At 38.2% G+C, this 144,179-nt stretch overlaps 1 pseudogene; it reads left to right on the forward strand.

Moving 5' to 3' along the window:
- Positions 1 to 3,964: 3,964 nt before the first annotated feature.
- Positions 3,965 to 112,969, forward strand: LOC134390061 (transcriptional enhancer factor TEF-4-like; annotated as a pseudogene).
- The last annotated feature ends 31,210 nt before the right edge of the window (positions 112,970 to 144,179 follow it).

The raw sequence follows: 144,179 nt of genomic DNA on the forward strand, positions 1-144,179 counted from the left end.
TCAAATATTTGGGGAAATCCACCTATATGAAGAGGAAATTCACGAAAAAACAGGGGAAAGGGGTCCCAAAATAATGATAGGGACAGCAGAAGAAAGTTTCAAAATAACTATGATAACCTAAGAGAGAGAAAATCATTAACTGATAAATTATGATACGGTATAATCAGCAGATCAGAAAGATTTTTTGGCAATTTAGAATATGCTATTAGAAACTGAAAATTCAGCAGAAGAATTAAAAGATTAAGTTAAGAAAATTTTACAGAAAACAAGATAAATGAAAGAATGAGTAAATAAACAAATACATGTTATATGGGAAAGAAAATATAAGAATAGTTGAGGATCTATCAAAGAATGTGGCATCCCAATATCAGGAGCTATACAGAGAAAATTGAGAAAATATAGGAGAGGAAATTATAAAGAAAAATTATAAGCAAAACTTGCAAAATCAAAGGGCACATCTACAGATTGAGAGAGCCCATCACAATAAGTGAAAAAGACACATCAACATTCGTTGTTAAAAAACTCAAAATGTTGGAGACGAAAAGGAAGTTCAAAAATAGAACATATACAAGGAAAACAGGAATGAGAATCATTTTGGACCTGTTAACCCCAATACCAGATGCTGGAAAATAGTGGAGACATGCCTTCAAAATTAAGGGAAAATGATTTTTTTTAAGTACAGTTTCATACCTAGCCAAACTATCAATTAAACATGCCCTAAAATTGAGGTATTTCAGACTTATAACGATCTCCCATTCACACTTTTCAGGGAAAATGTTGGAAGCTATACTTCAGCAAAATAAGAGAATAAAACATAATGAAAATGCGAGATCCAAAAACCACGGAATTTTATACAAAAAATGAATGAAAGGAAGCCCCTGGGCAACAACTATGAAATTGGCCTAAAGATCAACCAGTCCAGATACAGTAGGGACTGGAGAGCTGTGGTACAGAAATCTCCAGGGCAGAAATAGTGAAAAGATTATATATTTGTTGAGCTTCTGTGATTAGAAAAAAAAAATTGGTAGGTTTCTGACAGATGTCTTGGAGTATTTGGAAAATCACAGCCTAAAGTACATAGAATAAATAAACAACAACAACAAAGGTGAGACGAATATTAACTCCAGAAAAAAATTAAAAATTGCACGAGGAAGAAAAGATTATATGGCTCAACAGCAAACTATATTTATAAAGTCAAAAAATTTAAATACTGACTACAATTTAAACCAAAATATAACATAAGAGGATGTTGGGTTGTATGGAGTTTCTGTAACAGAACACAGCATAATAATGGAATTAATAGAACTTCTAGAATTTCTCATAGCAATTAAAAGAACATTTATGAATATAAAATTTGTTAAAATCTTGCATTGTTTAAAACAAAAACCATATGTATAAGCACTAAACTTAAAAAGCTTAAGACCAAAAAACCCAAAAAACACAAGTGAAAGGAAAATAGTAATAAATATAAAACTAAAATACAATAATAAAAACAGACTCAACTAATAAAACCAAAAGTTTGTTCTTGTAAAAACTCAATGCAATAGTAAAATCTTGGGCAAGCCTGATCAAGAAAAAGAAAAGAACAAACAAATAATATTATCAGTAAGAAAGAATTCATGATTGAAACAGGAAATTAAAACAGGAAAAAAATTGTAAGAGGATAACTTATACATTATGGTACCAAAAAATGTCAAAATCTAGATGAAATAGATGATCTTTTAGCAAAATCAAGTGCCAGACACATGAATATGTATAATCACTGAAGAAACTGAATAGGTAACAACAACATATTTACAAAGTTCAGATAATTTTCAGGTTCAGCTCATTCAAGGTCCAAGAGAGATAACTTCCATTACTGTACAAAAAAATTACGAGCAAATTTTCTTAAGGAATATAATGTAAAAATGAAAATAAATCATAAATCAATCAAATTCAGCATTATATTAAAAATAGGTATCTTCATGATCAAGTTTTTTAAAAAAACCAAGAACCTAACAAGGGTATAAAATTAGAAAATTCATTAATGTCATTCATTACATTCCTTTTAAAGTAGAAAAATAATGTACCTATTGCAATAGATGGGAATGGAAATCATCATGTCAAAGGGATACCTGCACTCCCATGGTTATCATAGCTCTATTTATAATAGCCAAGAGTTGGAACCAACCTAAATATCCATTGTCAGATAACTGGATAAAGAAATTGTGGTATATTTAAACAATGGAATACCACTCTATCATACTGCCATTTGCAGCAGCATGGATGAACTTAGAGAAAATCATGTTAAGTGAAATAAACCAGACACAGAAACAGAAATACTACATGTCCTCACTCACAAGTAGAAGCTAAAAAATAATAATAATAATAATAAAAAGAAAGAAAGAAAAAGAGCATATTAAAGTTTGAGGAATCCCTGATCAAGAGAAATCTGTTTATAATTGTTAACTTTTATTTAACTCAGCATTTCTTAAAAGTTTATTTGACTATGGAGCCAAAGAAAGACTTTTAGTGTGACATATTTTCACACTGAAAAAAACTATTTACCTGAAGAACATACTTGAAAATACTGGCTTATTGAAATGTATTGCTTTTACTGCATACAAGGTAGTAACTATTAATTGCAGTTATTGAATGCTTAAATAAAAGTTCACATGTTGTAATCTCAGACACCAGTCTATAACCTGGGGTCCATGAGCTGTATGGATTTGGTAAACTCTTGAAAATTGTATGTAAAAATGTGGGTATATATTCACATTTTTCTAGAGAGAGAGAAAATAACCTTCATCACATTAGAGTCCATGATATAAACATTAAGTATCATTAATCTAGTAATGCTAAAAATCTGTGTCAATAGTTAGAATTTTTTAAATGCATTAATAAATATTTTAAGTGCTTATGAGTGGGGGGAAAAAATAGAAATAAGAAGCAGTGGAGAAGAATAGAGAAACCAGAATCTGACTAGTGTACAATGGGAATTAAAATTGCCAAAAGATACTATAAGAAAATAGAGTGTGGTCTTTGAACCAAACGTAGGTGTGCTATCTTAGTTTTGAAGCCAGCCCGGGAAGAAAAGCCATAGTGATGATCAGAGCTCATCACTTTCTGTTGAGGAAACATACAAAGCATAACACCTGACTCATTTGTGGGAGGTAGCCACCATCATTTCTATACGTAGTGCCTGAAAAGCTGCTAAAGATACACAACATTAACAATGCCAGAAATTTCCACCCTCACTGAAGCCATCCTGCGATGTCATACTCTAGTTAATCCCAGGGACAGGGAAGCCAGCGCAAGAGCCAAGTACCAAGATTCTTGGTGCTTCCAGCTCTTTAGTCTTAGGATAGGGTCCTCTTACACTTCTATTTCTCATCAAAAAATGCTCACCAAAATAGTAATATGTTAACAGTGTAGTTGAAATGCCCACTGAAGAAGGAGCCAGAAGATTTTTTTATAGACATATTTTAGAGTTTAGATTCACAGCAAACTGAGCTGCAGGTACATAGATTTCCCATACACCGCTGCACCCACACTTGCCTGTCCTCCTCCATTAGTAATATCTCCCACAAAGTGGTACATTTATTACAATTGATGAACCTACATCGACACATCATTATCACCCAAAGTCCATTTTTACCTTAGGGTTCACTCTTGGTGTTGTACATTCTCTGGGTTTGGACAAATTTCTAATGACATGTTTCCACCATAAAAGCATCATACACAGTAGTTTCACTGCCCTAAAAATACTCTGTGCTTTGCCTATTCATCCTCCTGCCCCCTTAACCCCTGGCATCTACTGATCTTTTTACTGCCTCCACAGTTTTACCTTTTCCAGAATGTCATATAGTTAGAATCTACAGTATGTATGATTGGTTCTGTTTTTAAAGCCAGTTTATTACATGTGAGTCCAGGAATGCTATTAACCTCCTTAATCTTCATGGGCATTGATTTCCTCACCTGCAAAATGGCGGCAGAGTATCTGGTGTGCCCACTGGCATCCTGGATCCATGGGCACCCATGGCGGATGCTGAACGATGCAACAGCCTTTGGAAAGTGCTGCACTGTAATGAAGGCCACCGGCAAGAAAATGAACACAAGCTTTTGAATATGACAGAAGTTGTTTTTAAAGGCTAAAATCTTGTGGTCTGTTGGAAAAGTATGGAAAGGATAGGGAATACATTTGTTTTCTTGTTTATACACAGAAAAACTGGAATATAAAGAATTGAGGTAACTTACTAAATTAATGTAATGGATCAGTTTTCATTTGTGTATTTTCTCTATAATATTCTAACAGTATCTATATTCATTAAAACCACAAAAGGAAGCCAGTCATTACATTTTTACTTTTAAAATCATATTTTATTTGGAACGTGTTAGGGGCTGAATTGTGTCCCCCCCAAATTCATATGCTGAAGTCTTAACCCTTAAAAACTCAGAATGTGACCGTATATAGAGATAGAGTCTTTAAAGAGATAATTAACTTAAAATAGGGCCTTAATCCAACATGACTGCTGTCCTTATAAAAAAAGGAAATACAGACAAGTACAGAGGGAAGACCATGTCAGGACACACAGAGAAGGAGGCTCGCCATCTGCAAGTCAAGGAGGGAGACCTCAGGAGAAACCAGCCCTGCTGACACCTTGATCTTGGAGCTTCTAGCCTCCGGTATTGTGAGAAAACAAATTTCTGTTGTCTAAGCCACCTAGTCTGTGGTACTTTGTTATGGCAGCCCTAGCAAACTAATACAGAAAATTTCTTGTTGTTTGTTTTTTTATGGAGATACCTTTTCCAAGCTAAAACTGCATGACCAAGGCGATGATATCAGTCCATTTTACAGAATTAGGAAAATCATTCTTTTTTTAATTGTGAAGCTGATTCACTCAGTTGATGGAAATGTTTTCTATAATGACATGTCCTGGTTAAGCACACTCATGGGCTTGGCATATTTCCATAAATCATCAGCTGCGTATGCCCCATTAACAAATAAGTGACATGTAGAGAGGTGACAGGGGTGCAAGTTAGAAATAGGCTGTCTATGCCCTGGGGGCAGGGGAGGAATGGAAGCAGAGGCTTTCGTAAGTCAGGCTGTGGTGATGGCAGTAACCACTCCATGGCCAAGCACCTTTCACATGAACCAGGTTGAACTCCTTGGAAGTTTGTAAACTTGAAATGAATTCTAGATCATGGTTTAGGGGAAAATGTCTGTATAACAGTGCTCTTCTAATTTAATGTACATATGAGTTACCGAGGGGTCTTGTTAAAATGAGGATTCTAAATGAGGCAGGTCTGTGGTAGGGCATGAGATTCTACATTTCTAACAAGCTCTGAGCTAATGCCAGTGCTGCTGGTTTGAGGACAATACTTTGAGTAGAACTTGCAGTACATGAAGAACAAAAGGGGAAGGAATATAGACCATAGAGTCATGAAAAGGAAATTTAGAGCTGCTCAGCCTTATTTTGAAATTAAAGAAATACAAATTAAAACAACCAGATAGCATGTTCTGCCTATTCATTTGGCAAAGCCCTGAGACTTGATAGCGGTAGGAGAGAGTATGGGGTTCTCTTATGCACTGGTGGTTGGAGTGCTAATAAATACAACTTTGAAGGTGGGAATTTGGCTTTATCTGTTAAAATTGAAAAGGCACATATTTTTGAGCACAGTATCCTATGGATATACTCACATTTGTACAAAAGCATAGCCTACACTTTCTGTATAAAGTTTACATGTGTGAGTATGTTCATATGCTAGAACATGCATAAACTATGCCTGGAAAACTACAAAAGAAAGAAATACCAGTATAACCTCTGACAGAGGAGAATGTTTAAGGAACCAAGAGTTTGGGATGGGAGATTTATTTTTCACTTTTGCCCTCGGATTACATTTTTTAACCATTTCCATGAATTAATTATTTTAGTTAAAAACAGAAAGGAGTGGGGCGGGGTGGGGGAGTTAATTGAGAAAGGTCATGAGAGTCAGAGAGAGTGTTGGGACCAGGAGGTGATGCTGCTTTCTTTTCCCTCTGGAGGTCACACCGAGGAAGCAGCCACTGTTATCTGCTCATGACTACACTACCCACCAGTCTCCCAGGGTCCCCACTGCTGCTGGCACTGGCTCTTGGCCTCCTGGGTCGCCCAGAAGTCATTTTGTGCTTCTGGGGCACATTAGTTTCTAGCAAAAGATATTCACGCAGGCCAGCTTCAGAAAAGGGGGAAATTTTCTATAAACGTACGTGTGGAATGAATTACAACTGGAACATCTTCGGGTACCAAAGCTATCCTAGAAAGCAGACTCACTGTCTTTCCGAATCTTTTGGCTTTGAGTCCTCTCCTCTGTCTCTCCCTCTGCCTCCCCTACACACACCCTGGATTCTGCATATTTTTTCTCTAGCTTCTGCTACTCACACCTGTGTTCTGCTCATGACTTGGAACTCCTTATCCCCTTTACGGTCCTGACTCTATGTCATATCTCGTACCTCATATCCCAATTTCTGATTCTAAAAGGTTTTTTGTTTTGTTTTGTTTTGTGTTGTTTTGTTTTCCCAGTGTTTCCTTATTCTAGTTTCTGAGAGGTGGACCTGACTGAACCAGCTTGACCATATTAGGATTTACTGATTGGGGCTCACAGGACAAAATGGTTTCTGCGTCCCCTGCAGAGGCTGCTGGTCTGCTGTTTCTTACAAAAGGGGTTTTATATGGAGTAGACACCGTGACTGGCATTTCTAACACAAATTCTTTCTCGAAACCCACTTCTTTCTTAAAGACCCAGGCTTGATGTTGAAGGATGAATAAGACTTGATTACTTGCAATTCTCATCTTTTTGGCCTGTCACTTGTTATCTTTCTGTTCGTGAAACAGAAAGCCTGACTTCTCTGCAGAACCCACTCCACTTACAGACCACAGACAGAAGGAGAGGGGTATCATTTTTCTGTTTACTAGAAGATTTGCAAAATGCAGACAGGATCACACCCCAGAGGCTGAGAAAACAGCACTCCTGTGAATTCCTGAGAAAAACATATTGTTGTTTTTTTTTTTTTCCAGCTATAATTCTTTATAACTCACTAGCTTAGCAAAGTAGAGAAGCTAAAGGAATAGAGTGTCACAGCTGGATGTTTTTTAATACTTCACTTGAACAAGACAATTTATAGGTTTCCTCTCCCATCCCCTCCTGTGCAGTTCATTTAGCATATATATTCCATAGCCCAAGAAGGCTGTACACTTTTGACATAATTCTTTCTGATTTACCACCCTCACCTCATTCTCTGCAGAGAAACAGGACAAGGAGCCCAAGAATCTGCAAGGGATCCATTGCCCAGAACAGCATTTCTAACTTCCCCTTTATCTGCAAAAATAAAAGCTTGGAGGAAAGTGATGCCTGGTCTCTTTATGCTAATGCTATTGGCATCTCTGCCATCACACCTCACAGCACCTGTTCAGTGTTCTCAAAAATAATGGATTCTCAATGGATGAGGACTTTGGCTCCTTCCACGACTACCTTGGGGAGGCTCTTAACTGAAAGTGTTCTTGGTAATCACGTTTCTCTGGTCCTGATGCTACTAGCCCTTTAGCTACAACCCTTCTCCCCTTCCTAAGTGGTTAAAAAAAATTTTTTTTAAATATAAGTGTTCAGATAGGTGGTAGTATAAGACGCAGGATAGGATACAATTAGCTTTTAACCAAAGCTTGGAAAGAGTTCAACCAAGCTTTGAAATGTCAGAGGCAAGTTATATCCCAGTCCTTCCAGGCAGGAAAAAGGGGATTGATTTCAGCTTGGGCTGCTAACAGAAAGCCAGTCTAAACGGTAGAAAACTGAAAAGCAGAGGAGATGGGCAACATGCAATGAAGAGCATTCGGGGGAACAAAGTCTATTCTCAAAGAAAGGTCCATCTGCCAGGCTTTTTTCTCACTTTTGCACATTTCTGCGAGCCAGTTACTTAGCCAGGCATGCTGGCTGCAAAGAGAAATCTTGTGACTAGAGCATAGCCACTACTCCTCTTTGTCCAACACTCTAAACATACAGAAATGGAGATGTGGATATTCTTTCTTTATCCACACAAGAAAATTGTAATGTCAGATCCCACAGTTTAAAATAAGCCCAATAGTTCTAGAGTTAATACAGATAGTATAAAAACTAACAATTCCAATAAGGTCTGTGCAGGATAGAGCTTAATCTATGACCCTGTGAACTGGTGTGTTGGTACCTTTCTTTAAAAACTTCTAAGAAGGAGCTAGATTTAAAAAATAACTTTTTAAAAATCACCAGTTCTTTCCCTTTCTCCCCCCGCCCCCCTATCTTCAATCTTTATCTTTCATTGCATTGTTGTTGTCATTTTTGTTTTTAATTTTTTCTTATAGTGGTTTTCTTTTTCTTTTTCTCTAAATTTCCCTGAAGACAGATCAATAGAAAGATGCAAAGACCTTGAAACAAAAGCCAGAAAACCATCTTGGACTTAGAGGAGAGTATCAACTGAAACCAAGGAGGATGCGGGGGACCCAGTGGGCTCTCTGAAAGGAGAATCAGTAATGGTAACAGAGTTTTATCTGGCTGGGATTTTGTTAATGAAATGCTCCCCTTCCCACAACACAGGAAAAGTGTGAATTGGAAATGGTAGCTTGCTGCAAACTATTTTGTTCTAAATGTTTCTCTGCATTCAACCTTCGAAAGAAAAGGATGCCCATTTGCTTGGATGGGGCCCTTCCTTCTGGGTCCTTATCCCATCAGAGGCTGAAAATGCTTGGACCTAATAAGCTCCACAAGGCCCACGTTTTACTGAATTTGGCCAAATAATTGTCTGGGAATCTCATTTGCTTCTAAGTTTCAGATTCAGGAGCACACAGAGAAAGAGTCCCAAGCTGCCACTTGGGTGGGTGAGAAGAAAGAGATCATTAATTTAATCCACGTGGGTGGGTGGTGGTAGTACAGAAATAAGCAACAGAAATGAGAAGAAGCCGAGATGAATAAAAGGTCCCATTCTTGTGTCAGGAGAACTGGGTTTTAGAGTCATCTTGTTACTAGCTCATGGCTCTCATTTAACACAAAATCATCTAACAACTGGAATACATCCTAAAATATCTCTGATTTCCTTTCTAGCTTTTTGATTCTATGTCATACCGATTCTTGAGGCCAGAGACATTCAAAGAATGAAGTCAAAGTTACAGGGTTGTTGTATGAGGGGAAAAAAAATGGCTGGAAACTGTTGCTTATCTCCCACTCCCAGTTTTATGTGCCAACAGGTGGCATTGAGCATTTTACATGAGATTCCAGGATGTTGGTGACGTTTCTCGTTTCATCAATTTTATTCTGTTAGTTAGTCTGGGATATCTTTTAAACATATTTCTTCTATTTGTTCCATCTCCTCCACACAACTACCACTTCAATTGTTTTTTCTCACCTAATATGCCCTCCTGAGACCCCACACACAAGTGTGAAAATGAATTGGTCTAAACAGCCACTTACACAGCAGGTAAATTCCATCATGGTTGGAGAAGAGCTTTTTTACTGGATTTTTTTTTTTTAATGTTCTATTAATAATGATGCAAACTAATTTCCTTTCCTGTGTTCTCTCTTCCTCAACCTCTCAGAAGTAGTTGTTACTAAAAAGAAACAAAAGGAAAATACAGTCTCAGTGTATGCTTTTGGGATTTAGGTTTTTCCCTGAAGTTGTTTCATCATTTATGGCCGGTACCTTGTAGTGTAGGAGAAAAATTCTGCAAATGGTCTTCTGAAAAGGTTAAAGTCTATTCATTTGCTGCATATTCATTTATTATGTGCATAGCATTGTAACAGGCACCATAAGGGAATATGATTAAATATGTATGTAGCAGAGGCAGAGCCTTCTAGTTCCTTATTCAATACGTTTTTAATCATTTTCTTTCACTCCAACCATTAGCAAATTATGTCAGCCTTATCTTCAAAATAGATGCAAAATCCAATTCCTGAGCCATCATCATCATCTTCTTACTGGATTATTGCAACAGCCTCCCTGCTTGTCCAGGGTCTTCCTGCAATCTATGCTCTACAAATAGCCAGAATGATTCTTTTAAAACATGCTAGCTCATGTTACTACTCTTCTTAAATTTCACCAGTGGCTTCCCATCTGACTCAGTGGAAAAGGCAATTGTCCTAGTGCTCTTACTATATGGCCCCCCACTGCTGCTCTGACTTCATTTCCTACTTTGGGGCTCAGAAATCATTACCCCAAAGTACTTTGAACTGAAGGACATTGGGAGGTGCTCAGAAGCGAGAGGGTCACTCTGACTTTCCTCTGCCTGTCTGTGTGCGAGCTGGCCATAAAGGAATTCCCTGACCTACCTTGCCTAAGAGTAGGTCATCATCATGAACACAAATTACTGAGTAACTACAACACTACAGTATTTGCCGAAACACACTCCCCAGGAGCCATAGTAAACCTCTTCTCTCTTCTTGATCTAATTCCATTTTCCTTTACCTCAGATCCATTGCTCAATTTTCCATTAGATTGACTTTTTAAAATTAATTTAGATAAACTCATTTTGTATTTTGAATATTAGCCATTTACTTGTAACATGTTGTATTTTCTCCTAGTTTGCCACTTTTATTTTTGCTCATATAGTCTTTGCTTTAAAATTTTAAAAAATATTTACGGTTATATTTATTATGTTTTTGTACTAGGATTTTGAATTTTAAGCATCCCAAAACTAAACTTAGAAAAATATTTCCCATACGATTAGTTCTAATACTTGTATTATTTTGTTCCTATGTTTAGATCTCTAATTTGAATAAAATTTATTTTTGTATATAAGTTAGTATCTATTTCCTTATATATGGATATCCAATTGCTTTAACACAATTTGCCTCAATTCATTTTTTCCCTGTGATTTAAAATGCTAATCTTGTACATATTAAATTTCTACGTGTTCTTGAGTTTCTCCAAATCCTACTCCTGTAATTGGTTTATCCGTTAGTGCTAATCTCCTTGTTATGATTCATTTACCAAAATTATCTTGGCTATTTTCACTTATTCTCTCAGGTAGACTTTAAAATCAGTTTGTCAAGTTAAAATCAAATACACATATGAAACAATTGGTATTTGTGTTAAATCATCTTAAATTTGCACATTTAGTATTTTCATTTGGGAATATGGCTTATCTCTCCATTTATTCAGATACTAATTCTTGTCTTTTAGAACAATTTTTGAATATCCTAAGTATTGTAATATTTTCATTGCCCTTTTTTACATTACTTAATACAATAATGTTTTCTCATTTAATATACTAAGAAACTAAAATGTGTTGAGATTTTTAAAATACAAATCATCCTTGAACATGTTGCTTTATTCTTTTAATTTTTCTGCATTTTCTTTATTGATGTTTTGTTTAGAAATTCTTTTATTTACATTAGTGACAATTCACTAGTATTTTTCTTTTATTGCTATTATTTTTAATTCTGATGTCAGCATTGTGTTAACTTTGTAGTCTGAATAAAATGGAAATTGCCTGCTTTTGGAGAATCAGGTATATGCTGAGTATGGCACCCTTTCAAATAGTAGAGCTTTGACAAACTTTTCAATTTCCTCTTTGGATTTAGTTTACTTGGCTTTTCTATCTTTTCTTGATTTTTTTTTTCATTTATACTTTATATGTAACACATTTAATCTTAATTTTCAAATATTTGTCAAAGGGGATGCAAAATAATCACTTAAAATTATTGGAATCAAACTGCTCTGCTGGGCCGGCCCATGGCTCACTCGGGAGAGTGTGGTGCTGATAACACCAAGGCCACAGGTTCGGATCCTATATAGGGATGGCCGGTTTGTTCACTGGCTGAGCGTGGTGCTGACAACACCCAGTCAAACTGCTCTGCAATAACATCTTAGAATGAAAAAAAATGATATTAATAAATAAATAAACTTTAAAAAATTGGAATCTATTTTATAGTTGTTGTGATCCTTTTCTATTTCATTCCTAATGAAATATTTTTGTTTGTTTTTCTCTTTTATGGTCTTTCTTAGTATACCAGTTATTTGAAGAAACTTACTTTAGTTTCATTTATCAATTTTACCTACATTTTTCTTTTTCTTTTTTACTAATTTTAGCTTTTAAATTAATTCTTTCCTTTTAGTTTCTTTTGGTTTCTTTTGTGTTCTCCTCCTTCCATTGCTAGTTTGCTGAGAATTCGTACTATGAATGTATGTTTGATTTTGTCAAATAATATTGTTTTGGGGCATCTATTGCAATAATCATATATTTTTTAATCTGTTAATGTGGTGAGTTACTGATTCTTAAACGTTAAACCAACATTGCAATCCTGGGATAGACCCCGGGACTGGTCATGACGTATTATACTTTTTGTTTATTATTGGATTCAATTTGTTAAAATTTTAAAAGAATTTTCCCTTCTATGTTTAGGCAGGATATGGGTCTGTAGTTTTCTTTTCTTATAAAATCTTTGATTTTGGTCTCAAAGAAAGAATTGGGCAATATTTTCTCCCCTTGTAATTTCTGGAAAAATTTGTAAAGAATTGATGCAATTTTATCTTTAAATGTTTAGTTGAATTCACTAATGAAACCATTTTGCCAGAGTTTTCCTTGTGGGAAGTTTGTTAACTACAAATCTAGTCTATTTAATTGAGGATGATGATGACAATAGCTAATCCATTTTATGGTTTATTATATTCCATGCATTGAGATATTTATATGAATATGTAAGTCAGTCCTTACAACGTTATGAAGTTTGCACTATCATTTTTCTCATTTTTAGATGAAGTAACTGAGATTTAGGGAAGTTAAATAACTTGCCCAAAAGTCCATAGCTAGTATATAATATAGCAAGTCTTCAAACTTATGTCTTTTTTGCTCTGGTTTGGGAATCCTTCAACAACATACTGATTATAAATTTTTCATTCTAGCAACAGGCCTGGGAGTAGAAAGCATAGTTTATAGCTCATTAATTCATTTACTTATCTACTTCTTCCTTGATGTTATTCAATAAGTATGTTAAACCATGAGGCCTTATCATATCTCACATTCTGTGTACTAGGCAAGCTAATGAGAAACTCAGAAATTAGGTGGGTATAAAGGATAAGTTATTGAAAATGAGTGTAAGTATCTCTTGTATGTATTTGGAGACATTTTCTTCATAGGTCCTTAGGAATGCTTACTTCTGCCAGTATTTCAGTATTTTGAGCAACTTTTCCCCGACTCTCTTCAGCACTACCTTTTGACTCAAAATCACATGATTCAATACTCCCAAGTGTTTAAGAAACTTACTACCTGTGTGCCGATTCAGATTAGTACCACCAATAAAATCCTGCCATACCTTGATAAGTAAACACCAAAAGTAAACAATCTCAGCCCCTACAAGCCAGCTGCTACTCAAGTCAAACCAAAATTCCCTGATGTGGAATTTTCAAGGATCAATTGAAACTACGTCTACATAACTTCCTTAGTAATCAAAGAAACAGCCTTCACCCACCCCACCTATACCACCACCACCACTTGCAATGCTTTTTGGTTTCTCACCAATAGTCCTGAAGTACTGCAGCTTTATAAATCTCCTTTCATTTATTTTCTTGCTATGTAGGATAGAGAGAGAATGAAATTATCTGTGGACCTACAGGGAGATTCTCAAGTATATTTTCTTCTTTCACTTAAAACCACATTTTTTTTTCTTTGAATATTTTTCAGTTGGGTTAAAGGAGGCTGGAGTTGAAAATATTCTTACACTAAAAAAATAGTTTTTGCTGGGAGGGTTTTTACTGGTTTGAAAAGTAATGCAGTATGCCTCCAAATAAACAAATGCCTTACAAGAACTAGATGCCAAGAGGCTAAAAACAACAACAAAAAAAAAAAAAAAAAAAAAAAAGAAGAAGAAAGAAAGAAAAATTTAACCCTAACATCTGCTTAGGAATATGTCAGTATTTGGCAGAAGAAATTAAAACCACATCTGTGACAGCTACAGTGTGGCATTAGGCTTTGCTAGGTCCAACTGAAAAGCAAAGACCAAGAGACGATATCGACCTTGTAGCCAATGATTCTTTGGATTGTTAGAAATTTGGCCTTGAGTTTCAAATTCTGCTCTCAAATCTCCTGATTCAATTATCTCACTACAGACAATCAGATAGTGATGTACACAATTTTAAAATATAAAGTATCTCTAAAAAACTTTTGTTCATAAAATTGTATTACAAATGAAGAAACTGAGGCACATGAAGGCTAATTAATTTGACTAATATCCAACTGCTAAGTAGTGTCAGAACTCAAACCAGAGCCTAGATCCCATGTCTGAGAAATATATTCTTTCCTCTACACTGTACAGTTTTTATACAGGTAAGAAAAGTGCGTAAAGAATAAAGCTGTGAAACAAGCTGGAGTCTCTCTTTGGTTCTGTGTATACCTGAAAGTTTGAACCTACCGTACTGCAACATAAACATTAAACTTATACTGAGGAGTGAAAGATGTGGTATGTGACAAACTTTAAAAGAGAACACAAAATTAGGACACGGAAACTGAAAATTTTGAAGACTAAATGAGATAACACACATAGAGCACTTAACATAGAGCTTGGCACCTACACATAGCTTAATAAATATAAGTAGTACCTGGAATATATAAGCACTCAATGTTTGTTGTATCGATTTATCTATCTTATTAAAAGCTCCTTCTAGAATATTCCTGGTTGTGTTTGAAAATAAAGAAAACTGTCTCCTAGGGTGAATATTTCTTAACGGAAAAAGGTGTCCCCATTATAAATTTAACTTTTTCAGCTCAATAACCTGGCCTCCCAATCTTTATTTAGTTAACCAACGATGGGAGATCATGCTGGGTTCTCTCCACCACTGAGGACAGCAACTGAACTCCTGTTTGATGTTGTGGTAGAGACTGCTAGTGGCCTGCTATATCAGTTAACTATTGCCACAGTACTGCTGCATTACCAAACAACTACCAAGTTATTGTGAAAATAGCTCACTGATAGAGTAGGGAAGAGGCAGATGAGACCCCATGGGAAAGGGGCAAAAAGTGAGGAAAAGGTCTTTAAGGGAATATTTTCATGGAGAAATAGTATAAGAGTAGATTTTTCTTCTTCCTTCCATTTATGAACTAAAGATATTGAATAAGATGGTGACTAAGAAGACTACAGGAAGAAAACTCTAGCTTCTTTATAGTGCCCACCATTGTAGCAAATAGAGAAGTCAATAAGTTTCAGAATCATGTATATACGAGTTGGCATACTGGTTGCCGAGCTACTAGACCTTGCACAGTGTATCAACAATAAGCCTCTATTTCCTTATCTGTAAAATAGGGATAATATTAGGGCCTACCCAGCGGGTTTGTGAGCATATGTATGTGAAACACCTTGCTCTGGGCTTACCTTGTAATATTTGGTCTAGTCCACCTGCTCCAGCACCAACATTACACCAGGTTCTTCATCCATCCTCCCCCAAAGTCCTACTATAAGCCTGGCTTATGGATGGAGACAGTATTTCATCAGGACAACCCTACTCAACTCTTTCTTTTTTCTCTCTATTCTCTTGGCCGCCAATTTAACAGCCACCATCACCTTTTGGGTAAGACCTTGATACATATTAGCAATTCAGTAAACTCTGGCAGTTTCCCCTCTGCAACTGCACTGCAAGTAAATACTCAGAATTTAAAAGCAAAGTAGGTAGAAACTAGAAAGTTGGCAGGTTGGAAGGCAGCTAACCATGGTGTGATATTCACCTGAGTAAAACAATGGTGGAGAAAAGCAGATAGGAAGAGATGATGAAACAATGTTGATAGTTGTGTCAAAGTCTACTAGGCCAATTACATTATTTGTAGTAAACTGAGATATGAAGCAAGAAGTCGGTGAGAATTTCTTAATAATGTTGGATAACAATACAATAAAAACCAGCAATAATTAAGGATTATACTCACCATACAAAGACTAATTTGGGGATTTTGCCTGACTTGACCAAAATGCTGTCAAGTAGAAGTATTATGGAGCCTACTATGAATTATAAAAAATTATTTTAACTTTTTAAAAATGTTTTGAGATAACTGTAGATTCATATACAGTTGTAAGAAATAGTATTGAGAGATCCCATGTAGTCTTTAGCAAGTTTCTCCCAATGGTAACAACTTGCAAAGCTATGGAACAATATCACAACCAGGATATTGACACTGATGTGATCAAGATACAGAATAGTTCCATCACCACAGGGATCCCTTATGTTATCTTTTCATAGCCACACCCACTTCCCTCCTGGCCCCATTTGTTCCTTAACCTCTGGCAGCCACTAATCTGTTCTCCATTTCTATAATTTTATTGTTGTGAAATATTATATAAATGGAAACATACAGTATGTCACCTTTTGAGATTGGCTTTTTTCCCCTCTGCCCAGCACAGTTCTCTGGATTTTCATCCAGGTGGTTGTGTGAATTGACAGTTCATTCCTATTCATTGCTTAGTAGTATTCCATGGTATAAATGCATAACAGTTTGTTTAGCCATTCGCCTATTGAAGGACATCTGGGTTGTCTCCAATGGGGCTATTATGAATAAAGCTGCAGGTGTTTATGTGAACATAAGTCTTCATTTCTCTGGGAAAATGCCCAGGTGTGCAATTGCTGGGTCATATGGTAGTTACATGTTTAGTATTTTGTTACAAAAGCACCAAGCTATTTTTCAGAGTGTCTGAACAATTTTACATCCTTGCTAGCACAGTATGAGTCATACGGTTTCTCCACAGCCTGCTAGCATTTGGCATTGTCACTATTTTTTATTTTAGCCATTCTGAGAGGTATGCAGCCTCCGTATTTCATTGTGGTTTTAATTTGCATTTCCCTAATCACTAACAATGCTGAGCATCTTTTCTTGTCTTTATTTTCCACCCGTACATCTTCTTTGGTGAAATGTCTCTTCATGTCCTTTTCCCATGTTCTAGTTGGATTCTTTGCTTTTTTACTGTTGAGTTTTGAGAGAAACTGGCCTTTGCTGGGTATGTGGTTTGCAAGTACACTCTCCCAAACTGTAACTTTCCCTTCCATTCTCCTAACAGGTTCTTTTGTTGAGCATAGTTTTAAATTCTGATGAGGTCCAAGTTATAAATTTTTCTCTTTTTGGATCATGGTATTGGTGTCAAGTCTAAGAACTCTATGTAGTTCTAGTTTCTGAAGATTTTCTCCTATGTTTTATTCCTAATAGTTTTACAGTTTATATTTCATTCTATTATGTATTTTGAGTTAATTTTTTGTAAGGTGTGAGGTTCAGGTAAAGGTTCCTTTTTTTCCCCCCATGTATGTCCAAGTGCTCCAGCATCACTTATGAAAAGGCTAACTTCTCCCATTAAATTGCTCTTGTGCCTTTGGGGGAAAAAATGTTTGGCATATTTGTGTGGGTTTTATTCTGTTTTGAGGTTTATATTCTATTTCATTGATCTGTATGTCTATCCCTCTGCCAGTATCAAACAATCTTGATTACTGTAGTTATATAACAAGCCTTAATATTGGATGGAAGATTTTCTCCTACTTTATTTTTCTTTGTCAAGATTCTTTAGCTATTCTGTGACCTGTTTTTTTCCATATACGTTTTAGAATAAGCTTTTCTTTTCTTTTTTTTTGACCAGAGAGGGGATCACAACCCTCGGCATGGTGTTGTCTGCACCATACTCAGCCAGTGAGCACACCGGCCATCTCTATATAGGATCCGAACCCGTGGCCTCAGCACTACCAGCGCTGCACTCTCCCGAGTGAGCCACCGGGCCGGCCCAAGAATAAGCTTTTCTATATCTACAAAAAAACCCCTTGCTTGAATTTTAATAGAAATTGTGTTAAACTTGTATATCAGTCTGGGGAGATTGATATCTCTAATATGTTGCATCCTCCAATTCATGAATAGGGTATGTTCTTAATTTATGTAGGTCATCTTTGATTTCTTTCATGACAGTTTTATAATTTTCAGCATACAGATCTTATGCATGTTTTGCTAAGTTTATATCTAAATATTTCCTTTTCTTTAGAATAGTTATAAATGGTATTATATTTAAAATTTTCCTTGTCACATGTTCATTGTTATATATAAAAATGGGATTGATTTTTGCATGTTGATTTTATAAATTGATTTTTTAAGAAGCAATGTTATCCAACACTATATTCCACTCTTTGTGAATTACATCATATCTTGGGGAATATTAAAGAGTAATTAATCACTACTTATATTTTGATTGTGTTTATACTACTTAGCTTATCTCTAACAAAGATTCAAGAAGTGAAAAATATAAGATATCATTTTAGTCCATAGATTATACAGATTATACAGCTTATTTGAAGCACTGATAAGAAGTTTTGCAAAGGGACAGAGAAAAAGTATTGTGTAAAATGAGCCTGAAGAGTACATCAGGGTGGAAATGGCCAAGACCCAGGATTCAGATTTTTTCTGTGGCTCAGGCAAGCCTCTGAACTACTTCCTTGTTTGTAAATGGTTTATATCCCATGAGTACTTTTTACTTCCCAGCAACATACAAGTGTTTTAGAATCCGATGAGATCATACTCATGGACATACTTTTGAAACAGAGAAATACTACACCAACATAAGGTTAGAAGAATTTCTCTTCCTCAGTGATTTAAATAATTGAGTCATTTTTTTACTTGGAAAATGCATTTAAGTTCTAGCATCAAGGTGAGATAAATATTATCAAAGTAGCCTGTCTACGAACAGCCATGTTCCTGGGGGCGTGAGAGTTAATTGCATCACACCATGTATGAGTGAATGTCCCTTCCATCCAGGCCAACTGGGCATTATTACAAGGACTAGTAATTGCCCTGCCTTTCATCACTCTCCTAAATCATTAGAACACAAGATTATTAAACTAAGACCCTACCAATTTAGCTGCTCAATGATGGAGTCTATTAGACCATCTGCTACCTTATCAACACCAGTCAAAGCAAGCCCAGGCAACTTTCTTTCCAACATGTAGCATCATATTGCTTCCAACTTGTCCATATACTATTTTTTAAGTGATTGTTATTTAATTGCTAGGCCTAATAAGCAATCCAACAACTGCTTCTCAGCTCTTAGTAAGACTTGCCAAAGTGGACCGTTTGGTTTAGAAAGAGTTATCACACAGTGTAAGGTTATTTCAAATCATGTTGTTCAGGCTAGAATCTGGAAAGCAGATTTTTAGGAAGGCACGAGTCTTAAACACACAGGATTATGACCTCATCTTCCTCTCTGCTCAAGTTCTCTCAGCATGTGAAGCCTTAGTTATTGTAAGATGGTGAACACCAGAAGAGAAATGTGGAACATAGAAAATATGTGCATTTATATTTACCTCATCTCTCTGGGTCCTTCCTCTCCATCCTACCTCTTATCGCCCCCTGAAAGAGAAGTCATTTCTGTATTGTTCACTGTTATATCCAGGACCTGGCAGGTGCTTAACAAATAATTCATAAATAAATGAATGTTGCCTAAATGACTGTATGGTGCACACACGTACACTGGGAAGGAGGTAAATGAGGATGTACATACAGAATTTGATGCGGGGAGGAGGAAATGTCTGAAGGAAGCTCTGGGGAGTTTGATCACTTGCTCCTCCTTCAGGTATTTCTGAAAACCAGGAAGAATGGAAGAAATGATCTGGATGTGTTGGAAAACTGACAAACTGGTAAAGCATTGTAAAGGAAAAACAATAATGCCTTGGGTGACAATGGAATGTGGGAGTTGGCATCTCTTTTTCCAAATAAATCCTATTATACCTTCTTCAATGATGCAGTTCCTTCATGAAGTTCTAACCCCTGGAGTGATGAGGTCTAATCTACTTATTGGCACTTAATCATACATTGTTCGATAGTGTTATTTCAACATTGACAACAAATATTATAAGCTTTTCTAAAGAAAGATCGTGGTTGTATGTGTATTTCTTCAGCATACCTGACTAAGTATATAGCACATACTGACCACCACACACTGACTGACAGAAGGACGCACGTTTTATCTCCTCAGTAGGTAGAGGGGCAGGGAACATGCATCTCTACATCACTTTCCGTTAGGTTCTTCAAAGGTTCAAGGAGGTAAATTCACAACTTTTTCCAAAGATATACACATTCCTTATAACCAACCCTTATAACCCTTCAAAGGCAAGTCAGTTAACCTCTAAAAGTCTGACTTTTCTCTTCTATCAATTGGTGGTGATGAGTGGCTGTGAGAATTGCATGTGTGTGAAGCCATTTAAGACAATGCTTGACACTTTGGTGGATGGAGGTATTTATCAACTTTGACTTCTCTGATCCTTGATCTCCTCCTCTGAAAAGGGAGTTAACAGTAATATTCATCTCCACAGGGTTATGGTGGGAACTGAATGTGTAGCCTAGAGGGGAGAGTGGGGGGGGGGGGTTGGTATGCAGAAGTTATTGTCTTAAGGATGCATTTTTGCTTTGTGATAATTAGTTTAAAACATTTTTCACATTAAAACAAACAGAGCTATATTAAATAGAAAACACATGCATGAGTTCATATACAAAAACAAATTTCAGAACAAATTTCTGGTTTGCTCCAGGATGCTTAGGGCTTCCCCTTAGACTGACCCTAGGAAATTATTTTCACTCCACTCTGCTCTTAGGGTAGTTTGGAAGAATAGTTTGAAAAGCACTGTGAGAAAATAATTGGTAAACTATAAAACACCAAAAAACTTGATTGAAGTGAAGCATCTGGGGTCTGCTAATCTTCCTCAGTACGACCAAGAGCCAGACATCAGACACATGTAGACTAAAACAAGTATAAATTTGTTCTGCTACATTCTTAGCATAAACCTATCTCCACCACTGCCAGTTTCCTTCCCTCCAACATCTCCTCCCCCAAAAGCCTATTCCACTTCCCTTGGGAGAGTGAGAAATCCTTTGAGGAATGGTTGGCATTGTGAATTTAATTCCCCTAAGGATACATTAAAGTGGATTTCAGCAAGTCTCTGGAGGTTTTCAGGTGACTTTCATTCACTGTGTTCTCTCTTAAGAGAAAGTGGCGACTCTCAGGTCAAACATAAGTTACCATGTTTTTAGAGTTCGAGGAGTATCAGACTTTATACCTCCTGTGAGGTTTTCTAACAGTTAGTCTGATAACCTGATGCTTAATTTTCTTAACAACTCTTCCTATTGTATACTTAAAGTTACACATTATTGGAAAATGTTGGTAGTGGGAAAGCCGTTTGTTACAAAAATCATACCCACATTTCCCTGTGTCCACTATAACAATCATCAAAAACTCCTCCTGAAAGCAAGTAGCAAGACAATGATTCCAAATAGTCTCCAGGTATAATTGGGCTACTGTATCTGCAGATCAGTAGTTGCATGTAGAAGACAATCAAGGTTGGGTGGATTTACTAATTCCCTGGACATATATTTGCTGAGGGCGTATGATAGGCCAGACACTGGGCAAGACATTGGGTGGATGGATGGATGGATAAATGTGTAGACAGATGGACAGATTTATGATGGTTATAATGATGCATGGATGGCTCTGCAAAATTCATGGCAATTGATACCTGATTTAAGCTAAACACAATAACCTTAGAAAAAATCAATGGTTCAAAGCATATATTTTTTTAAGGAATGAGGTCATATCTACAACTAATGGTGCTCACATTATTTCAGAAATGAGTGTAACTTGAGCTCTGAGTGAAGTTTCCTGGGTGTTCATGACAGATAATCGCAGGAAGAGTTATAAATAATTTCAGATGTACTAGGTGAAAGCTTTTCTTTGATTTCACCCGCAATGTACAGATTCCTTTAATCCTACTTGAAGTCAGTACTTTGGACTTCCTGTGTCAGAGACTCTCCTAAGTCTAGTATGTTGGAGCAGAACCAGCCTTCAAAGCCTAAGAAGAAGCTGAAAGTTTCTGTTATGTTTTAATTTATATTTTCAGTTTTTATAAGATGTCCCCAAACTTTGCTCTTGGAAAAATCATGTCTTGTAGTGATTTGCCTGTCCATGTCCATGTAGTACATACATTACAAGTGTCAGATTCCTGAAGACAAGGACTTTTTGGCTTTCTAGTTCATAGCAATATCCTCACAACATGGCACATTGCCTGGAACTTTTGTTGAATGAATGAATGAATGAATGAATGAATGAATGAATGAATTCAAGATGCAGAGTAAGTTTTGTCACCACAGTTGCAACATTCCACCTTGCTACACATTTCTCCAATGCATTTTAATTTTTCATCTTTGCAGCTCCACTTTAGCCCTGATAGCAACGCATATTCAAAGAAAAAATTAAAACAGTGGGAACAAAAAAAAATAGATTAAAGTCAATTGTATTTAAATAAAATCAGAAAATGCCATCTGTGTCACACTGGTAATTTCTTTCTGCTGGGCCACGTAATAACAGTGGGCTCTAATATGTTTAATAATCGAGTTGCTCTTTACTACTTTCTCAGGATAGATTAGATTACTTTCTTCAAGAATTGGAAATTTTCTTCTAATTTTCTTTCTAATTTGGGAAGTTCTGGACAGAAATATCTGCCTTTTAGTATAAGTTCAAATGCCAGTAGATGTTCTCTCCTAGCAATCTCCTAGTTCAAGTCTTGAAATGGATGAAATTACCCATTTTCCCAGTTATATGTAGAACATTCTAGAATCATAAAGAAATAGTCCTGGTTGGTATTTTCCCCTCAAGTCTTATTAGTGTCTGGCCTTGGGATTGATTTTCACCCATCAAGACAATGGATAAAATAATGCCTGGGTCCATTTATACAGAAAGTGTCAAATAAATTCTATACGTCTAAGATTTTTGACCAGCCGGATGTTTACCACTTTATTCACTTGTTCCACTGATAGAACTTCGACATTGTTTTCAAATAATAATAGTCATCATAATCTTAATAACACCTTTCCTATCCTCTCCCCAACATATTAGGTTTGCCCAGTGCTGGTTCTTTTTAATTCAGTCAGGTATCTTTCAAAGCCCTGGGTTGGAGGACACACTCTCAAGTATAAGACGAAGAGAAAAGATCCATCTCTACCACTGAAAGCTGACTTGCCAGGACATGTGTCAGTCTAGCCTGTCTTGAGACAATACTTTATTTTATTTTATTTTATTTTGATCCAGAATATTTTCCAAGGCAGGGAAATAGATGGCCAATGCATCATTTGGAACCACAAGTGTCAATCTCAGGTTGCAGTAACACCTGGAAGATCCTGTCAGTTATAGGCTAAATTGTACCCGCCACTCCTACCCCTAAGTTAAAGTCCACACCTCAGAATGTGACTGTATTGGGAGATGGTGTCTTTATAGAGGAAATTAACTTAAAATGAGGTCATATGTGTGGGCCCAAATCTGAATGAAGTCCATATAAGAGGAAATCAGGGCACAGACACAAACAGAGAAAGAGCATGTGAATGAAGACACAGAGAAGACAGCCATCTGTCAGCCAAGAAGAGAGAGAGGCCTCAGAAGAAACCAACTCTGCTGTCACCTTGATCTTGGACTTCTAGCCTCCAGAATTGTGAGAAAACAAAATTCTGTTGTTTAAGCCACCCAGTCCGTGGAACTTGGTTTTAGCAGCCCCAGCAAACTAATATACTGTCTTAGAAAATCTGGAGAAGAGATACCTGATTGGGGCAAGAGGAATATTAAGAAAAATAGAGGTTCTTTCAGTCTTTGAGGTGGTAGAAGTCTGTGAAATGTGACTAGACATAGTTGCCTATTAAAACGAGTGGATCTTAATGAAGATAAGAGACCTTCCCTGTTGGCCCTACTTACATTCAGGTGAAAGCTAGATTGATTTCTGCTTTGTTCCCCAAACAGCTTGTATTAGCAACTGGCCACTGCCAAGCTTGGGCTTGGAGGCAAGAAGGCTTTATCAGTATGCAGATGAAGCGCTTGGGGCAGGCTGCTAAAGCAAACACCCTTGTGTCAGCAGCCTTTAACCTGATGTAGGAATTCAGCCTCCTTTCTGGCCAGCAAATCAATTCATCCCAGAGAGAAACCTTGGGGATAAAAATTCACACACCATCAGGAATTCAAAACCCACCTCCTGCAAGACTGGCTTCCAACAATTTGGAATAATAATACATCCCAGCACAAAGACCCAAAGCAACAAAGACCATCTCAGACTACTTAAACAAATTTAAAAAGCTCTAAGCAGATGGTCAGCTCCATCCCAAACTGAACAGGCTGCAGTGGACCTATCAAACACTGTGTTAGCACAACGCTTTCATCTTTATTCCAAACTCACTAAGCATTTTTAATGTCAGGCAAGCCTCATTTTTACTTTCATTTGGAGAAAGATGTGAACTGGCCCCTTCCACCAAAACTTAGGTAAATAGTTGTCTTTTGAAATCCATTAGCAATAGAACCTTGTAGATCTGAAATACCCTGTACTTTTCTTCTCTCAGTGGCATACCTAGCGTACCTGGCACCCTGAGTGGATCATTTTTAACACCTCCTTCTCTATACCACAGAATTATTCTCAGCAATGATCATGAAATTAAATGAATAATTTCCAAAAAATAAATTCAAACAGTGAAAAATTTTCTTTTATTGAACTTTGTAGATCTAGTCATGTTACTGAAAAAGAAAAATAAAAGAAAATATCAGAGTTAATAAAGGAGAAAGGAATGGATTAATACTTTTTTATTAAATATAAAGCATCTAATTTAGGTAACTATGAAATTATACCACTAATTTAACATTATAGTTTCTTGATTCATTTCTTCATAAATTAACAAAGGAAAAAATATTAATTTTAAAGATATTTAAATTATTTAGGATATTTCATGTACGAACTAAAATTTGAATTTACCAAACAAAATATTACACCTTGCAGTTCACATCCTGGTTCACTGTTTTAAACTCAAATGTAAACTCTAAGTCATCACCAAAGAAAAGGCAAAAATGAAGTAACTCAATTTTCTGTTTCTTCATCATTGTTATTGCTTATTAAGATCTACCACAGGGAATGAACACTAAAATGGAAGCAAACTTGAATTATTCAGAATTATTAGGAACTCATTCTTAAAACAAACACACTTAGCTGAGTTCAGAGGTGTCAGAGGCCAAACATAAAACTGGGAATTTTCTAAATTAACTTCAATGTAGACTACCTATTTAGTAATGGGTAAGTAATAAAAATGTGATCAATTGAAGACTACACATATAGCAATTGTCTAGAACCTAGATCCACAAAAAAATTGTGTGCATATGTTTGTGGGGGTGGATATTATATCTCTGATAAGTTTTAAATTTTTGGTGCATGATAATAATAAAAAGTATTTTCAGTTGTGATTTATGATTTTTAAATTCTCTACAGACAATGCCCTCCTTGTACTGTGTGCATGTGGGGAGAACCACTGCCAATGCCCCCCTTTTAGTACTCCACTGACTTCTTCTCCCTAGCAAAATTAGGCAAAGGATCTTCTGCATTGTTCCCACTTACTGCATCCTTCAGCCTATAGGAATACTTGTGCCTCCACTCAGCCACAAAACAGTTCTGAACTTCACTAGAGAAGCTACGATTTTGAGACCAGGGATTGTATCCTTCCCTTCTTTATGTCTTTCATGACATGGATGCCAGTTAAACAAATAAACCAATTTATAAAAGATTTATCAATTTTTCTTAAATGTACACACACATCCTGTCTGGATAGTGATTCCATGCATATTTTGTTTAAAAATAATTCTATAAAAATTTTAATATTAGAAGTCTTAGACAAATCTCACAAAGAAAAGGATGAACAAAGAAAATCTGACATTGAAAGAGTACATACTATATGATTCCGTTTAAATAAACGACAGCAATAGAAAAACTGTTCTAAGATGATAGAGGTCAGGACCATTACTCATGACGGGCAAGGCAGAGAGTTTGTACTAATGATTAAATGGGAGTTCGAGGAGTGTCTAGTAATGTTCTGTTTCTTGATCTAGATGCTGGTTGCCTGGGTGTGTTAACTTGAAAATCCCCAAGGTGAACATTTGTGATATGTGCACTTTTCAATAGGCCTATTATACTTCAGTAGAAAGATTTTTCTTAAAAAAAGAATCATAGAAAAATTCATGACGTATTAAAGAGGAAAGATATATTTTGATCACATACAGGAAACAGATGATTAAAACCTTCCGTAGAATTGGGCATATGTCTTTAATTTCTCTAACTTCCCACAATCCTCTGAAGCCACAGAGTCCTGTCCATTTATTTAGATTAGTTAATAATATCAAAGAACTAAAACCAGCTTTAAAAAACGTCCTCAATGAGAGTTTTGCTTCCAAACTCATCTTCTTTTATATGTACAAATCATGCTCATTCTGGAATGGTCTCTTGTTGTCAAAGCTTTAGTCACTCTTTTCTCCTGGTGTTTCACTTTCCTTCTCTCTTGGCTTACAACCACCTCTCTGCTTACACTAGGATTTCTGCTTCCAGAATATTAATGTCAATAATTTCTTTCAAGCATCTGGACAAACACAGCAAAATTTTCTCACCTTGTCCTCAAACCAGTTGATTTGAGCTGATTTCTCATAAGTTTCTAGACTTCCCTAAAGTTCATTAGTAATGCCCTTGAGTGTCTGAATTTCCTCATCTACTTCATTCCCACCTCCTTTGCCCTGAAGACTCCCAAACCCCTGATTTCCTATACATTGTTGTCTTTTTCCCCCGAAAGGAGGATGATTGGTGAAGGAAGAGAATCTGTAAGGGGAAATGCCCATGGTCCTGGGTGAAGTGGAAAGGCACCTGGGGCATGAAAAAAGAAGAGGCATGAACAGCAGCAAGTAGGTAACCACAGGGAGTCACACGTTTGCCGCAGTTTAACACAGTAGTAACAGAAAACATTATTTACTGGCAGTTCTCAGAATTTAGTGACAACAGTAACAAGAGCAGTATCAACAACAGCTATTGTTTATTAAGAGCCTGTTATATGCCAGGCACTGGGCTAAGCACTCTAGGTTAGTACTGTTCGATCCTCACAATAAGCCAATGATGTCGATATTTTCATCGCATTTTACAGATCACATCACTGAGACTGAAGCAAGTTTGAATTTAGTTTTCCTTTGATGGCCCTTATCACCACACAACCTGGCAAATCCAGTACAGAAAGTAAAGGACAGCTGTGCCACCAAGTGAGCCCCAAATCTCAGAATCCATTTGAGAAACATTGTTCATTTTACTCTGGAGTGGTCCATCCATGGTCACATAACAGAGATGATAGTTGATCTTATTCCTCTATCTTAGCATTTACCATATTTTATTGAAATTGTTTGGGTACCTGTGATCTCTATCTTCAAACTTTTTGTGGTGTTAGTTGGATTTTATTCATCTTTGTATGTGCAGCATCTTGCAGGGTACCTAACACATCAATAATGATGGAGGTTATTACAGGAAATAGTTCTCAAGATTTTCATTTCTTGCCTTAACAAAATCAAGTAGAGGACTATTCTCTCAATTTCAATCAATCCACATTGAGCAGAAAATCTCCACATCCTTATATTCCCCTATCAAGCTAAAACTAGGACCCACAAAACCAAAAACCAAAATCAATACAATGATTTTTAAACTCTTGACCGAATATCTAGGTGGCTTTTTGTAGGGAATTCCTTTTTTCTTATGTGTTGTTTGGGGGCGGGGGAGGGGGGACAGATTTAATTTATTCAGTCACTCTGGCACCATCTAGACTCAAATTGCCTTTCTTTTTTCTATGTAGTTTTTCTACCACTATAAAGTTTTATGAAACATCTTGCAGTTTGGATAAAAGAAAAAATATATAAGGGTTGTGTGAGGGTTTTTTGTCTGTTTTTGTTTTTTAAATAAAGAAAGAGTTGAAAAATTTTACATGAGGTTCATTTTCACAAAATAGATTAGTAGCAGTGGATTCATATTGTAGCATCGGAGGTTGTGTTCATATACAAAAAAAATATTCCGTTAATGAAAAAAGTGATGGATAGAACCCTAGACAGGCTGTCCATGATGAAGGCTATCTCCTCATGACTCAACCAGGGATAGCAGGAGGAGGCTGCTTCAGATATCCTGAGGAGACTGTATTCAAAAGTCAAATTCCACATAATTCATTGTATGACAGATTTAGTGGAAATAATAATTAATGCTAAGTTATCTTGTTCAGTTACACCTTGATACTAATTAGGGAGATTCTAGTTCTGAAAAGCAGTACCTTTAGAACATTTACCGGCTTGACTTGGGTCTCTTTATTCAATCAAAATCTTTCACACAAAATATCAAACAAGCTTCTTCACGAACCTAAACACTCAGTGTCCTGGTGCCTAGACAGTGGAGCAGGAATGGGGAACAATTAATAATTTTTATCATGGTTCTTTCTGATCTCTCTTCACCAATCAGGTAGAATAAACTAGAGCACAGTTATGACCCCAAGTACAACTGACCTCATTACCTGAGAATGTGTTTCTAGCCTAACAAGTTAAAAAATGCTGTCTTAAGATATATATTTTTTCCACATTCATGTGCCTCGGAGGCAACAGTACCTCTGGGATCTACATTAAACAGGCTCTTTTGTTGGCAAATAGAAGAAGGTTCTTGCCTCTGTGGAACACACCCACAGAAATGCTCTTTCTCACCCAGCATACATTAAGAGGTCCAAAGTGTATCTAAGACTGGGAGTTAGAAGTGCCCTAGCAATAGCCTCTCCATGTAGTAGCCACAGGTGCCAATCTGCTTACAGAGGTATCCAAAGGGAAAAGATTTTTAGAATTTGTTCCAGCTATGAGGGTACTCAGGTATACAAATGAAAGTTACAGCTGTCAGTGTTATTAATACAAAAAGTTCATGATCAAGACTGTAAAACAGTCTCCAGTTTTATATTAGCCTTAAATCTGGAAACAGAAGTGAATGACTATACATAATAAATCATTTATTAATATTACATTACAATAAAATATATAACCAACAGCACTGTATAGCTGTAATATGTTGTCCCTTCTTAGCAGCCCATAGCTCAATGCTTTGTGCAAAACTGAAATGATCATGGTGCATTAATGCTTCATTTCCATTAGTCCCTACTTAAACATCTGGGATGCAAAGACTCAATAATTTGTGTGTGTTTTGCATCTCTAATTTTTACTAAATAAACCTGAGCCTTTAGCATACCTCAGAATAAGCAAGTGAGAGGGTTCAGATCTAGTAATCATCCAGTCTGCCTTACAGTACCATGTGTTCCAATCCAATTTTGGAAATTATCCTTTACCCAGTCCCTCACAACTCTGGCATAAGGAAATGGCACACCATCCTATTGGAACCACTCTGGTGACTTCACTTAAGCCCATCAAACTAGAATTTAGAGATTTTTCTTCATTTTGTGAGGGTGGAAGTAACTATTTTTATGTAGGAGTCTTGTCTAATGAATCATCAGATTGGTTCCATAACCAGAAAGTAATCCGTGTTTCTTCTTTATATTCATTTATTCCACAAATACTTACTGAATGAATCTTGAGTTACATATGTAAACAAAACAAAATCCTGGACTTTGTTAAACTTACATCTGAGCAAGGGAATAAAGACAATAAACAATGAACATAATAAACAAGTATATAATATAGTATGTTAGAAGGTGTCAAGCAATGGTGGAAAAAGTAAAGCAAAGTATGGGAGGTTTATTAATATTTAAATATAGCACACAATGGCAAAAAATAACATATAGACAAAGTTTCAGAGTCAATCTATAATGCTTGGGTATGGTTGAGTCTCAAGAGAAAATATAGTTTAAAAAAGAAACTTCCATTGGAAAATTAAAGAGAAAACATCAACCAAAATAAGTTTTTTTCCCGTACAAGTCTCTGACTTTATCAAATGGAGAATTCACAAGTGAAAAATCAAAGGAAATTTAGGTTTATCACTATAGTCAATTCATGCCATCCTGAGTAAACAAACAGCAATCTACTTAACGAGTCAACTTTCGTTTCTACTTGAAATGTTGAAATAATCAAGGTGTATTGGATTTCCTGGCAGGTAATTGACTCTACAAGTCACATAAACCAATAATCCTCAGGAGATTGAAGTGAAGGTGTGGAAGTATCCAGTTCAATGAGTTGCCATTGCTTATACATGGATTTCCAGGGAAATCGCTGGCATTTGGATGGCTGTTTGGTGAAGTATGCTTATGAGAGTTGAGGACCCAATTCTAGCATCTAATTACATGAGAAAATGTTGTTTGAACATATGCATTTCCTGGGACATCTTTGTGTACACCATCATGCCTTCTCAACCACAAACTGTCACACCCTGACACCCCTCCATCTCTAAATCCATAATCCACGACTCCTACTGACTGACCCAGGAACAATGGCGGAGCTCCCTTGGAAGAAGGCATGGGGGTGGAGTGACCGTTGAGTATACCCTGATTTTTTAAAAACTGTCATATGGTGAGATAGTGGGTTTCAATGCTGTCACCTATTCAGTCAGCCCAGATGAACTAGAATCACCATTTCAGTTATATCATAGCTCCAGGCAAGAACATGTCACCCTCTTTATTTCCAGCTTCCAACAAGCTGCTTAGGCAGATGCTAAATGTGGTCCTCCCTGCCACGTTGGGTAGAGTGGCCTTTGTGTGGGTTAATTGAGCCCCCACTCCATTTAATAGGCTGTTGAAGTCTTATTGAAACAGAGCTAGTGCCGCAGGTTAAATACATTGCAGTGCTCTTGCTAATCCTCTCATTAACAGGGCTGGAAAGCTTGTTGGGAGCTGTGAGTTTGCATATATTAACAGGGAGCTCTTCACTCAAGTGCTATCAATAAAATGACAAAGCCAGTTTGCAAATAGTGAAATCAACAGTGACACAAAGCTAGATACCTTTAAAAAAATAAACAGCTTAATAACTGATAAATTTTATATTCACACTTGAGAGAAGAAAAAGATAAGCTGGGAAGAGATGTCATTTATTGGGTCAGACTTAAGACAGAAATGAGACTGATGTCAAACCACAGCAGAGACTCGTGGATGAAGCTGAACTGAGAACTGATGTTAATGAGCCATGGAGACTAGGCCCACATTTAGAAGTACCCAAGATGGCACAGGATTTTTTTTTTTTTTTCTAATAAGGGGGTAAAAATAAAATAAAATCCTGGCATAGGTAAGATGGAGAAGTGAAGAGCTGCCAGCTCTCCCAGGAAAACAGGGCCGACATAACCGTTTTAGAAAACATGTGGCATCAGAAGCAGACTCCTGAAAGTGAGACTGCTCTGTGCCAGCGGGGGAAGTGGGGGCAAGGAGACCCGTGAAAAGGGGGCAGAGTTACAAGCGTATTCAGCTGGACACTGTCCATCAGCAGTTTGTACGTCCTACAAGAAAGTGGAAAGAGAAGATTCAGGGAGGAGAGTATCAGCACATGGAGATAGCGTCAAAAAGGGCTAGAAAGTGTAGCACAAAGACAAAAATCATTGTCACGTGTTCTGATCTGTAAGCCACCCTTGATGCTTCGGGAAGACAAAGAAATGTTCTGTGATGTCAAACAGCAAAATGAAGCTCTTGTGACTGAATGGATTCTGAGTATATCGAGTAAAATGGTCTCTACATTTTTGGGAAAAACGACTTTCCCCATGTCTGCTGGTCAAATGGCAAGATTTTACACCCTCTACTAAAGGAAAAAAAAAAAATAGCAGAGGAGGGATAGCGATTAGTGACATTCTTAGGACTGCTGAGTAACAGGGTCCTTCTGCTGCTGCCCCTCCCCCACCGCCTTGTTTGTGTGGAAAGACCACCACCCAGGTTTCAAAGTAAATCAAGTGTCACTGATCTGAGAGTTTCTAATCTTTAGGAAGTATGTAATTTCAGAGTTGTTTTGTTTTAAGAAATGTGCTTAGGCCCAACTATCCAAAATTCTGCTAATAATGAAACATGTTTAAAGTGCTATGTAGGGTAACTCTCCGTCAACGAGATTAGCAATCACTCAATTGGTAACTAGCTGTGTGACCCTAGGCAAATTATTTACTCTGTCAGGACCAAAATGTCCTTGCGTGTAATATGTATGAGTTACACTAGAGGAAGTCTAAGATGCCTCCTCTTAATTCTCAGATGCCATGACTAAAATAATAGAAGGACAACCATAAAGAAAATAGTTGGTAGATTTTTATTCTAAAAAAAGAATGTCAACCTGTGGTAATAGTTGAGAAGTGGAGAGAAAGTAAATGGTCTTTGGTAATTGACTTATGCTTGAGTTATTCAATTATCAATTCCCAGAGGAAAGGGCTGGGCTTTACCTGTTTTCAAAAACTCTTATGGGGCCTCACACAAACTGGCTCTAAATGTTTATTATTTCAGAGGCTATTTCTAATGACCTTCCATCAACAGGGGAGCCCAACATTTAAAACAAAAGTTTCAAACCTCTCTCATCTCCAGCTTATAATTGTAATTGTCCTGTAATTGTCTTATCTCTCACTTTCTATGTGAAGCCAGTTACCAGATCTTTTCAGTCTGTCTCTAAAGGAATCTCAAATCACCCCTTGCTTCCTTTTCTCACTGCCACTGACCTCCTTACCGTTCTTCCTTCTGGTCGTCTTCCCAATACATCTTCTGCACAAGAGACAAGTTAATTTTCCTGATGCCCACATTCAAATATATTATCTACCTGCTTGCAACAGTTAATGAATCGCTGCTATATGGCAGGTTAATTATAGACCCCCCCCCCACACACAATGGAATACTACTCTGTCATAAAAAAGAATGAAATTCTGCCATTCTCAGCAACATGGAGGAACTCAGAGAAAATTAAATTAAGTGAAATAAGCCAGGCACAGAAAGAGAAATACTGCATGTCCTCATTCATAAGTGTGAGCTACAAAAACAAATAAACAAATAAACAAATAATTTGTTTAAAAAAAGAAAGAAAGGTAAATGCAACAATCACAATAATTCGTTGAACTTTCAAAAGGAGAGAACAGAACTAAGGCTGCTAGAGGTGAGAAAGGGGGAGGGGGAGGGAGGTTAGTGAGAAACTGGTAAAGGGCCACAAAAAATGACTATATTGTGTAATGCTGAATATACTAATAAACCTGATTTGAGCATCACATAATTGCACACAGTTATTGATATTCAACACTATATCCCATAGATATGTATAATAAATTATGTTTCAATAAAAATAAATTTAGTTAATGAATTTAATTAAATTTTTTGAAAAATATAGACCCTTCACCTACCATCCAAAGCTTTTCATAATCTGGCCCTCGCTTACTAAACAATGCAGCATATGCTTTACACTAGCCAGACTAGGGGAACTGCTGAACTTCCACTTGCTTTCCCATTGCCAGGCACATCTACCATCCCAGATGCCTAGAAGCTGTCAGTATAGCTCACACAGTACTTTAACTTCTCTTTAGTCTATGAACTGGAGACAAAATAATTAGTGCCTAAGGTTTGCCATAAGAACCCCAATAGAATGTCACATTCTTCAAGGTAATTTTTCATCCTATATGAAATCTTTGCTGAGATAATAGACAATAAATTTTATTCAGTACTCCCAGTAATTTCACAGTAGGACAGAGATAGTGTCATTATCTTTGGATTATCTGAAGATACCTTGCAAAAAGCCTTCACCTAAAAAGGAATCAGTAAAGTTTTGTTGAATTAAATGGAATGATTTGCCAAATATACTCTTAAATATCTCCTTGTGAGTTCTAAGCTATTATTTAAATAAATACTTTTTAGCTGAAGATAACTACTTTGATTCATCCTTTGATACCTTGGAATTCCTAATTCCTATGTTAGATTTTTTTTAAAGAGGGTCTATATATGTGGGTAGGCAAATAACCTCACATTAAAGAAGAGGAAATCCAGGTTCTCACAACTGTAGGAAATATATCTAAGATCACACAGCTAGTTACTGACAGACCTAGGAGAAGAAGGGCTGACTTTTTCCATCTCCTGGTTAATGAACCAGGAGTATCATAATCACCTAGGAGTTTATTAATAAAGCAAAATCTCAGGCCCAACTCCAAACCTATTGAGTCAGAATCTGCATTTTAACAAGATCTCCAGGTGAATCATGTGCACACTGTTTGAGAAGCTCTGCTCCAAGATTATACTGCTAGAAAAGATATAATTCTGTTAAAGCTTTCAGAGATCAAAATGTTTGTTTTAATAAAATCCCACAGACTAATATATTTTCATCAACCCATACCTGTCATAGAGATAGTCTAGAACAAACAAACAAAAGTACATTGTAAGCTCACATTCTTATTTGTTTAGAGCCAATGGCTAATATCTGGGGTCAAAACAAAATCTCCTTCTACCAGCTCACATGAAAAGTCATCAGCAACATGTTAATGCAGCTGACTTAACTTCCTATTCTGCCTAAACAGCTATTATTCTAATTTAGAATAGTCAGAATTTTCAAGACTGCACTAAAAACCTATGGACAACTCTAAAATTTCAGTTACTGGACTCAAGTACCCTTTATTTCAAATCCAATTCTCTGTTAGGTATTGATGGATCATGGATGTGACCGGCACCATTTTACACACACTGAGCACAAAATGGCCACCAACCTTTCCCTTATGAGAAACCTCGTGATTTCTGAGAAATAGAAACTCCTCTATTTCCACATAGGTGCAACCTTCCACCTGATTGCATCACCCAGCCTTATCTTCCACACCAGCACCAAACCCCTCCCTGATTACGACAGCCTTCCCTACAGCCTATGTAAGCCCTCCCACCCTGGCACTGGCTGCTGCTCTCCATTTTGAGTGCAGCCCGGCAGATTCTTTTCCTTTAATAAAGCTTGATTGGTACCTGGTGATTCAGCTCACTTTCTTTCACTTTGGTGCTGAAACCTGGGAAGGGTCCTGGCCAGGACCTTTGAATGATCCCCTATCTTGGGTTGATTGGCTCCCAGCCACCCTTCCCAGACCTGCCGAACTGGGTACCTCTGGGACTCTCTCCTTTTGCCGCTTCAAGACCAACACATCCAACATCAGCCTCAATTCAGGGTGAGTCAGTGGGTCTGTCCTACTTCTATGGGTTCCCCCAACTACTTTCTATGACTACTGTCTACTTCCCAAAAACCAGGCACCAATGAGGATACTCCTTGGTGTTACCCTTCTTCTACTGGGACTGATCACCTCCTTTTTCACCCTCTACATGGGATCCTCATGATCCAAACTGTCATGCTCTATGCCCCTAGGCTGTCTCCTGGCCAATTTACAACTTCTTGGCCTCCAGGGAGACATTAAACCCAAACGCTTCATTTTCTACTGCAACCAAGTTTGGCCTAAGTACAAACTAGACAATGGATCCCAGTGGCCAGAAAATTGCATGTTTGATTTGGATACTCTCAGAAACCTAGACAACTTTTGTCACCAAAGTGGCAAAGCCAGAGAGATTCCTTATGTTCAAGCCTTCTTCTATCTCTGATCGTGTCCTTCTTTCTGTCAAAACTGTCCAATGTCTCAAATTCTCCTAGCTCATGCTCAACCTCCCCTTCTGGACTTGGATCAATCTTTTGATCTGTCAGACTGCTCTGCTCCCTAACCACCTCCTTATGCTCCAGATCCTTCACCAGCCCCTTCACCTTTTCCCTCTCTTCCCCATACCTGGTCTCAAGATACTTATCCTGAGCCACCCAACTCCTCTCCTTCTCCCCCTTCATCAGGTGACAACCCCACCACAGCTCCAGATCCTTTATACCCCCTCTGTGAAGTGACTGGGATGGAGGGAATTGTCTGGGTCCATATCCCCTTTTCTCTTTCCAATCTCTCCCAAATCAAAAAATGACTGGAATCTTTCCAGTCCAACCCGGACACATATCTTAAGGAATTCAGATATCTCACCCAGTCTTATGATCTCATCTGGCATGATATTTTTATGATTCTTACTGCTACTTTGTCCCCTGAGGACAGGAAGCAGGTCTGGATAATGGCCCAATGACAGGCAGATGAGGTACATGCTCAAAATAACAGACGGCCCATAGGAGCTGTCACCATCCCTCGCACCAACCCAAATTGGGAGTACGAGCCAGCCACGGGGATCAGGATCTCTGAGATAACATGATCACACACTTGATTTACAGCCTCCAAAAGGCTACTCACAAGTCAGTCAATTATGACAAGCTTAGAGAAATCACACAGAGATCCACCAAAACTCCCAGTGAGTTCCTAACCCACATCTCTGAGGCTTTACATAAATACACACATATAGACCCAAACTTCCCTGTAGGCATGGTCCTCTTACACTCTCATTTTATCACCCAATCAGCCCCTGATATTTGAAAAAAACTAAAAAACTTGAGAATGGTCCAAATATGACCCAACGAGACCTCCTCAACTCAGCTTTCAAGGTTTTTAACAATAGGGAGGAGGAGGAGAAGGATTGATACAAAAGAGATCAGACCAAATACCAACTCCTGGCTAATGCCATCCGAGGCTCACATACCCCTAAGCCGGTTGCCCCCGGGGCAAGCCACCTGAGAACTGCTTCAAATGTGGTCAACTGGGCCACTGGGTATGGGCCTGTCCTAACCCCAGGCCTCCTCCTGGGCCCTGTCCTCACTGCAAACTGCCAGGTCACTGGGGGGTTGACTGTTCCACTCACCAGAGAGTGAGTGGCAAAATCCCTAACCCACACCTTTAGCTTCATGGCCATCCCTACCAGAGCTTCTCAGCTTTGCCCAGGAGGAGGACTGACAATGCCCAGGGCCCAAGGCCACTATAGAGATTACCATGTTTGAGCACAGGGTAACTTGCCTCATAGCAGGTAAGCCGATCTCTTTTGTCATCGATACAGGGGCCACTTACTCTACCCTTCCTGAATATGCAGGACCAACAACCTCATCCTCTATCACAATAGTAGGGAGTCACAGGATCAGAATACTGCCCACAGATCACTCAACCCCTTTCCTGCATGCTACATCACACCCAATTCACACACAAATTTTTAGCAATGCTACAATGCCCAGCCTCCTTACTGAGATGGGACATCCTTTCCAAATTCAAAGCTACCCTTACCCTAAACACTTTAACTCCAGCTACAATACTCCTGTTACAGGCTGCCCCAGACCTGGCCCCTGAGGCTTCCACCTTAACCTTCCCCTCAGACCGGGTTAATCCTATATTATGGAACACTTCTTCTCCCTTCATTGCTATGCACCATTCCCCTATCCTTGTTAAGTTGCAGAACCCCTCTTTGTTCCCTAGTGTCCCACAATACCCCATTGCTAACAAACACTTATTAGGCTTAAAACCCATCATACACAAACTCCTTTCTTCTCATCTCTTACGGCCTACCCACTTGCCTTTTAATACACCCATCCTTTCAATTATAAAGTCTAATGGCTCATACCATTTAGTTCAAGACCTCAAGGCCATTAATGCAGCCATTTTACTCACTACCCCAATCGTTTCTAACTCCTATACTCTTCTATCCACAATCCCAACAACAACCCATTTCTTCTCAGTACTTGACCTCAAAGATGCCTTTTTTCTATCCCCTTATACCCTTCCTGTCAAAACCTGTTTGCCTTCACTTGGACTGTTCCCAACAACTCATCTGGACAGTACTACCTCAGGGGTTTTGGGATAGCCCCCACTTCTTTGACCAGGCCATAGCTAAAGACTTATCTGAACTTCCTCCAACCTCTAGAACTTTAGTACAATATGTGGATGACCTCCTCCTTTGCAGCCCCTCCTGTGAGGATTCACAGGCCCACACTGTTGCTCTCCTTAATCTTCTGGATGTCAGGGGATATCCAGTGTCCCCCAGCAAGGCCCAAATTTCTTCTTCTTCAGTCACCTATTTGGGAGTCCACCCACCCCCAACACCAGAGAAATAACAGTGGATCACAAGAGTCTAATTTCTGAACTCCCACCACAAAGGGTGAAATCCTTTCTTTCTTGGGGCTTGCAGGGTATCTTTGCCTATGGATTCCCAACTTTGGCTGCTAGAAAAACCACTTTATGAGGCAGCCAAAGGGGATCCTGCCATTCCCTTAGATCCCACAAAGATTCTCCCTTCCAGCAACTAAAAGCCACTCACTTCGCAGCCCCAGCTCTATCCCTCCCAAACCTATCTCAAAATTTATCCTATACATCACCAAAACACAAGGATTGGCAGTTGGGGTTTTGGGATGAGAGACAGAAGATATCTTCTCTCCTGTTGCATACCTTTCCAAATAATTGGACACCACAGCTCAAGGATGGGCTCCCTGTTTATGGGCCTTGGCAGCAGCCACCCTTTTAATAGAAGAAAGCTCTAAACCTTTGGACAACAAACAATCATTTGCTCCCCCCATCATCTTCAAGACCTTCTCAGCCATAAGGCCATGTCAATTCTCTCCCCTTCCCACCTACAACTTATCCACCTTACCTTCATTGAAAATTCCCAGTTCTCCTTTAAACCTTGCCCTCCCTTAAATCCAGCCGCTCTCATCCCAAAACACTCACAACCCTTAGCACATAACTGCAGGGAGGCTTTAGACCTCTTTCTCAATCTCTTTCCACACATCTCCCTGCATCCCATTATGCGGCCTTAACATACATGGTTCATAGATGGGAGTGCCACCTCGACGCCCACCTCCCAGGCAGGTTATGCCATAGTAAATCTAACAAAAACTATTGAGGCAGCCCCCGCCCCCCTAACACCACTTCCCAAAAGGCAGAACTCATTGTCCTCACCTGCACTCTCACTCTGGCAAGTAACAAACTAGTCAATATATACACTGACTCCAAGTATGCTCACCACATCCTACACTCCTGCGTGGCCATGTGGAAGGAGAGAGGATACATGACCACTCAAGGAGGGCCCATAAAAAATAGACATCTTATTAAGATACTTCTTGAGGCTGCACAACTCCCAAAGGAGGTTGGGGTTATACACTGCAGAGGACACCAAATCTCCAACGACCCCATAGCCCAGGGAAACAAACTGGTGGATCTAACTGCAAAACAGGCTGCTCAATCACCAGGCCCCCACTTTTCCTCTTCTGCTCAGGTCCTTCTCATGGCCCCTATGCCCTTACCCCAATACACACCCCAAGAAATACAACACCTCCAACATTTGACAGCACAGAGGAAGGACAACTGTATACTCTCTCTGGTTGCTATGTTCTCTTTACCACACAAGCTGAGCAAATCCTTTGATTTCCATAACTCAATTCATATAGACTATGAACTCCTACTATGCCCTCTTCAGCCCCAAGTTACATAAACAAATCACTCAAAATTGTCCTTTGTGTACTCGTTGCTCCAATCAACGTGGCTTCTAAGTTCAGTCCTTTCCCACCCACCAGGCCAGAAGATACACTCCTGGCCAGGATTGGCAAATTGATCTCACTCACATGCCTCCCCAGAAAAGGGCACACTGTCTTCTAACCTTAGTAGACACCTTTTCAGGTTGAGTTCAGGCTTTTCCCTGAACTTCAGAGGATGCTACAGCAGTAACGCATGCTCTCACCTCAGAAATCATCCCTCGTTTTGGTTTGCCCACCAGCCTCCACTCTGATAATGGCCCAACATTCATTTCCCAGATTATACAACTCACAGCACAGGCATTACATATCAAATGGGACTTACATATACCATACTGGCTTCAGTCATCAGGCAAAGTAGAAAAAGCCAATCACCTCATAAAAATACACCTCACCAAGCTGTCCATGGAACTTCATCTCCCTTGGACCAAACTTCTCCCTCTAGCACTCACTCACTTGTGAGCTGCCCCCTGCAAGCCCACTGGCCTCAGCTCCTTTGAGCTTATGTATGGTAGACCCTTCACCCTCATACCTCTCCTTCCAGCTCATCACCTTTAGGCCAGTATCTCCCTACTCTTTCTCTCATTAGGGATCTTCCTCGGGGACAGGCCAACCTTCTATTACCTCATCCTCCCCCACCCCCAGGCTTTAAACTGAGCCCAGGACAGCAAGTGTATATTAAAACCCAAATCCCAAAGCCCCTCTCACCATGCTGGGAAGGGCCTTATACAGTATTTCTCACCACCCCCATGGCAGTAAAAGTATTAGGAAAGGCCCTTTGGTATCACTTATCTTTGGGAAAACTAGCACCTGAGACTTTACCCAAAGAATCTATTAACACCAAGCCACAGGGATCCCTCTGCTCAACTCCCAACCCAACATCTCCTTACACTTCATCCATTTTAGGAGCCACAAAATTGAAAATCTCCAGGACTTCCACTCTTTCCCCAATCCCAGAAGAAGGATAATCTTTTCCCCAGCAATTATCCTCTCACTCTTGCAGGCCTGCTTCACATCCTTCACACAGGAGGTGCTCCAAGACTGGTCCCAACCCGCCAACTCCATTGTTGAAGACATCCTTGAGTGGGTAACTGAATTAGCCTGGCAGGTCGCCCTCTGCAATTACACCCCTGAGGAAGTTGCCCTCTACTCCTTTTTCCTACTGTGCACCCTCTCAACCTCTCAGCCCCTGAACACTTGCCTTTTCTCTTCCCCTTTCTTCTTTTCCTAACAGTGACATATGCCACACTCTGTTCACAATGTATAACCAAGGTCTTGGTGGGTGGAGGACACTTTCCAACCTCCTGGGTCAGCCACCCAGAATCTTCAGGGGAACCCTATAGGACACATTCACATCCCTGACATACATTCCCACAACATGCTATGACCAGACAACTGCCACATCATGTTCTTACAGGGGTAAAAACTACTGGATAGCTCTTTCCAAAGGGGATTCTGCTGGAGTCCAGTGCCCCTCCTGACAAAAACATTTCATCTTCACCCAAACCAATCACCTATGCTATAGCGACTTCAGGACAAAACACATTGGACCCCTAACCATGATGGGACCTATCCTTCTTCTTAGTCCCTGCCTCTTTCAGTGTTTCTCTAATTTCTTACAGGAATGTATGCAGGCTTTCACCAACCAAAAGGTCACCAAATTGTTCCTGGAAGGGGGACATCAGCCCCTGAGAACCCTCGACCCTTCCCCAGAAGAATACAGCCTCCCCACATGAAACCAATACCCCACCACCTAATTGTTTTACCCACCAACATAAATCTTTTATTTTTTTCATATATTCACCCTTCTCCAGCAGGAAGTGGCTTCAGAAGAATGAGACTTTTACCCCTTTTCCCTTCTCCCTATACTTAAAAGGTAGGAATGATGGATCTTGAATGTGACCGGCACCATTTTACACACACTGAGCACAAAATGGCCACCAACCTTTCCCTTACAAGAAACCTCATGATTTCTGAGGAACAGAAACTCCTCTATTTCCACATGGGTGCAACCTTCCGCCTGATTGCATCACCCAGCCTTATCTTCCACACCAGCACCAAACTCCTCCCTGATTACGACAGTCTTCCCTACAGCCTATGTAAGCCCTCCCACCCTGGCACTGGCTGCTGCTCTCCATTTCGAGTGCAGCCCAGCAGATTCTTTACCTTTAATACAGCTTGATCGGTGCCCAGCGTTTCGGCTCACTTTCTTTCTGGTATAAATGTATGACTTTTCTTATAGAAAATCAAGGTTTATTCTGGTCTACAATTATATCGCCAGATTTATAAAGCACTGTTTATACCACTTGTTGTAAAAGAAATTATTTTTTATATAAAAGATTTTTTAGTTATTTATTTTAACATAAAATACAGATATAAAAACATCACACCAAACAAATATATAGTTTAAGAAATTACTATAAAATACACACACCTTTGCAACCACCGCCCAGACCAAGGAATAGAACTTGAATAGCAACCCCAAGAGTCCATCCATGTGTCCCATTCCTACTACTGTCCTCACATCCTCAAAAGTAACTATGATCTATATTTTAAAGTAATCATTTCCTTGCATTCCCTAATAGTTTTGACAAAGCAATTTGAGTTGCTACACACTATAGTTTAGATTGACACATTTTTTTCATTTGATATGTTTTTAAGTCTATTTTAATCTGAAGATTCTCTCTATAGCCCATTCACTTCCTTCCAATCTGCTTGTAAAAAACTTAGGGTTTTTTTGAGGGGAGAGTTTCCAATAATCTGGGTTCCACATCATGCAATAAAGTGTATCTTTCGATTCTCTGCATTTTTTTTATAACTTGGTCACTAGTTTCAGATATTTGATCCAACTTAGGTCACATGGAGAATCTCATAGCCAAACAATGAACATGAACTGGATGGAAGAAGACTGAATTTAAATTTGTTTTCTACTCTCTTCCCTTCTCCTCACCTCATCTTTACTTTTTTTTTTCACAAAACAAGATTTGTCAGGGAGTTTCCTTGGAGAAGCACCTTGTCATTTCATCACTCTTTAAGACAACTGTGGAATCCAAGAGGGAAATTCTGCCTTAAGAATTTCCCAGTATCATGTTGCCCCAAGTTGAAACTGATCACATTTATCAAACACTATAGAAGTGCTAATGTTATGCATTGTTACCCACAGTTAATGCAATCAAGAGAACACCTTCAGTGCTCTGTGTGTGTATGTGTGTGTGTTTATGGGTGTGCAAAAACTGTTCTTTGAGTGAGGAAAGCAGGAGAGTATAGCATAGGTTAGTGTAAACTTTTCTCTTTTCAAATAAAGATGTGAGGATTTCCATGTCAATTTGGTGAGGTGCTAACAGTTCCTGATAAATCTTCTCTTAACGTTCAATAAAAATGTACATGGGCCGAGCCCGTGGTGCACTTGGGAGAGTGCGGCACTGGGAGCGCAGCGACGCTCCCACCGCAGGTTTGGATCCTATATAGGAATGGCCAGTGCACTCACTGGCTGAGTGCCGGTCACGAAAAAGACAAAAAATAATAATAATAATGTACATGAAAATGCCAGAAAAGAGGGAGGGAGAAACTAAAACAGTTCTTAAAGTGGAAAAAAAAAAAAAAAAAAAAAAAAAAGACAGGCCATGTTTTACAGTGAAGGGAGAATGTCTATTAACTATAGCTTTGACAGGGTTGGTCAGAGAAACATTATTCTGAAATACCCACATTTTACTTTGTGAAGCAAAAGCAAAACAGTATGTATGGGCTGGAGCATTAAAAACAAAAGGGATGGTGGAGGTAAATAGTTTGCTGCCCCAAGGTGTAAATGCAGCACTGAACTAATCTTTAGACACACCCTTACCTCCTTCTGCAACAATGTGGTACCTATTTTCTTCCTTTACAAAAAAATGAACTTTAAAAAAGATTCTGGGCCCACTGAATTTTACAGGGAAACTTCCCCCCTAAAGTTTAAAAGATAGAAAATTTCTATGTTACAATAATCCATGCCATCCATGCCACAGTATGGTTTAAAAAACAAACAAAAAAACCCCTCATTCCATTTAACCTTATAAAGATATCAACACTGGTGTAAAACTCGATAAGAATCCTCCTTTCTCTCCCCCGCCACCACCCCAAAGAACGCTATATAAATCTTATGTATAAATAAGAAAAAATACAAAACCTAATGGTATTGGATGAAATTAAGATGATTGCAGTAGTTATGGGTTTTTAATCTTCCCAGCAAACTGTTCCATCATATCACAGGTTTATCACTGCTTTCCTTAGGAAGCAGACTCTGAAATACTGTGTTTAGCAGGCAGGAAATTTATGAGGGAGTGTCCCTGGGATCAATTTCTGTGAAAGGAGGAGAGGAGAAACAGGAGCAGGCAGAGGGAGAAGTTGCCTTAAGATACAGGCTCCAGAGCATTGCTGACAGAGCCCACAGGGAGCTCTGAAGCTAGAAGAGCCTTAAGTTTGGATAAAATGGTGTGGGGAAAACAGAATAATTTAGTCAGGCTCCCTTGACATTTCTTCTAAACAGGTTGTGTGTGGGTGGAGTTAGTGCACATGTATGCCAATGTGTCTTTTTAGTTTGCTGCTATTGTGTGCTCTTGAGTTTGTGAAGCAGAGCTGGTAGCAGAGCTCGCCTCTAAAAATAGAGCATGTTTACTCTGCTGGCAGCTGCTCAGTTTTTCAAGTGGACTTTTCTGGTAGCAGTTGAGTTTCTGAGTTTCTCTTCATACTGCCTAGCTCCTAGACATGTGTGTGCTGAGGAAAGACTATTTCTTCTTCAACCAAGGCTCCAAGGACCTTTTTGTCTGTTACCTAGCTCAGAGGCCTGCATGCAAAGGGTTTGTGAATGGGCTCAAGGGGTCTGTGAGCTCCAGACCCTCACCCTAGTTCTACAGATGGGCTGGCCTTTTTACCCCCAGATCTATCAGTCTTTGAATGTGGGCCACCCTGGGAAGGGACATGACCTTGGATGAGGCAACTGTCACATCCACATTCTTCTTTACTCTGGATTTGTTGGTATTGGTCTGCTGGTAGCCATGTTACCAGTCACACGTAGAGGGCCTTTCTATCCTTATACAGAATGTAGTGACACCCAGAGGGATAGAGAGAAACAGAAAACTCTGGGGCCAACAGGTGACTACTTTCAATCCCTAAGGCCTAATTCCTTCAGCTTTTCCTTCAATTTTCTGAGATACTCCAGTGTCTTTCTAGTAATATAAATAAAGAAAACTCCCCCTTTCACTTAAGCTAATGTGAGCAAAGGTTTTATCTCACACACACACACACACACACACACACACACAGACACAGACACACACACACACACACACACACACACACACAAACTGTAGGCTAATTTCAATGGACTATATTAAACAATACCATGAAAACAAAGTACTAAAATTGTATTTTAAAAGAGTATTTCACTGTGATAATTTTAGGTGTCAGCTCGACTGAGTTAAGGGATACCCACATAGCTAGTAAGGCATTATTTCTGGATGTATCTGGGGATGTTCCTGGAAGAGATTGGCACTTGAATTAGAGGACTCAGTAAGGAAGATCTACCCTCACCCAATGTGGTCAGGCACCATCCAATCAGCTGAGGCCCCAGATAGAACAAAAAGGCAAAGGAAAGGTGAATTTTCTCTCTTTTCTAGAGCCAAGACATCCTTCTTCTCCTGCCCTTGGATATCAGAACTCCAGGTTCTCTGGCCTTTAGACTCTGGGATCTGAGCCAGCAGCCCCCAAGTTTGTCAAGCCTTCAGCCTCTCAGACTGAGAGTCAGACTGAGAAAGGCTCCACTGTTCTCAGGCCTTTAGACTGGGGTTGAGAGTTTCACCATTGGTTTCTCTTGTTCTAAGGCTTTTGGACTTGGACTGAGACACACTATCGGTTTCCTTGGTTCTCCAGCTTGCAGATGGCCTACGACGGGACTTTTCAGTCTCCAAAATCACATGAGTCAATTCCCCTCATAAATACACTCTCATGTATGTATATACGTCCTTTTGGTTCTTTCTCTGTGGAGAAGTCTAAAATACCCACCATAACCAAGTAAGATCTAGCCAAGAATGCAAAGATGGTTCAATATTAGGAAAAAAATTGTCAGTATAATCTACTGAATCACATCAATATTCAAGTCATGAAATGCATACGATCATCTTAATAGAATGATATGGCAGGCTAAATAATACTCCCTGCCTAATGTCCATGTCCCAATCTCTGGAACCTATAAATAGGTACTTTATATGGCAAAAGGGACTTTGAGGATATAAGTTAAGGGTCTTGAGATGGAAAAATTATCCTGAATTATTTAGGTGGGTTCAGTGTAATCACAATTCTTCTAAGAAGGAGGCAGTAGAGTTATAGAGAAATCCTTGTGACAATGGAAGCAGAGATTGGGGTGACATGCTCTGAAGAGGAGAATGGAGCCACAAACTGAGGAATGCAAGAGTCCTCTAGAAGTTGGAAAAGGCAAGGAAATGGATTCTCCCCTCAGAGCTACAGAAGGAATTGGCCATGCCAACACCGTGTCTTTAACCCAGTAAGACCAATTTTGGATTCTGACCTCCAGACATTCAAAATATAAATTTGTGTTTTTTTAAGCCATCAAATTTGTGATAATTTGTTGCAGCAGCAGCTAGAAACTAAAACAAAGGAAAAGTACAATAACATTTCATATTCAATGTTAATTTGTTTTAAACGTGTAAAGGACACTTTCAGCATGACAAAAGTCAACAATGTACTTTAAGTAGCAGCACATAACAGTGTCATGATTAAAACATTGTTTTGGAAGGTTTAGCACATGCAGTAAGACGTGAAACAGAAATGTAGGTATAGTTACCAAAAAGGAAGAAAAGTGATTCTCTTACTAGAAAATGTAAGAGTGAAACATGAAAATATTAGAACTACTGGTCACTCTCTTTATCTTTACTTCAGAATTCCAAAAAGCTCTGAAGTCAGACTTTTTTGCAAAAGTTGGATGCTCACACCATTTATCAGTAAGACTTGAGTTGAGTGGATGTTACAGTCTTAATTTATTCTTTTTAAAATATGAATATCAGTTTATTAGCACAGTAGTGTATTGGTTACAGGCTCCTGACCTAGACTCTATTGTGGGTATTACATAATACATGTATATGTGCAATATTGCCTTTCCAAAAATTTAAATTTTGGAATTTCAAAATATATCTGCCTACCAGGGTTTATTATAAATTGAAGGCCATAACAATGCAATTTGATAATGTGACAAGAAATAGGTGAATAAATATGTAAAATGATTAACATTTTAAAAATCTGATAGACACGTTATTTTAAAATATTCAGCTTACACAAATTATAAAATACCTAACTACATATAATCTCTTAGCAAGAAATGTGTGGGGCCCCAGTGGAAAAAACTTATGAGGTTACTGAGATGTTAAATAAGCCACATAAGTGGAGAGACGTACTACGTGTCTATATAAGTATGCTAAATATTGTAAAAAATCTGCATTTCCCCTAAAATAACATATAAATGTAATGCCATCCTAATCAAAATCTCAATAGAATTTAATTTAGCATTTGATTTTTAAAAAAATCTCTGCAGTGTCTTTTCTGCTTCCACACCATTCACAGGCATTACATAAACCCCTTAACAATGTCTCTCTTGTCACAAGGTGATTTCTAACTAGACATATTCTAATCTCTGCAGTGGGAGGAGAATGTAGCTTGCATTATGATATGCCTGACATGCAGGGAATTTGAGGATTTAGGATTGGGAATCGCTGCTCTCAAATTTAGCTGATATAACATGTCCAAATTATCTTTTCAAAAAACCTTGCAAATACTAATAAAGCCTGCCAGATTGTTAAAAACACTATCAAATTACAATTAAATCAGTGTGGTACCAGTTTAAAAATACTTAGATCAATAAGATAGAACAAATTATGTAAAACCAAATCCTAGAATAAATAAAATGTATGATACATAATTTAGTAGGTATTTCAAATTAGGAGGCAAGGAAAATATTATTCAACAATGATTTGGGGATATTATTGTGGGAAAAAATCTTGCTAAGACCTTTGCTCACACCATACAATGAATTAAAGAATTTTAAAAAGGAGAGTAATGTAATCAACATGGCAAAATAAATGGTTCCCAGCACATCACCCTCCCACACGTAACCCATTTCCAGCTATAGGAAAACAAAGACTGTCAGTCTGGAACTGCTGGAGATGGGGAAGAGGTGGAGAGACCCACGGGGTTCATGAAGGTGCAAGAGGCAACAGTGAGAGGGTGTAGGGACTGCACCTATTGTTCTGAACTAGCCCGGTACAAAGGCATGGATTGGCTGTTACACATCAATCTAAGCTGGAAAAAGCCGCAGTGGCACCCTTTGTGTAAACCTGTTTGGAGTATGCAGGAGAGAGAAGGGTTTCAGAGCACACCATATCAGCCCACAGGCCATAAAGACCACTGGCAGGATTCCCTCTGAGCCCACATAGGAGCAAAAAACCCCAGCCAGCCAGAGAAAAGAGCCACCCAGAGGCTGGTGAGGTATCACAAAGGACAACTACAAAACCTGCCCCATGGGAAAGAGTTGGAGTGCAGGAGAAAGACTGACCCACCAGAGGAACACTGGGTGCAGTGTGGGCCGCTGGTTTCAGTGGTAATTGGTCAGGACAATAGAACTGCAGAGGGCTCAATCTGCAGGAAAGACTATGACCTGGGCTGGAATTTCCACACAGCCCAGACCCCGAAATGATTAACAATCTACATAAATATGCAAAGATTGAGAAAGAACAGAAAAATACATTACCACCAAATGAAACAAAGCACCAGCAACGGTTGCAAAGGAACAGCAGATTTATGAAATGTCTGACAAAGAATTCAGAATATTTCTCTTAAGTATGTTCAGGGAGTCACAAGAAAATACTGATAGAAGATTAAATGATATCTGGAAAATAATTCAGGAACAGAATGAGAAACTTTACCAAAAATGGAATCAATTTTTTAAATACCAAATAGAAATTCTAGAAATAATGAATACATTATCTGAATGGAAAAATTCAATAAAAAGTTCCAGCATCAGTCCTAGTCAAACAGAGGAAAGAATCAGTGAGCCCAAAGATAAGACACACAAAATCATCCAATTAGAGGAGCAAAAAGAAAAAAGAATTAAAAAATGAAACAGAAATAAAGCAAATATGGGACTCCCTTAAGTGAAATAACCTCTGCATAATTGGCATATCCAAAGGAGAGGAAAAGGGAAGAGATGTAGAAAGCATTTTCAAGAAACTAACAACTGAAAATTTCCCAAGTATGGAGAGAAAAAAAATGATAGCATTCAGTACAGAAAGCTCAGAGGTGGCCAGTCAAATTCAACCCAAGCAGGAACGCCCCTAGGCACATCATAATCAAATTATCAAAAACCAGTGACAAAGAGAGAATACTGAAAGCAGCAAGAGAAAAGAAACATACAACATTCAACAGAGCCCCAATACAACTCTCAGTGGATTTCTCAATGGAAACCCAACATGCCAGAGTGAGTGGGATGATTTATTTAGTGCTGAAGAAAAAAGACTGTCAGCCAAGAATTCTGTATCGAGCAAAACTAACCTTCAAATATAAATGAGAAATAAAGTATTTCCCAGACAAACAAAAGCTAAGGGAATTTATAGACCTACCCTACAAGAAATGTTAAAGGGAGTTCTTCAATCTGAAAGAAAATGATGCTAAGGAGCAGCAAGAAAACATTTGAAGATATATAACTCATAAGTAAAGTTAATTCACAGACAACTTCAGAATACTGCAATATTGTAAGGGTGGCAAATAAATCACTTATGTCCTTAGTATGAAGTCTAAAGGATAAACCTAACAAGACACTAACATACAACAGCCATATAAGAGAAAGGCAACATTAAAAGATGTATATTGAAGCAACAAATTGTCAAAAAGTGGGGGATAATAGCACCAACGAATAGTGTTGGCTTTGGTTTTTTCTTTTGTCTTAGATATGAAAGTTAAGTTGTTATTAATCTAAAATAATCTGTTATAACTATACCATGTTTTTTGTAAGCTCATGATAACCATAATACAAAAACTTAGAAGAGACATACTAATAATAAATAAAAGTGAGACCAAAAAAAGGAAAAAGAGATCTACAAAACAACAGAAAAAAAAATAGCAAAATGGCAGTAATGAGTTCCTATATATCAATAATAACCCCAAACATAAATGGATTAAATATCTTAATTAAAAGACACAGAGTGAGTCAATGGATTATAAAACAAGAACCAACAATATGCTGCCTACAAGTGACTCAGAGACTCACTTAACTGATAAAGACACACTGAAAGTGAAGGTATGAAAAGAGATATTTCATGCAAATGGAAACCAAAAAATAGCAAGAATATTCTTATATCAGGTAAAATAGATTTTAAGCCATGGAAAGTAAAAAAAAGATAAAGGAAGGTCATTCATCATGTAATGATAAAGGTATCAATTCAACAAGAGGACATAGTAATTCTAAATATATATGCACCCAGCTCTGGAGCACCCAGTTATAGAAAGCAATTATTATTGGTCCTAATGGGAGAGATTGACCCCAACACAATAGTAGTTAGGGACTTTAATATCACACTTTCAGAAAAGGACAGATTATCCAGACAGAAAATTAACCAGAAAACATCAAAATTCATCCCTGCTACAGGCCGAATTAACATAATGAACATTTATAGAACATTTCATCCAACAGCTGCAGATACACATTTTTCTCAGCATCACTTGGAACATTCTTTAGAATAGACCATATGTTAAGATACAAAAAAAATCTCAAAAAATTTTTTAAAAATTGAAATCATATCAACTACCTTATCCAACCACAATGGAATAATACAAAAACTTAGAAAAGACATACTAATAATAAATAAAATTAGAAATCAACAACAAAAGGGATACTAAAAACTGTATGAATACATGGAAATTAAACAATATGCTCCTAAACAACAAATGGGTCAAAGAAGAAATCAAGACGGAAATTAAAAAATTCCTGGTGACAAATGGAAATGAAAACACAACATACCCAAACCTACGGAATTCAGCAAAAGCAGTTCTACGAGGTAAGTTTAAAACAATGAATGCCTACACCAGAAAAGAAAGACTTCAAATAAACAACCTAATGTTACATCTCAAGGAGCTGGAAAAACAAGAATAAACCAAATCCAAAATCAGTAGAAGGAGAAAAATAACAAAGATCAGAGCAGAAAGAAATGAATTAGAGATTACAAAAACAATACAAAAGATCAATGAAACAGAGTTGGTTTATTGAAAAGATAAACAAAATTGATAAACCTTTAGCTAGACTACAAAAAAAAGAAAAAAGAAAAAAAAAAAAACCCAAAAAGAGAGAGAGAGAATGTTCAAATAAATAAAATCAGACATGTCTTGGCTATTGTATACAGAGCTGCAGTGAACATGGGAGTGCATGTATCCCTTCAATATGATTTCTGTTCTTTTGGGTGCATACGTAGAAGTGAGATTGTTGGGTCATGTGGTAGATCCATCTGCAGTTGCTTGAGAAATCTCCATACTGTTTTCCATAGTGGTTGTACTAATTTACAGTCCCACAACAGTGTAGAAGGGTTCCTCTTTCTCTGCATCCTCACCAGCATTTGTTATTCTCAGTCTTTTTGGTTATAGCAAGTCTAACTGGAGTGAGATATCTCAGTGTGGTTTTTATTTGTATTTCCCTGATTAGCAATGTTGAGCATGTTTTCAAGTACCTGCTAGTCGTTTGTATGTCTTCCTTCAAAAAAAGTCTGTTCAGCTCCCTTGCCCTTTTTTAAATTGGTTTATCTGGGTTTTTATTTTTACTGTGCAGCTGCTTGAGTTCCTTGTACATTCTGGATATTAGTTCCTTATCAGATGTATGGTTCACAAATATTTTCTCCCATTCTGTGATTGTATTTTCACTCTGTTCATTGTTTCCTTTGCTGTGCAGAAGCTTTCCCCCTCCCCCCCACCGGTAAGGGGATTGCAACACTTTGCAGGGTGTGGCCTGCACTACTCTCAGCCAGTGAGCACACCGGCCATCCCTATATAGGATCCGAACCCGCAGCCTCGGTGCTACTGGCGCTGTACTCTCCCTAGTGAGCAACGAGGCAAGCCCAGAAGCTTTTTACTTTAATATAATCCCATTTGTTTATTTTTTTTTCTTTCGTAGTTTATGTTTTGGGGATCTTATTCATAAAGTCTTTGCCCAGTCCTATGTCCTGAGGTATTTCCCCTATGTTTTCCTTCAGTAGTTTTATAGTCTCAAAGGGGACATTGCAACTGATACCACAAAAATACAAAGGATTGTAAGAGTCTACTATGAACAACTATATGCAAACAAACTGGAAAACCTAGAAAAAAATGAATAAATTCCTGGACATATACAACTTACTTAAATTTAATCATAAAGAACTAGAAAATCTAAATGGACCAATAATAAGTAAATGTGATAGAAGCAGTAATAACAAGCCTCCCAACAAGGAGAATCCCAGGGCCACTGCTGCTGAATTCTACCAAACATTTAAAAAACTAACCTCAATTCTTCTCAAACTCTTCCAAAAAATTGAAGAGGAGGGAATACTTCCAAATTCATTCTGTGAGGCCAGCATTGCCCTCATATCAAAACCAGAAAAAGAGGCTTCTGGTCAAGATGGCAGAATAGGTCCCCAGCATCACTCTCTCCCACAAATCAGCCAATTTACAACTATTAAAAAACAATGACACCTAAGCTGGGGCTGCTAGAGCTCAGGGGAAGAGGATGAGAGACCTATGGAGTTCATGAAGGTGGGAGTAGCCATGATGAGAGAAAGAAAAGATTGCTCCCACCATTTTGAGCCCCGGCCACTTCAAGGCTGGAGTTGGTGAGTGCATGGAGCAAGAGCTGGCAAAAGCCACAGCTGTGCCCTTCTTATGAAGTTGCTTGGAGCCAGCAGGGGAGAAGAGGCCTTGGTGGCCACCAGGCCAGCAAGACCACCAACAGGGCTCCCATGGACCCACATAGTAGTGAGGAGCCACTCAAAGACCCATGAATCACTGCAAGGGACTGGTGCATGGTCAGTCTCAAGGGAAGTATTTAGACTGCAGATGGTGGGGGAAACAAGTTCACTGGGGGAACACTGTGGCACAGCATGGACAGCTGATCTGCCCTCCAGTCAGCACAGGACCACTCAGTGGAGACTGCTCAGGAATATAGAGCTACAGGGGTGCAGTTTATTGAAAAGACTCGGGCCCAGACAAGAGTTTCCACACAACCAGGTGTACCAGACCTCACAAGACCTGAAAGCGCTTACAAGGTCAAAAATTAAAACCTGAGCTGCACAAAAAGCCTTCCCCAGGGAATCAGCAGCAAAGCAGCAATTTAGCTCAACCACAAGGTTCAAGTGCCAGTCCAACAGGAAGTTCCCCCATTTTAGAAGTAAGTAAAGGACAACAAATTAGATCCAATGCTGAGTTTAAGTGGTGGGAAAAGTGAATAATACAACACAGAACTGAAAAAAAAAAAAACCCAAAATACCCACATTTCAGAGACAAAGTTTGATATTAACCAGTAAAGGTCTAACATCACCAAAGAAAACCTATAAAACCTATAGGTTTTGGAAGCCCCTCAAGCTCCCAAAGTGAGGTGGTGGGAGGTTGAGGGCCTCAGCCACACCCCCACAACATCCACAACAAGCCTAGCGATAACCACCAAGTTGCCACAGGAAGTCCCCTAGCCTTCCAAGCTGGGGCGGTGGGAGGCTGAGGGCCTCAGCCATGCCTCCCCAACATCTGCATCCAGCCCAGCAACCATCGAGCCTCTGCTAGAAGTACCTTGGTTTCCCCTGACAAAATGAGGGGGATGCTATGGGCCTTGACCATGCCCCCCTCCTCCCACCCTATTTCTCTCCTCCTTTCCCTCTTCCCCTCCCCCAACTGTTCTGCAACAACATCTTAGAATGTAAAAAAATGGTAATATTAATATATAAATTAATTTAAAAATTTTTTAAATGGAAAAAGACACAACAACAAAAAAGAAAACTATAGAGCAATATCCCTAATGAACACAGATGTGAAGGCCCTCAACAAAATATGAGCAAACAGAATACAGCAACACATCAAAAAGATCATACACTGTGATCAAGTGGGATTCACCCATGGGATGCAAAGATGGTTCAGCATATGCAAATGAATAAATGTGATACACCACATTGACAGAATGAAGGGGAAAAATCATATAATCATATTAATAGACACAGAAAAACATTTGGTAAACCCCAACACCACTTCATGATAAAAAACACTCAACAAATTAGGTATAGAAGGAATGTACCTCAACAATAAAGGCCATATATGACAAACCCACAGCTAATATCATATTTAACGGACAAAAATTAGAGGCTTTTCCTCTAAGATCTGGAACAAGACAAGCATGTCCACTTTCCCCACTCTTATTCAACCTGGTACTGGAAGTTCTAGCCAGTGCAATATAGCAAGAGAAAGCAATAAAGGGCATCCAAAATGGAAAGGAGGAAGTCAGACTATCCCTATATGCAGATGATATGATCCTATGCATAGAAAATCCTAAAGACTCCATCACGAAATTACTAGAACTAATAAATGAACTCAATAAAGTGGCAGAATACACAATCAACATACAAAAATCAATAACCTTCCTACATGCCAACAATGAAATAGCCAAAAAAGAAATCAAGAATGTAATCCCATTCACAATAGCTACCAAAAAAATGAAATACCTAGGAGTAAATTTAATGAAGGAGGTAAAAGACCTCCTTCATTAAAGGAGGTTTTACAGTTGTCGCTGTTTTACAGCGACAACTGTAAAACATTGGTGAAAAAAACTGAAGAGGATACAAATAAGTAGAAAGAAATCCCATGTTCATGGGTTGGAATTAACATCATCAAAATTCCATATTACCCAAAGCAATCTATATATTCAATGCAATCCTTATAAAGATACCAATGAAATTCTTCACAGAAATAGGAAAAACTATATTAAAATTTGTATGGAACTACAAAAGACCTTGTATAGTGAAAGCAACTTTGAACAAAAAGAACAAAGTTGGAGGCTTCCTGACTTCAAAATATACTAAAAGACTATAGTAATCAAAACAGCATGATACTGGCATAAAAACAGACAAACTAACCAATGAAATAGAATAGAGAACCCCAGAATAAATCTATGCACTAACAGCCAACTGATTTTTGACAAAAGTGCCAAAAATATACACTAGGGAAAGGACAGCCTCTTCAGCAAATGATGCTGTGAAAACTGGATATCTACATGCAGAAGATTGGAACTAGACCCCTAACTAGTACACAAAAATCAATTCAACATGGATCAAATACCTAAATTTAAGACCCCAAACTATGAAATTACTAAAAGAAAACACAGGGGAAATGCTTCACGAAATGGGAGTGGTCAGTGCCTTTTTGAGTGAGACTACAAAGGCACAGGCAACTAGAGCAAAAATACATAAATGAGACTACACCAAACTAAAAAGCTTCTACACAGCAAGGGACACTATCAACAAAGTGAAGAGACAACTTACAGAATGGGAGAAAGCATTTGATAACAATACATCAAACAAGGGGCTAATATCCAGAATATATAAGGAACTTAAATGACTCAGCAGCAAAACCCCACAAATAATTCAATTAAAAATAGACAAAGGACCTGAATAGATATTTCTCAAAAGAAGACATACAAATAACCAACAGTACATGAAAACATGCTCAAAATCTCTAATTATCTGAGAAATGCAAATTAAAACCATAATGAGATATTATCTCACTCCAGTTAGAATAGCTATTATCAACAAGACAAAAAATAACAAATACTGGTGAGGATGCGGAGACAAGGGAACTCTCCTACGTTGCTTGTGGGAGTGTAATATGGTACAACTACTGTGGAAAACTGTATGGAGGTTCCTCAGGGAACTGTGGTATATATACACAGTGAAATATTACTCAACTATTAAAAAAAAAGATATCATTTGCAGCAACATGGATGGAACTGAAAACCATCATGTTAAGTGAAATCAATCAGGCACAAAAACACAAATATCACATGATATCACTCATATGTGAAATCTAAACAACATAAAAGTTGTACTCAGAGAAGTAGAGAGTACAGTAATGGTGTCCAGAGGTGGAAGGGGGGGCAACGTGGACTAATGGGTACAAACTATGCTGTCTACCTTAAGTGAATCACTGTGTGGTATATGCATGCATGGAAACAATGCACTGTACCCCACAAATATGTACAAGAAAATGCTAAAATATTTTGAAAAAATAAATGAATAAACAAATAAATATGTTTAAAATCTCTGGATGGGGTAAAATGAGTATTTTTTAAATCTTGCAGGGTAGAAATTTACCAGGTGAAAAATAACAATGGATCAAACATTTTGGGGTCAAATGAATTAAGAAGTAAATAACAAAATACAAAAACAGTGACAAACATTTCAGACAAAAAGTCAATATCTTCAATATTTCACACAACTTCAATAAGTCACACAACTCATTAAAAGTCACTAAGATCCCAATGGAAAAAATAATGTGAATAATACCTCACAATTCACACACGTGGGACTTAAAAACAGGGTTTTTAAAGGCCACATTAGCAAATGATTGAGATAAAATTAATCTATTTCTTTCTTCCCTGCAAGATTTTTTTTGTAATAACCTTGAGTCCCTTGAGTACAAAGAGTAAACTTTCAATTTCCAGTAAATAAATATCTAAGAAGACAATAGGAAGAAAGTAATTAACTTAAATAAGAGTTTAAGTATTACTTATTATGTGCACAGCATGTTCTAGAAATTCTGAAGAATACAAAAGGTACATAAGATAAGCCATTTAGTTAAATCCAATAATAAACACGCAGTTAACAAATAGCATACTCATTTCATAAATAAATATGAGGTCAGTTGGGCTGGGAGGATTACAGTAGAAATAGCTATATGCTGAGATACCAGTGTGATCTAAGAGTGATAATTTTTGCAACAACATTTTCATAATCTTCCAATTAATACCAAGGAAGGACTTAACAAACTCATAAAAAAAGAGTCTTTATATTCTTTACTCTAGATGCAATCTTATGGATTAGAAATCAGAGCATTCAGAGAATTGCAAGTGTTGTTTTTTTTAAAGAACAAAAATAACTTTTATTATAGCATTTAACTCTTCTGGGGAATGAACTTGAGACAGAAATGAATCTCATTAAATTCTTTTCAAAAGAAGCCATAAGCCAAAAAAAAAAAAAAAAATCAATTATTATTTCAAATTTGATAATTTCTGGTCTATAAAGGAGAAAATAGACAAAGTAAATAGACGACATTAAGAGTAACCAGCAGCGTGACAAATCACTTAAAAGCTCTAGACATCAGTTGGCCTTATCAGTTATTTGATAATAATAATCCTTAGTACATTTTCAGCCCCCAGAGGCTTGTCATGGATGTACTTTTGTGATCCTTTCCTGTTCTAAAATCTATGACACTATCCTAGGGACACTCATACAAATAGAGACAATGGAGGGGTGGGGGAAGTATGATAGTCTGAATGTTTGTGTCCCCTAAAATTCATATGGTGAAATCTTAAACCCAAGGTGATTGTATTTGGAGGTGGGGACTTTCAGAGGTGATTAGGTCATGAGGGCAGAGAGACCCCTACCCCATCCACCTTGTGAGAGCACAGCAAAATGGCATTATCTATGAACCAGAGAGTTGGCCCTCACTGAATACTGAATCTGCTGGCTCCTTGATTCTGGACTTTCCAGCCTCCAGAACTGTGAGAAATAAATATCTGTTGTTTATAATTCACTTCATTCATGATTTTTTTATAGTAGCCTAAATGGACTAAGACAGGAAGTTATAAAGGAGGTTGTTTGCTATAATATCCCAGAACTAAAACTCCCAGAAGATTGGAAGCTTCAAGAGGGTTGTGATTTTATTCCCTTATGTGTTCTCAATGCCTAGGATAATGCTTTGTTTAACACAAACTCAAAAAAGTATCTGTTGAAGGAGTAAGGAAGAAAGGAAAGAAGAAAATAAATGTGTTTCTAGATTGAAAATGTCTGTTTAGTGCTCAGCAGGAAAAAGGAAAATAGGCCCACCCAAGGCACATCATCACAGCATATCACAAGACTGGGGATACAGAACCGACTCCACAGAAGACCCTACAGATTTCCAGAGAGAGAAAAATATTGCTATGTATAAAAATCAGAAGTCAGAGTAGGTTTGGAATTTTCAAGCAACACTGAAAGCTAGAGGGCATTGGAACAATGCCTTCAACATTCTTAAGGAAAATTATTTCCAACCCAGAACTCCATATTTAGCTAAACTATCAATTGAATATGAAGGTAAAATGCAGACATTTTCAGACATAAGTTCTCAAAAATTTAATCTTTTTCCTTTTCTTAGGAAGTAACTGGAAAATATGCTCTGCAAAATGAGAGAATAAGCCAAGAAAGAGAAAGACATGGGATACAAGAAGTTGACTCAGCTCAGAAGAGAGGTGAGGCTCTGGAAGTTAGCTGTGCAGGAGCAGAGGACAGCTCTCCTCACCAAAGCAGGTCAGAAGGTTCTTCTATTGCTATATTTCTACAGGAATGAGAAATTGATAAGTACCTGGTACATCTAAATATCTTGGGAGAAGATTCAGATGATTAACAGAGTGAGTGAAGATTGGACTAGTGTTTTTTCCAATCAAACAATGGCAAATCATAATATTGTTAACCTAGGAAAAGTAAAAAAATTGTACAGGGAAATAAAAGTTAGCACATGACACTTCATGGTTCAGCTGTGAAAGGAATTGACAGTCATGTGAACACTATGATATAACCAACAGTATAATATAATAGTATGAGTATAAAGAGATAAGAAGTCTTCATGAGTGGGTAGGAATGAAGGGAGCAGGGATAGAAGAGACATAAATCCTTCTCTTTAATAGGGAAAGTCAGTAGAAAATGCCTAAAACTGAAACATCAAGATGTAGCAATGTAAGCATACTACTTAGAGGTAGGGAGTTAAAACATCAAATAAAAACAAATTCAGCCCAGTCTGACTCCAAACTCTGTGTTTTTTCCACTACTGCGCACATCATCCCTACTCACAGAGCGTAGGGGACACTGTGCTCCTCCTGGCAGTGGCAGTAAGTAACACAGGGTCGGTTAGACATGAGCCACTGGGAGATTGGCTGATGCCATGGAGTGCACTGACATAAGGAAAAAGGGAACAATATTTTCTGAGAGCTGGAGACATACCTGGCCCTGTGCTAGGTTCTCTGTGTTTGGTTTTCTCATTTAATCTTGTTTGTCTGAAAAACCAAATAACACTAGTCTCTGAATGCCTTAGCCTGAAGAATAGAGTGGAAAAATATTAACCAAATCCCTGCTCTGTTCATTCTAAAGTGATGTGTAAGATGCCACCACCAAAGTTAATACATAAATTTTATGTTATAAACGTCTGAACAGCATACAATTTTATTGCAACACTGTAGACTCCAGAGTTTTAGAGGTCAGTGTTCATGTTGATTCCTTCTAAGCACTATTTTATTACTTTATTTATAAGATTAATTTTTTATTTGTACATTCTTATTATTAGTTTATTCCAGTGGTTAAATCATAGAGGAGTATTGGTTAATAGGAAATATAGCTTGAGAAAAATACATAAATACAATGGTAAACAAGGCATAAAAGAAAAAAAAAATTTGGTTAGCTCAAAATGTTCCAGTTTTTGGATTCTATTTAAGAATATACTCCATAGAGTTCTGGGCTTAAAGAACAGAATCCTTAATTATATTTCATCTATCCATCAAATATTAGCATGTTTTTTGATCACTGAGTTTTATATGACAATCTAGTTTTCATTTTCTTTAAAGCAACACCTCTAAGTTGAGTTAATCATAAGAAACAAAGTATCAGTCAAACTGAAATCATAAAACACTTAAGGGGTGTGGATTTTCCCAACAACTTTAATGGGGGCTGTTTAAAATCTAGTTTTCATCATTTCACTACATTTTAATCTTTCTTTGAAGCCCACATTACTCCAACCAGTTCCTGTCACTACATGAGAATCATAAAATATAGGTGGCAAAAATTACAAAGTTGGGCATCTGTCTTCTCGGTATTCAGTGACAGAAAACAAAATATATTCCCAAAGACATGGACTGATAGATATACATATACACTTACCAACTGTTTCAATACAAATTTTGAAATGAAAACAGTGAAGATTTATCCATGCATCAGAACAATTAACATGTATTGTTAATCGATGTTAGGCACATAAATCCAGAAAACTGAATTCCATTATTTTTGAAAAATAATATTTTTGTGAGTACATAACTTTATCATTAATCATTGGCAGGAGAGACTTTACATTCTTCATTAAAGCTTTATTTCTGAGATGAGAAAACTGAGGCACGGGGAGGTTGAGCAACCTTCCTAAGGGTCACATCATTCTTAGTGAAGAAATTGACATTTAAGTCAACTAATACATAATCTATTGTTTTGTGTTTGATTGTTCATTCATTCACTCAAAAATATTTTGTGAGCACTTGCCATAAAGCTGGCACAGGAATACAGAAATGAAAAAAAAAAAAAAAAAAGAAAGAAAGAAAAGAAAGAAAATCTCTGCATTCAAGAAGCTAATAATCCAGTAGCAGGTACAGAAAGTCAACCAAAGACCATAATGTCTTGTTTGAAAATGAAGAGGGGGTAAGATGCTAGAAAGTGAAGGTAGGTTGATTAGGAGAACCACAGTAGGAAATGAAGCTGGAGATGGAGCCAAGGACCACATCATACAGGACTTCATAGGCCATGGAAGGACTTTATATTTTATTCCAAGTAAAATGGAAAGCTTGTAGAGAGTTCTGAGCAGGAGCATGACATGATCAGCTCCACTATCTCATGTTGCCTCTCTCAAACAATAGTTCATTTACAGCACCGAATGTGATTTACTTAACACTATGGCTATATTTTCACTTATTTTATTTCAAAAACTTAATGTCTACCTTTTATTTTTAAAGATATGGCAAACCTTATCTTCAGCAGAGACCTCTTAACTTTGGTGAAGTTGGCGTTTTGCATGCAAATCAGGCAAATTTGCTAGGTTTGACAGGCAGATGTTCTATGTCTTTGTCTGAAGATCTACATTCTTTTTTCAAGATTTTTCTCTCCCTCTAATCTAAGTCCTGTTTTCTTTCAACCATTATTTCTAGTGATATTTAAACAGCAATAGTGACTTTTTTCCAGAATAGTTTGAAACCCACTGCATTTTAAAGATGCAATAGCAACAGTGCTTTATGAAAACAAAACTTAAAAACAACAAAAACTATGGTTTATCTCTTTAGAGAGCATACATCTTGAACTTTGTAGAATGGTCCTGATTTCAAGTATTTTGTCTCTATGTCCCTAAAAGATATTTATACTTGTTGCCTCATTATCCCTTGTTCAGAATAGATTATGACTGTACTTATTTCATCACATACCCAAATGATCTGAGTGCCCAAAAGAGCCTTCAACTGATTTCATATAACTACATAGTGACCTTGGAAATATGTGTCAATATATGTCCATATTTTTACATCTTGAATAAAAGAAAATGTCATGAAAAATGTAGTTATTCAGAAATGGGTCATGATCTTTTCTTCGATAATTTTAAGTTTGTAGATTTTATTAGCCTTGGAGATTGATGTTCATCTTTAGTCTTTAGGCAATTAACAAGTTATTTCAGCTGAAGAGCATTTTCCATTCACTAATAGAAATTTTCAGAGAACAACTGATAAGAGAGAAAGCAAGAGGGAGAGAAGGAAGGAAAAGAGGGAGGAAGGGGAAAAGAAGAGAGGGACGGAGGAAGGAAAGGAAGAAAACACTCTTCTTCCCAAACCTGCTGGAAAATATTTTAGATTTATTTTAGGACTCAATACATTATAATTAAGTTATTTCTATTTGATAAGCATCCCCAAAATGGCAACTTTGTTCTGCTTTTCTCTTTTTTTCCAGCTAGAACTCATCTTTAAACATATTTTGAATGCTGTGATGTGCTCATCTTTTTTATAGGTCCAACCTGTATCAGTAAAATTAGTGTGCTGTGCTACATAGATATTTACTTAGCAAAATATGCAATGGATTTTAACCAGATTTAACCAGATTTTTTTTAAAAAAACAGAACAAAAAAATTATGGAAAATAATCTGGACAGGGATCAAAGATGTCTCTTTAAATGCAGTTATAGTTTCAGAGTCAACCACCATGGCAATAAGACTTGTCAAATGTTCTTTTTCACAAGGTATACTCTTAGTTACATACAAATGTATCTAATGAACAACAGAATCACAAAGGGACTAAATGAGGGGACACTAGAGTTAGCCTTCATTTGACCTGTGAACTTGAATAAATTAATCTCTTTAAGTCTCTGTTTTTCCATCTGTAAGTGGAAAGGAGAAATCACACATAAAATGTTTAGCACAGTGTCTGACACATAGTAAGCTCCTGATCAATGTGAACTATTTGTGATAATTAAGTTGGCCCCCGAGTCCTCCCCACAACCCTGCTGTCCAGAGGTAGCTGCCTGGATGCACGAATTGCACATCAACTGTCAGGAGACCACAGCGATTGAGAGTTGGAAAGTACCTCAGAGGTCTTCAAGTTCAACCTCCCACATTTCACAGATGAAGAAACTGAGCCCCAGGTCAGAGAAATATATGGCTCAGGAGCACTTCGTTAGTTATGAGGTTTCCTGACTACATGAGTTCGGTAGGTTTCTTGACTGCCAGACCCCTGTATTTCCTGTAATTCAAGCTGAATCCAGTCCCTTTTATAGAACTGAGTGATGCCCCATACCATATAACTACTGGCATTGTCTGAGGATCTAACCAGCTCTAGGATACAGCCCAGAATTCAGCTCACAGGGTGGGCTGCCCGTTTGAAGGCTGGAGTGGAGTAGGAACTGGAGCCTGGAGATTCTTTTTGATGCTTAGAGAGGACAGCTGGAACTGTCCTTTTAAAGCACATATCAGATCATGTCACCCCTCCGCCAAAATTTTCCAGTAATTTCCCATGTCACTCAAAATGAAATACCAAATCCTAACCATGGCCTACAAAGTCATGCAGTTCCCACCCAACTCTCTGATGTCCCTTTTTATTGCTCTCCCCCTACTCACTCTGCTGCAGCCCCGACTGAGCCCCTTGCTATCTTTGGAACACACCAGGTACGTACTGGGTGCAGGACCCTGATCCCTCTGTCTGGATGGATCACTGTCTTCCAATCATCCACATGGCTCTGCCTTCACTTCACGCATGTCTCAGCTCAAATATTATCTCACTCAAGAAGCCTTCCATGACCTTCCCTATACAAAACAGTACCTCTGTCTTGCTATTCTCCCTTCCACTCAGCCAGCTTTATTGTTCTTTGTAGCACTGATTGTTAGCTGACATTCTGATGTGTTTTAATTTATTTGCTTATTGTGTGTCTCCCCATTAGAATGTGAGCTCTATAAGATCAGGGACTCTGACATTTTGTTGTTGTGTCTTCAAAGTACAGAGGACTGCCTGGAATACAGTAGGTTCACTGAGTATCTATTAAATGAATGGAGGAAGGGAGGCAAGGAGGCGGGATCTGTACGTCTAGCAGACTTTACCAAAGAATTCTGGGCTTGAAATGGAAGCAGCAATATGAACAACGTTAAAGGGAACAGCAAGCACCCTCTTTTTAGTCTGTAGACCACTTCACTTGTTTAAATATATGTGCTTATTTCTGTCTGCTTCCCCTCACTCTTTTGCAAACTTCATGAGAGCCAAAACTTTGCTTGATTCTCTCCTATATCCTCAGGACTGGACCAATAACTGGTACATAATTAGTGCTCAATTAATTGAAGAAATGAATCAATAAATAAAGTTTTTAAAGGAAGAAGGGAGAAAGAAAATAATGTGGATATAAAGTGCTTAGAATAGTTTTTGAAGATGAGCCAGACCCCTTAATAAGCACTTTACACACTTTGGCCCTGGTAATGCTCAAAAAATGCTTAAGAAACTGAATCTATGTAATCTTTCTTTTCCTTCCCTTTCCTTGTCTTTCCCTCCTTCTTTCTTTCCTTCCTTTCATTCATTCTTTCTTTCTTTTGCTATCTGTGCACATTGTTTACTATCAATGGACTCTGTTTGAATGACAATTGTCTAACATTCCCTTATCTACTCAACAAATATTTTTGGGGGATCCACTATGTGTTGGTCACTGTGTTAAATCCTACAAATATAATGGTGAGAGGAAGAGACATGATCCTTAATCCTTTTACATTCACAATCTTGTGGTAAAAAGAGATATTAAACACACAAACACACTAGTGACTCAATCTGTCACTGTTAATTGCTCAAGGACTCTAAGGAAAAAGAACAAGGTGCAATAAGAGAAAATAAGAGAATTATATGAAACAGATCCTGGCTATTCCTACCTAGATACTGAAATTGTAAGCTCATGTATGTCCTGTGTGTCTAAGTGATAGTTCTAGTACCACTTACCTGAACGGAATTCTTTACTGGGACATCAGGCTCAAAAGAGTCACCATGGGGGTTCTTTTAATCTGACAAAAGATATTTATCTGAAACCTCTAAGTGCTATCTGTAATCTATGAGTTATCCATGAAATCAGCCAAAGTCTCTTGACTTACAAAATAATAATAATAATTACAGCAAAACTTTCTTTATCTTACTCTGCACAGGGCAGTGCTCTCAGGTTTTTACATACATTAATTCATTTATAGTTATAAAGTAGCTACTATTATTATTCTCATTTCACGGATGAGAGATGAGGCATGAAGGGATTAAGTGACTTGCTCAAGGTCATACAGCTGTTTAGGGGCAGAACTGGATCCATTCATTGTCTCTCAGTTATTAATCTTCTGTAGCTTAATGGCCCTGGGGGTTCTGAAGTATACAGGGAAAGTACAGAAGCCCCCTTTTGTTTTTTGCTATAAATTGAAATGCCAAACAAGTTTCCATTGCCCGACAGATAAAGGTCTTTCTATTCGTTTTTAACATTGGATTAAAGGCTTTTGCTAGAAATGTTACTTCACTGCCTTTCATTTCTAGATTCAACATCAAAATGTGAACTGTGGATTATAATTCTTTTTCTCTCATCTTCCTGGCTGTATGTGAAGTATTCAGAGAGCACACAAGGCTAACACATTTCCCCACCCACTGCATTGCCAACCTGAAGACACTCATTGACCCCATCAAGGCCCTCAGAGATCCTACAAGCAACAAAAGTGCTAAGTAAAGTGATGTTCTGGCCAGTGTGACAGTTTTCAAAGACAAAGTCCTCCTTGCATGCTCTGCGCCTCCTCCCCGGCCCACAAAGGACCATACTATAAGGAGGGAGAAAAGCAATAGTGTATGAGGCAGTATAACTGGCAAGCTAGGTTTTCTGGCCAGTACTTAAGAAATTAAAACACAGTAGCTATGAGAAAAATTAGATATATGAGTATATATCAGTGGTTCTCAACCAGGGATATTCTTGCCCTGCAGACTGTCTGGGGAACTTGAGGCTCGAAAAAAAAAGTAATATGGTGGTGAGTTATGTGAATTTCTTGGTTTTTTTCCTCATATATCCTGGACCTGTGGTGTAAAAAGCTGGGAAGCTAGAAATGTTGATAGACACAGGGGGAAAAAACCAAGAGACCAGAAAATGGGTAGCCTAGCAAGACAGATAATGTTAAGACAATAACTTCTCTACTCCAGCCGAACACTACAAAAAAGACTATAGCTAGCTTTACTCTACCTCATGCCAGAAAATACACAGTGGAGAGTTTAGACTTCTACCACCAAGGCTGAAATGAGGTATCCCAATATCCTTGAAGGGGTGGTGTCAGAGAAAGCCAAGTAGGGAGCCATAATTTTCATCTCCATCAGCCAGTAACAAGGCCCCCTCCCTTCTTCAGTATCAGTGGAGATCATGTCAAGAGCCTGAACTTTCACCCTACTCTGCGGGTAATATGTTACCTCTCCCTGTCCTTGCTGGAGTGGTGTCAGAGGAAGCTTAGTGGAGAGTCAAGACTTTCACCATTGCCCAGCAGTAATGAGGCCACTCCCACTGTGGTGTTAGTGGTGGCCACATAGTGGCCTAGCACTCCTACCCATGTCCAGCAGTAACAGGGAACATTTCTCCTCAGGTGTCAATGGATGCCAAGTGTGGATTCTAGACTTTTACCTCTACCTGGCAGTAGAAACATAGTGCCCTCCATCTCCCTGTCAGAATGGTATAAGAAAAAGACAGCTAAACAGAAGGTTTAAATAAGATCCACTGTCTCAGGAAATAATACAAAGTGTCCAGGTTTCAACTGACAATGACTCATCATACCAAGAATGAGGAAGATTTCAAACTAAATGAAATAAGACAATAAATAGATGACAAGAGATGTTAGAATTCTCTTGCAAAGGTGTTAAAGAAGCCATGGTAAAAATGCTTTAATGAGCAGCTGCAAATACACTAGAAACAAATAAAAAGATAGACATCTTTGGCAAAAAAGAGAAAGTATCAGCAAAGAAATAGAAGATATAAAGAACCAAATAGAAATTATAGAACTGAAAATTACAGTGATTGAAAGAAAAGCGCAGTGGAAGCTTCAACTGAAGAGTGGAAGGAATAGAGGAAAAAATCAGTGAATAAGATGATATAAGAATAGAAATTATTCAATCTGGATAACAAAAAGAAAATAGATGGGGAAAAATTGAACAGAGTTCAGGGACTGGTGGGAGTATAGATGCTCCTCAACTTACAATGGGGTTACATCCTGATAAACCCATTATAAAGTCAAAAAGTCATAAGTGAAACCATTGTAAGTCAGGGATTGTCTGTATAATGAAAGATTGAACATTCATGTCATCAGAGTACTGGAAGGAGATGAGAAAGAGAAAAATCGAAATGTACTTGAAAAAATAATGATTAAAAACATCCCAAATTTGGCAAGAAACATAAACCTACAGATTCAAGAAGCTTGAATAAACCCCAAATAGGAAAAACTAAAAGAAATTGATAACAAAGTGATGACATCAGTAGACTGTAATAAGTTATGTATATATAATACTTAGAGCAATTGTTAAAGAAGCTAAACGAAGAGAAATGCTCAAAAATCACTGTATATAAGTAAAAGTGGAATTCTAAAAAATGTTCAGGTAATTCATAGTACAGCAGGAGAAAAGAAAACAGACAAATGAAAATCAGACAGAACACACAGAAAATAAAAATTTAAATGGCAGACTTAAGCCCTAACATATCAATAAATTTAAATGATCTAAAATACACCAAGTAAAAAAACAGACATTTGCAGAATGGATTTTAAAACATGCTGCAATTACATGCTGTCTAGGAGAAACTCACCTAAAACATAGTCATGTGTCATTTAATAACAAATATGTGGTCTGAGAAATGCATCAGTAGATGATTTCATCATTGTGCACATATCATAAAGTATTCTTACACAAACCTAGATGGTACAGCCTACTACACACCTGGCTATATGGTGTAGCCACCATCATATGTGTGGTCAGTCATTGCTGATTGAAATGCTGTTATGCAGTGCATGACTGTATAATAATGTAGGCAGAGTAAAAGTAAAAGAGTAGAAAAGCTATTTCATGTAAACATTAATTAAAAGAAAGGAGTTGCTACATCAGTATGAAAAAAGGTAGAATTCAGAGCAAAGAAAATTACCAGAGACAGAGAGGGACATTATATCATGATAAAGAGTCAATCCACCTAGAAAATATAGTGGTCCTAACTGTGTATGCCCCAAACAACAGACCTGCAACATATGTGAGACAAAAACTGATACAACTGAAAGGGAAAAAGACAAATCCACAATTATAATAGGAGACTTCACCACTCCTATCTGATCAATTAATAGAACAACTAGACAGAAAATCAGCAAGGCTACAGAAGGACTCAACAACACCATCAACCAACAGGATCTAACCAACATTTATAGAACATTTCACCCCAAACCATTCAAATTATACATTCTTTTCAAGTGCCCACAAATCATGTCCCAAGGTAGACTGTATTCTGGGCCATAAAATAGACCCCCAAAGCTTAAAAGAATACAGAGTATGTTCTCCAGCCCCAATGGAATCAAACTGGAAGTCAATAACAGAATGATAATAAAATCCCCAACACAAAGAAGTGACAAATATCTGAGGTGATGGATATGCTAATTACACTGATATGATCATTGCACACTATTTAAATGTACTTAAATATCAGATTGTACTCCATAAATATATACAATTTTCATGGGTCAATTTAGAAAATAAATTAAAAAGAAAAAAATTTCAGAGACAGGAATAGATAAGAGATTATCAGAAACTGGGGGGAAAGAATAATGAGAAGTTATTAATTAATGGGCACAGATTTTACATTTGGGATGACAAAAATGTATTGGAAATAGATAAAGGTGGTGATCACATGGCATTGTGAATGTAATTAATTCCATAAAACCATATGTTTAAAAATGTAAAAAGTGGCAATTTTTATGTTATATATATTTTACCACAATAAAAAATTTAAAAAAGGTAGCCAGAAAATCTCCAATACTTGGAAGCTGAATAACACATTTTTAAATAATCCATGGGTCAAATCTTCAAGAGAAATAAAAAATACATTGAACCAAATAAAAATTAAAATACAATATATCCAAATTTATGAGAGATAGCTAATGCAGGGCTGAGAGGCAACTTTATAATACTAAATACATACATTAGAAAAGAGCTAAGCTTTCAAATCAATAATCTAAGCTTCCATCTCAATAATCTATAAAATGAAGAGAAAAATAAACCAAAAGCAAGCAGAAGGAAGAAAAGAATAAATGTAAGAGTAGAAGCAAATTAAATTGAAAACAGAAACACAGTAGAGAAAAATCAGAGTTAGTTCTCAGTGTAAAACTGACAAACTTGCAATGTAGACAAAAGAAAAAAGGGAACACAACTTACCAATATCAGTAATAAAAAGGGAATATCACTACAGATTCTTCAGATATCAAAAGGGAATACTATAAACAACCACACACAGGTACATCTGACAATTTTGATGAAATGGACCAATTCCTCAAAAAATGCAAACTACCACAACTCATCCAATATGAAATAGATAATTTGAATAGCCCTATAACCATTAAGGAATTTGAATTTGTAATTTAAAAACTCCCCAACAAGAAATCTTTAGGGCCAAATAGCTTCACTGAAAATTCTAACAAACATTTAAAGAAGAATTATCACAAATTTTATGCAATCTCTTTCAGAAAATTAGAGAAGGGTACATTTTCCAATTCACTTTGTGAAGCTCGTATTACCCTTATACTAAAAACAGAAAAAGAAAGTTACAGACCAATATCCCTCTTGACTATATATAGAAAAGCCCTTTTTAAAATATTAGGAAATAGAATTCAGCAATATATAAAAAGAATTATACACCATGAACAAGTAGGATTTATTCCAGGGATGCAAATCTGGTTCAATATTTGAAAAATCAATTAACACAATCCAGCATATTACCAGATTAAAAAAGAAAAATCATATGACTATGTCAATCAATGCAAAAATAAAAAGCATTTTGTGAATTTTAACATCCATTTATGATTTTTAAAATACTCTCAGAGAAGAGGAACTTCTTCAACAAAGAGCATCTACAAAAATCCTTCAGTTAACTTCAAAATTAGAGATGAAATGTTTTTCCACTAAGAGCAAGAACAAGGCACTTTTTTTCAACATAGAGTGCTGGAGGTTCTAACCAGTGCAATAAAGCAATTAAGGGAAATAAAAGGCATGCAAATCAGAAAGGGAGAAATAAAACTATCCTTATTTGTGGATGACATGTGTAATTGTCAATGTAGAAAATCTTAACAAATATTAAAAAAACCTCCTAGAATTAATAAGTGAGTTCACCATGGTTATAGGATATAAGATAAACATACAAAAATCAATTGTATTTCTATATAGTAGCAATAAACACATGGACATTGAAATTAAAAATGCAAAAACATTTTCAATTGCTCACAAAACAAAACACTTTGGTGTAAGTCTAATAAAACATACTGGACTTGTATGTTAAAAAGTATACAACACTAATGAAAGAAATCAAAAAAGATCTAAATGCATGGAGAGACATACTGTGTTCATAGATTGGAAGACTCAACATGGTAAAGTTGTTAGTTCTCTTCAAACTAAAATATAAGTTTAGTGCAATTTCTGTCAAAACCTCAGCAAGATTTTTTTGTATATATAGACAAGATTATTCTGAAATTTATATGGAAAAGCAAATGATTTAGAATAGCTTAAAAAATTTTTGAAGAAAGAATAAAATGGAAGAAACCTATTTCAAAAACATACTGTATTTAAGTCTACAGTAATAAGGACTGTGTGATACTGGGGAGGGATAGATACACAGATCAATGGAACAAAATACAGAGTCAAGAAATAGACCCACACGAATATGCCCAATTGATTTTTGAACAAGGTGTAAATGCAACTAAATGGAGGAAGAATAGCCTTTGTCAACAAACGGTACCAGAACAATTGGACATTAGTAGGCCACCCTTCTCCCCAAAAGAAAGAACCTCAACATTAACCTCACATCTTATACAAAAATTAACTTTAAAAAAATGTATAATTGACTTAAATGTAAAATGTGAAACTAAAAATTTTGGAAGAAAATAGGAGAAAATCTTCAAGATTTAGAGGTAGGCAAAGAATTTTTAGACTTGATAGCAAAAGCATGAGCCATAAATAAAAAAAAAATAGTACATTATACTTCATCAAATTTAAAACTTTTAATGCATGCATTTGGAGAAAATCTATACCTTAGAGACCGTATCTATTTGTTCAGTACTAACATCTCCAAAATCTAACCCAGTACTATGCACATAACTAGATGCTAAATAAGCACTTGTTGAATATGATTATGTGCAAAGTACCTTTTAAAGCTTAATCTGCGATATGTTATATAATTCAATTTAGTGTTCATTGAACATCTACTATTGGAAAGCACTGCATTGGGTCCTGAAGCAGTGGAAAGAAGTGAAGGAGTGAGCAAACTATAGGGTAAAGAAAACCAAACATGAAGCTAGCCTTTTAGATAACAAATGTCACCCTCTGGGAATCTAGGACGGGTAAGCGTATCCCAGTCGTCTCCATCAAGCTTCGGTTTCCTAATTATAAGCCTTTCCATCAGGATTGGCAGACGCTTGGCACAGGTGCGACTTCTTTCCTCTATGTCCATGGCAGACATCACTCATGAATGTCAGCAGTATACAGCTCTGCCCCTAGATGTGGCCTCCGAGGCCATCTCAACACCGTACTCCAGGCCACACTAACCAGCTGATCAGAGTTCATCTTTGAGAAAAATATGTCACAACCTCTGGGTCTGAAAGGTGACCTTACTGTTTATCTCTCAATAACCTGCCTGTGTAGAGAATGGCCTCTCAAGCATCCTGGTGTTTAGTATGAAGAGACTGCAGGTATAAGCCTTCAACTGGGTCATCCTCCATCAGAGGACTGGCTCTCAAACAGAGTATTTTTCCTAGTCCTCAATAGATACGTCAGTCCTCTCCCTCCCTGCTGTCCCTGGCAGAGAGAAAGGGAGAGACAGGGATGAAGGGCTGCCATGGATTCCAGGTGTCCTTTAATGCAGTCCAGCATGGCCACCACAGGGCCTCTCTGCTTGCCTGCAGATATCCCTTTGAGCGTTCAATTAAAAGGGACATTTGCTGACGTCCATAGGTGGTGTGCATAGTCCTGGCAGTTTCAACATGTTGGCTTCCAGCATCGATGTTTATAAGATTTGGGAGACTTTGTATTTGTTTAAACATGAAAAATGATTACATTGTATAATGTAGAATATACTAATTATCCTAACTTGAGCATCTCATACTGCATACAGGTAATGATATTCAATCCTGTACCTCACAGATATGTACAACCAACTATGTTACCATAAGAAAAAATGCAAACAGTTTTTACAAAACCTGGCCAATTCTGTGTTTATTTAAAGCCTCAGGAACAACAGGTACACATAATTCAGCAACCTAAATAGTATTTGCAAAGGTTTTCTTGCAATGACCACTGGTGTTTTAGCATTAAAATTTGAGATTCAGAATGAAGAAAAAATAATCACTTTCACAAATCTCTCAGCAAAAAGTTTGCAAAGTGACACTGAGAAGAGGATTTTATTTTCTTACTCCTTGAATGTTCTGAGGAAGCTTAGGAGTAAGTGAGACGTAGTCTAAATCCTGGATTTCAGTTTCCTCATTCATAAAACAAGGCTAATAATACCTACTTAGAGGATTATTGAAACAGTGAAGGAAATGAGTGAATTCTCTTTTAACTTTGGGACAGGGAAAGGCCTTTTAACAATTACTCAAAATCCAGGGGCCATAAAAGAAAAATCGATACATTCAAATATATTTTTAAAATAAGCAAATCAAATATGAAAGAAAAACTGGAAATAGCTGTGTCATAACACGAAGAGCTCATCTCTTTCATATATAAAGAGCTCCTAGAAATTCAGAAGAAAAAGAACAAAAAGTTTATGAATAGACAGTGTACAGGAAAAAAAAAATACAAACAGCCCTTACACAAGGGCTCATGTATATGAAAAGAAGCTTGATTTCACTCATAATAAGAGACAAAGCAAAGTGAAATTACACTGAAATAACATTTCTCACCTATCAGATTGGCAAAAATCCAAAAGTTTAGCAACACACTCTTTTGGCAAGGGTGTAGAGAGACAGGCACTGTCACACGTTGCTGGTGGGAGTGCAAAGTGGTATGACCCCTGCAGAGGGCAATTTGGCAATCTTTATCAAAATTACAAATGCACTTACCCTCTGACCCAGTAATCTCACTTCTGGGAATTCATTCTACAGATACACTATATATATTTGAAATAATGAATAAACATTAATATGAGTCATGATTAATAGCAAAGATAAAGAAACAATCTGACTGTACACCAACAGGGAATTGATTAAATAAATCATGATGTATGCACATGATGCAATCTCGTGCAGCTATAAAACAAAGAATGATGGTGCTTACTGGATACTGATATGAAAAGATCTCTACCATTTAGAGTGAAAAGAAAAACAGGAGCAGACACTATATATATAGTGGGATACCTTTTGTGTAAGAAAGGTGAGGAGTTGGGGAAGAAAATATATTTATATTTATTTTAATTTTCAAAAAGAAATATTTGTAATAATCAAAGAAACTAATAGAAGTAGGGTTTCTTATGGGACACAGAGCTGGAAATAAAATGAATGAGAACCATGGTGGAAACAATACTTTTTGACATCTTTCTTTTTCTATTATTTTGACTTTTTTCTTCTTTTTTTCATTTTTTTTATTGTAAATATATATATAACATAAGAATTGCCATTTTAAGCATTTTTAAACATACAGTTGCATGGAATTAATTACATTCACCATGCTGTATAACCACTACCTCTATTTCCAAAACTTTTCTGTCATCCTAAACATAAACTCTGGACCCATTAATCAATAACTTCTTATTATCCCCCTACCCCCCAACCACCCCAGCTTCTGGTAACCTCTAATGTACTTCGTTTTTAAAAAATTAATTAATTTATTTATTACAAATATTGAGGAGATACAAAGCTGATTGTCCCCCCTCCTGCCCATGATGTGGGGGCCAGATTCATACTGGGGGCATATCCATTACCAGAAATTATTTTCGTACCCTTTGTCCCCTCCCAATTAACCCCCAACCTCCCTCCCCTTACCCCTCTCACCTCAACACCAATTGTAGCCCTAGGAATGTTCCCTCCCTCTGTTGGACCACGGCACTACTGTGGTCTTTCTTTCCTGCCTTCCTTCCTTTCTCTCTTAGCTCCCACATATGAGTGAGCACATGTGGTATTTATCCCTTGTTTCACTCAACATAAGTTTCTCCAGGTTCATCCATGTTGTTGCAAATGGGAATATTTCATTCTTTTTTTATGGCAGAGTAGTATTCCATGGTGTATATATACCACAGTTTCCTTATCCAATCATCTATTGATGGACATCTAGGTTGGTTCCATATCTTGGCTATTGTAAACAGAGCTGCAATAAACGTGGGAGTGCAGTTATCTCTTCGACATGATGATTTCCATTCCTCTGGATATATACCCAGAAGAGGGATTGCTGGATCATATGGAAGATCTATCCGTAGTTGTTTGAGAAACCTCCAAGTTGTTTTCCAAACTGGTTGTACTAAGTTACAGTCCCACCAACAGTGCAGAAGTGTTCCCTTCTCTCCACACCCTTGCCAGCATTTGTTATTCACCATCTTTTTGATTATAGCCAGTCTAACTGGGTTGAGGTAGTATCTCAATGTGATTTTAACTTGCATTTCCCTGATGACTACTGATGTTGAGCATTTTTTCATGTATCTGTTGGCCATTTGTATGTCTTTCTTTGAAAAATGTTTATTCAACTCCTTTGCCCATTTTTTAATTGAATCATTTATTTTTTTACTGTATAATTACTTGAGTTCTATGTATATTCTGGATATTAGTCCCTTGTCAGATGCATAATCAGCAAAAATTTTCTCCCACTCCATAGGTTGTCTTTTCACTCTGCTGATTGTTTCTTTTGCTGTGCAGAAACTTTTTAGTTTGATATAGTCCCATTTGTTTATTTTTTCTTTTGCTGCTTGTGCTTTCAGGTTCATGTTCATAAAGCCTGTGCCCAGACCTAACTGCTGAAGCATTTCATCTATATTTTCCCTTAGTAATTTTATAGTTTCAGGTCTTATACCTAGGTCTTTTAATCCATTTTGAGTTGACTTTAGTGTATGGTGAGAGATGCATATCTAGTTTCACTCTTCTGCATATGGATATCCAGTTTTCCCAGCACCACTTGCTGAAGAGGCAATCTTTTCCCCAAGGTAGATTTTTGTTGCCTTTGTCTAAAATCAGATGGCTAGAAGCCTGAGGAGTGATTTCTGGGTTCTCAATTCTACTCCACTGGTCTGAATGTCTATTTTTATACCAGTACCATGCTGTTTTGGTTACAGCAGTTTTGTAGTATAATTTGAAGTCAGGCAGAGTTATGCCTCCAGCTTTTTTTTTTTTTTTTTTCTCAGTATTGCTTTTGCTATTTGCGGTCTTTTCTTTTTCCATATGAAAGGTAAGATTGTTTTTTCCATTTCTGTGAAGAATGTCATTGGTATTTTGATGGGGATTGCATTGAATCTGTAGATCACTTTGGCTATTATAGATGTTTTCACAATGTTAATTCTTCCAATCCAAGAGCGTGGAATATCTTTCCATCATTTTGTGTCTTCTTTAATTTCTTTTAGAAGTCTTTTATAATTCTCATTGTAGAGGTCTTTCACCTCCCTGGTTAAATCGATCCCTAGGTATTGCAATTTTTTGGTGGCAATTGTAAATGGGCTTACTTTCTTTATTTCTCTTTCTGTTAATTCATTATTTGAGTATATAAGTGCTACTGATTTGGGGGCATTTATTTTGTATCCTGCAACATTACTGAAGATATTAAGTAGCTCTAGGAGTTTTTTGATAGAGTCTTTAGGTTTTTCTATATATAGTATCATGTCATCTGCAAATAGGGAAAGTTTGACTTCATCTTCTCCAATCTGGATTCTATTTATTTCTTTCTCTCGCCTGATTGCTCTAGCTAGTACCTCCAGTACTATGTTGAATAGAAGTGGTAAGAGTGGACATCCTTGTCTTGTTCCTGTCCTTAAGGAGAAGCCCTTCAATTTTTCCCCATTCAGAATAATACTGGCAGTGTGCTTGTCATAAATGGCTTTTATTGTGTTAAGATATTTTCCTTCTATACCTAGTTTGTTGAGTCTTTATCATGAAGGAATGTTGAATTTTGTGAAATGCTTTTTCATCATCTATTGAGATAATCGTATGGTATTTGTCCTTGAACTTGTTGATGTGATGTATCACATTTATTGACTTTTGCGTGTTGAACCATCCTTGCATCCCTGGAATGAATCCCACTTGATCACAGTGTATAATTTTTAAAAATATGTTGCTGTATTCTGATTGCTAATATTTTGTTGAGTATTTTAGAATCTAGGTTCATCAAGGATATTGGCCTGTAATTTTCTTTTTTTTGTTGTGTCTTTATCTGGTTTTGGAATCAGAGTTATTTTGGCCTCATTTGAGTTTGGGAGAGTAGCATCTGTTTCAATTGTTTGGAACAGTTTCATGAGAATTGGTATTAACTCCTCTTTAAAAGTTTGATAGAATTCAGCTATAAAGCCATCCAGACCTGACCTTTTTTTTGTTGGAAGATTACTAATTACTGCTTCAATCTCCTTGCTTGTTATTGGTCTGTTCGGGTTTTCTATCTCTTCTTGGTTCAGTCTTGGTAATTTATATGTGTCTAAAAACTTATCCATATCTTCCAGATTTTCAAATTTGTTGTCATACAGTTGTTTATAATAGTCTCTAATCTACTTCTGTTTCTGAAAATTTTTCTTCTTCGTAGTTTATTTTTTCTTAATTGACCCACGATAATTGTATATATTTGTGGAGTACAGTGTGATATTTGGGTACGTTTATACAGCATGCAGTGCTCATATCAGGGTAATCAGCATATCTATCACCTCAAACATTTGTCACCTGCTCATGTTGGGAACATGGAGCATCCTCTCAATTAACTTCTTGAAGTTATAACAGTAACTTATTGCTGATTATATTGCTCTCCCTATCTTGCTATAGAACACTAGATCTTATTCTTTTTATCTCTCTACAATTTTGTATCCCTTGAAATTTTTGACTTTTAACCAGTGAACTTTTTACCTTTTCAAAAACAAAATTTAGAAGAACAAAAAAAGAACTGAGTTGAACATAAAATACTTAGCCAGTGTTCCAGGCCATCTAGGTACAAATATTATTACTCTATTTAATCTGAAAAGGTATCCTCAGGGTTTTTGAATTGGGTACTGTAGAGCTCTAGGGCTACTTTTCATGGTGTGGCCTTCACACCAATAGTATTAAAGTAATTTGGGGTACATACTAAAAATGAAGATTCCTGAGCCCAATTCAAAGCTTGCATGCAAAATCAGAATCTCTGGAGCTAAGACCTAGGATGACTCTTACGAAACTCACAGTTTGAGAACTGCTACAGTCTATCTAAAGTACACTATAGAGGATGTCAGAGGTAACAAGAATGCAGGAGCCCATTCAGGCCATGATTTTTCAAGACCATAGCTAGGCTGCTAAGTTCAAAATATACACCTCTAGCCTTAGATTTCAGACCTGTACGTCCAATTGCCTGTGGCATATGACTGTGTAATAGTGATCTCAAATAAAACACATCTAGAATTGAACTTGGATTGACTGGATGGGAATTGATCTCTTCTTTACCCAATCATTCTCTCACGTGTTCTTTGTGTAGTCTTCCCCATCTCAGTAAATGACACCATAACCCACCCAGTTGCTCAAGCTAAAAATTTAGACATCTTTGATTCTTACATTCGTCCTCTTCCAACATCTAATCCACCAGCAAGCCCTATCCTCTGCAGGGGTTGTACCATTTTGCAATGTACAAGACCACCTGTTTACACATTGCCGACAGGAATTGAAATTGAGCCTCTTTTCATATGGATAAAAGCTGTTTGCATTTCCTTTTTTTTTTTTTTTCTGTGAACAGTCTACTCATAAACTTTGCATTGTTGGGTTTTTTTTTTCTTAATTTCAAGATATTAAATTTCTTCTCAATTTCTATGTATTAAAGAGATGAGCTTTTTGTGATGTAAGATGCAGATGTTGTTTCCAGTTTTCCTTTCATAATTCGATTTGCTTATTTTTGAAAATATATTTGTGCGTGTCTATTTTTCTATTATGGCCCCTGAATTTTGAGTAATTGTTATAAAGTCTTCCCCACACCAAAATATCTTCAAAATAACGTTCTACACCTCTCATTTCTCTCCATCCCCACAGCCCCACCCTAGTCCAACCCTCGTCCTCTCTCACCTGGACCAATTTGATGGTCTCCTCCCCGTTCTCCCATGTCCACTCTTTCCCGCCTCGCACTTTGTTCTTCTCAAAATGATCTGCTTCAAATACAAATCCAATCATGTCACTCTCCTGCTTTCAATGGCTTCCCATTTCACTCAGGATAAAATCCTGCCTTTCCCTCACTATGACCTACAAGTCCTGGATGACCTGCCCCTTCCTGCCTTTCCTATTTCATCCTGGGCCACTCTTCCTTGCTCTGTGTGTTCCAGCCACCTGCCCTTCTTTCTTTCTTTCTTTCAATGTGCATTCTCACCCTGCTTCAGGGCTCTTGTGTTTGTTGGGCCCTTTCCATGGAGTGTTCTTTCTGCTGAGCCTTGCAAGGCTCATCCTGTTGTGTCACTCAAGACGCAGCTCAAATCTCACCTCCTTAGACTCCTTAGAGAGACAGTTCCTGACCACTCCAACCCATAGTAGCCCTTCCACCACCATCTCACCCCCAAGAGCTCATTCTATTATTTCTCCCTGTTTTGTTTTCTTTATACCATTCATCATTATCTAACATTATTTGTTGTATTTGTTTACCCCTTCATTGCCTGAATCCCTTCCCTAGAATGTAAGCTCCATGAGACCTGGGACTCTGGCCACTTTGTTCACTGTCATGTCCCCAGGACCTGGAGCTGTGTGTGGCACACCTGTAAGTGCTCAAAAAATATTTGACAAAGGAATCAATGACCTTCTTCTTTCCATGACTCCTCATGACATCTCCTCCACTTCCTCTTCTTCAACCCAACTCATAGTTCTGGTGTCAGCTGCCACTGTTGACACCTGTTCCTTTACACTATTTTCCCCCAAACATTGAGGGAAAACATTGCCAGTTAAAAATTGTATAGTTGGCCCTTTGTGTCTACAGGTGCTGCATTTGCAGATTCTACCAACCATGGATCAAAAATGTTTGAGATTAAAAAATAAAATAAAAAATAATACAAATTTAGAAATCATGGCATAACAACTATTTATGTAGTATTTATACTGTATTAGGTATTGTAAGAATCTAGAGACGATTTAAAGTATGTGGGAGGATGTACACAGGTTATTTGCAAATACTATGTCACTTTGTATCAGAGACTTGAGCATCCACAGATTTTTGTATCCACAGGGATCCTGGAACCAATTCCCCACAGATACCAAGGGACAACTGTGTATACTTACGTTTTATATATATATATATGTCCCGCGCAACCGTCTCGCCAGCAAGAACGACGCGGCACACACAGGATCCTTCTGCAGTAAAGCTTTAATGCGTCTTGAGAGGCAGAGCACAAGCTTATCGGGGCGGAGACCCCAAGTACAGAAGCCCGTTCCCTTTTATAGAAAACTGTCCCTCGCCTAGGACGTGTCCCTCTCTGACTGGCGGTCGTGCATCAGCCCAGATGACGCCACGGGAGAGGCAGAGACTAGAGGTGGGGAAATTCCCAGCACATGCGCTCTAGACTTGTTTTTGCTGATTGTCAGTGTCGGCCGGCGCCATCTTGTAATGGCGATTACGGTGTGACGTGGGCAGCTCCCCACATCTCCCCCTTTCTTATTACATTAAGAGGCTGGAGCAAGCTCATTGGCCACAACATGTCTAGCCAGTAGTCCTGTCTTAGGTCGACCCACCTCAGGCCGTGACCTTACCCGTCAAAGGTTAACCCTATCACCACCAGGCACCATGTCTTAGGTCGGCACACGTCTGGGGGGAAGTTGCCCGTCTCTGGATCTACTGGAGCGGACTCTGAATTGTGAATTGTGGGCCAGCACGAGCCAGGGCAAACCCCACTGATCAGTTTTCAGGGAGGCCAGCCGAAAAGAAGGGGGGACTAGTCTTTGAGCATAGATAGCCAAATATCGGGATTGGCTCCTTGCTCCAGAGCCACAAGTGCTTGGGCAACGACCACCTTGTCTCTTTGTGTTTGGGCTTTCAGCCTACAGACCAGCCACAGAAGGAACACTAGTCCACAGCAAAGGGCCGCTCCAAACAATCCCACCCCTACCCATTCCTTGAAATGTGACATAGCAGTTGTGATCCAAGAGGACAATCCAGCTGCAAAAGAGGCATCCACTCTTGTCGAATTCACAGCCACGATGGCAGAGCGCAGGTCCCGCATCAGGCCGTCAAAGTCTCCTGTCCAGTTTCCTAAAAGATACTCAGACAAGCGATGAGACAAGTTTGCTGCCCTGGTATAATTTTCATATTGGATGCTAGTTACACATAATCCTGAATATTTCCATTGACATCCCAGTTGTGCAATCAAGCTGTGTAAGGGTGAAGTTGGCCGTGACTCCATACTTTCTAACTGAATCTGCCAACTCCTTAATCTGAGTAAACTCAACAGGGGCATGGACCCGTCCTCCCTCGGAAGTCTCAAAGACCGGAAAGGTCATGGTCAGTCTTTTCCTCACCCTTTCAGGGATCAGCGAGAAGGCGGATGAGCGTGACGCATAGGGAGGCGGCGCCGGAGGCGGCGCCGTGGGCGGCGGCCGCGTTAACCTTTCTGCGTCACTTCTCCAATATTCATCAGGGTGATATCTCTCTTCCTCATATCTAGCCGCTTCTTCCTCTAGTTCTGACTCATCACTAAGACCGAGGGAATCAGAGCCCGAATCCCCTAAGTTTAGGGCTCCCAGCTCCCTCAGGGGATAGAGGCTGTCCCTTTTTTCCTGAAAATCACTTGGGCGCTGACTTTCTCCCTCGTTAGCAGACTCGCCGGGAGGGCCCTTTTTCTTTTTCACTCCCTTGTCAGCAGACTTACCGGGAGGGCCGTTTACCTTTTTGGAGACGTCTCTCCTTTTGCGGGTACCCATCCTCTCACTCCGTTCAGTTTCTGACATGCTGTCTTGGACTTCCTCTAATATATTTTGTCCTTCTGTCACTACCGGTTTACAGCCTTCATCCTCCAAACAATTCTTAATGAACTTCCAAATGGTCTTGGTGCCCTGACGTAGGTCTCCCTCTGCGTACTTGCGGTCAAGGTCTTTGCCCAATTTGTTCCAAGAGCTCAAGGTTAGGGAGCCGGAACAGGCATACCATGGCGCCACACGATCTACCTCTTTCACAAAATTTCTGAGTACACGGCCCCCTACTTTGATCTCACGTTGTCTCAGCACAGCCTCTAACGCGGTAACCATAGACTGCGTGGAACCCATAATGCGCCCTGCTTTAGGAGGCGCTGTGAGACACACCGCTCCCTTATGTACGAGAGGCTCACACGGGTCTCAGGTGCAGCTGCGTATCTACGTCAGTCTGACCACACCAAGGGATGAGTCTAAAACCTTGTAATCTAACCGAATTCACCCCAGACCAAGAACAGACACACCTCTCTGAACTTACCCTCCTGCAGTTCTGAATCCTCCCTGTCACCAGGGGGTCTCCGAAGGTGCTGACGATGTCACAAGTTTTCCCGGGTTTCGGCACCAGATGTCCCGCGCAACCGTCTCGCCAGCAAGAACGACGCGGCACACACAGGATCCTTCTGCAGTAAAGCTTTAATGCGTCTTGAGAGGCAGAGCACAAGCTTATCGGGGCGGAGACCCCAAGTACAGAAGCCCGTTCCCTTTTATAGAAAACTGTCCCCCGCCTAGGACGTGTCCCTCTCTGACTGGCGGTCGTGCATCAGCCCAGATGACGCCACGGGAGAGGCAGAGACTAGAGGTGGGGAAATTCCCAGCACATGCGCTCTAGACTTGTTTTTGCTGATTGTCAGTGTCGGCCGGCGCCATCTTGTAATGGCGATTACGGTGTGACGTGGGCAGCTCCCCACATATATATATATATGTATACGAAACCATCAAGTTGTATGCATATATACACACACACACATACATACACACACCTTGTGAAATATCCACCATAATCAAACTATCACCTCACATAGTTACATTGTGTGTGTGCGAGCGTATGTGTGAGATAAGAACAGTTAAGATTAACCCTCTTAGCAAATTTCAAGCATACAATAAATTGTTGTTAACTATAGTTACATTGTTGTACATTAGATCTCCAGAATTTACTTATCTTGCATAACTGAAACTTTGTACTTCTTGACCCACTTCTTCCTGTATCTCCCTCCCCTCAGTCCCTGGTAAACACCTTTCTCCTCTCTGTTTCAATGAGTTTGACATTTTTAGGTTCCATACGTAAATGAGATCGTGTAGTATTTATCTTCCTGTATCTAGCTTATTTCCTTATTTCACTTAACTAATGTCCTCCAGGTCTATCCATTCTTGACTGTTGTGAATAATGCTGAAATGCACATGGGATTGCACATATCTTGTCAAGATACTAATTTGATTTCTTTTGCACATATACCCACATCTGTTTTGAATTTTTTGAGAAATTTCCATACTATTTTCCATAATGGCTGTAGAAATTCACATTCCCAGCAATAGTATACAAGGATTCCCGTTTCTCCATATCCTTACCAACACTCACCATCTTTTGTCTTTCTGATAATAGCCATTCTAACAGGTAAGAGGTGATATCTCATTGTAGTTCTGATTTGCATTTCCTTGATGATTAGTGAAGTTGAGCACCTTTTCATGTATCTGTTGACCATTTGTATGTCTTCTTTGGAGAAAGTCTATTCAGGTTCTTTGTCCAATTTTTAATTGGGTTATTTGGGGTTTTTTACTATTGAGTTTCATGAGTTCCTTATATGTTTGGACATTAACCCCTTATCAGATATACGGTTTGTAAATATTTTATCCCATTCTGTAGGTTGCTTTTTTACTCCGTTGATTGTTTCCTGTGCTGTGTAGGAGCATTTTAGTTTGATGCAATCCAACTTGTCTCTTTTTGCTTTTGTTGCCTGTGCTTTTGTTGTGATATCTGAAAACTTTTTGCCTAGACCAATGTCAAGAAGCTTTCTCCCTATGATGTCTTCTACTAGTTTTATAGTTTTAGGTCTTATATTTAAATCTTTATCCATTTTGAGTTGATTTTTGTATATGGTGTGAGATAAGGATCCAAGTTAATTCTGCATGTGGATATCCAGTTTTACAAACACCATTTATTAAAGAGACTGTTTATTCTCCATTGTGTGATCTTGGCACCCAGCTCTCTATTCTGTTCCATTGGTCTGTATGTCTACTATCAGAAAAGGAAGTCAAGAAAAAAATCTCATTCATGATAGCAAAAAAAGAACAAAATACTTCACCATTTTTTAAAAGTAAAATCCTAAGGTAATGTCTGATGGAGCCAGCTCATCTTTTCTCTCCTGTCATAGTTTGCTGTCATAGTTTAAGACCCCACCCCTCATCCAATCGTGCGGCTGTGTGTGGGTGTGTAGTGGTAGAACAAGAGTCATGTGCTTTGCACAGGAGCCATAAAACTGGCTGCTTCACTTAAAATGGTAAAAGTAGGATAGTATTAGAATATTGAGGGCTTAGGGCCGGCCCCGTGGCTCACTCAGGAGAGTGCGGCGCTGGTAGCGCTGAGGCCACGGGTTCAGATACTATATGGGGATGGCTGGTGTGCTCACTGGCTGAGCGTGGTGCAGACAACACCATGCTGGGGGTTGCGATCCCCCTACCAGTCAAAAAAAAAAAAAAAAGGGCTTAGAACAAGTGTGGGAGGAGGGGAACATACCAACATAGAGAAGGAGACAGAAAAGGGAGATTAGGAACAAATTTTGCCTACTTCACAATCTTCAACAGGGTGACCCTTCTCTTGGAGCCTTATCTCTGTGTTGTCCTGGTGGAGTCTAGATTGCTTACTAGAAAACCAAATCAAAGACAAACAGGACTGGGAGTGGAGTGCAAATTCACATCTTTCGCAAGCGTGAATAGATTCGAGTGTGCCGGTCCTAGCAAACATGGTGTCATTGTGATCTGTCGCTTGGTGCTATCCACATCTCTCCACTGTAATTAGCCAAGGAATCCAGAGTTAATGGATGAAGCAATTTTGCTTTGGTCAGTCATGGAAACAATTTAAACTCTGCTTTACCTTGGCCTCTCTGACTTTTGTGCAGAGGAGCACTGCAGTTCATCTTACATTATACCAGCATCTTCTTTCCTTTTGCTCATACCTTTGTAAGCTCCTATAAAATAAAACCACTAGATTCCCAGAAGAAAAAATCCATTCTCTCCCTCCCTTTCACGTAAGTGCATCCTCACGTATTCACAGGCTTCTGCAGATTTTAATAAGGTCCCCTGTGTGGGTCTCTTCAAATATGGGCAAAATACTTAGAGTGAGAAAATGTCACATCTAATCAAGGGTGCTATAAATGCAGTGCCTGTGGCAGGCAGACAGCTCACAAGTGGCTTGAACCAAATCACAATCCTTGCCTGTTGGTAACCAAAATTGAAGAACCTCATTTTGGGTGTTTATTTTAGCAATTTTAATTAAATACCTATTTTAAAAAATAGATATTTAAAAAAAGGGAAACCCATATTTGAATCAGGCAAACAGCATAGCCTGCTGATGAGAGAACCCAAGGGCTTTATTTCCTGGAGAAAAACTGTTTTAGAGATCAGTGAGTGTTCCTTTTAAACATAAATACCTAGATGCACAGACACAACCATCCCTTACTCCTACTACCTCACAAACCCATTCTGGCTCTACATTTCTGCCTATATTACTGTAACCTAGATATCTCCAGCCTGACCTTTAGTCTGTGGCTTTAAGTCTCCATCCATGCTTTGCAGATGTCCAGAGCCCTTCCCAGTATCTCTGGAGGGTTTGGTGTAGGACAGTCGTTCTTAACCAGGGTGATTTTTCCCAAAGAAGATTTTTGGCAATGTCTAGAACAGTTTTGGTTGTCACACTGGGAAGAGGAATGGTGCTAATGGATAGAGCCGAGGGGTGCTGCTAAGCATCCTACAATGTTCAGGACAGACCCCCACCAACCAAGAATTAACAGGACCCAGATGTCATTAGTGCTGAGGCAAAGAAACCCTGTTGCAGGGACTTGTGTTGTTGCTGAGGCACTCCACATTACAGCATTGCAGCTGCTACTTTCTTATCATAGGGCCCTGTCTGCAGTCCTGGGCTTTCACGTGGGCGTCTGCTGTTCCACTGACTGCAGCTCTGGGATCCTGTCCTTTCTCTGTGAGATGCTGCTACCACCACGCTGGTGTCTGCAGAGAGTGGGGATGGAAAACACCACACTCGCCTGTACTGGACTGTTCATTTCCCTCTCATGCAAAGGCCTCCATAGCCTTTGTCTGGAAGTTTGGGATCAAGGAAAGAAAGAACAGCAGAGATCAGTAAAGGGAACAGATTAATATATCGGCATTCAATTGTCCTTTAACTGGATTGTTCTTCAGAAACATTTCCCTGCTAGGACTGCTCCGTGGACTTTTCTCCTGAGGCCTTGACACCTGCCATGTTACTTATCCTCTCCTTGTGCCCAGCCTGCAGCTGTTAGTCCCCACTCATCCCCATCCCCGAATTTTCACCATTTATGGTGCTTTGTTCTGTTTCTCCAGTCCCCACCTAAACTAAGTTGTTGGTCTCTTTCTGCATTGCCAACAGACATATGAAAAAATGCTCAACATCACTCAGCATCCGGGAAATGCAAATCAAAACCACATTGAGATACCATCTAACCCCAGTTAGGATGGCTAAAATCCAAAAGACTCTGAACGATAAATGCTGGCGAGGCTGCGGAGAAAAAGGAACTCTCATACATTGTTGGTGGGACTGCAAAATGGTGCAGCCTCTATGGAAAATGGTATGGAGGTTCCTTAAACAATTGCAAATAGATCTACCATACGACCCAGCCATCCCACTGTTGGGAATATACCCAGAGGAATGGAAATCATCAAGTCGAAGGTATACCTGTTCCCCAATGTTCATCGCAGCACTCTTTACAATAGCCAAGAGTTGGAACCAGCCCAAATGCCCATCATCAGATGAGTGGATATGGAAAATGTGGTACATCTACACAATGGAATACTACTCAGCTATAAAAACGAATGAAATACTGCCATTTGCAACAACATGGATGGACCTTGAGAGAATTATATTAAGTGAAACAAGTCAGGCACAGAAAGAGAAATACCACATGTTCTCACTTATTTTTGGGAGCTAAAAATTAATATATAAATTAACACACACACACACACACACACACACACAAACCGGGGGGGGGGAGAAGATATAACAACCACAATTATTTGAAGTTGATACGACAAGCAAACAGAAAGGACATTGTTGGGGGGGAGGGGGGGAGGGAGAAGGGAGGGAGGTTTTGGTGATGGGGAGCAATAATCAGCTACAATGTATATTGACAAAATAAAATTAAAAAAGAAAAAAGAAAAAAAAAAACCTCAAAAAGAACTTGCTAAACCAAAGAGCCTCCAACCTCAGTACTATAAAAAAATCTCACAGAAACTTGCAAATTGCAATATTTTTTTGAACATATCCTGGATCAAAATTTCAGGCATGGGTCTCTCTCAAACAAGTCTTTGGAGTCGGAGAGGAGAACAAAGGAGAAATTTATTTTCTCCCCAACCAAGCAAGGGGAGGACATGTGGATTTTATTTTGTTTTATACTTTCAGTTAGGTTAGGAAGCAAGAGCTGCATAGAATAACGACTAAGATTATCACAAAGTTCTGGATTTGAACCATAACTCCAAGCTATAAGCAATGTGATCTTGGGGAAGTTATTTGCCCTCCTTGAGGTTTGGTTTCCTAACATGGGGATGAAAATGGTATCTACTGATTAGAAGGTGTAGGGTTTAATAAGGCAATTCATGTAAATACTTAACAGCACAGGGCACATAGCAAGTCCTCAATGAATGTTGCATATTATTATCACAAACCCCTAATTTCTGACATCACTAATATTAACATCAGAAATTCTTGACTTTGAGAGACTCAGTCCTTTGAGAGATATGACCAATCAACTACTAACAAGCAAAGAGAAGATAGACACAGCTTTCTGGCACCTCTGAGGAAAAAATCAATTTCCTAAATATGTAAATTTCACTCTAAGAGTGACCCTCAGACCATGGCATCAGCCTCCCCCGGTAGTTTGTTAGAAATGCTCTATCTCAGGACACAATGTAGAAGTCCTGAATCAGAATTTTCACTTTAACAAGATCCCCAGGAGACGTGCATATATGTTAAAGCATGAGAAACAGGAGGAAACTTGCTATGAAAAACATGGACGTGGCAGCAGAATGAGGGGTGGCTTCCGTTGGTGTTTCCACGGCTCTGTGGTTGAGCCTATTAATATCTAGGTGCATCAGGATTCTATTGCTGCATAACAAGTTATAAAACGCTTAGCAGCTTCAAACAACACCCACTTACTCTGTCACAGTTCTATAGGTCAAAAGTCTACAGCCCATGGCTGGGTTCTCTGCTCAGGGCATCACAAAGCTGAAATCAAGGCGTTGGCTGGACTGAGTTCTCATCTAGAGGATGTGGAGAAGAATCCACTTTCAAGATCAGTCGTGTGTTGGTAGAACCCAGTGCCTTGCTGTTGCAGAACTGAGGTCCCCGTTGCCTTGCCACAGAGAGAGCTGTCAGCTCCTAGAGTCCTCTCTGCAGCCATTGTCATGTGGATCCCTCCATCTGAGCAACAGAAAACTTCCTTTGCCTCAAATTTCTGTCAAATAAAATTTCTTTGATTTTTTCCTTCTGCTAGCCAGAGAAAACTTTACCTTTAAAGGGCTTATGTGATTAGGACAGAAAAGTTTTCTCTGGATAATCTCACTATCTGAATGAAGGTCAAATCTGGCATATAGAGTAATTGAATCACAGGAGTAAATTCCATCATCCTCGTGCGGCATCATGTCATGGGCCATGCTCACCACAGGACAGAGAACTCTAGGGGACATTTTAGAATCCTGCCTACCACACTAGTATTATGAACTGAATTGTGTCTCCCTCCCCCAAAGTCATATGTTGAAACTCTAACCCACAATGTGGTTATATTTAGAGACCAGGCCTTTAAGAAGGTAATTAAAGTTAAACAAGGCCATAAAGGTGGGGTCCTAACCCAATAGGACTGGTGTCCTTATAAGAAGAGGAATAGACACCAGCAGTGTGAGCACACAGAGGAAAGGTCATATGAGGACACAGCAAGAAGGCAACCATCTGCAAGCCAAAGAGAGAGGCCTCTAGCAAACCTCCTCACCCCTTGATCTTGAACTTCCAGCCTCCAGAACTATAAGAAAATAAATTTCTATGTTTAAGCCACCCAGTCTGTGGTATTTCATTATGACAGCCTTAGCAAATGAATACACCAGGTAATAATATCAATAAAAATCTAATCTTTATGGAATACTACTCAGCCCTAAAAATAATGAAATCTTGTCATTTGTCGCAATATGGATGAGTCTGGAAGACAATATATTAAGTGAAATAAGTGAGACACAGAAAGGTAAACACCATATATTCTTACTTATGTGTGGGAGCTGAAAAAAAAAAGTTGAGCTTGGAAGTAGAGAGTAGAATTGTGGTTAGTAGAGGCTGGGAAACGTAGTGGGGAGGAGAGTGTGGAGAGATTGGTTCTCAGACAAAATTACAGCTAGATAGGAAAAATAAGTTCTAGTGGTCTACAGTAGTGCTAGTCATCTATAATTAACAATAATTTATTTTATGTTTTCAAATGGCTAGAAGAAAGGAGCCCAAATGCTCTTATCACAATTAAATGATAGATTTTTGCAATGATGGGTATGCTAATTAGCCTGATATGATCATCACACATTGTATACATGGACTGAAATACAACTCTGTATCCCATCAATATGTACAATCAGTATGTATCAGTTAAAAAGAATTTTTTTTAATTTAAAAATTTTTTAATTTAATTTTATTTTATTTTGTCAATATACAATGTGGTTGATTATTGTGGCCCATTACCGAAACCTCCCTCCCTCCTTTTCTCCCCCCTCCCTCCCAAAAACCTCATATCTGTTCACTTGTTCTATCGACTTCAAGGAATTGTAATTGTTATGTCTTCTTCCCTCCCCCCCAAGTTGTTTGTATATTTATTTATTTAATTTATCTCCCACAAATAAGTGAGAACATGTGATATTTCTCTTTCTGTGCCTGACTTGTTTCACTGAATATAATTCTCTCTAGGTCCATCCATGTCAGTGCAAATGGCGGTATTTTTAAAAGAATTTTTTTAAAAATTAAAAATTTTATGCAACACAAAAAAATCTAATTTTTAAAAATTTGAAAGTTCGGATGGCAAGATCCTGTGAAGTTTGAAATGCCCTCAGTATACAGGCCAACTGAAACACTTGTGTGCCAGACAGGTGGACCAAGATGTGAGGCTGGGAAACGTAGTGGGGAGGAGAGTGTGGAGAGATTGGTTCTCAGATAATATATAAATCTGAATATAATGGCTATGTATTAGAAAATCATGTATGAATACAAGTTAGTATAAATTGATGTTTAAGATATGTACTAAATGCTATGAGAATACAGAGAAAGAAAGATTATGTGCAAATGGGACTTAGATACCTTCTTAGTGTGTGACCCATCCCATCTGGTGGGCTAGGACAATCTAATTATGGATTTAGAAGGATGAGCTATGCTTCGTATATATGTGGTTCCTGGTGAATATTTGTGGTTGCTTATTTACTGACTGATTTAGAAAAACATCAGTCCAAGTGGAATCATCTGTATAAAAAGAGAAAAAGTATCTGAAGGGATATTATGAAGAGGTGAACGGAAAAAGGGAGAGAGAAAACCTGCCTTTTCTTCAATGTACGTTTCTGGCCAATCTGAAGTTTTACAATAATTATAAATAGTTCAAGAGTATAGTTTTATAAAAGACAGAAAATGTGTATTTTAAAAGACATGCATTGACATGTTAGTTTTCAATTTATTTCTGCTCCCCTCACATAAAACAAGTCATATCTGGGTTGTGATGATGATGTCCCACAGACGTGGCTAACAACTGTCAGATAGTTTTCATGTGGGTACAGGTGGACATATAGTCTACTAGGTAGAAGGGTTTTTATATTTGTCATTTATTATTTAGTTGAACTCCACGGAATTTGCTCACACACTTTGGAAAATAGGATAAACTTTTTTAGGCTTATTATTTCTCCAATTCAATCATTAATGCATGTAGAGGAGATATGTAAATATACGGTCATCTCATTTCTGGAACTTAAAATATAGCATGGGTCAGTTAAAAATTGAAGGTTCCATATTCTCATCCTTGCATTTAGAGATGTAATCAGGAGTAAACAAGAACCACAAGGTATACCAGCAGATCACTTACTAAAGCAGATTTCCAGCTATGAGCCTCAGACACATCTCAGAACTCTTGTGAAGGCAGATATAATCACGTATGTGAATTGGTAAGAGACTTTTTTTCAAAACTTCTTGAAACAGAAATGGACTTATTTTGAAATTAGCTGTTAGGAAGGTGGGCAGGGAATAGCAAAGGTTATCCTTCATTATGTATGACTAATCTCCAAACTAACTTCTATTACAAGATAATGACTTTATCCTTGGCCATGGGGTTGTCACTTCTTTTATGTGTCTTTGAGTCACATATGGTGGATGAACCTATACTTCAAAGACAAAGATCAATGACAGTGTATTTCTGGGTAAAAGATTTTTTGCAGATGGGACTTACATACTTTCATAGTGCGGGGCTCATAGAAGAAAGGCTGCCTCCTTGGGAAGGCCCTGGAGTGAATCCCTAGAAAGAGACACTTGGATTTTCCAGCAGGTTTAAAAGACATAAACAGTTGATTTCCCAGTGAGCTTCCAGAGTCTCATTGCCTTTCCTCTCTCCCAGCTGCAGCCAAAGTCCTGACCAACATCCATGGCTTGCAGGAACTCATAAGTCTCATAAGCAAATCTTCCTCCCCTATAAATTGATAACCTTGAGATCATAGCTTTTCCCTAAGATCTATTTTTCCCCACAGGACAACACTGAGATCTCTAGAGTTTCTTCCATAGGGAGTCACAGTTTATCCCTTAACCAATATCACAGCTCCCCTCTTTTCCTAGTCAACAGCTATAGCTGTGACTTTTAGCCAATACTCTTAGCCAGAGGTATGAAGGCATGAGTGAATCAATGAATGAATGAATGAACGCTGGCTGGCCGAAGCCCACACTGCAGACACAAGACAGCACTCACACTCTTCCATGTGATCGCTTCGCTGACCATTATCATGGTGAGTTTACTGTCACTATCTCTGTCCCCTTTCTCCCACTTCGGCCATCAGTTCTCACAAAAATGAAAAAGAGCTTCTATTCATGAAAGTTTGCCCCCACCTCCACTTCAGACAGTGCAGAAAGCTCTGATAAATTTGTTATAGACTCCAACTACCAGTTTTGACAGCTTCTTTGGCATTTACACAAAGCTTTGGGTAGTATGTGTGGTGGAGAATTTTTCCTGATTTCTGTCTTTTGGTATCAGATAAAATGTATGCATTTTAGGAACCTGTATGTTTATGCTGCAGGAAGTTTGTGTGGTTAGTTATATGCACGTTAGCTAGAACCATTTATTACATTAAGTGGAAAGGAAGGAAAGATCTTTCTTTCCTGTTATTCCCGAAACTGTACAAGATATATGGGTTTTCTCACTCACATAAGTATATCCCTCCCCTTCTCAGTAACATGGAAAATTTGTGGCCCACCACCCACAAAAGCAAGATATATGGCATCTATGAATTTCTCATTTGCTGTCCTTGTGGATAATTTATTAACTAGAAGAGGGAGTTTTAAAGGACTAGGATTTAGTTTCACCTGGTGGAAGCCAAGCTTGGGAAGTGGAGGGCAGATCTTTCCACCACAGCTGGGGTCTCTCACAGCCCTGGCACATAGACACAGCTCTTGTACAAGGCAATAACATTGACTGTGCAACCAGAGTTTACTTAAGTTTGAAACTGAAAACTAAACTCAAAGGAAACCAAAGCCCATCACAACTGAGAAAAAAAGAAAAAAGAAAATGGAGTTTGTGTGGACAGAAACTGTCAAGTTTCCCATTGCTTATATTTGTTGGCATCACATCAGAAGTCCCCACCCACCTACACTCCCTCCCTTTTTCCCAAGGTGATGCTGAGGGAAACACATGCAGAAGCAGTGGAAACAGATGCATAAGAAAGAGCACTGCCGGGCTTTGCCAAAATGGTTTTGTTCACAGCAGATCATTGACCGAGCTCTGCTTAGTAAAACTAGTTCCCTTAACTTACTGTCTTCAGAGTAAGTTTCAGCACCTGCCAACTGACATTTAACTTCGCCTCCTTTGAAAGGGCACCCAGAGGCTATTACCACCCAGTTCCCAAGTTGCTTTCAGGACTTGAACTCAAGTGAGAGCAAATGGCAAGCCACACAGCACTTTACCCACCCTACACCCACACATGGAAACCTAGCTCAATCTGGGCTGGTCTTTGAGCACTTTACCTGAAAGTCTCTATCACTGCAAAGGTACCCATTTACCAGGACTCCATAAGAATGAAAGCACAATTAATATGCATCATGAGTATAATACCTGACATTTATTGAGCACTTACAATGTGTTGGAACCTGTGCCAAACACTGGACATGGATGAGCCCATTTAATTCTCATTACAACCCTATGATGTAGAAGAAATTAAAGCAGAGAGGTTAAGTGACTTGCCTAAAGATCACACAGCTGCTAAATGGAGAAAACAGGCAGTCTGACTTCTGACATTATACTCTTAACATTCCTCAAGCTCCATTTAAATATTTGTGTAAGAGAGAGAGAGAGAGAGTGTGTGTGTGTGTGTCCAACGTGTATATCAGTGGGTTTCTGGAGAGGAGGTGCTGGAGGTGACACAAGGACACAAAGAAGTAGAAAGAAGAGGAAGACACCTATAGAGCCTTGGAACAACTCTCAATGGGCATCCCTTTCATGTCTAGTCTGAAGAGGCCCTTTTAAACAGAGCATCAACAGCAGGCTGTCGGCAGAACGTATAGCGAGTCCTCACTCTGTTCCAGAGACAATTTGAGCAGACCAATTCAACAAAACATATTTGCCAATTACTGAGGTTTCTAAGGAATTTCTTTGGGAAAGTTGTGAACTGCAGTAAAAAGTAAGTCTTTGCCTTTTTACTTCCCAAAGCTTGCTTTCTCCAGCTCTGTCTGAAAGGGGGAAAAAGTGGCAGGTGGGTGTGATGAGACAGAGATAATAGGACTGAAAAACCGAAAACCCCAAGGATATTTCCATCTTGCACCATCTTATAAAAAGAAACTTAACTCTCCTACTTTGATTTTTCTCCCCAAAGGGTTCTCTATTGTCACTGCGACTTCACAGGCAACAAGGGAAGGGTTATTAAAACATGAGCCCTTCTTCAGAAAGTAGCTCATTCTGACACCTTATTGAGGAATTTAAGAATACTGCCCAACAGTAATCTTGTGGATTTGTAAGACTATTGCTTTGTAGGTGCGGTTGCCATCTCTCTCTTTTGTTCTTCCTCTATAGAACTTCTACTAACCTCAAGGAAAGATGAATGTGGGTGGAAATATAAAAGATGAAAATGGTTTGTTGTACTATATTTCTATTAACATGGGCCTATAAAGATTATTGCTATAAGACCTTAGACATCATTTAGTGCCATCTTCTTGTTTTGGGGGCAAGGAGAACAAGGTCCAAATATGTGCCCTAAATGTCCTCAAAGCCACAAGGCTTTGGTCTTACTCTGAATCTCACTTCATTTCTCACCTTTACTGCATATTCTATATGCCCCCCATTTGATGAAATTAGCAATAGACTGTCCAACATGAAAAGATGGTTCACTAAATCGATATAAATTTTGGACTGTAGAAAGACATTTTTTGCTCCAGTGTCTTTCTAAAGAGACCTAAAACAAAAGTCATTTGAAAAAATATGTGACCCTCTTGGCCAAATTTAAATGTTGATAAAATTCTAATTTGCTTTCATACTCCAGTACTGGTGATAGTTTCCAAGTTCTATTAAAGGAATTTCTTGACTGCATTATCAGTAGGGTCTCTTCCTGGGTAGAATTGAGACAAAAGAAGCAAAAGTAGGAGCCAAGTGCTGATGGTCAATGTGAAGTCACAGTGGTAACTACAGGCTTCCACGGTGAACTCTGTATTAACAGAGCATGTGGTACATGATAGGCAATCAACACATTTTGGTTAGATAAATTCACACAAGGGCAATGGAAAGAGGAGTTCCTCACATATTTCATTTCTTTTTTTTTAATTGAAATGTAATTGATTGTATATATTTGTGGAGTACAAAATTGACTATCAGTACTTATGTACAATGTGTGATGGTCAAATCAGGATAGTTAGCTTATTCATCATTAAAATAAACAATCATTCTTTGTGTCCATTAACCCATTTCTCATCAACGCCCTCTACTCCCTCTCCCTTTCCACTTCTAGTAACCACAGTTCTGTTTCTCCTTCTGAAAGTTCAATGTATTATTACGACTGTTGTTGCTTTCTTTCTCTTTTTTTCCTTTCTTTTTTTTTTTGTTTCTTGATTGGCTCATTCATTCACTTTTTTTTTTTTTTAACTCCAACTTAAGATTGAAGACATCTGGTATTTCTCCTTCTGTGCCTGGCTTATTTCAATTAACCTAATATTCTCTAAGATCATCAATGACCCCTGTGCTTTTGGAGTCTTATTCATAAAGTCATTGTCCAGTCCTAATTCCTGAAGTGTTTCCTCTATGTTTGCTCTTAGGAATATTATAGTATTAGGTCTTATGTTTAAGTCTTTAATCCATTTTGAGTTGATTTTGGTATAGCAAGAGGTACAGGTCTAGTTTCATTCTGCTACACATGTATTCAGTTTTCCCAGAACCATTTATTGAAGAGGCAGTCTTTCCCCAATGCATGTCCTTGCTGCCTTTGTTGAAGATAAGTTGGCTGTAACTATGTCAGTTGATTTCTGGGTTCTTTATTCTGTTCCATTGGACCATGTGTCTGTTTTTATGCCAGCACCATACAGTTTTCATTACTACATCTTTGTATTATATTTTGAAGTCAGGTGGTGCAATGCCTCTGGGTTTATTTTTTTTGGCTCAGGATTGCTTTGGCTATTCCAGGCCTTTTGTTGTTCCATATGAATGTTAGGATTTTTTTTTCTATGTCTGTAAAGAAAGTCACTGGCATTTTCATGGGTATTGCATTGAATCTGTAGATAGCTTTGGGTAGTATAGACATTTTCACTGCATTGATTCTTCCAATCAGTGAACATGGAATGTCTTTCCATCTTTTGGTGTCCTCTTTAATTTCTTTCAGCAGTGATTTGTACTTCTTGTAGAGACTTTTCACTTCCTTCGTTAAATTTCTCACTAGGCTTTTTTTTTTTTTTTTTGGTAGTTATTGCAAATACACTTGCTTTATTTCTTTTTCTGCTAGTTTGTTGTTGGAATATAAAAATGCAGCTGATTTTTATGTGTTGATTTTGCATCCTGCAGCAACACTAAAATTATTTATCAGCTGTAAGAGTTTTTTAGTAACATGTTTAGGTTTTTGGATATGTAAGATCACATCATCTGCAAATGCAGACAGTTTGACTTTATCTTTTCCAATCTGGATGCCCTTTATTTCTTTCTCTTGCCTGATTGATCTGTCAAGTACTTTGAATACTATGTTAAAAAGGAGTGGTGAAAGTGGGAATCTTTGTCTTGTTCCTGTTCTTAAAGGAAAAGCTCTCAATTTCTCCCCATTCAGGATGATATTGGCAGTAGGTTTGTCATACATGGCTTTTATTGTGTGGTGATACTTTCCTTCTATACCTATTTTGTTGAGCATTTTTATCATGAAGTGATATTGAATTTTGTCAAATGCTTTTTGTGTGTCTATTGAGATATCCATATTTTTTTGTCCTTGATTTTGTTGATGTGGTGTACCACATTTATTAACTTGTATGTGTTGTACTATCCTTGCATTACTGGGATGAATCCCACTTGATCCTAACATACCTTTTTGATGTGCTGCTGATTTCTGTTTGCTAATATTTTGAAGAGGATTTTTGTATCTATGTTTATCAGAGATATTGGCCAGTGGTTTTCCTTTTTTGTTGTTTCTTTGATTTTGGTATCAGAGTGATGCTAGCTTCATAGAATGAGTTTGGGAGAATGACTTCTGTTTGAATTTGGGGGATAATTTGAAGAAAATTGGTATTAATTCCTCTTTAAAGGTCTGGTATAATTCAGCAGTAAAGTCATCTGTTCCCAAGCTTTTCTTTGCTGGAAGATTGCTGATTACTGCTTCATTCTCATGCTTGCTATTGGTCTGTTCAGGTTTTCTATTTCTTCATAGTTCAGTCTTGGTAGTTTGTATTTGTCCAGAAATTTATCCATTTCCTCCAGGTTTTCAAATTTGTTGGAGTATAATTGTTCATAATAGTCTCTAATGATTCTTTGCATTTCTGGGGTATCAGTTGTGATATCTCCTTTTTCACTTTTGATTTTTGTTATTTGGGTCTTCTTTCTTCTTTCTTTTAGTTTGGCTGATGGTTTGTCTATTTTGTTTATCATCTCAGAAAACCAACTTTTTGTTCCATTGATCTTTTGTATTGTATTTTTGGTCTCTGTTTCATTTTGCTCTGTCTGATTTTAATTATTTCTTTCTATCTACTAATTTTGGGATTGGGTTCTTCTGGTTTTTCTAATTTTTTGAGGTATAATAAATACTAGGTTGCTTATTTGAAGTCTTTCTATTCTTTTGATGTAAGCATTTATTACATTACACTTCCTTCTTAATATTGCTTTTGCAATATACCATAGGTTTTGTTATGATGTGTCTTTATTATCATTAGTTTCAAGAAATTTTTTGATTTCCTGTTTAATTTCTTCTTGGACCCATAGTTCATTCATAAATGTTCTTTAGTTTCTATGTATTATATGGTTTCTAGAGTTTTGCTTGTTATTCATTTCTAGTTTTAATCCATTATATCCTGAAAAGATACTTGAAATGATTTCAATTTTTAAAAATTTTTTGAGACTTGATTTGTGATCTAACATTTGGTCTATCTTGGAGAAAGTTCCATGTGCTGCAGATGAATTATTGGATGAAATGTTCTCTAGATGTCTGCCAAGTCTAGTTAGTCTAAACTGTAGTCTAAATCCTGTGTTTCTCTGTTGATTTTCCACCTAGATGATCTGTGCAATGTTGAGAGAGGGGTGTTCAGGTCCCCAACAATTATTGTATTGGGGTCTATCTCCCTCTTGATGTAATAGTGTTTCCTTTATATATATCTAGGTGCTCTGATATTGGATGCATATATTTTTATGATTGTTATGTCTTTTTGGTGGATAAACTCCTATAAATCATTACATAATGCCCCTCTTTGTCTCTTTCTATACTTTATGGTTTAAAGTCTATTTTATCCAATAAAAGAATAGCTACTCCTGTTCATCTTTGGTTTCCATTTGTGTGGTACAACTTTTTCCATCCTTTCATTGTTAGTCTGTGTGAGTTTTCACAGGTGAGGTGGGTTTCTTGTAGGCATCATAAAGTTGGGTCTGCTTTTTTAATCCATCTGGCCAGTCTATGTCTTTTGAGTGGGGAGTTCAATCCATTTACATTCAGGGTTGTTATTGAAAACTATTGTCTAACTCCTGGCATTTAATTGTTTTTACATGATTGTTTTAAATATCTTTTGTTCCTTTCTTTCCCTTTTATTGTTTATCTTTGGTGTTTATTGGTCTTTTGATGTGATATGATATAGTTTCTTTTTCTTATTTGCATATCTGCTGTACCAATGGGATTTGTTATTTCACATGTATTCATGGTGGTGATTATCATTTTTTGGATTCCAGATGAAGGACTCCCTTGAAGATTTCTTGTAGAGCTGGTTATGTGGTGATGAATTCCTATAGCTTTTGTTTGTCTGAGAAATACACTATTTCTCCTTCATTTCTGAAGGATAGCCTTGCTAGCTACAGTATTCTTGGCTGGAAGTTTTTTCTTTTAATACTTTGAATATATCATCCCATACTCTTCTGGCTTGTAGGGTTTCTGCTGAGAATTCTGCTGTTAGTCTGATGGGGACTCCCTTATAGGTGACTTGATGCTTTTCTCTTACTGTTTTTAGGATTCTCTCTTTGTCTTTGACTTTTGCCAGTTTGATTACAGTGTGTTTCAGAGAGGACTTTTTGGATTGAATCTGTTTAGGGATCTTTGAGACTTTTGGATTTGGAAGTCAGTATATCTACCAATAACTGGAAAAATTTCTGCTATTATTTCACTGAATAGGTTTTTAATTCCTTTTCCTTTCTCCTCTCCTTCCAGAACACCCATGATTCAGAAATTTGTGGACTTAAGGCTGTCTGATAGCTCTCGAAGATTTTCTTCTTTTTTTAATTCTTTTTTCTTTTTTGTCTGCTTGTGTTATTTCAAAAAGACTGTCTTTGAGATCAGAAATTCTTTCATCTGCTTACTCTAGCCTGCTCCTTAAGCTCTTGATTGTGATTTCTTTTCATTGAATGAGTCCTTCAGTTCCAGGAGTTCTGATACATTCTTTTTATGGCATTTATCTCCTTATAAATTTCTTCCTTCATGACCCAGATTGTTTTTCTCATTTTATTGTGTTGTGTACCTGAGTCTTCTTGCATCTCACTGAGTTTCCTTATGATCATTGCTCAGAATTCTCTCTCAGATATTTCAAAGGTTTCCTGTTTTGGGGGGGTGTAGTATTTGAGAATTATTGTATTCATTTGGTGGTGTCATATTTTCTTGTTTTTTTCATATTTCTAAGATCCTTACATTGATGTCTGGTCATCTAGCTGAGCGGTTGCTTCTTCTGTTACACTGGAGTGCCTTTAGAGGAGAGAGACTCCTTCCTGTAGATTGTTTTGTACTGCCTGTTGGATGAGGTGTTTTAGTTTTGGTTCCAGGTAGATGCTATAGTTTTAATAGTTATGGGTAGACTCAGTTGTTCCAGGTAGACTCAAAGGTTCCAGGGGGCATCATCAGGTGTGGCTATGGCTGAAGGTAGCTAAAGCTACATATTGGGGGGCACCAGTTTTTGAGTCTGTGACTGCAGGTGACTTGGGCCATTGCATGGGGCTTCAGTGGCTGGGGCTGGGGCTGTGCAGCAGCTGGTCCCAGGGCCATGCCACAGCTGGGGTTGAGGTCACACATTGGGGTCTCTGGAAGCACACATAGGGCTCCAGAGGCTGGGTCCTGGCAGCATGGGTCTCTGTTGGTTGCAGTAGCTCAGAGCAGAGCTCTTGAGGCTGTGGCCTGAGGCACAGAGCTCTGGAGGCTATGGCCAAGTGGCATGGGGCTCCAACAGCTAGAGTCACAGCTGTAGGCAGTGTGGGACATGAGCAGGGTGCACCGCTGGTTGCTGTGGGGAGCAGGATGAACTCAGCCAAGTAGATTCTTCTCACCACAAAGGAGAATTCCTCCTGTGATAATCCTAGTTGTCTATTCCTTGCTCTGGGTCTCTTCTGCGGGAGTATTATGCATTGGGCATCTCTAGTCTGCCATCTCGCCAAAAAAGCATTCCTCATATATTTCTAATGATCCAACTACCATGTTTCCCGGTAGCCCAAAGACAATGTGTTCTTGATGACTCATGGTACATCTCATACAGCTGGATCAGACCAGATGAATAGCATTTCTTGAAGCATGGGGTTGAGAAGAGAGTACTATTTAGGGCTTACAAGTGTGAAGATGTTTACACGCACAGTAATGCAAGAGGTGCAGCTGGTTCCCAAGAATGGTTTTCCCTTTCCCACCTTATCAACACTAAGCCATATGTTATCCCTGGATATCTCCTGCTTCTCAAGGTTGCTGTCTTTAAGCCTTAGGTTACTTGTCTATGAAACATCAATAATTCTGGTTAAAGGTGATAAATGAAGAAAGGTGACATTTCTGGATCAGAAATTTGGGGGATCTCTGGAAGACTTTAGGAGAAATGATTGATTGATAGAAAGATCAAAGCATGGGCTGGCAAGCCCAAACTGCACCATGAGTAAGGGGCTACTGTCTAGTGCACTACAGTCCTTCTCAATGGAAATTTAGCAAGGGCTAAGTCAAGCAGTGTCCTCTGATATAATTTATTAAAGAACAAATAAGTAGCTATACCAGTGGGTCTCTATTCATCTACCTCCTCATATTCAGCAGTTGGTCATGATTTTGTCCTCGGGTTGAAATGGTGAGAATGGTCTCTACACAAATCAGGGGCTCTATTTTGAGGATGAAAAGTGAGCATTGGGACAGAAGAAAACAGTGGATTTTAACTATGAATTTGGATATAAAATAGAAAGGCAACTCCTTCTTCAAGTGCAAAGTATGGAAGCTCATTGCCTCCTAAATTTGGCATTCATGAGTGGAGGTGCTACCCTCTTGGCCTCACACCTGGAGAAGCCTACCTTCTATCATTCTCTGTCCACTGAAGAGAACCTTTGCAGTGAAAGCAGAGCCCACTGCAAGAATAATACTTCACTTCTGCTGAGGAAAACCCACATTAGCTGCCTTTATTAATCATCCCAGCCTTCAATTTCTAAAATTAAATGTACAAGCAAGAATCATTAAGCATTTGAAGAGACATAAATTATAAATAGAAAAATAAAATAAAATCTTGAACTAAAATAATTTTAGTGAGAAAGGAGGAAATAAAAGTATGCTCGACACCTGTTTGAAGAGTGTGGGTTATAAAAATAGATTTATTCCCAACAATATGAAAATATGTTCAAATACATTAAAAATACATGGCTAAACATGAGCTAACTAGAGATAGAATGTAGAGATTCCAAAACATTGATGCAAAACAAAGCAAAACACAACACAAAATTAGAAAGAGAACAAAGAAAACTCAATCAACCTAGTGACCGAAATAAGAAGAATGTCACAGCAAATAGAAAAGAAAAGAAGTTGAAAGAATAAGATTAAATACGGATGTAATCAGAATAAAAGCCAATGGCTTTAATTTCTCCATCAAAAGACAAAGACTTTTCAGTTTGATTTTACAAGAAAAAGCATACATATACGTGGCTTATAAGAGAAATACTTTAAATTGATTTAAAGATTGAAAATATGGAGATTTATGAACATATATCAGGCAGGGGATAAAAAGGCAATTTGTAGAAGATGAAATAGAAATAGCCTATAAATCTATGAGAAGATACTCAGTCACCAACAAGGATAAGAAAATGAATTGCAATGACCATGAGATGCCATTTTCCACCTGTAAAAAGACAGGCAAAAATTTTAACAATTGGTGATAATTAGGGTTGGAGAGGATATGGGGAAACTATGAATTGGCTGGGATTCTATAAGTTCTGGAAGGCTACAGGGAGAGGGAACAAGAATGGTAGGGTCCCACTAATTTATGTCCAGGATGATGACTCGGAGATGGGACAAAGGTATGCAGGTGACAAGTTGTGTCAATAAGTCATGTCATCATAAAGGGTGGATTTTGTTCTCCAGTGCAAGTCTCTTTGGCAGAGTGTGCTTCGATTTCTCCATCTGCTTTTCTGCTCTCTCCTTCGGTGAAATGAAATAGTATAAGTAAAATACTTTACAGAATATAAAAAGCTACATGATGTGTGACATTCTCATTGTTATAATAATAAAATGTATTGACATGCTCCCACAAGAAGCATGGAAAAAAAATAAATGTGTATAAAATTGGACAAAATCTGGTTACACCACCTGAATGCTTTTATTCTGCCTCAAAATTTTTAAATGTTTTAAAAGTCCATTCAGCATCCTTGGATGGATCCAAATACATGGTCAGTTTGTTTTCTTTATAGAAATGCAACAAGATGTTTTCCCTGCTCCCCCACAGCTGTGCCTGTCTAAAGCATTCACAATCACTAGGCCTCTTAGAGAGCCCACTAAGGAGAAACCAAAGAAAGAGCTTTTAGCAGCTGGGTCCCAAACCCAGGCCACAGGTCTCAGTGTAGCTTGTCAACCCTGGAGAGGGAGGCAGGGACTCAGGATTTTGGTTATACCCTCCATTGTCTGCCTTTTACTGTCACAGCTACTATTGTTTCTAAGGGTGACATCTGAGCAGGCTTCGACACTGGGGAGAGAAGAAGACTTCCACAATCCAGGAATGACAGGGTTTCTCAGAGGAGATTAAACTTTCTCTTTCTTTAAGATCCTTCATATCATTTTCAAAAGTCAGCTCTTCCACAGCAAATTTCCATTAACCCAAGTCATTCTATTTGAGAATTGTCACTCTATATAACAAAACAGTTAAAAAAAAAAAAAAAAGTGGTATGGGGCAGATACCAATATACTTTAGGAGTAGTTAAGATAACTGGGTTGAAATTCTGGATCTGCCTGTTATTGTATCTGTAACCTCGTGTAAATTACTTCAGTTCTTTGTGCCTCAGATTCTTTATATTTAAAATGGAATAATAATAGTATTTACCTCATAGACTTGTTATGAGAATTAAATGAAATAATTCAGTAAAACAGTTTATGTAGTCCTGGTATGTGGTTAGTGCTTGATAAACAGCAGCACTAGTTTTTGTTATTGTATCTTTTATACTTCACTTTCTTTCAGGCAGAGTCTTTATTTCATGAGCAACATTAGTAAATGAAGGCAGTAGGGAAAATAACATTTAGTCACCTAAGAGGAAAAAACCAGACGGCCTACATTCCACCTACAGACACACACCAGGAAAAGTTGGGCTACTGTGGGTGAAACTGTTTGAAAATGTAGGACATACTTAGTACCTACCATAAGTTGTTTGGTCAACTGAGAGGCATAGCTGGGAATCATATCCAAACTGGAGTTAATCTAGATTCCTAAGTCTTCTTTAAATTAATCCAAAAGTGAGAAAACAACCCTTCCTTCCTGACAGGTCAGTTTGAGTTCAGATCCCTAGCCTAAAATTGCATGATCTGTAAGTTCTGCTGGAAACATGTCTTTAAATGGAGGCTTCCCATCCTCCCTCCTGACCCATCTGTTACCTCTCTCCTTTTAAAAAAAAAAAAAATCATGGTTAAGAGGTCCAGTTTAGCCTAGGATGTAGAAATCTGGAGAGAGCATCCCTTCTAACCCAACAAAAAGAAAAAGCTAGATAAATTACAAATCATAACTTTTCTTGAATACTACAGATTGTTGAGGTTTCAGGGCAATCAAGTAGACTGAAATCCAAGCAAAGCCCGTCCAAGGAAAGATGGAATAAGAGCATTGGCTGACTTGTAGCAGAGCATGGAATGAAGACACTGGGTTCCACACAGCAGGTAACAAGTCAGCTAAAAGTCTTATTGATAAAGATTGAGTGAGGGTAATCATGACAGCATAGCACTCATGGGATACCCAGACATTTGAGGAATTTCCTTCCACTCCTAGGGTGTTCTCCAGGGCTACTCCACCAAGTACTCATGAGGAAGCCTAGAGAAAGGGAGTAGCTACTGCTGGAGAAAAACACAGAACTGCACCCAGCCCTTTCTCTCCAATAAAACATAAGCTGTTAAATGCTGGAGGAGAAGCAGCAAACTCTGTCACCCCAAGGGTGAAGTGAAAACCCACTGAGTCTAGGGAAGGGAAAAAAAAAAGAAAAAATCCTCTATCCTTGGGAAAGGGCAGGAAATAGTTTTGGGCTCATGATCCTGTACAAATGACATCAGAAGTCTTCTACTGTTGAGAGAAAGGGAAAAAAATCTATTGTACAAGATTACCAAAGATGTTAGTCATCCGACTGCTGTGGATGGGAGATACAAGATTTCTTAGACACACCCTCCCCCCCACACACACAACCCCAATGCACACACTCGCACAAGCTTCAGGCACACAGAACCGACTGGTGCTGAGGCTAGAGCAGAACAGTGGGGAGTCACCCCTGCCCTCACCGCCATCACCACGTCAGCAAGCACTGAGAAACAAGCAATAGCAGTCTGCCACTGGGTGGGCTGTCTCAGAAAGTGAAACTCTCTCTGCAGTGCAGGATTCTAGGGGATGCTGAAAGTTGAGGGGAAAGCAGAAACATTTTTTAAAAAAACCTTCCAAACTTAGCCCCCACCCCAAGCACAGGGTAATCCCAGAGCAAATTGAAGCCAGTGGTACACTGAAAGTAAGAAAAGTAACAACAAAACCCAGTCTCAGCTCAATTCCAGACTGATTGACTCAACCCCTACATTACTGGAATAGCACAAAAAAGAGGCAGGCCTGTTTGCAGCAATAAATACTATTTACTTCGATATCTTTTGTCCAACATGTAATGTCTGGAATTCAGTAGAAAATTATGAGATAAACAAGGGGTCTTCAAGGGCACATGGAAAGATCTGTATTTTTTTATTCCAATTCCCACAAACTTTTTGGAGTACCCTCTTACAAAAAAAGCAAGAAGAAATATGAAACAAATTAATTAACAGAAAAGGAGCTAATCATAAACCAGATGTTGGAACGATCAGACTGGGAATTTAAAATAAGAATGATAAGTATGTTAAAGTTTCCAGTAGAAAAAAATGGAGAACAATTATGAATAGATGGGAAATTTGAGCAGATTAATAGAGATTATAAGGAAGTATCAAATGGGAATGCTAGAAAAAAAAATAACAGTGATGAAGAATGTCTTTGACAGCCTCATTAGCAGGCATGATACAGCCAAGGAAATAATAAGTGAATATGGAAAGAGATCAGTAGAAATTACCAAAACCGAAACACAAAGAGGAAAAAAAAAAAAAAAAGTGAGGAAAGAAAAAGAACAGTACATTCAAGGGCTACTGGACAATATCAAACATTCTTATATATAAATAATTGCTATCCCAGAAGAAAAAGGAAAAGAGAGCAGGGAAAAAATATTTGAAAAGATAATAGCCGAGAATTTTCCATAAATAATAAAAGATATTAACCACAGATCCAAGAAGTTCAGAGAACCCCAAGCTGGATGAACAGCCCCACTGAAACACATACACAAACACACACACCTGTACATAACCACACATGCCCATACATATTAAATCCAAAATAAAAACCAAAGATAAAAAGAAAATCTTGAAGGGAGCCAGAGGAAAAAGGAAAAACAATACACATTACTTACTGAAAAACAAAATAAAAATAAATAAATAAATAACCATTGTTGCACTTATTTTGTTTTTCTAGACAAACACTATGCAAGCCAGAAGAGAGTGAAGTAACATCTTTAAAATATTACCAATGAAAATGACTAGCCCTAAACCCAGTGAAAATATTTTTACAAAATGAAGGAGAAATAATGACCTTTTTAGACAAACAAAATCAGAGAGATTTCATTACCAATAGTCTGGCTTACATGAAATGTTAAAAGAAATTCTTCAGGCAAAGAAATAAGATGCTGGAAAGAAATTTGGATTAACACAAACAAACGAAGAGCTCTGAAAATGGTTAAAAGTAAAGGGAAATATAAAAACTGTAAAGGGTTAGAAATCTTGAGTCTCATTTGATTTTTAGAATAGGGTTTTTTTGGTAATGCATGTATGGGACAAAAGTCCTCAATTAAGGGACAAAAGTCCTCAGCCAGTGGGCAAAAGCCCATCTAATCAATACTAATCACTGTTTAGAGATGGGATTACATATTTTGACTATTTAACATATTGATTGTTGTTAAAGATGTTGAAAGAATTGCTGTAGGGAAAAATGTGAAAAAATGTTTGCTAAGGGCAAGCTGTTTGTTGGTGGAAACTTTAGAGACAATTATCATAAGAATGTAACTTTTGCTTAAATCATTTTGGATTAGATACTAATTGCAGTCTGATCAATTTTACTTTTCACAAATTGTACTTTGGAATGTCACCTTGTTAATTTAAATGATGTTACTAGTTTCCATTGTTTAAGCTATACTTAGCCACAGATAACTTTTGTCACATTGTCCATGTCTTTATGTCCTTTTGAAATGACTGAATCAACTGATTTTTCTTGTGAAACCTCTTTGTCTTTACAGTAAAAACAGAAGTTAACTTTTAATCAGGGCTGTTTTCTCCTACTAACAGAGGAATTGCTGAGGTGCAATGAGGGCTTCTCATTGCATTCATGTTGCTTTGAGTAATCCTTTTTTCATCTCTGTTACATGGTGAGAAGTGTAACAAAAATATATCTTTGTGTTATTATTTGTTCTAAAAGATAATTGACTGCCTAAAGCAAAAAAATAGCAGCAATGTATTGTGGGTAAATAGCAAACATAAAAGTAAAATAAATGTCAACAATAGGACAAAAAGGAAAAGGAAGAATTGAAAGTAAGATTTTTAAACTTCTGGTAAAGATGGTGGAATAGACAGTCCCCAGCATAACTCTCTCCCACAAATCAACCAATTTACAACTACAAAAAAAGCAACAACAGCCAAGCTGGGGCTGCTAGAGCTCAGGGGAAGAGGAGGAGAGACCTGCAGAGTTGATGAAGACAGGAGAAGCCACAATGAGAGAAAGAAAAAAACCACTCCAACCATTTTGAACCCTGGTTGCTTTCAGGCTGGAGCTGCTGAGTGCACAGAGCAGGAGCTGGCAAAAGCCACAGCTGTACCCTTGAGATGGAGTTGCTTGGAGGCAGCAGGGAAGAAGAGGGCCTTGGTGGCCCAAAGCCATCAAGACCACTAATAGAGTTCATGTGGACACACATAGGACCAAGAGGACACAAAAACTGAAAAAAAGAAGCCACTCAGAGGCCAGTGAGTCATCACAAGGGACCAGTACACAGCCCATCCCATAGGAAGTATTTGGAGCATGGGCAGTCGGGGAGATGGTCACACTGGGGGAACACTGGAGCACAGCAAGGAAAGCTGATCTGCCCTCCAATCAGTGTAGGACCACTCAGAGGAGACCGATCAGGAATATAGAATTGCATGGGGTGCATTTTGATGAAAAGACTCAGGCCAAGAACAGAGTTTGTATATAGCCCAGGTGTACTGGATTTCACAAGACCTAGAAGTACCTACAAAGTTATCCATTAAAACCCGAGCTGCACAAAAAGCCTTCCCTAAGGAATCAGCAGCAAAGCAGCAAATTAGCTCAACCGCACAGTTCAAGTACTGGTCCCCACAGGAAGTTCCCCGATCTTACAAATAAGCAAAGGGCAACAAATTAGCTCCAGTGCAGCGTTTAAGTGGTGGGAACAGCAAATAATCCAACACAGAACTGAAAGAAAAATCAAAGTACCTACAACCAGAGACAAAGTTTCATATTAACTGGTAAAGGTCTCATTTTCACCAAAGAACACCTATAACACCTAGCAGGACTGGAAGACCCCTGGGCTACCAAGCCAGAAAGGGGTGAGGGCTTGGGGCCTCAGCCATGCCCCTCAACACCCACAACTAGTCCTGAGGGTGGGGGCTGAAGGCCTCAGCCACAAACCCCCAACACGTGCAACCACCCCAGTGACGACCACTGAGCTGCTGCAGGAAGTGCCCTGGGCTCTCCCCAGGGGGGCAGTGGGGCTGCTGAAGACCTCAGCCACTCCCCACCAACACCCACAACCAGCCCAGTGATGACCACTAAGCCACAGCAAGAAGGGTCCTGGGTTCCCAAGCTGGGATAGTGGGGGGTGAGGACTTTTGCCACAACCCCCTGACATCTATACCCAGCCCAACAATGACCAGTCACCCCTGTAGGAATGAGGGGGTTGCCACAGGCCTCAATCCCACCCCTCCTACTTCCTCCATCTTCCATCACATTTCCTTCCCCTTTCCAATCTCCCCCCTCTCCTGACTGCTATGCCACAACACCCTAGAATGTAAAAAGATAATATTGGTAAAATAAAATAAAAATTTTTAAACTATATTTGAAGTGACTTTCTGTTTTTTAAAAACAGAATTTAAAATAATAGATATATGTTGTTAACCCTACGACAACCACTAAAACCTTTTAAAAATAAGTATAAATAATAACAGTGGAGATAAAATGGAATCACAAAAAAATACTCAATCCAAAAGCAGGCACAAAAAGAAGCAAAACAAAAAACAAAGAGGAAACAAATGAAAAATGACTAGCAAAATAGATTTTAATACTACTATCAATAATTATATTAATTTTTTTTTTTTTTTTTTTTTTGTGACCAGTAAGGGGAGCGGAATCCTTGGCTTGGTGTTGCCCTCACCGCGCTCAGCCAGTGAGTGCACTGGCCATTCCTATATAGGATCTGAACCCGTGGCGGGAGCACCACTGCGCTCCCAGCGCCGCACTCTCCCGAGTGAACCATGGGGTCGGCCCAATAATTATATTAAATTTAAATGGCTTCATTTGTGCTAATTAAAACATAATCAGATTGGGTGAGAATGCAAAACCATTTATATGGTATCTATAGAAAACACACTTCAAATATAAAAACATAGATAGGTTCAAAGTAAAAGCATGTAAAAAGATATACGACAACAATAACAGTAATAAAAGATACCTGAAGTAGCTATGATAATATCAGACAAAGTAGATTTCAGAACAAGAAAGATTTATCAGAGATAAAGAATGGCATACCATAATGACAAAGAATTCAGTTTTCCAAAAAGATACAACAATTCTAAATATGTATGCATCTAACAACAGAGCTTCAAAATTCATGAAGCAAAAGTGATAGAAATGAAAAGAAAAACAGGCACATCTACAATTATACTTGGAGACCTCAACACTCCTCTCCCATTAATTGATAGAATATGTAGACATAAAATCAGTAAATATATAGAAGACCTTAACAACTCTGCCAAAAAGCTTAATCTAGAATACTCTACCCAACAACTGTAGAATACACATTCTTTACATGTGCAAATAAAACATTTACCAATATAGACCATATTCTGAACTATAAAACCAACTTTAACAAATTTAAAAGAATTAAAATCATACAAAATATGTTGTCTACCCATGACAGAATTAACTTAGATATCAGTAACAAAGAGATAGCTGGAAATTCCATAAATATTCAGAGATTAAACATCATACTTTTAAGTAAGCAATGGCTCATAGAGGAAATCAAAAAGAAATTATAAAATAATTTTCAATGAATAAAAATGAATGCATAACATAGCAAAATATATGGGGAAAATATCCAAAGCAATGCTTAGAAGGAAATTTATAGCATAAAAATCCTTATAGTCTCCTTCTATTAGGAAAAAAAGGTCACAAATTAAGGATCTAAATGTCTGCCTTAAGAAACTAGAAAAAAGCAAATTAAACTTGACATAAACAGAAAAAGGAAATATGAAAGATAAGAGAAAAAATTAATGAAATTTGAAAGACATATGTAATAGCAAAAATCATCAATAAAATTGATAAACTTCTTTAAGACTGACATAGAAAAAGAAGTCAAGACAAATTACCCCCATTGAAAGAAGATTGAAAAGAAGTATACCATCACTTCACATATTACAGTAAAAGAATAAAAAAAAAATATGACCTTAAATTCAATGACCTAGACCATGGACTGGCAAACTTTTTCTAGAACATAGTAAATGTTCTAGGCTTTGTGGGACACACACTGTCTCTATCGCACATTCTTATTTTTATAACCCTTTAGAGAGGTAAAAACCATTCTTAGCTATCAGACCATACCAAAACAGGCTACAGTCTACATTTAGTTCCTGGACCATATTTTGCTTACCCTTAATGTGGATGAAATTAACAAATTCCTTGAAAACCCCATACTACTGAAGGTCACTCAAAAAGAAATAGATAACTTGAATAGTCCTATATCTATTAGATGGATTGAATTTGTAATTTAAAGTATTTTAGCCAAGAAAACTCCAGTCCCCAATAACCTCACAGGCAACATCCTACAAAACATTAAGCCTGAAAAAATACCAAATTTTTCCAGATTATTTCAGAAATTAGAAAAGGATTGAACACTTCTCACCTTACTCCATGAGATAAGCATTACCCTGTTGCCAAAATCTGAGAAAGACATGATAAGAAAAGAAAGCTACAGATCAACAAACTCTTGAACACAGACAGAAAAAACATCAATAAAATATTTGCAAATTAAATCTATCATATATAAAAAGGCAAACACATCATAACTAAGTGAGATTTATCATACAAATAAAAAGTTTGTTTCTACAATCAATATAATTTATTATAGCAGTAGAATACAGAAAAACCATATGATCTTCTAAATATGCAGAAAAAGCATTTTAAAAAATTCAGTAATCATTCATGATAAAAAGTCTAAACAAACTGAGAATTTAAGGAAACTTCCACAACCTGATAAAGGACATTTATGAAAAAACTATCACCATCTTAATGATGAAAGACCACTTTCTCATTAAGAATGGGAACAAAGCAAGAATGTCCGCTCTCTCCGCTCCAATTTCAAATAAAGAAATAAAAGCTATACAGATTCAAAAGGAAAAAATAAATAAATAAAACCATTTCTATTTGCAGGTAGCATGACTGTCAGTGTAGAAAATCTAAAAGGATCTATTAAGATGCTGCTAAAACTAATAAGTGAGTTAGCAAGATCACAGGATACAAGGTCAATAAACAAAAATTAATTGTATTTCTGTAAACTAGCAATGAGCAATTGGAAATAGACATTTTTAAGAGGTAATAAAAATGTTTTTTAAAGTTTTTTATTTTTAATTGTCGCATAATAATTGTACATATTTATGAGGTACAATGTGATGTTTCTATATTTATATATATACATAGTGCAATGATTAGGTCATCAGGGTAATTAGCATATCCATCACCTCAAACATTTATTGTTTCTTTGTGGTGAGAACATTCAAAATTCTCTCTTCTGACAGAGCACACCTATGGTCCTAGGCAGGAGTCAAGGGCAGCATCCACCACCCAGATGCAGTTAAGGAGCATGCTGAAAACACCACTTCCACACGGATGGCCCACCACAGCCACAGCCACTGTCAAAGCCACGGCTGCTGCAAAAACAGCTCAACACCACAGCAGTAGCCACAGCTGCCAGTGCAAGCAGACCACCAGACGCTCGACTGCAGTGACACAAGGAGAGTCACCAGTGGAGACTGGAAAAAGAGGACATCTCTCTCCTTACAGCCTACTCCAGCATAATAGAAGAAGCAATTCCTCTATCACGCCCCTGCTTTATTTCTGATTTTAGTAATTTCTGTTTTCTCTCTTTTTCTTGGTCAGTCTAGACAAAGGTTTGCAAATTTTGTTGATCAACTTTTGGTTTTGTTGATATTCTCAATTGCTTTTTAATTCTCTATTTCATATATTTCTATTGTAATCTTTGTTATTTCCTACTTATATTTGCTTTCGGTTTAGTTTGCTCTACTTTTTCTATTTTCTTCAGGTAGAAACTTACATTCTGATTTGAGATTTTTCTTATTTTCAATATAGGTGTTTACAAGTGTAAATTTTCCTCTAAGCACTACATGAGCCCTGCATCCTACAAATTTTAATATGTTGCACTTTAGTTTTTATCTCAAAGCACTCTCTAATTTCCCTGTGATTTTTCTTTTTATCCATTGTTTATTTAGGAGAGTGTTGTTTCATTTCCACACATTTGTGAATTTTCCAAATTTCCTTCTGTTACTTGGTCAGAGAACGTATTTTCTATGAACTTAGTCTTTCCAAATGTATTAAAGACTTGTTTTGTGGCCAAAAATAAAATTATAAAAATATATATAATTTTTTAAAAGCCCTCTCTTCTAGCTGTTTTGGAATATGCAGTATAGTATTATTAACTACAGTCACCGTACTGTGCAATAGAACACCAGAATTTGTTCCTCATATCTAACTGTGACTTTGCACTCATTATGTTTTGCAAAAAAAAAAAAGGCACAATATATAGGCAACATCTGTATGCTGAAAAGTACAAAACTTTGATAAGAAAAATCAAAGAAGATAAGAATAAATGAAGATATATGCCATTTTCATGAATTGTAAGACAATATTATTAAGATGTTAGTTAAATCCTAAATTAAATGCAATCCTAATCAAATTCTCAGCAGGATTTTTTGTAAAAATTAAAAAGCTGATTCAAAAATTCATGTAGAAAAGCAACCTAGCTTAGGCTAAAGAGAAAGAACAAAGTTGGTGCACTACTTGATTTCAAGACTTACTGTAGCTACATTTATCTAGAAAGGGTGATGTTGGTGAAAAGATGGAAACAGCAAAGAAAATATAATAGACAGTCTAGAAATGGTCCCATACATATATCATAAACTAATTTTTTTGAACAAGGTACAAAAGCAACTCGGTAAATAAATGTTCATCTTTTAAACAATTCAATTACTGAAAGAACAATTTGATATCAATATGAAAAAAATCTTAATCTATAGTAATATATATAAAATTTAACTTAATAAGAATCATAGACCTAAACGTAAAACATGAAAGTATAAAGTTGTAGAAGGAAATATAGAATATTTTGTAAACCTGAGTTTATAAAGCTGACACAAGATACCAAAAAGCTTAATGCATAAAATAAAATTTGATAAATTGGTCTTTACTAAAAATAAATTTTTTTTGCTTTTCAAAAGTCACTTTTTCATGTTATTAACTTGAAAACAAGCCTTGAACTGAGAGAAAATATTAGCAAAACACTTTTCTGGTAAAGGAATTGTATTCAGGATACTTAAAGAACTCTCAAAACTAAATAATAAGGAAACAACCCAGTAAAAATGGGCAAAAGGGCAGCGCCCCACCCACCCATGGTTCCTCAGCCCCGGCCGGGAGGCCAGATGGGGAACCTGGGGCGGGGGCCCCCCTGGATGATGGCAGTGACTGGCCAGGCAATAAGGAGGGCACCGGCAGCAGTGAGGGGCCTGGGAGAGATGGGGGCCTGGAGGCAGAGGGCGTCTGGAGCCCAGACCTGGAGCAGAGCTTCCAGGAGGCCCTGGCCATCTACCCGCCCTGCGGCCATCAGAAAATCACCCTGCCCCTCGGATGAAGGTGAGATGTAAGGTGGGAATGAACTGATTGCCCGCTACATCAAGCTGAGAACAGGGAAGATCCGAACTCGCAAACAGGCCTCTAGTCACATCCAGGTTTGGGCTCGAAGGAAATCGAGGGAAATCCAGTCCAAGTTGAAGTCCTTGAATGTGAATCAGGTTTCCAAGGAGAAGGCTTTCCAGAGTATTGCTACCATGTCCTCAGCCCAGCTCATCTCAGCATCTTCCTTGGAGGCCAGACTGGATCCTGCCGGTCCTCAGGCCTCTGAGCTTTTCCAGTTTTGGTGAGGGGGCTCTGAGCCCCCTGGAATGAATGTTCATAGTGAAGCCATTCTCCCAGACACCGTTCTCCTTGTCACTGACTCCCCCATCCACTGACCTCCCAGAGCCACCCCTGCTCCCACCTGCCCCATCACCCCCAGCCTGGCAGGCCCTGGGCACTGCCCAGTTGCAGCTGGTGGAGTTCTCAGCCTTTCTGGAACTGCCGGATGCAGTTGACTCCTACCAGCGGCACCTGTTTGTTCATACACATCAGCCAGCACTGCCCTAATCCTGGAGCACCCCCCACCTCGAAAGTATGGATGTCTGGCAGATCTACGACAAATTCCCTGAGAAAAAGGGCAGTCCATGGGAGCTGTAAGATCGCGGGCCCTGCACGCTTTTTTCCTGGTCACGTTCTGGGCAGACTTGAACTGGGGCCCAAGTGGCGAGGAGGTGGGGACAGCAGTAGCAGTGGTGGCTTCCACAGAGTAAACAGCCAGAACGACAGCCTGGAGCACATGACCCTCACCTGTTCCTCTAAGCTCTGCTCCTTTGGCAAGCAGAGGATGGAGAAGGTGGAGGAGGGGGAGAAGGTGTCTGTTGCACGACAGGAGGTTTGTGTACCACCTGCTGCACTTGCCCACATGAGAGTACTTGGTAAATTTCTTGCACAAGCTGCAGTAGCTCCCCAAGCAATACATGCAGTATTCTGGAGAATGTCACCATCCTCCTGATGGTGACAAACAGAGACACCCAGGATTTGCTGATCTGCACTACCTGTGTCTCTGAGATCTCCACCATTGAGCTTGGGGCCCAGCATCACATTTACTGCCTGGTCAGGGACTGAAGGGGGACCCCAAAACTGGCTCACCCCAGAACTCTCTACTCCCAGGAAGGACGCTCTAGCTTACCTCATACTTCTTACTGGGAGTGGGGGAGAGAGGAAAAGGGGTTGAACTCACAAGCCTAAGCAACTGGAGCTGTCCCCTATTAGAAGGATCCCCAAAACTTGGTTGGTGAGATGAATGGCTGGGACTGAGTTAAGGATAGTAGGATCTCACAGAGGATGTCTGAAAGGACTTATCACTCCAGACCATCAGAGATTGGAGACAGGAGTCAGACAACCCCCATGTACAGCACTGGCTTCTCTGCCTCTGACATCCCCTCCTCCACCCCCCACTCCCATGTTTTGGAAGGCCCTCCCTACACATTGGCTTCTACCCCTTCCTGTTTTCCAGTTGCCTCTACCCCACGCCCATCACCCCATGTGATCTGTGGTATCACAAATTGAAGATCAACCCTTTCTGTGTAGCAGCAGAGCCAGGTGGATCCTGGACATACTTTTTCTTTTAATAATAATGAAATATTTATTTTTTAAAAAATTGGGCAAAGGATTTGAACAAATACTTTACCCAAACATATGTATGGATGGTAAATAAGCACATGAAAAGATGCTGAACATAATTATTAGCAAAATGCTAATTAAAACTACAATGAGATACCACTACATACTACAGGTACCACTATTAGAATGGCTAAAATTTATTTTTAAAATTTGGCAATGGAATTCTCATAACTTACTAATATTATAAAAGAGTACGTCATTTTCTTATAAAATTAGAGATATATTTGCCTTATAACTGAGTAATCCCCCCCACACAAATACCTGTACACGAGTGTCTATATAGTATTTGTTCATTTTTGCCAAAAAAACTAAAAACAAGCCAAATGTCCTTTAACTAGCGGGTGAGGAAACAAGCCATGGTTTATCCACTTAATGAAATGATATCCAGCAATAAAAAGTAGTGACGTAGTGACACGTGAAATAACATGGATAAATCTCAAAAGCATTGCGCTAAAAGAAGCAAGACTAAGAACACTACATTCTGTATGATTGCATTTATATGACATTCTTGAAAGGGCAAAGATCCAGAGAAAGAATATAAATCAGTGATTGCTAGGGGGCTGGGAGTGTGGGGAGTGATTGACTACATACATCGTGAGAGACTTTCGTAGTGATGGACATATTCAACATATTGATAGTGGATATGTGACTGTGTTTGTCAAAGCTGGGAAATGTACATCTAAAAAGATGAATTTGATTGTAAGTAAATAATACCTCAAGAAAACTGACCTTAAAAACAAAGCATAATGAAATTACCATCCTAGGTAATTTCCAGCACCAATTTTTACCATCACCAAACAATTGATCTCCAGCTTGAATGCCATACTGCTATCTTAACCAATGGGTTAGATATCAAAATTGGCCAAAGGCAAGATGATTCAAGTGAGATTTAATCATCTCACTTCCCTATGATGAAGTAGTAGACAGATCACTCTTCATTATGGAAGAAGTAATATAGTACCAATAAGCTGTGAGTAGTGGGGACAGAATAAGATGCTGGGTCTTGAAGTCTGGTCTTGGATGATGAGCCACCAGAAAAGTAATGGTTGGACAAATCAAACTGTATCAAAATGCTGCCCGTGTTGGCCCTTCTGAACATACTTTATAGAATCATAAAATGGTGCATTAACGGAAACGGGCTGATTTCATAGGGTATTCCCCAGCAATAAAACTGCAATTTATGTTGATGGAAAATTTTTCTCACAGTTAGCTTCACTACACCAATCTAGACAGGAAATCCCTTTTGGCAAGAGCTCTAAGTTCATATGAGGTCAAAATGTTTGATGACACATTCTGTGGAGAATTTCAGAATTGGGGATTCCTTATTATATAATAAACAATAACCCCTTGAAGTTCTATATAAAGCTTCTTTCAAAGTTCTAAGTGTCTTATATTTATTTTTCTTAGTGTCTAAAACATCATCTGCTTCAGATGAGGAAAGCAATGGACACGTTACCATTGACCACATGTAAAAGTTAACCCGGGATGAGGCGAGTTCTTAATTGTTCCTAAAACCCAGTTAAAGAAAATGACCACATTTCGAAGGAAGGATTATGGAGGCTTGATTTTGTTGCAAAACCTCTAGTAAAGATCAGCCTCATGTACATGGGAGGGGTCAACAGAAAACAACCCTTTGTCACCTAAAGCCATTTGTTTTTGAACAGCCTCATTAATTTTATCTTCTGAAAAGGACTTGGCCATCAAATTTATATCAAACACCAGAAGGCTGTCTTTTGGTTTTGAAAGGTGTCTGAGTCACTTAAGAATCACAGGGTTCTGTGCTTGGGAAGAGCTTCTTTGGTGTTGAAAGGTGTCTGAGTCACTTAGGGTATGTAGAAAGATGGCTCCCTGCCAGCACGTGGGTTATCTAACATCTGAGCAGCCCAAAGTTCATGTTGGCTGTTTGCATTAATCACCATAATTTGACTAACAAGCCTGAAGTGACAGCTCAGCATCAGTGTGGCACTAGGGCCATACACTGAACAAAGACAAGAGAAAGGGAAAGTGGTACTGCAGAAATCCCCCATTTCCCTCCATGGCAGTTGAGAATTTCCAAAATGTCAGTAAAATCATCAACAAATCAAGCAGAAAGAGTCAGTGAGGGGGTAGCCTGGGTGGGAAGAAGACAAGTGGAAGAAATCCAGGTTTTTACTTCTTCCTACAAGGCTTAGCCAGTTGCCTTCTGACTTTTGGCTGTGGCTCACGGTGCAAACATGCCTAGACCCCAGGCCACCTTGGTTCCTTTGCCACACTATTTGAGAACCCAGCTTGTGTACTTTTGATTTCAAATAATCAGATTTTGTCATTCTCTGTTCAGAAAATATAACCCTCCTATCTCCAAGACATGGGTAAGAAAATATATATATATATATTTTTTTTTTTTTACTATTTCATCAAAATAAGAATGAACATTTTTTTCTAACATGGAAACTGAGGGTAAAGCAACACCCCTTACCAATACCCTCTCCCCTACCACCACACACTTCCAAAGACATAGAAAATGACTATTGAGAACAGATTACTTGTTTTCTTATTTTTAAGTAATTCAGGTAAAGGATTGATTGACAATTCCTGGATGGGAGACTTTTTTCAGCTCAACCTTGTCTCTTTGAGTTTGCTTGAAGTACATTACCTGGACAAGTATGGCTGTACCTCTCAATGAAGCATGACTTCTTTGATTCTTTCGAATAGTCAGTTTGACCTACTGGTCATGTGACAACACCCCTCCCTCCAATCGAGTAACATCTGCAAAATTTTCTCCCTTTTCCTGAACTGAGTTTCACAGAATATTAGTTCCACAGGATGTCATTTTTGTATTTAAAAAAAAAAGTTTTGGGGGGTGAGATGAGATGAGCAAATTTGTTTGTTAGAACCTTTTTTAAACAAATAAGAAGCAGGGCTCCCCAGAACTTTTTATAGGTTTGCGTGCCTTGTGAATCTCCACAAGCAAATACGGCTTAGAGAGTTTCCCAAACTTATTTGACAAAGGAGCCCTTCTAATTCTCTCACCCGCAACACCTGTTGTTCCATAGAACACAGTTTGGGAATTTCTGTCAACCTTTTAATTTCCTTTCCCAACAACAGGAGAGACTACTTCCATTTCTTTTCTTTTTTTTTTTTTTTTTTTTTTTTTGTGACCAGTAAGGGGATCGTAAGCCTTGGCTTGGTGTCGCCCGCACCGCGCTCAGCCAGTGAGCGCACAGGCCATCCCTATATAGGATCTGAACCCGCGGTGGGAGCGCCGCACTCTCCCGGGTGAGCCATGGGGTCGGCCCAGACTACTTCCATTTCTAAAAACCCAACACTGTGTCTCATCCTTTGGTCAGGATCCCACCTTCAGCTCCTAACTCATTTGCTGAATGGCATGATGGACACATCCTGGGTTTAATTCCTCCTGCCCTGCCTGAGTTCACCATCATCTGCATTTTTCCAGGTGCTGGAGATACATCTTTTACAAAAGAGTAGATTTTCACAATTGGATTTCTGACAGTTATACTTTATGATTATTTCGCACATATAGTTAACACCAAAAAAATGTACTCTCCATTGCCCCAAATTAATTCATAGCACAGAGGCATAAAATATTATCTTCTCACCAGATAGTGAGCTTTCTTCCTTCTGCTTTTAATCTGTGCCTTTTTTTCCCCACATCTATTTGATTCCTTTTATTTTTATTTATTTATTTTTTTAATTTTATTTTGTCGATATACATTGTGGTTGATTATTGTTGCCCCTTACCAAAACCTCCCTCCCTCCTCCCTCTCCCCCTCCCCCAACCGATGTCCCCTCTGTTTGCTTGTCGTATAAACTTCAAGTAATTGTAGTTGTTATATCTTCTTCCCGCCCACCCCCGGTTTTGTGTGTGTGTGTGTGTGTGTGTGTGTGTGTGTGTGTGTGTGTGTGTGTGTGAATTTATATATTAATTTTTAGCTCCCAAAAATAAGTGAGAACATGTGGTATTTCTCTTTCTGTGCCTGACTTGTTTCACTTAATATAATTCTCTCAAGGTCCATCCATGTTGTTGCAAATGGCAGTATTTCATTCGTTTTTATAGCTGAGTAGTATTCCATTGTGTAGATGTACCACATTTTCCATATCCACTCATCTGATGATGGGCATTTGGGCTGGTTCCAACTCTTGGCTATTGTAAAGAGTGCTGCGATGAACACTGGGGAACAGGTATACCTTCGACTTGATGCTTTCCATTCCTCTGGGTATATTCCCAACAGTGGGATAGCTGGGTCGTATGGTAGATCTATCTGCAATTGTTTGAGGAACCTCCATACCATTTTCCATAGAGGCTGCACCTTTTTAATCTGCTTCAAATCTGTAACACACCATTGAAGATGCTGAATATGTGGTACAATAGTAGATATACGTGTACTTTTTTTCCAGCCATAGCCAGTCTTTTTTTAAAATACAAAATAAAGGCTGATTTAAAAGAAAAACAGGTTCTCTTCACAACTATGAATCTGCCTTATGTTATCTTTTGATTTCTGAAAACAGGGAAACAGTGATATACTCCTCTTTAAATGCTAATTGAACCTTATTTCAGTTTTCTTTAAAAAGTAGGAATGAATTATATTTGAAGAACTATTTATTTTGATTAAGTCAAAAGATTCTGTACATATTTTACTGTGTGTGTGTATAAATGTGGGTTCTTACATTTGGGAGAAAACAAAGATTGCTGAGGGCGGGAGGAAGTGTCTCCTGTTTTCACAGAGATCTCAGTGCTTGAGTCATCCCTGTCATTTTCAGACTCAACTGCCCAAAGTTGAGTCACAGAGGTGAGGTGAAGTGGGGGTTAAACTGAGTTTTTAAATCAGTTCAAAAACTTTAATAGGTGGTTGTCTATGACAGTCGCCCTTTGCAGGCTTTCGCATATATTAATATCTCATATACTTTTTCTGGTTCCTTTCCATCCTCTCCAGATAGGAATGTTTTAGGCTCTGTTCATTTCCCAAAAATGCCCTCTCCTCTTGGAGATGATGTGGTTACTAGTAAAACAAATCCGGATATATGAATTTGAATAGCTTAACAACAGTATATCCTGAGGTTCTCAGTATAAAACAGCAGTCGGCTTATTAAAACTCTTGGAATGAGGATCAACCATTCTTTATCCTTACAACTTTTAGAGTCATTGTGAGAAGTGAGCTGGTGTATGTAAAATAATTGAATAGCACCTAGCACAGAGTAAGTGTATTCTCACTAAATGTAAATAGTAAATGTCAGCTACTACTGCTACTATTACTACTTCTACTACTACTAATGCTATCAGTGTCTCATTCAGGCTCAGAGTATTTCCTTGAAAGTCATGCTTCGAAATAAGTAAAGTGTGTTTTATACATTTGCTTCTCAAAGTGTGGTCCGTGTGGTCTGCAGACCAGCAGCAGCAGTATCACCAGGTAACTTGTCAGAAATGCAGAATCTTAAGTCCCATCCCAGATCTACAGAATTACACCCTGCATTTTAACAAAATCCACAGGTGATTCATAGGCACATGAACACCCAGACAGCAGCATATTCTGGTTCATGGGATTTGCCTCATACACCACATACAGCTGATCAATTTTCAAAGATTCCAAACTAGAACACAGCAAAAGAAATTTGCTGTCTTAAATTGTGAGGGACACGTCTGACACACAGAGGTCTGCTTAATGTTCTGTATTCTTAGGACACTGTCCTCACTGAGAAGAGAAAACTGAAAAATGGAAGATGATATTACCACTAGTGCTTACTAACAATTAGAAATTTCATCCTGTATATTTCTTTGGCACCTCAAATGTAACATTTCCAAAACCGAACTCATAGACTCTGTCTTATGTTGGATTTCCCAGACACAGATGCTGAGATAAGGATTCCTGTGAAAGTGATTTATTAGGACATGTTCCCAGAAAAATCTGGTAAGGAAGTGATGTAGAACCAGGAAGAGAAGGAAGCTAAGAAAGAAAGCAAGGTTGTCCAGCAAAGTTCTATGGGAGAGGAAGGGTAACATTAGTTTAATCCCTCAGGGGACTCAGGACCCAGTGGCAAGTCCTTGCAACTCAAAGTGTGGTCCATTAACTTTAGTTTAATCCCTCAGGGGACTCTGGAAACAGTGGCAAATCCTTGCAACTCGAAGTGGCCCATGTCAACTGTCTAGCTAACATCACTAGAAAGTTACTAGAAGTGCAGAATCTCAAATCCCACACTAGCCCTACCTAATTGGGATCTACATTTTAATAAAATATTCCAAGTGATTCATAGGCACGTTAAAATTTGAGAAACACTAATGCAGGTCACACATCAAAGTCATCCCAACCAGGAGCAAGGATGGTGAAATATTTATATCCCGTGGCTATGCCAGTCTTTGGTGAAGGGCTGGACTCAGGGTCCTTAATTTCCTTAATAAACTCCCAGCCACATCGTGCTCTCTGTGCACACAGGCAAAGGAGTTCTGGCTGTCCCCAAATTTTGGCTGAGAATAAAAATATACCAGAAATATAAAAGAAATCCCAAGGGATTGTGGGTAGAGAATGAACAAAAACTGCTAGTATCCATTTACCTTCCTCTTCATTCTGCTCTTTCTTTTGTCTCTCCTAGCCCATAAATCATCCACCAGCTACAGAACTCTGAGATCACGTTCTCTCACTTACCAAGACCAAAAGGTAACCAATGCAAGCGTTTTTGAATCTGTCCTCCGTTCTCCATCATCTTGCCACTGTCCAAGTTCAGAGTTATGCTATCCCAGACCATCACACTCCCCTTCTAACTGCTCGCAATTCATGTCCTGTCTGCCACCTGTACACATCTCCCAAGTTGAAGGGTCCCAGCTCTTCTATGCTTTTCTTAATCCTTCCAAGCAGAAATGGTCTTGTTGTCTTATTTTCCCACAGCAACATTTCTGTACATTCTTCAAGTGAAGTATTTATCTCATTATGCTATTCTTAGTCATTTATAGGATCCATCTATCCAGATTGATTCTGAGCCATTCGAAGTAAAGAATGTAGCTGCACTTCCTGTGCTTAGCACATAATAAAACAACAATGTTTATTAGATAATGAAATTATCTATTCTAAGGTATTTTTCAAGTACTTTAGCCTATGGGCAGGTGCTATGAATCTAGACTTACATTTAATAAACTTCTTAAGGATACAAATGCTGCATGAAATGGGGAAGAGAAGGGTGAGAGCTGTTGTACATAGCCTTTCATATTCTCCATAGATGGAATCCTTACTCATTCACCACTTGGCAGATTCTCTCAGCTGCTTTGGAAAAAAAAAATATTTGGACTCTTTAATGCAAACAGTTCCCTCAAGAATTGATCACACACATTTGATAAAACACATAACAGCTAAGGTCAATCACTGTTTATTATTTTAGCTATTAAACACCAATTTTCAGATTTATTGCAGACTTGAAACTGTGTTTTCGAAATACAAGTCTTGAGAATAGATGCTGTTTGCTTTTACTAGTGTCATCCCAGAGCAAGTGCAACATTTGTAACTTGAGTAATTAGCATCCGGTCTGTTCTTTCTAAATTGTATCTCTCTCTTTCTCTTGTTAGCCCGTGCTCTCTCTCTCTAGTTTAATTAATGCTAATGCATACTGCCCTACAAGAATTTGCAAGCTGTACTGAGAAATAATGCAGTGTTAGTTCTGTAATTTAGTGCACAGAGCACATTTATGCAAAAGCTTTGTAAACTGGGCCCATGGTCAAAAGGAGCAATTAGCACTTTGTTAGTATGCAATGATGTACTAATCTGTGCAGTCCGCAAAAGCAATTGTCTGTTCCATTTTGCCCTCATGTGCAAATTTTTTCCAGTGTATACAGCATTACTCCAAAAATAACACACTGCCAGCCTGGTTCTATAAATTGTGTTCATGATGATGAAGACATATCAGTTAGAAAATATTTGCTGGGTGGAAATGCACATGAGTTTGGCCCTACAAATTTTAGCAAAACAAGGAAGTTGGTGCACAGCCTTCAAGGGGATCTATAGTTCTCTATTCCTCCCTCAAACTTCACAAACGGAGTTTTCTTCGTCTTCAGAGAAAGACTATGGTGAGGGCATTTGGTGGGAAAACAAGACCTCAAACCAGAATAGTCAAACCCAGAATCACACGGATGTCGACTTCGTTAACAAAGGCAAGACTGATTTGCATTTAAACAGATGCCATCCACTTCTTTATTTAAATAGCACATAGAAACCATATAACAATTTGTGCATTCTTTGGACTTAAAAGCACATGACTGTGTCAGGTTAATAATAAAAATAACAATAACGTCTTACATTTTTAGAGTGAGTCGCAGTTCCCCACGATATTTCAGGTGCATCAGCTCATTTGAGTCTCACCACACATCTATGGGTAGGAATTACCATCACCACTTTGCTGATGTAGAGATGTGGGTACAGAGAGGTTGGATGACTTGCATAAAATCACCCAGGAGGTGGCATTGTGTAGTGGTTCCAAGCATGGGCTTTGAGGCCAGGTTGCTTGTAGGTAAATTTCCAGTCTGCTTCTCCCTGGCCACATGAGCTTGGCTTCACCCTTCTGTGATCTAGTTTCCTCATCTGTAAAATGGAAATGATAATTATAGTACCTGCCTCAAAAGATTATTGTGATGATTAAATATAAAGCACTTAGAATAGTGCCTGATACAAATATGTGCTATACAAGCATTAGCTGTTGTTATTATTATTATGACTATTTACCATGACTTACTCTCAGATGTGTGCAGTTACAAAGGATTCAAAGGCATCTAGTAAATATAACCTTCTTTCCTTCTCAAGAACCTATTTTTCTAGACTATCAAAAGTATCAAACATATTTTTGAAGATAAAAAAGAGCTAACAGGAAAATTAATGCTGTTCAACTTAAGAAAAACTACCAAAGGGATAGTTAATATTGTTCTTTATTACTATCAAAGAATGATATAACCAGCTATTAATAAGCTGAAACATGATTTTGATTTGATATGGGGAAATAGTCCTGATAGTGGAGAAGAGGTCTCTTAGCCCTCTCAGATCTCTCACTGTTGGTTTCACATGGGTGATTTGGTGTCTCTCCCAGTTGTACTTTATATTAGCTGAGGCCAGAAAGCCTCCCTGAGGAAATGTCAGTTAAAGTGAGATGTGAAGCCTTGTGTAGACATCAACCAGGAGAAGGAGGATGGAAAGTGGAATGAGCAGAGGAAACTGCAGGTGCAAAGGCCCTGTGGCAGGAAGAGGAAAAAGAGGATTTTGGACTACAAGGCAGTCAGCGAGGCTGGGAAACAGAAGGTCAGGTTGAAAATGTATATAAGATAAGTAGGCAGAGAAAGAGGTAGGACAAGACTGGACAGGCTTTGGTAAGAAGTTTCACCTGTATCCCAAATGCAGAGGAAGGCAATGAAGGATCTAGCAGAGTATCAGCATGGGTGGAGTGGCATTTTGGAAAGATTACTTTGGCTGTTAGGGTTAGGGTTAGGGTTAAGGACATAACTGAACTTCTATTCCTTAAGCAGTACCCCAAAAAAGCCAGACCCAAACAACAGCTGAGTCATTAGAACATTGAATGAGATGGAGCAGCAGGTAGAAGATGGTCTACGACAAGACAAAAGCCACAGTTGGGCTAGAAAAGACAGTCATCAGTACTTTACCCACCAGGTGTAAGACTCCCATCAAAATATTTTGGGAGATTCCAAGGCTTCACTTCACAACTTCAGAGTCAGAATCTCTGGGAGGTGGGAAGTGGGAATCTGTCTTGGTGTTCTGAGTTATCCATGACTAAAAATTATATTGTTTAAGGCAGACAGGTAAGTTGAGAAATGATGAGGCCGAATCTATTCAAAATCCCATGAACTCCTCAGCTTGAGCTCTCAGCAAATAGGAAAAAGAAAAGACATAGATACAGTGAAAGGACATTAGACAGGGGTTTTCTTCCGGGCTCAGTCAGTGCAGCTCCCTGTGTGCTAGGATTTGTCCCAGGGCCTCTAAGCTATTTTCTCATCTATACCATAACACACTGCCAGAGCCCCTTCCAGCACTTAATGCTAACTTCTAACCTGAAGCCTCTCTGTTGATTCCTATTTTTCCTGCACACTGTGATGTCAGGCATTTTATCTTTACTTCATTCTGATCGCCAGTTGAGACTTACTCCTAATATTTTAAATCAGGGCTGGCAAATTACAACCCACGGGATAAATCCAGCCTATCCTTGATTTTATATGGCCCAGAAGCTAAAACTGACTTTATATTGTTAATGGCTGAAAAAAAAAAAATCAAAAGAAGACTTATTGTATGATGCAATAAAATTATATGTAATTCATATTGTGTCCACAGTTCAAGTTTTATTGGAATACACAGCCATACTCATTCATGTACGGCTGATTTTACTCCATACATACTCTACAAAGGCAGAGTTGAGTAACTGTGATAGTAACCATCTAGCCTGCAAAGCCTAAAATATTACTATCTTTTTTTAAAAACACAGAAAAAGTGTCTGACTATGCTTTAAATTAGCTTTTCAGCCTCTTTGGTCAAATGACTAATAAATTACCAAGCTCCTGTGAAGCAAATTATTTGTAATACAAACAAATGCCCTATAATTTAAATCTTTCATAAATTTGACTTTTCATATTAAATGTTATTGAAGTTAGAAATATCTTTATATTTGCATACCATGATTAACTTACTGCTACTCAGGTGAACCAAAAACTGCATGGCTTCTTAAAGGATCTAACATAACTACCAGTCCGCTGTACATTGCCTAGGCTTCTCTAGTAAATCAATTTAATAAGACAAAACCAACATATAGCCTGTACTCCAATTCTAATTGATTTATCTAAAACAGAACTAATTACTTTTGGCTTGAAACCCATCTCTTAGTCTTCTATCCTGGGTTAATATTGTACATTTGAATGATGGCATTTTATGAATATGCAAAATGCTTTTGGAAACAGTAAAAATCAGATAATTCACACCAATGACGAGGTAGCCCAGTACAGATTAGCACATTTCTTGGGAGGAAGGATTAATTGAAAAAAAAAAAAATGGTGTAAGTTTACTGAATCACCCTGTAAACTGTGCCCAGAGAGACACACATTGTTGACAAGAATCTTTCAGTAAAGATACCATAACATATTTGGTAAACATAATGGGAGTTACACTTGCAGGAGACCTCATTACAGCTCTTGGCTATGAAATCTTGGTGGAAAAGTGGGGTGAGACTGCTGGGTTTTCTGTGAGAAGTATTGAGTTTGGGGATTATTAAGGAGGTGAGAACCAGTGAATATGTGGGGTTAGGCTGTACAGCACTTTTCAAAATTTTTTCTGTCTTTAATGTTTAGACTGCTAGAGACAGTCATTCCCAGATTCAACTGAAGTCCAGGAAGTATCTTTTTAAATATAGTTATTGCTTTGTTTTGAATTGATTTCTTTTTCTTTTTCTTTTTCTTTTTTTTTTTTTTTTTTTTTTTTTGGTATCAGGTGTTATTATTTACAGCAATAAAATCTTTTAAAGTAAAGGAATTGGGATCGGGAAGAGAAATAACAGACTGCTGATAATAACCTTTGGATGTCACCTTCCCTAGCTTTTCCAACACTTAATAGGCCCATGAGAAGGCAGACAGTTTTAAAGCCCAGTGGAAAGGAAATTAAAATTTCTTCCTCTGGCATGGGCCAGACCTGAGCAATCTTATAAAGAAAGAAAAATTTGTTTCTTCCCATCTCTGCTCTTCAGCTCATATCTTTCTTTTCTAATAAGTTATTTATTTCTTGATCATCTGTTCGGCAAGTATCTACTTAGCACCTAAGAGGCAGCAGGTTAAACCTCTGGCAGATCTACAGAGAGCTGAAATAGTACCCGCTGTACTAGCTAAGGTAGGAGAGCTGCTGTAACAAATAATGGCAATATCTCACTGAATTAACATAACAAGAGTTTATTTCTTGCTCATGTAACTTTTCAGTGTGGAAACTGAGTCTCAGGCTCCTTCCGTCTTGTGGTTCTATCATATCCTGGGCTTCAGGGGCCGCCGTTGAATTGGAAGTGGCATATATCACGTGCACCATCTCACTGGTCAGTGCTCAGTCACATGGCCAAGGATAACTGTATTGAGAAGTGTGGTTTAACCCCTCCCAGGAGAAGGAAATAGGTTTAGGAAAGAGCTAGCCAGTCTTGGCCACACCCATCTGCCTCCCATATTCCAGGCTTGGAGCATTCGGTGCCATCCTACTGCATGGATTGACGTTCCTATCACACTTTATGCCACCCAAATGCTGGAAAATCTTCCAACCTCTCAGGATCGCTGGAGGCAGGTATAGGAAGTGTTAACTTAATTGGAATAGGAGATTAATGGAAAGAAACACTCTATGCCTTATTATTTTAATAAGTAAATTATTTTAACCTTTTTCAATCTTCCCAACCACTCTGAAATGTAGGTGTTATTATCAGCATATTACCAGTAACAAACTGAGATTCAGACAGGTTAAAATCCTTCTAGAGTGACTGGGATTCTACCTCAGGACCCCCCAAGCCAGTGCAATCTTCACTAGAGAACCATTCTCAAACTTGAATCTTATGTGCACCAACTTTCATGCTGTCTACCACACTAACATACTTCTAGTTCTGTTAAAAAGACTCACTCATTAAAACTTAGTCTCAGCCAAAGCAATTCTACCCATGAAAGGATGGCACTATATCTTTCTAGTACAAATTTCATCACGTGTAACACCTTATACTTTGGCAATCAATTTATTGCCTTTATCCTCATTATTTGTTATTTAGGATACTAACCTAATGAGTAATTCTGAGCAAGGACACAACACCAGAGTTGATCACTCCATAATTTTTACCCTAAGGTTTTTAAATTTTTTTTAAAAGATATACCAGGGTTTAACCCAGAGGAAAGGTCTCTAAAATGAAATCCCATGAATTAGAACCACAATGACTTATCATTTTATAGCCACTGGAATGACCAAAAAGACAAATTAAAAAAGCAAATTTGACAAGGACATGGAACAACTTGGACTCTCATAAATAGCTCAAAGGAGTATAAAATCATATAACCACTTTCATAGAACTCTGCAGCAATTTTTTAAAAGGTTTAACATACATCTATCCCTGACCCCAAAATTCCACTTGTAGGTATTTACCCAAAAGAAATAAAAACATGTTTATGGGGGGGAATAACTGTACAAAATGTACAAAGATTCCCAAACTTTTTTGTCTTGGGACACTTTTACAGTCTCGATAATCACTGATGAATCCAAAGGGCTATTGTTTATGTGAGTTCTGTCTATCATTATTTACTAAATTAGAAATTAAAACTGAGAAATTTAATTTTATTCATTTAAAAAATAACAGTAATAAGCTTATTTTAGTTATTATTAATATTGTTAACCTAAATAACATTATCATGGAAAATAACTATATGTTTAAAATTTAAAAATCAGCATGAAAAGTGGCATTATTTTACATTTTTGCAAATTTCTTTAATGTATAGTTTTAAAGAAGATGGCTGGATTTTCATAACTGCTTCTACATTCAATTTGTCACATTATCATATGTCATGTAGCCTCTGGAAAACTCCATTGTACACTTATGAGAGAATAGAATGAAAGAGTCAGATAATGCCTTAGTATTGTTATGAAAATAATGTTAATCTTGCAGATCCTCTGAATGGATCTCAGAAACCTCTAGGCATCCCTGAACCACACTTCGAAAATCACTGCCTTAGAAAACTTTCCCGCATACCCAACTGACTAAGAATGTTTAACATGTACAAGAATGCTTACTGCACTATAACTTGTAACAGGAAAAAGTTGAAAAAAAAATAAAAACGTGCATTTAATGGAAGGATGGATAAACTTAGTATTCACAATGCTAACTAGCTGTTCAATTAAAGTTATATGCATTAAATAGATAAAATTTGATAAAATCAAATAAATCAAATAGATAAAATCAGAAGTAAAATATTGTTTAAAAAGCAAGCAGAAGAATGACACATTGTATGAGACTATTTTTATAGAGTAAGAAAACATGAAGAAATGTTCTAAATGTTATTTACTGCATACAAATGTAGTAAATTTAAAGAAGTTGCATGGGAATGATAAACACCAAATTATGAGTAATTTGCCTCTGGATGAGAGAGAAAAGGAGAGAAGGGAGTGGGGTTGGAGAGGAGTACATACGGTCTTCAATTGTATTTAAAATGTTTTATTTTAAAACTCTAAAGCAAATATGGCAAAATGCTAAGGTTTGACAAGGTTGGATAGTTGGTGCATGGGTAATAGTTATTTTATTTGTTATGCTTTTATATATTATTGAAATATGTTAAAATATTTTTTAAAAATCATGTATAAGAACCTTTGGGAGTGAGCTGAACAAATAATATGTTGATAATCTATGTTTTAAAGATTACTCACAGTTCGGCTGTTTTAAAGGCTTTACTAAATGTCCCCAAGCACAACAGGAGGAGTTTAGGCTCAATTCATGCTCATATTTTTGTCCTTGAGACCTTCCTGAATTTGTACTATTTCTAAAGTTTAAAGGAAGAGCTTCTCATAAAGAGGTTCCTATTTACATTCATTCAATGAAAATTCACTACCCTCTACAAAAAGAACCAAAAAGAAATTGAGACGTGTTGAAGAAGTACAATGAAGCACATTTTACATCAGCCAACAACACAAAGAAAGCCATTTCTTATCCCAGCTGAGTTCAGAAATGAATAGGCAATCCAGCACATTCTGGGTGCACAAGAATATATGCACCAGTACATAGGTACATGGGCACAAGGATGTTTATTTGTTTTAGCTAATCATTAGTCATTGGTGCAGAAAAATTGAATGAATTACAGCAAGTCTGCATAATGAGATATTATGCAGCCCTAGTTTACAGTAGTAGTAACATCTGATAAGGCAAACACCTTCTCTTTTCATAATTATCTTGATTATTCTTGAGTATTTATTCTTTCATAAAAACATTAAGATAATTTTATCTAAATCTAAGGGAGAAATTTGGTTTTTGATTAGAATGTCATAAAATTTAAATATAAACAATAATTTTGGGAGAAATTATGTTTTTGTGATTTTAAGTTGTCCAATTCGAGAATATATGGATTTCTGTACATTCAACTCTTGTGTTATATACATCAATAAGATTTATTGTTGTGTTTTTGTTTTTGTTTTTTATCTTGGTACTGTGCTTGTCATTCTTAATATGGACTTAAATTTTTGTTTGTTTGTTTGTTTCTGTTGTTACAGTGAGTGAAATGTTTTCCATTCCCATTTTTAGGTACTCAAGGCTAGGGTCCATGACAGCTATTGATTATTAAAAATATTTCTCTTATATATAACCACATTACCAAATTTTCTTGCTATTCTTGCTAATTCTATTTGTTAAAAGTAAATAAATGAAGTCAACATGTCTGAATGTTTCCCTTAAAATTCGTCTGTTGGAAACTTGATCCCCAATGCAACAGTGTTGGAAGGTAAAGCCTTTCGGGAGGTGTTTAGGTCATGAGGTCATGAGAGTGTATTCACTCTCTTTTGCTCTTCTGCCACGGGAGGACACAGCTTTCATCCCCTTTTGCCCTTCTGCCTTCCATCATGTGAGGATGCAGCAAGAGGGCCCTCACCAGATGCCAGCACCTTGATCTTGGACTTCCCAGCCTCCAGAACTGTGAGAAATAAGTTTCTGTTCTTTATAAATTACTCAGTTTGTGGTATTCTGTTATAGCAGCAGAAACAGATTAAGATAAAATGTTTGCTGTGTTCCTTTGTAGTCTTCTTGGGCTTGGATCTCTTTGATCAATGGCAGCTCTCCTGCTGGGGGAAATGAAGTGGTCCTATCCCATGGCTCTCCAGTTTAGCAGCAGGCAGCCTGCTACCTCCCTGCTGAGACACATGGACAGGAGAATATTCTTACTCTTCAGTCTTTTTATTCTGTCCTCCTGTTCAACTCCTTGACCTCTTGGGAACCAGGGATTCCTGGCACTCTCACAAAAAGCCTTCTCCCCAAACTTCACAAAGTAGATTCTTTCCTGGGTTTCTGCAATGCTGGTCTACAGGTGCTCACTCAGACAAAGAAGAAAGTCCCATATCAGTTTCCACTTGCTGGAACTCAGTTGCCTGTGTCAAATAGGGAAAAACAGATTGAAATTGATGATAAAGTCAAAGAGCTACATTTGGGTCACTGGGTTCCCCAAGTCCCCCTTTTTCAGTTTTCTAGATTATTAGGCCCAATAGATTCAATGTTACTTTTTAAGGAAGTTGTTGAAGGATCTATCTATGGCCTTGTCCTGGCACAAACACTAAGTGACTTGGCTTCCCATAGTCCTCCATTTTCATTCTCTATTCAACCACACACCTTGACTAAATGGAGTCTAGATAATCTCATGATGAACTTTTTAATTTAATAAAATTTTATTTCACAGATAGCTAATTCAAGAGGCTTAAAACTTGCATTCAATTGAAAGAATTATAGAATCATTGAATAAATCACCTATGCAAGAATGCCTATCCTTCAGGATTGATGACATCACTAGATTGTTGGAGGCCGAAATCCAAAGTACACACCATGATATGTCTCTAAAGATGGCCCCCAGTGAACCACACCTTCCAGTCTTCCTGACCTTTTGTAGTCCCCTCCAAGACTGAATCTGGGCTGGGCCTGTGATTCCTTTTAACTGCTAGGATGCAGGAGAAGTAACAATAGGACTGTTCCAAGGCCTTAGTCTATAAGAAGTCCAGCAACTTTGAGTCATAGTGTAAGATGTTCAGCTACTTTGCTGGAGAGATGATATGTAGACACCACACATAGAGGCCAACTGAAGGAAAGAGAGGGAGAGAAGGAGAGAGAACACCAGCAAAACCAGTAAGCTCTACCAGTCAAGTTTCTAGGTTTAGGAGTCCTTACCAAGGTGCCAATCAGATTTGTGAGAGAAAAATCTTGAATATTTGAGCCTCTTCCACAATCTGACTGCAGCTGCAGAGAGACCCTAAGAGAGACCAGCAGAAGAACTATCTAATGGGAGAAACAGTATGCAGAATGGTCTCTGAGTTCAGTCCTTGTTGGGACTTAGGCTGACTTAGTTCATTCCAAGATCCATTCTTCAGAATGCGAAGTCACAGAACGTATAACATAATAAAATGGCTGTCGTTTTAAGCCATTATATATTGGAGTGGTTTGTTCTGCAGCGATCTATAACCAAAATCCATGCTAAGGCAAAAATTTGGAGTGAAAATGGAAACTCTCAATCCCACACAATGACTTACTTCCAGACCTGAATTTTCTGTTTCATTCAATGTTTTTCTTCTCTCTAATCCCTCTAACCAGAGCCTCTGCCACCTTGTTACACTAAAATAAAAATCTTAAATTACATCACACAGAACATTTTTAGGACACTTTCTCCTCTCAGTCATTTGAGAACAATCCACTGGAACCTACAGCAAAAAATGCAAATACAAGCACTCCTCCAACTTGGATTCCCCAAGATACATTCACCCACTGCTGAAAGTGTGCACACATGTTTCATTTCCCAAAAGTATCAGGCTTTCTGAATCAGGCCTTCAATTCAGTGAAGTGTCTAGTAAGAATAAAATAACACACACTTACACTGGCTCATGAAATCATAATAATAATAAAAACCCCTCAGACTTTTTTTTTTCAGCTGTGAAGCAGCACCTGCCATTAGCTGTGGTGGTTCCTATTTTCATATTGTCTGACAGTAGCAGTTGGATCACGCTTGAGCCAGTGTGACTGAGAGGCAGGCTCCCTGCTTCCACAAAGCTGAATTTAATAAGATGAGAACAGCATGCCAAGATGGGGAGCTCCCTCCCTAACACTTATCCTGACACCAGCCCCTCAGCAGGGCCGTATTGCTGTGGTAATCTGGGTGAGCTGGACAGAGCGTCCTGCTTACAAGTTCAATATAATGGAACAGCAGGGGGTGAAGAGCTGGCAGAAAAGCTTAGCAAAGTTAAAGCCTATTACTCTATGCTTGAGGAAAAATGAGTCACAAAATATTACACCCAGAGCAAGACTTGAACCTGCCAAATGCAGCAGCAACACACGCTAAGCTGAGTTCATAATGGTGCATTCATTATTCTGTGATCCAGGGTAATGTGGATTTAAATGTCTTTAACCCTGATGGAAATGTATATGCAAATGTCCCCGTAAGCCCATCCCTCTCTCAGTTTTCTTTTACCGTCTTTGAATCTAATAGGCAATGTGACTGTACACTACATATGTCAAAGAAAATGATGCCTTTTTAATGTGCCTTTAGTAACATGAAGAAGGCAAGAAACAGAACAGAAATCTTTCAGCTTCACATTCTGGCCTTTGTTGTTTTATGCCTCTTGTGGTATTGAATTTAAAATTAATGGAAGAAACAACATGCAAATGATCTCTGAGTTCAGTCCTGGTTGAGACTTCAGCTGGCTTAGTAATTTGAATATCAACCCTTCAATATGAGTGAGTTTTAACACAAACTCACCAATACAAATTAGTTCTGACACAAATTCTTCAATGCTAGCTAATCAAATCAAACTCTTAGACTTAGGACAGATTCTTCTCTAGGACTGAGATTTTTTGAAAGAACGACAATAGAATGAAGACTTGTGATGCTTTTCACTCCCCGTAGACCAGCTACTACAGGTTTTATTACAACAAAGGCCACTGAGATCATCAGGTATGGTGTTAATGACCACACCACCAATTACTGAGCTCTTACCGTTGGCCAGGTGCTTGGTTGGGTACTTTATATCCATTATCTCTAATCTTTACATAGTGAGTTGTACATTTTCTCACATTGCTCTTCAGACAAAGAAATTTCACTTTATTTATAGCTGATCAAATTTTCTTTATGATTCTGCAATGGAGAAACAACCTTAAATGTCAGACTTGCCAAATTATGTTTCTTACTCTCTTCTAGTTTCCACAACATCTTTGGATATATAGTGTCTCTGATATATGCTTAATCTTTTACGTTGCCTCTCCTTCTTGGTCCTCTGTAACATTGTGTCTGGAACCCATATGCTTAGCACCAGTGGAGAATAGGGACTCCAGATTCACCTGGGTTCCTATAGCCCATGCCTTGGGATGTCTGGTCTGGTCAATTGCCTGGACCGCAAACAATCAGGTCCTAACTGGTCATTTGGAGCTTCTTGCTGGTTTACTACTAGAAACTGTGGTCCTGGCCTACTGACTCTGTTCATGAAGCCCTCACATATTGTAGACTCTGACCATTGTAAGGCCCACCTTCTGTCTTTGAATTTTTGTGTCTCTTCCATCAGGACATGTAGGAATATCTGGATGCCCATCACTCCAGGTACAGGGCAGGGGGACTAAGACCACTTCTTAAGATTCATCTCTCCAGTTCCTCTGTCAGTCAATGGTGTATCTTCATTCCCATTTCCTGAGGACATGGTGCAGAGATTAATATAGAGTTCTTTCTGAAATCTTAGCTGTGTCTACGGAAGTAGACCATTAACCTTGGTGTTTTAGGGGTCTCCTAGACCCATCTGAACATTTCTATTTTCCTCTCACTTTAAGTGCAGCACAAAGAGTGAGGAAAATGGAAATATTGAAATCTGACCTCCTCTCACCTTTCTTCTATTCACCTGTGCCCTGGACCCAGAAGAGGGGCCTGCCCCTTCCTCTTCCTGCCCAGCCAGACCCCATGACACCATCCTGAGTTCTTTTTGTACTCTCACTGTCCTAATTTAGATTCCTCAGAAGCAGACAAGGATTCAAATGAAAGCAATTATTTGGGAGAGGCAGAAAACATCAAAATGGGGAAATGAGAGAGGGAGGGGAAGGCAGTGACTAAATGGTGCTCTGTAGGCCAGTTACCACTGTGGGCACCTGGACCTAATCTTGTGGGGGAACTCTGGGTGACAGTATAGAGCTCATGTCCAGAGTTGTCCCACCCAAGGGGTAAGGAAGCTGCAACATTTCTACATCAATTCCTGTTGCTCATTAGTTGAGAACCATTCCATTTGGGGTGATAGAACCGTTCTTTGTTCTGATTGTAGTGGGTATACAAATTAATATGTTTGTGAAAACTCATAGAATGAAGATACATTGATGGCAAATAATCATAAGAAAAGATGTTCAATATAATGTCATTAGGGAATTACAAACTAAGGTAATAAGATATCACTACACACCAATTAGATTGGTGAAAATCCAAAACACTGGCAACGCTTAATGCTGGCGAGGATGTGGAGCAAAAGGAACTCCCATTCATTGCTGATGGAAATGCAAAATGGTACAGCTACTTTGGAAGACAGTTTGGAAGCTTCTCACAAAACTAAGCATGTTCTTGTCATACAATTCAACAATCATGCTCCTTGATATTTTCATAAAAGATGTGAAAACACACATCTACACAAAAACCTGCACACAGATATTTATAGCACCTTTATTCATAACTGCCAAAACTTTGAAGCCACCAAGACATCCTTCAGTAGGTGAGTGGATAAACAAACTGGAGTACATCCACACAATGGAATACTATTCACTGACTGAAAAGAAATGCTCCATCAAGCCATGAAAAGACATAGAGGAACTTTAAATGCATATTGCTAAGTGAAAGAAGCCAGTGTGAAAGGGCTACACACTGTATGATTCCTACTATATGACTTTCTGCAAAAGGCAAAGCTGTGGCCACAGTAAAAAGATCAGTGGTTGCCAAAAGTTAGGGGGAAGGGAAGGATGAATAGGCAGAACACAGGATTTTTAGGGGAATAAAGCTCTTCCGTATGATGCTATAATGGGGTATACATGTCATTATACATTTGTCAAAATCCCTAGAATGTGCAACAAGAAGAGTGAACCTGATGTAAACTTTGGACTTTAGGTGGTAATGATGTGTCAATGAAGGTTCATTCATTATAACAAATGTACCACACTGGTGTGGGATGTCGGTAGTGGGGAGGTGGTGCATACGCTGGGACAGGGGGTACATAGGAACTCTGTATTTTCCACTTAATTTTGCTGTGAACCTAGAACTGTTCTAAAAAAATAAAATTTATTTTTTAAAAACATTCATAGAACTGTACACCAAAAAATTCAAATTTACTGTATGTAAATTTTTTCAATAGAAAGAAAGGAAGGAAGAAGGGAAGAAGGGAGGAAAGGAGAGGTGGAGAAAGGAAGGAAGGAAGATTTGATGTTAGAAGATATACAATAAGTTCTTTGGTCCAGGCAATACTTGCTCTCTCCACTCTGGTGATAAACCTCCCAATACAGCCTTGCACGCAAAAGGACAAAAGAATGTGATTTAAAGGGGAGACAATCATTCCTTGATTTGATAGTATCAAATTACTATCTCTGCTACCTTTATAAACCCTGCCAGGTAGACATCATTGCCCTCATTTTATAGACAAGGAACCCATGGAACAGAGTGGTTAAATGACTAAACCCTGTTGGTAGATGCCGAAGCTGTAAACTGAATCCAGGTCTATGTGGTCTCAAAGTTTAGGTTCTAATTACAAAACACTGAAACAAATATTTAAGGCCAGCTATTGCTTATATTACCCCCCTCAGATAATTGGGAAATATTGTATCTGGAAAGAATCCTCCAAGGTGAAAAGGGTGGGAGGGGAAGCTGAAGAGGAAAGGGGAAGGAAGTAGGAGACAGGGATAGCAATCAAATTACCAGCTTCACTGAATTTACTGCACATAAATCTGGATGAGCTGGGAGTGGGCTAGAATAGTGCCTTTTTCTCTTTAACTTGTTATAAAGAATTGGTCATGTTTATTCCAAAGACTGATGAGAACACAGATACTAAATTCTACTTCTACTGGTCTTGCCAAGATGAAGTAATTAGAACATTTGTTCTGCATTCATCCCAAAGAAATGTATCTGTTTACCCACTAAAATATGGAACACCACTTATTTGCTGTTGCTTTAAACAAAGCCACAGGATCCTGGCCATGTATTATCTAATTCAAAATGACATTAATAGTTAAATCCTGATATTTTAGAGACTTGTAATTTTCCTAAAAATTACTTCATGAACTTGATGAGCTTTCTTCTTTTACCTCTTGATCTGAACACCAACCAAATGAGCAAGCGAACAAAAATCATCATAGTGTTCACTCTAGTTCAGTGAAACTAGAAACTGTATCTACATATAAAACTATTTTATATACAAAAATGGAGAATGATTTGGTTGGGTGTTAATATCATAGGAAATTTATTATTTGGGTGGAAAAATAATAGCTCTTAAAAATCTGATTAATACTTCTGATCAAACTATAGCAGTTACAAAAGGAATTGAATTCCTCTTGTAAATAAAAGTAATACTCTAACCCTGGAGCACCACACTCTCTTTCTTCTGTGGACTTTTTGAATATACTGGTCTCTCTTCTTCCTGAAACATTCTCCCAGCCCACATCAGCATCCTTCCCTTCACAGTCATCCTTTAGGTGTCACTTTACGTGTACAGTTGACCCTTGAACAATGCAGGGGTTAGGGGTGCCTATCCCCGCCGTGATGTTACTTAAGTAGTAAAGTACTACTTAACTACTTAACTGCTAATAGCCTACGTAGGCCACTTAAAATGCTACATGAATGTATGATATACCTCGCCAAAAATTTTCAAATTTATTTATTGAAAACAATCCCTGTATAAGTGGACCAGTGCAGTTCATACCCGTGTCATTCAAGGGTTTGCTGTAATTTCCTTGAGAAATCGTTCTCTTTTTGCCACCTCATCTTCCAATTTACTCATAGCAAAACGTGCCTAACTTACCATAAAATGCATCTGTCTGTGCAATAATGGCCAGTTTTCTTCTCTGAAGCCCACTAGCTCATGAGTTCATAAAGACAAGGAGCTCTTCTGAACAGCTGTGGCTTGACATCTAGCACATCTTACATGCTTACAATAGTTACGTATGAGTGATACGTGCCTGTTTATTCCCCATGAAGCCTAGGCTAGATGAGTAGACAGCACATGTAACCAGAAAGGCCTGGGATGAAATCCTAATTTACCTGCTCTGTGACTTTTGGCAAATTGCCTAACCTCTGTAATCTTCTATTTCCTTATTTGTGTTATGGGAACTCTAATATTTACCTGTCAGAGATAATGTGCCAATAAGTGAGATATTGTAAGTCAATTGCTTGGCATTTTATCTAACAAATAGTAAGCACTCAATAGGTGGTAAGTGGGTTCTAGTGCTACTTCTCCACAGAGACTGTTTGGAATCACATCAATATTTATAATGCATTTATTCCTAACATCACATCAGTCTGAGACACAGCAGTTGTTCTCAAACTTTAGAGTACAATAGAATCATCTGAAAAGTTCACCAAAGCTTGCTGTGTCCTAGTTCTTGAGTTTCTGATTAAGCGGGTGTAAGGCAGGGCCCAAGAATTTGTATTTCCGACAATTTCCTGGGTGATACTGATTTCCTGGGTATTCTTTGAGAACTAATTCTCACTTCCTCTCATTTCTTCTCAGCCTGGGCACATTGGAGTCACCCAAAAAACTTTCAAAATTACTATGCCAGGGTTCCATACCTTGGCTTTCTGATTTAATAATAGGTCTATGATGCAGACTGAGCATTGGGGTTTTTAAAAGCATCCCAGCTGATTCTAGTAAGAAGCCAAGGCTAAGAACCAGGGCTCCAGATGCTTGTCAATGAAATCTTGCGTCTCAAAGTGCAGTTCCCAGATCAGCACCAGCCACATCACCAGGGAGCTTGTTAGAAATGCACAAACCCAGACCCCATCCGGACTTAGCTAATCAGAATCTGCATTCTTAACAGAATCCCCCAAAGGATTTCCATACTTGCTAAAGTTTGAGAAGCCCTGAAACAGGGAGTCCTCCCCCCACTCCAACTCATATCAGAGGAAGCGCTGCGAGATCCCACCTTTGCCCCAGAGCTTCTCCCTCCTAAAATACCAGGATTTAGGACAAAATGAGGAACACACTACCTGTGCCCTTTCCCCAAAGAAAGTGGTTTTTACCTCCTACATGACAGGCATGATCCCAAGAAGCCTTCTCTTTTTCTCCTTTTTTCCTTCCCATCTTCAGAGACTCAGTTTCCATCTCCAGACACAGCTTTCATCACACCTACGTATTAATGCCAAGGCTTTTTCTCTGATTCAAGTAAAGACAGGAGGCAGGATGAATATCATAGCAGGATTCAGATAAAAGAAAGTTTTCTTTAAAAAAATGTTAGTACTTGGTTTGTGCCTAAATTATCCTAACACACAGATGTATTGAGATGGTATTAAAATAAAATCTTTAACTACAGGCTGAAAAACGAAAAGCAACATGGAAAGGGTGCCTAATGATTTGGAAAAAGAAATATCCAACTACATTAACGAAGAAATTATGAAGTGTCTATGACCAGAGAAACCTGAAATGTGCTAATTGAATGCCCTCTGATGCCATTAAAAGTGAAGCCAATCTGGAGGCAGCAGCACAAGCACATCTGAGCAGAAACCTGAGCTAACAGGGAAGAGAATGGTCTTATAGGCCTAAGCTGTGTTCCATGGTGGATGAGTCAGCAGGGGAGGGTTCTTGTGTATGTGGGATCATCAGGAATCCCCCACAAACGAGCAAAAATCACGTTGGGGTGAATATTCCATTACGTGTTCAAAACCCTGACAGAAGACGTTTTGTTTTTAGAGAGGACAATAACAGCCATGCTAGGAATCTGTGCATGTATACATGCACTTGTGTACATGCACGTGCGTGCACACACATTGACTCCAAATCACAACTCTTGCTACTCACAATGTGTTCCATCGACCAGCAGCATCAGCATCGTCTGACCCCGCTCCACACCTGCTATCTAAAAAGCTGCATTTTAACAAGATCCCCAGGCCATTTAATGCACATTAAAGTTTGAGAAGAATTGCTCGAAACTAGCAGCTCACAACTTTGGCTGCACACTACAATCACTGAGGGATTTCAAGCTACAGCAAATTTTGAGAACCAATGATCTAAAATGAAAGATAAAAGTATGCCCTCTCTTTTCTCCTCTGATTGAGCCCTTTCACCACTTTTAAAACAGGACATTGATTAATAAAAGACACACTTTAAGACTGCTGTTGGGAGACCTGGCTAATAGCTCTTTTAAAGACTAACTTGATTATCTCTTTCACTATATGTTTCCTGAGACCAGGAGCTATGACTTACTCTGTTTTACATCAGACTTCAGGCCAGCCAAAGGGCTTATGCCAGCATAGATACTCAATCAGTGTTTGTAATTAATGATAAATTACTGCTAATAAATGAAACCTCAGAATTCTTTTTTTAAAGTGAATTAAACGAAATTTTTTTTGTTATTTTATTTATTTTTTTATTTTTATTGATTATACATATTCATGGGGCACAGAGCTGACCATCAGCACCTGCACCCAAAATGTGGTGATCAGATCAATCTTATCAGCATGCCCAGCACCTCAAATTGCAATTATTCTCTATGTCCCCCGCCCAATTTCTCCCCAATCCCCCTCTCTCTGCCTCTCCCCACCCCATCAATCCTAGGTCTGCTCTCTCCCTCTGCAAGTCCAACACATCACTGTGGTCTTTCTTTCCTTCCTTCCTTCTCTCTTAGCTCCCACTTACGAGGGAGGACATGTGGTATTTTTCCCTCCCTTCCTGGCTTATCTCATTTAACATAATTTTTTCCAAGCTCATTCATGTTGCTGCAAATGGCAGAATTTCATTCTTTTATGGCTGAGTAGTATTCCATTGTGGACATATACCACATATTCCTTATACAGTCATCCATTAATGGACATTTGTCACCTCTTCCAGGGTGACAGAGACACAAAGGATCACTCAAAGCCCATTTCTTCAGAGCAGTAAGAGGCCTGGAAGAGGTTAATTCCAGAACCTTCAAGAGAGAAATATTCCTCGGAAAATAACCCAAATCAGGTTTTCTCTACGTGTTTATTCTCCAGGCAAGAAAAGTACAGAAAAGGAACACAAGTGGTTACAAAAAGAACAATGAGATATTCATCATGGAAACAATCATTAGGTTTAGCTGCACCAAGGACGTCTGCCCTAATAGCAAGCATTTTTGCTGTGTTACAATTCTTTATCTACAACAGAGACTTTAGCCCTGGGAAAGTTTTCTGTTTTTCCCAAATTTAACACTTCTATGTACAATACCAAAAGGTTAGGCTATACCTTAAACTAAGGGCTGTGACCTTGCTAAAACTATAAGTTAGGCCCTGTGAAATACATTTGCTTTATTAATGTTGGTATCCTCCACAGACATTTAGGTTGGTTCCATATCTCAGCTACTGTAGATAGAGCTCTGATGAACATGGGAGTGTGGGTGTCCCTTCTACATGATGATTTCTGTTCCTTTGGGTATATACCCAGCAGTGGAATTGCTGGAATGTATGGTAGTTCTATCTGCAGTTGTTTGAGAAAACTCCATGCTGCTGTCCATTGTGGTTGTACTAATTTACAGTCCCACCAACAGTGTAGAAGGGTTTCCCTTTCACTCTGTCCTCGCCAGCATCTGTTATTCTCATTCTTTTTGATTACAGCCAGTCTAACTGGGGTGAGATGATATGTCAATGTGGTTTTCATTTGCATTTCCCTGATTAATGGTGCTGAGCATTTTTTCAAGTACTGTTATCCATTTGTATGTCTTCCTTCAAAAAATGTCTGTTCAGCTCCTATGCCCATTTTTTAATTGGGTTATTGGGTTTTTTTGCTGTGTAGTTGCTTGAGTTCCTCATATATTCTGGATATTCATTTCTTGTCAGATGAATAGTTTGCAAATATTTTCTTCCATTCTGTAGGTTGTCTTTTTACTCTGTTAATTGTTTCCTTTGAAAAACTCAGAACTCTGGCATCTCTGCACTATTTATTTTTTTGTTGCTGTTGTACCTTTCAATTGTTGAAGACATTATTAGGCTTATACCTCCCCATCAGGATTACAAGCACTTTGAATGCAGGAACACATTTAATGCTTTTACTCCCCTTTCCATCCAATTACATAGCATATTAATGAACACAGAGGATATATTCAGTACTTATAAATTTCATTGAATATCCTCAACTTTTTATGCAACTAGGAGACATGATTTTATGTGAGTACCTCTAAAGCTACATAATCATTAAGTATGCTCTACTGGGAATTTGCTGTATCTTACGTAAGTTATCATGATCATTGGGATTCTGCAAGAAAGGAAAAATAAAAGCTGAAGCCAGGAATAATTTTTTTTAAATCTAATAATTTCGGAGATATTAATATGTTGATATATTCAACAGAGTATACTGCACTTTACTTTCTACAAATCTGTGCAATGCCTATCATGATTTAGAATGATTGCACTAGACAAGGGGTCAGCAAATGTTTTCTGTAAGGAACCAGATAATAATAATTAGTATTATTATTGCTTCATAAGCCATATAGTCCCTGTTCACCCCTACCTACCCTGATGTTGTAGTGTGAAAACAGCTACAGACAATAAGTAAACAAATAGTCGTACTTGTGTTTAATAAAACTTTGTTTATAAAAACAGATGGATTTGACCAATAGGCTATAGTTTTCCATCCCCTGCAATAAAATACTGTAAGAACTTTACCACTTTAAGGTAAATGTGTAATAAACTGTAGTTACAAAGGCAAAATAAATTAGTTTTGGAACAAACTGGGGTATAAACATCTGCACAAAAATGCAAACACACATACTTAGATATTATTTTCACACAGAAGAGTAAACTATAACTCCTCACCAAAATTTCTAGAGCCAATGTTGGGGTGGGAGGTGGCGAGTAGCAGAAAGATGGTCTGTTAACTTGTAAGTTAACAGAATATGTAACTAACTAGGACATGATATTCTTCAAATAGACAGGTTATTCATAATTTTCTAGTAAAGCTTATAGCAGGTAGGACTTTTTTTTCCATTATGGAGAGAACCAAGTGCTGGCTTAAGTGGTTGATCTGGAACCATAATCCACCTTAGTTTTCCAGAGGAAGTTGGGCAATGGAAAAATGAGCCAGGAGCTGATGGAAACACCTACAGCCAAAATATTCCACTGTAAAGGCTCTTAGAATTTTGGTCTGTGCAGTGATGGAAGATCACTTCAGAGTTGAGACTGTTGAGTTCGAAGTGAATAAGTAAAGAGTTTTAGGTTCCTTGGTAATTTAAAAATTTCTTCCTTCAGAAGCCATAGCAATTAGACCAGGAGGACACTCAGCCAAGTCTGGGATGCTATAGTGGGTCCCCTGATGACATCTAACTCACTGGCCTTCACCTCTTGTGAGACCAAATGTGCCCACATGAAAATGGGTTTCTCTAGCAAATAAAACATTAAAATATCGGTTTGGTCTAGGGAAGATTGTCCTTCAAGTTTATTCTGGTTTGATAATTCTAGATAACATAGGTTTAGGTTTAATTAGAATTGATTATTAGAGCATATTCTGGGTAACATATATGGATTTTAAAAGGAAATTTAGTTCCACTCAGGAGTTCAGCCATCTGGTGTCATGTTTGTGGTGGTGGTGGTGATGGTGGTGGTGTCTTTCTTTTAAGGTTTAAGACCCATTTATTTAGCTCTATACCAGCTCTTTCCTTCTCCCCCATGCTAAAAGCATCTCTCCTCAAAAGCAGTTGGTGCTTCAACAACACTTGCTAGTTATCTAGAAAGAAGCATCTCTCAATTCAGTAGAAAGCAAACTGGACTTACGTATTTTCGCCAGAGAATTCTCTATGGAAGTCTCTTAGATTTAAACCTCTCTTAGAACTATTGGCTTTATGTAAATAAAGTATGTAACAGTGTCCCTCTGTGGCATTCTGAGGCAATTGGTAAACAGAGTCTACTGTAGAGGGCCATTTACAAAATGGGAACACTGCTTTGCCTGGAATAATCTCACTTTTTGCCTCTGTTTCAACAAAATTATTGGTAGTGTCCCTTCAATCTTAAAAGTGTGCAGATTAGACTGTGAATTATATGGTCACTCTAATAAGAGCTGACATTTATTGACCGCTTTCCTTAACTAAGCATAATGCTAAGCACGTCTATGAAAATAACATCATTAAATCCTCACAACATCCCTCACAACTGTACCTTTACTGTTTTCACTTTATAGATGAGAAAACTGAATATAAGAGAACTGGAGTTACATGGACAGTAAATAGCAAACCTAGATCTTAATCCATGAGAATGATTTTAAAAGTCAGAAAGCTCAACCACAATGTTCCATCTATCAATTAAAAGCTTCAGTGTAGCCCGAGGTTTAAGGAAATTGTCCATCTCTTCTTTTTTGGGAGAAATTGTATTTGGAGAGAAGGTAAGAAACAAAGATAGAAAGAAAGGTGGAAACTGCGTAAAGAAAATAATATAATAAGCAATATTAAAGTTTTCACCTCTTTTTCTTTCTTACTTGGCTTAGTCTAGCATATTACTTGAGGTTAAAACATGTGCATTTGCAGAGGGGATTGATTGATTGTACATATATGCACATGTCCAGATCAGTGGATGGAAAAGAAATCAACAAGAGACAAGGTGGCATTTGCTTTAAGTCTATAATTAAGGTTACACTATGTTCTTGTTTACACCTTTTGTAGATAAAATACTATCTTATTATTTTAGTGCCCTTTCTCTCTTTCTCTATAAAACCTTTTCCAGTTTGGACAATAAATTGTATGACAGTCCTACCTATAATAAAATAGTCAGATAATTTCATTTCTGTTTAAGCACATTCAATGCTTAATTGATATCTTAATGCATAGCTTTTAATGTTTGGGTGGATATTTCATTTAGAGGACAACAAATTTGATCATTTATTCAAAGATATGTCAGAAGCCCTCAACTAAGCACCAAGTACTGGAGGGTGAATCCACAGATGAAAATGAAGATGGCTGCCTACAAACGAGAGATGATTATGAGATAATAATAATAGTCTTAGACAGAGGTAGGAGGTAAAGCCATTTCTGGAAAGAAGAGGCTTTATCAAGGGTGTAGCTTTGTCTTGGACATGAAACATACAAACAAAAGTTTATGGGGTGGTCAGTGTAGCAGAGGAATATTCCAAAATAAAAATAAAAATTAAAAAAAGTGGCCAAAAGCATAGAAGTCCTCTGCAAATTAAAGGCTAAGGGAAGAAAAGTAAAAGTTCAGCTCTTTCTGTCTCCAGTGCTAGGTGGCAAGAGGACAGAGAGAGGAAAAAAGCAGCAAGAATTTCCTCTACAGTTTCTTGGGTCAGACATAACAGCTCTCCTCCTCTGGAGTCATGGGTACCTACCTGTCCCACCACCATTTCCACCACCACCACCGCTGAATTTTCTGGGAGCTGGGACAGTGGAGAACATAAAGAAAGAATAAAAACAAGGATTTCCTCCTCTCTCCCTCTGGCCCCCAAAGGCCCCGTTCTCCTTCTTCAGACTAAAATTAAAGGGCTTCTCTCTGAGCTCTTTTTGTCTGTACCTGATGCGTAGTTCCAGGTCTCTGGCTGTCTTTGGGTCTAGAGCAAAAGATACCATGCGGAAAACTGGCTCAGTGGTAGTTCTGGTTTCTTTACCCAATACACCAGCTACCATTTACTTTTCAGGCTCCTCAGACAACTGCTCCATCCAGGGTTTTTTAACTACATTCATTGAAAGATACACGTTGAAATATGTGTACTCCATCTTGACTGGACATCCTAGAAAGGACAGGACATCCCCAAAAGGATAGCCTAATTACTGTAAGGAGACTGGC

This window comes from Cynocephalus volans, chromosome 11 (assembly GCF_027409185.1).
Source record: "Cynocephalus volans isolate mCynVol1 chromosome 11, mCynVol1.pri, whole genome shotgun sequence".
NCBI classification, from domain to species: Eukaryota; Metazoa; Chordata; class Mammalia; order Dermoptera; family Cynocephalidae; genus Cynocephalus; species Cynocephalus volans.